Genomic DNA, 144,179 nt, shown 5'->3' with positions numbered 1-144,179 from the left:
AGATGCTTTCTTCCCCAACTTCGCCATGACTAGCCAATCTGTTGTCAATTTGCCGCTAATTGGACAATTAGAGATGTTGAGTGTGGTTGGCCAATCTGTTTTTCATTTTCTGCTAATTGGACAATTAGAGACGTTGAGTGTGGTCCGGTTGTGCAAATTGACAATTAGAGAGGTTACTCACGAGAAGGCTTCACGGAGAGCAATAATGGCAAGTGTCAGCGATGAAGGAGATTTTGAACTTCCTTTACTTTGTACGACGACTTCTTTCTCCGCATGGGGCAATGCAACCTCGTGGTTGTCTCCTCGTTAGAGCTTGCAACAGAGGTGCTCCACATGCCTGTGTGTCTGGCATCTTCACCGAGAATGTGGGTTCGAAGGGTGGTGAGATTGCGATGACTGAACATAGGGCATTTGAGTCGTGGGGTTTATAGAGGGAGGATGTGAGTGGTAGATGGAGGGTGAGAAATGTCAGGATGACGGCGAGAAGGGGTTTTCTGATGCGTGATTTGGTCTTGAATGCGTAGAGGGTGAGGAGGACGACTTCAAAGTCGGGAAGGGAGAAAGAGTTGTCGTGGTAATCGTGGTGGCGGTGGACGCAGGAGCGGATGGTATTGTAATGCCATTGGCAAAGAGGATCAAAGTGAGGGTCGCACTCACTGAACCCTAACAACACATTCACCCTATTCGCCCCCTTTTACATTTCATAAAATACTTGCTACGAAAAAACTCGGTTGGAGACTAAGTACCCATTAAGATGTAAATTAAAGAACATTTATTAGAATTTATTTAATCCACTTTTTTGTAAATAAGCTTCAATAAACGTGTATATAAAGTATAAACCAACTCCAAAAGTTGGCTTGCATCATTTAATTAATAAAAAAATGTTAAAATTCATTTTGGAGGATTTATATAACACATGACAAGAATCATTGAATCTTTATTCTGAAACAAGGCAAGAATTATAGATAAATAATGTAAAATACATATAACAATTTAAACTCAAACATTTGTGTCTACATAAGTAAATTAAATGAGTAGTTGATATTTATAGATAATATAGACAACATAGTTGTTGACTATTTATTCGAAGGTTTTCAATATAATCGGTTTGATAAAGAAAAGAATAAAAAATATTAAATTCCTTTTTGTAGAACTTATAACAATTTGAATGACAAGAATCATTGAATCTTACTCGGAAGCAACACAAGAAGTGATAAAAAAACTATATATGCATATATCCATTTAAACTCAAATATTTTTCTTTTTATGAGTAAATGTGTACTTTATAATTTTTTTTGAAAGTGTGTACTTTATATTTATTCATCAATTTGTTATATAGTATAGACAACGTAAAATAGTTGACAATTCATTCCAAGGTTTTCATTATAACCTGTTTGCAAAAGAAAAGAATAAAAATATTAAAATTCCTTTTGTAGAAATTTTCACAAATGACAAGAATCAATGAATCTTATTCTTCATTAAAAAAAGAATGAATTGTATTCTGAAACAAGACAAGAAGTATAGATAATAATTATAAAATAGATATAACATTTTAAACTCAATATTTGTCTTTTAAAAAGTAAATGTGTAGTTGGTATTCATTTATCTCTTTACTCTATCATTTTGTAGGACACCAAACCCAAGTAGACTTTGATGGAAAGAAATATGATTTGTAAATTGATTGGAATTGAAAGGGGCTCCTCTTGATTTTCAAGTTACCACCTCGTAAGGGAAAAGTTCTCTGTCCCTATCCTGGTTGAACGTTGAAAAACTTGATTAGTATTCAATTTCAAACTGAAACAAAGACCACCAAATAGTCAGACACAGAACTTCAAGTTCAAACTAAGGACTGAATTTTTAAGTTAAATAATTTAACAATTTTTACACCCCAGACCACCGACATACATAGAGGTGTGTTCTTCCAGAACCCGAGCTGAGAGATTAACTCTTTCTTTGATCGTGATGTGGTAGTGTAGTGTAGGCGGCTGAGATTACGGTAATGAGGATTTACAATGCAGAGGTATATGTAAAAGACACTCCGAAATAAATAAAGAATTCTCTAAGTTTAAAAGAACACTAAGAGCAATGCTTGCAATATGATCAAACTATATATAAAAGTTAAAGTGAGCGGCGATGAAAGTATGTAACCTTTGCCAGATTGTTATGTGGCTAACACTTGAGGTGTCAACCTTACTTAGGTAAACTTGACCATCAATAAATATCAAATCAAGCTTATGCTAAATTAGTTGATTAGAAAATGAAAATTATGAGTTTAATCGTCCTGACCGACCAGCTTGACGATCACTTGATCATGCAATTATTTTGCTGAGTAGGATAAAAGTTTGTCAAGTGGTCATTTGAGCTGACCAGAACAAGAGCCACCAACTTGATAATAATACTTATGCAATATTAAGACAACAAAGAAATACTATGTATAATGTATCATGTTATGATAAATTAAACAAATAAATCAAAATCTTAGATGAACAATTTAAAATTTACAATAAGATATATGATTATGCTAGAGACGAAATGTTTGTCATAGTTTTCACCTGATATTGATCATGTTATGACAATTATGATTTGACCTTTAATATTAAATCATAGAGACGTGTGGTAAATTTTTTACTTAAACGTAGACACATTTTTAACTTCTCATCTTATTCTAGACTTTTACACTCGTCCACATTTATTTTTACATTTTTACGGGGAAGAGCCTTTTAGAATATTACCATTTTGCTCCCAAATTTTCCTTATAAATATATATTTGTCAACTTATTATTTTCATGTTAAGTTTATGCATTGCTCCAAAGAACAGTAAGAAGGCGATTCTTCTACCTAAGAATTTAAGTGTTTGTTGGTTGATCATTTAATCTTCTCTCCTCATTCCTTAGGATATGTTTAGTATATAGAAGAAAAGTGAGAGAAAAGAAATAAGAAAAAAAAAGAGATAAGAAAGAAAAGAGAAAAGAAAGTGAGATGATTATTAAGTTGTTTGGTTGAAAAGAAAGTGAAAACATAAAGTAAAAGAAAAGAAAAAAATATATTTTTAAAATGATATAAATATCCTTAAGTAAAAATAAAAATTATAATCATAAATTTTGTAAAAAAATATACTTTACATATACTATCAAATAATTAACTTATTTCTACTATTAAGATTTCTTAATATTTTATTATTATTATTATTATTATTATTATTATTATAAAATATAAAATAGGAGGGTATTTTGGTAAAACTCATAAAAACCAAGTGTTGTAATTTGTTTTCTCTTCAACTTGGCGAAGAAAACATATATTGTGGGTTCCGCACGCTCTTTTTTATTCTCCCCTAGTTTTCTTTTATTCCAAAGATTAGAAAATTTAATTGGCAACGTGTTTTCTCTGCACTTGTTTTCTTTCACCACAAAATCATATCAACCAATCGAAGCCTTAGAGTTTTTTTTTTTTTTTTTGTAGGTTTCTAACAAATAAGGATTTGTTCCTAACCACATGCTTTTCTACCCATATAGAAAATAGGAGCATAATCCTAAACCACACTTGATTAACCCATACCCGAAAAACATGATGAAGATCTAGAGCGGAAGCGTACCTGAATGAGCCATGGGAATCGTTGAAGGATCTGGGGTTGTGATCTTCCAATTGTAGATCACCCTTAGGGTTTCCTGATGTTCTCCTCTGATGGGGATGAGGAGAAACTTTTCACGTTACTGTGTTGTGTCTACAATTGGGGACCATAACCCTATATGTAACTGCATCAGTTACAATTCTGTTTTCAATATTTCTAATTTGGCCCCTCATCAAATTAGAATATTGTCTTATGGTATCTGCACAATATCTTTTCATAACACATATGCCCTTAGCCATAAGATCAATATTAAATAGACCACTTTAGTTTTGGCTAATTAAATAATGGCCCTAACACAATTAAAAGTTACATTTGTGACCAAAAATTCTAACAATCTCCCACTGGTCACATATGTAACTCTACGCATGTGTTAGACTTTATGAGCTCAAAAATGCCATTATATACCTTAAGCATATCCAAATAATCTCGTCCATTAGTCATGTCAGTACATAGAACCAAAGTGATTTTCGTTATATCAATCATAACTAAACCCATCAATGATTACTAGTATTGACATAACTAAATGACATAGATTCATTATGAAATGTGCAGCATGAAAATCACAAGAAGGTGGCCTGTACTTGTCAATTTCCAACTGCTCCTACTTTACTTTAGTGAGATCATTCAATAACCTTATTGTACAAAGCATAAATAACAGAATACCAAACTTTATAATTAACAAAAAATTATCCAAATACTAGAGTATGCATGCATAATATCAAACATAGAACACAAAATTTATAAATGACAAACTCCCACTAAACTAAACATTCCTCACACTGCAAAACACTCATGTGAGCAGTGTGCTCATGAAAGACCTTAGGCGGAAGACCTTTTGTAAGAGGAACCGCTATCATGGAGTTTGTCCCTATGTGTTCTATAGAAATCTGTCCACTTTGTACCCTTTCCTTAACAACTAGGAACTTGATGTCAATATGTTTTGACTTGGTCGAGCTCCTATTATTGTTGGAAAATAAGACGGCTGATTTATTGTCACAGTATAACTTAAGCGGTCTTTCAATTCCTTCCACAATTCGCAGCCCAGTGACAAGATTCATCAGCCAAATCTCATGGTTAGATGCCTCAAAACATGCTACAAATTCTGCTGTCATGGTGGATGAAGCTATGAGAGTTTGCTTGGCACTACGCCAAGAAACTGCATCACCAGCCAACATGTAGATATAGCCTGAAGTGGATCTCTTACTATCTTGGCATCCAGCAAAATCAGAGTCAGAATATCCAATAATCTCCAATTGGTCTGACCTCCTATATGTGAGCATATAATCTTTTGTTCTCTGTAAATACCTCATAACCCTTTTGGCTGCTTTCCAATGATCCATTCCTGGATTGCTCAAATATCTGCCTAACATCCGAACTATGAACGCTATATCTGGACGCGTACAAACTTGGGCATACATAAGACTCCCTACAACTGATGCATAAGGAATCTTTTGCATCTCCTGAATTTCTAAGTTTCCTTTTGGGCATTGATTGAGACTAAATCAAAGTCACAATATTTGATTTCATTATATGCTCGCGTGGAGACTTGTGCTTAGTTTGGACAAGCTTAAATCCAATTTAAGGTTGTGCTTATGAATTCGTGGTCAAATGCTCTTGTTTTAAGAGACTTACTCTTTCTCAATTGTCTGACGTCGTCCAATTGATAGACCTTAGTTGATATGTTTCCGCCATGTGAACAAATAAAATGTTACGCCCTTGAACATTTTTAAAAGGTTATGCCTCGTTAAAAACTCTCCCGCCTGGGGTAGAGAAAAGAGTGCATACCTGTTATTCATTAATAGTTGATGCCTCGTTAAAAACTCTCCCGCCTGGAGTAGAGAAAAGAGTGCATACCTGTTGCTCCTTTCTTTTTCTGTACATAATGTTTTATGCTTTGACTGTTTTTAGTCAACTCATCACCCAATGCGTTATCTCAGCTCCAGATTTCATGCATTCCTCAAAATGTGACCAGCTTCTAGATTAGTTGCTGCCAACTCCGATGCCCCTTCTTTAAGGTGGAGAGTTTTGGCCCTCAAATTTCAAGTGGAGCTCATGAAACAAATAAAAATGGTAAGAAGATGCAACAATATGAGGACAGATTGCAAGGCTTAATTAGAATAGAATAAACTAGAGACTTATGCCTTGCAACACAAAAAAAAACTCAAACCAGAATTATTACATGCCTGTGAAGAAACAGAAGGTAACATACAGATTCATACAAACAAGTAGGTCATCATTAAATCAACATATTCTTTGAGGACTCAAATAAATTAATTAGTTGTAGTAAATTAAGTTCCAAACCAGCACCAAAACATATGATTATACTTGATACACATTTCAAAACTCAACGCCTTATCCCTCATAATAACCAGATCACATGAGAAAGAAATAGTTATAAAATCAAACACCTCTAATTAGGAAGTTAACTGCCAAGTTTCATGTTCGGATGCAAATAAGTGCAGGTTCATATTTAAACTACTCAAATGGGCAAGGAATAAACCAGATAGCAGGCATGCTTATGAACAAAAACCACATGATAAGAAAACAGAGCACTATCTGCTACATAAACTGGCAAAAAGCAAACATGCAAACTGGCAGATTATGCAGAGACAGTGTTTTAATCAAGAAGCAAACTTGGACTAGATATTGGAACCAAAATTTTAATTATGCAGGTTATTTTCAAAGCAAACTTGCGGCATATGCATTCACCAAACCAATATAGGGCAATCATAAACAGAAATAGATTCACTAGGAATTAGGCTCAAAGGATTAAATTGTCACCCATCTGGCTTTTGTTTCTTGAAATTCACATAGGAGATTTATCAAGCATATAGCAGGTAATAAAACCAAAATAGAATCATAAAAGAAAATGAGAGCCAATGTGATAAGGTCTGGAAAGAATAAACCAGTAGAAATTGCAGGCGTAGCAGGGAGTTGAGTTTGAGTTGATCTTTTGTTATCATATGCAAAACTGAAATGCAGAAATCGTTCACCGATTTTGTCAAACAGTTAGTATGCAACTTTGATTTTCCATTGCCTCGCTCCATCAAGTGTGGTCCACCATATGCCATGAGAAAAATGGAGATATCAGTCTTAAAGCAAAAACAATCAAAGGAGAGTAGGAAACAAAACACAAAGAAATAATCCAAAAAAGCCAGAATCTGCTTTGGGCGATCCTAAACAAGATGCTTGAGTTTTCTTGGTTTCCCGCATCCTGTTCGCCACCGCCATAGACTAGGTTCACGTTCAAAAGGATCCTCTCGTCAATCTGAACCATAGGTGACATTTGCTCGCCGAATTTGAACACCGGCGACAACTTGCTCGCCGCTGAACTTCAACGTCGGCGACCCTTGCTCGCCGATTTTCAACCGCCAAAAGCAAAAACTTGCTCGCCGGAATAACGTCCCCGCAACAAGCGTGCTCGCCATAACTCCATCGCCGCAACAAACGTGTTGAGATTGCCTCATATGCAAAGTTGAAGTGCAGAAATCGTTCACCAATTCCATCGAACAGTTTGCGTGCCAAACCGATTCGCCACAATTTCTTCTTGATCTGATCCAATTTCTCCATGTTGAATCAAACACAAAAGAGAATTACGAATTTAATTTCCAACTATTGGTAATCAAAGTACAAAACTAATAGAATCAAAACTGAACAGAAGGTATAAGAAATTTTTTTAAAAGAACGAGGATGCGTATCCGTTTTTAGAGTGGTCCTGAATCAATTTGGCTTGATCCAGAGGTGGCGGTTGAGACAACATGAACGGTTGCAACTCTGAGGTAGCAGTTGAGAATGGCCGTTTAAATTCTGGGCATGGCGGTTGAAATTGAGTGGGCGGTTTCAACTCAAGTGGTGGCTTCCTCTCTTAAGTGGCGGTTGTGCAATTTCTTCTTCTTGATCGCCCTTTTCTTTTTCACCTTATCTGGTAACCGTTCGTCGCTTGCTCTCCTTTTCCTCGATCCGTTTAAGCGGCGAAGCAGATCCATGAACCATGACTGAGAATTCCATCCAGAAGCAATTCTTCTCCAATTTCCTTTCAAGGTCCTCATTTTCACAAACGAACTCACAGAGTCATTTTTGATAGAATAAATAAATATTCAATTTTAACAAACGCCTTCAGTGCAGAAAGTGGAACAGGTAAATCACTGCAAAAAAGAGAACAATGAGGGGTGGAAAGCCCAAAAGAAAAACTTTCCAAGAAGATCAAAAAACCATATTAAATATCAGAGAAAGAGAGAGAGTGCGAGTGGCATCAAGTTCGTCAAGAAGCTTCGCAGGTCTTCATTTTTCTTTTCCACTGCTATTTAGGATGGGTTGAAGGCAATAACAAAGGCGACATCGCACTGCATTTTTTTCTTCCTTTTCGTTCGCCAATGTAGCCACCACTTTTGAAACTGACATTTTGACATAAATTGATTGCATGGCTTCACTTTCAATTTCGTTCGCCATCCTCTCTCAGAAGTAGAAATCACATAGCCTCTTGTTCATGGTAGTGGGGATTTATTTTACAGAAGCCCCACGGTGGGCGCCAATGTTCCGGTATAGAACTAAAGAAGAAAGGCTAAGCAAATCAGAAAGCCAAGAGAGAAAGAGAGAAAGTCAGAAATTATGTAAAAGAGTTGGATCCCCCACCGCTTGGGTGGTGTTTGATATTTATAGATTGAGTTTCGGTCCGCCCAGACCATGGGTTGCGTGACCCATATTTACATTAAGCTGATAAGCCCAACTAATCAATAAGCCCATATCAGACCACAAAGTAAATTTGCCTATCGATACTGATTTTTTTTCCTCTATGTTGTCGATTTTTATGTTTAAAAAGGAAAAGATAAAACCACGTGATAAAGACCTTTTATTTTCTTTCTTACAACTCAAAATTTCATTATCCTTAACCACTTCTTTTCTAAACAAACAAAAGTGACTAGTTCATTAAGGTCATATAATATATTTGTCCAATCCATGGGCATGGCATCATTGGCATGCCTAACCTTTTGTTGAATTTACCAATTACCATGTATCCCTACGGATGCATGATATGATGTACTAAAACTACAATTCATGATGGATGACATATGTGAATGGGCAGTTATGGAAATTAATAAAAAATTGGGTCCCTTTTATGTAATTTTTTAATTTATAATTTTTCCTCCTTTGATACATTCATCATCATCATCATCACAACCCAAGACATCAAATTTGGGACGTTCTTCTCAGGAAGGTCCAACAATTCAGTGCAGCGAAAGCGGAGGATCCGAAGAATACCCATTTCATCTTTCTGCTCAATAATCATCTTCTTCAGTAAAAAATCTTCCCTTTCACCAATCTCTCTACTATTCATTTCACACACAATTTCAATTTTCTTTTGTTGGTTTTTTTTCGTGGGTTTTAAAGTAGTTGTTGTAACTCAAAATCTTCAGGTCACTTTGATCTCATCAATGGAACAATTTTAGAACAGAAACCCTGGTATGTTTCATTTTTTCAAACATGGGTTTTTGGGTCATTTTGTTTTTGTCTTTTTTCATCTTTACTAGTGTATTGACAATTGTTATCACTGACTCTCAGAAAAGTCTGATTACCCAGAAAGAAAGTTTGAAACGTTTTGTTTTTTTATCTTCACACGAGTGTGACTACGGCGGTTGCTGAGGTTGGTGGTGCCAAAATCGGTTCTTCCACGGATAACGGTGTAGTGTCATCACCGAACTCAAGTGAGGTGGAGAAATCAAAGCCTAGTTCTGTCAACGGTGATCAGAATCTGAACAACGGCGTGTTCAACAACCAACACCAAGTGTCAGTTCCCAATGACAGTTATGGCTACAAGGCTCAGATGCACGGGAATGGGGTTCAGAACCAGCAGCTGGTGATGAACAATGGTGGGTATAGGAACGAGGATCATGGGGAAGAGAGTTTCAAGCGTGCATGAGGGATTTGGAAGAGCTTTTATCAAAACTGAACCCCATGGCTGAGGAGTTTGTGCCCCCATCACTAACAAATAGTCATGGTTTCTTAGCTGGTGCTGCTGCTGGGTTTAGTTACCCTAACAATTTTATACTGCTAGATAATTTTGCTAATGCTAATGGGCAAACTAACAGAAGGGTATAGATGGATGTTTTGTTTAATCTCTTTCATTGTTTTCTTGTTGGTTTTGAATAACATGTTTTTCACTCTTGTTAATGCAATAATAATGTTGTGTTTCAGAGGAAGAATGGCTATAATCAGGGGAAGCGAAGAACCAATTATAAGATCGATATGGAGAAAAGAGAAGAGATGATTAGGAGGACTGTTTATGTTTCTAACATTGATCAGCTGGTACTAATTTGAGCTATCTTGTGGATTCTCTCAATTTAGCTAGCTTACAATGTTTTTGCCATGTGTATTCATTTGAAGAGTTGTTGTTTTATGTTGTAATCTAGGTTACTGAAGAGCAACTGGCAGCTCTCTTTCTTAACTGTGGCTAGGTAGAAGCAGTGATGTTTTCTATATGGTGTGTATTGTCTTTGTGGTGGACCATGTTACTGACTCCTATTTCCCTGACAATAGGTTGTTGATTGCCGTGTATGTGGGGATCCCAACTCTATTCTTCGGTTCGCCTTCATTGAGTTTACGGATGAAGATATCATCACCACTAAATATATGTTCATATGTGGTAATTATTATTGGCATTTCACTGGACTAATAGTGTTATGCCTGCAGAAAGTGCAAGGGCTGCTTTGACCCTGTCTGGGACCATGCTTGGATATTACCCTCTGAGAGTGCTACCTTCAAAAACTGCCATTGCACTTGTTAACCTAACATATTTGCCTAGGGTAATGTGCATATCAAATGTTTTGGAAGACCATTAGAGGAGTGTGCTATTGATGTATGATATTGAAATATCTATTTTCTGTCTTACCTTTCTAATGGTGCTATATTTCTCCATCTGAAGATGAAAGGGAGATGTGCTCGAGAACAATTTACTGCACAAATATCGACAAGAAGGTAGTTTAGGACTTGACCCTATCTTAGAATCTTGCTTGGAGGAACTGTTGTGTTTATTCATGCCTGTTTTGCTACAATTATGGCTCATCATACTTAAAATTTTCTTCATTGTTACTGCTGCAGCTTACTCAGGCTGATGTCAAACACTTCTTTGAATCTATTTGTGGAGAGGTTTGTACATGGAACTAGGCTTATGATGTTTATTGTTCGTCGAATTTTAAGTATCCTATGAGATACTTTCCATTCTTTTTTCTGTGTTTATCCGGGTTCAATACTAGAGTTTTTTTTTGTTGGTTGAATTTAAGTACCTTTTGAAGTATTTTTCATCATTTTGGGGCACTATATAGGTTCAACGGTTGAGGCTTCTTGGCGATTATCATCATTCAACTCGAATTGCATTTTTTGAGTTCACAGTGGTAATTTACTCACTAGCTATTAAACCTTCTTTTATTTATCTAAGACAACTGTGGCTTACTTAGCTAGTTTTAAATATCTCTATCTCTTTCTGAAGTTATCACCCTTAGATTGAGTGCTGCTGCTGGTTTGTAGTTATCATTTGCAGTAATGCAGTTTACCCCTTTAGTCTGTACTTTTTGTGGTCACCCTCCCTGTTTCTGTCAATTGTGTTTTTCTGGAATTTTAACTCTGCATTGCCCACTAAATCAGCCCTTTTCCGTCTTAAGAAAAAGAATCTAGAGAAAAAAAAAACTTGATGATGTGAGCTTTTGTGGGAGTCTTAAATCTTCCTATCTTAGCTTTGGCATTGCAAAAGGCATGTTTATTTCCTTGTTAATGGGAAATTTAGTTTACGAGCTGAAGTGGAGTTAATCTGAGAATATAACGTGGTTCATACAAAGTAAAAGTGGTTAATTAAATCTCTGACTGGGTGATAATAACGTCAAATGGATTCATGTGGCTCCTATTTGGAAATATTCAATTCCATATTTTGTGGGAGAATGATGGTTGCACTACCATTTTTATTCATCGATGGAGTTCACACTGGAATCACTTTAATGCGGGTCTTACATAGTTCATTAGTTTCTCTGTAATTGCTTGTTTGAAGTTGTAGCATGTAAGTAGAAAATTCACTTCATTGATGTGTCATGCATTGGAAATAGCTAGTGCTCTAAGTTGTAATAAGAGCAACCTAGTGAAGAAAAGAGGGAAATAGCAAATTAATGTATATGGGGAAGGTTCTAAGAGGTAGTTGATGATAGTCTTTGTTCCGGTACTTAAGCATGCTTTCCACCTTCAGAAGTCTCAATTAATAAATTCTGTTTTTGATGATGCATTGTGCTTCATTGTGATGCTTAAGTGATCTAGGGGATAAGAGATGCATATCCATTTTCTGTACTTTCTATAGTGTGGGCTCGCATTGATGCATTGTGCCATGGAAAGGCAATGCTTGTTCGTTAAGATAAAATGTCATTTTCAGGAATGGCATGATGGTGACTCGTTTCCCATGCCTGGGCTTCTGTAGTTTGAATTGGCGTAGCTATTCAGTATTAAGCTTGTAGGACTTTGTTTTGGACTTGAAAAATTTGAATATAACCTATTTTGTTAGGATGCATTTTAGTATGTAGAGATTATTTTCGTACACAAGCATCACCCCAACCCAAAAGCACCCTTAACCCCATTGCATCCAAATATTAGTTATCAAACTTGTGTGACCTTGAGTTTACATGTCTGTGGCTTGCCCAATCCTTTCTTTTCAACCCCTCTTTTCCTCATCTCCTCAAGCTTCTTTTTCGTTTTCTTCTGTGGTAACATTCAAAATTGTTCTATTCACTTTCCGCAACAAATTATTTGAGCTGACTGCAATAAAGCTCTCACACAGTGAGATGTTTCTGCCTGCTTGTTGTGTATTTTTTTTGCATTTCTTTGTCATCTCGGCTTAGTTAGTTTCACTCTCTCTGTATGGATACATATGTGCTGTGGGTTTTGTTTTTAACTAGTATGTTCCTTATCTCCACTCCTCTACACTGATTAAAGTCTTTGTATCTTTGAAATTGATCAAGTCTTTTGCTTTTAAGAACATATATTGTGCTTGTTCATAACTGAATATTAACAATTGTCTCCAAATATTTTGGTTACTGTTTTTTGCCATGTCTTTCCATTTTTACCTATCTGAAGATTTTCTTTGCCTCATTCTTTCAGGCTGAGAGTGCAATTGCTGCTCTAAGCTGTAGCGGTGTGGTTTTGGGTTCACTGCCTATAAGGTTGGGTGATAGATTCTCTTTGATTTCAAGGTCAAATGTGCTAGAAACTAGAGCAACTCTTTTAATGTCACTTCAACTTTTCTCCTGTCTGGTATGCAGGGTAAGTCCATCGAAGACACCGGTACGGTCCCGCGTTCTTCGCTCTCCAATGCACTGAACCAACCTTGCATATTTCCGGAGCTGCTTGCTGCTACATATGTATACGTACATAGAAACATATATATTCTAAGTAACCTGTGGCGTTTAGTTGATACTTTTGTCCTCATCATGTCTTTCACTACGGTACCTCTGTTTCTCGTTGAGATTATGGGTTCTTTGTTTAGCTTGTATAGTTGGATGTTACTTCGAGGATGATCTCGATAGCTTAAATTATGGTGCACATTGTGATGTGTTGATCTGGGAACCTGAGAATTTATTGTTGAATATCCCTTTTAACATCTGGAGTTTTTCATGGTTTATTTAAAAACAAGAAAAACATGTTGAAATTCTGCATGGATGCTTGTTTTTGTGCTTTAATGATTTGTAGGAATTTGGAACCCCACCATCCATAAAGATGGTGGATGTGCCTATCACCAACAATCAACATCGTTGCTGTCTGCAATTGTTTTCTACCGTGATTTTGATGTTATAAACTAGCATTTAATCCTAATGTCATGTCTCACCGACCATTAAGCAAGTTGTGGTACAGATTTCGTGTTGAGAAGAAAGTCACCTTGTTTGGTTTTGGAATGATTAAGAAACCGTCTCCCCCTTATGATATGCATCTATATCACGTGGATGTTGTGATAGGAACTACACAAAATGGGAAATATGATGAGCTGCCTTAGCCAGACAAACTTTCAAGATTTTGATTTTGATTTTTTCAAATATGGTAAAAGGGAGAGAGAGCATCTCTGGGCTATTGAGCACGACACTAGTGGCATGTTGAGGAGATTAGCATACGTCCACTCCTAGGTAGTAGTGTTAGGTGAGAAGGCAACTGAAATTTTACTGAACATACGAAAATTCAAACCCTTGGCCCATAAGAATGTGAGTGTTAAATCAAGTCAAACCATACTTAGCATTTGTTAAATCAAGTCAAACCATACTAATAGTACATATATTTAAAAATGAGTGCAAGTGAGGTCGCTAATTTGGGCTTATGGCTTACATCCTTCTGACATGACAGACTCTCACGAGGAAAAAAAATATTTTAGATTTGTAAATTGTGACCATTTAGTTTTTGTATGATAATATCCAATTTATTGGTATTATTTAAAGAAAATTCTTTAAATTTAATATTTTCCTAAATTCCCATTCAATCTTTTGTCTAATTTTCCAGTGGATATAAAATTAAAATCAAAAGAGTTGTGTAATTATACTTACCTAGAAATGAAATAACAATTCATAAAAAAGCAATTCAACAACGTTTATACAATAGTACAACTCATAGTCTGCTTGACAGAATGTTATGAATTCAAGTGTGAGTAAGAAGTCTTACATTGAATGATTAGAAGAGTGTTAAATACTTTATAAGTGAGATGACTCATACACCTAATGTCTTAAGGTTTTGGGTGAAAGATGCGGTGTCCAATTCACTTCTGGTTTACTCTTGTTAGCCCAATGTGGTGAGCCCCCGAAATTTTAAGCCATTTGCAGCCCAACAGCAGTATCAGAGTCGATGGTTAGTTTGACCATGGTGACAACTACTTATGTCGAAAGTCATCCTACAAAGGTTGGTTAGGCGGTGTGTCTCGTTGATGGAGAGCCAACGACAGTGCAAGTAATTGGAGGCTTTCGCTTGGGATGAACTCATATTTGAAGGGGATTGTTGAAAATTCGAGTGTGAGTAAGAAGTCCCACATTGGATGATTAGGGAAGTGTTGAACACTTTATTAAGGTTTTGGGTGAAATATGTGGTGTCTAATCCACTGTGGTGGTCTCCGGAATTTTAAGCCTCTTGCGGCCGAATACAGAAAAACGAATAGAAAGTGAAAACTCACCTCTAAAGCCACGATCAAATTGTTATGTCATATCCAAATATGGAGTTTGAACTTCTATCTTGATCCTACCACTAGGTTAATATCTTGTTGGTTTGTGAAGATGTCATTTGCCATAAAACGTTAATTTTCTTATTACTATATTAGTGTAAAACATATGCCACTTCTATTTATTCTATTATTGAAATAGCCTTGTCTTGTCTGAACTTTTCTTTACAATGATGACTATTGAACTTATAATCACACAAAGTATTCAAACTCCTCACCATTAGCCTAATTCTAGTGGCCTTAAAAAAACTATACACATAATTTGTTATAATAATCTTGTGACATTAACTTTTCACCTCTTAGGTTATAATAAGTTTATTAGAATATCCTAACATGTAAGATAAATAAACAATAATCTCAAAATTTTAAGCTGCTCAATAAGAGTTACATGAATGATTTTACATTATAACTTTTAACACAACCTCTTACGTAAAAGTTCGTTTGGGCTTGAAGGTGAAGAATTCAAAGATTCACACATACCATGCGCTTCTATTCATTTTTTATTAAAAGATTTGAGGACGGTAAAGATTAAAGCCGCTTAGTCATATAGACTATGATATAATGTACAAAACTAATTGTTCAAAAAATTAAAGCTGTAAAATTAATACTTCCTTTCTTTGTAAAATAATTATTACTCTTTTACTTTCAAGAACTCGTATCCTTTTAAACCCCAAAATTTTCCATTTATAGATAGATGGAGCATTACCCATTTATAAATGAAGCATCGACCGCAGCTAGGTCTAGAGGGAAGTTATGAGCATTACGTCCATGCATAACTTCCATACCAAGGTTAGCTCGGTTAATAATATTAGCCCAAATGTTAACTACACGACCTTGACTATCTACTACAGATTGGTTATACTTTTTGGTTTAAAACACTCAATTTAAGGAAAAGAAAATTTCAGTACTACTACTATGTAGTATGCACTCTCATCTCAAACATTGACCTCGTTGCCGTGTGATGTATAAGAAATTTTTTTACACATTGAAAGATAATTACCAAAGTAAGTTTCTAGTCTAGGATAAACCCTGCCGACCGGCGAAGCAGATCGAGGAGGTTGCCGCAAGCCAGAAAAATTCGTTGATGTTCCTCCATGTATTGTTAATCATGTGAGACACGTTAGAGATGAATATTAGCCTTTGGATTTTATTATAATAAACGGTTAAGATTTTGAGTAGCTTTAGAGACTTGCTCTTGGATTAAATGAAGCACTCCTCTTGATATATATAAATATAATAGGGGAATGCTAACTTACTCGTACTTGATTTTATGAAGGAGTAAGTTAGCACCCAACACCTTTTTAGTTGGACAAAAAACCCTTTTTGTAATGATATATATAATGAAATATACGATGGTAATGAATATTTTTAGGGTAAATAGCCAGTTTGGTCCCTGAATGTGTCTACCGACTTCAACTTCGTCCCTAAATTTTAAAAATGACGTTCGCGATCCCTGGATGTGCCAAATCTCCCTCATTAGCAGTCCCCGAGTTAAAAAAGTAGACGGACGTTAAAGGAAGTCTGACCTGGAATTTTTTTTTTGTAAAGGCTGGTGCTTATGTGGCATTTGAATGTTGGAAAAGTTTTAAAGTCTTCAATTTAGTCCTTGGTTTCGTCTATAGGAAGAAGAACCCTAAAAATTAGGGGAAAATCCCAAATTCTCAAACCTGATTAGGTGAAGCTTCCTTCTTCCCACCTCTGAATTTTTATCTTCCATTTCCCTCAAATTCTCAAACTTTATCCTAATTGGAATTATTGTACTCAATTTAGAATATTCAAACCAACAAGATTTAGATAAAAACCAACAATGATTCAGGTGCAAATCAACCAGATTTCAAAGCAAAAAATATTGATATTAATCGAAATGATTCTCATTAATGGGTGAAGTGTTAAGAAAAGTAGAAAAATTGCATATGCTGATTCCTTCGTTTCAGATCTAGACATTCATAACTTCATGCTTTTGGGAGAAGCTGATAGGAAAAGAATTGAATAATTGTAAAAATAAAAAGTTAAGAAAAAAGAAGCATTGAATTGAATTAAGAAACCAGAGGACCAAAGGTGACTATCACCAAACAGCAGCATCAAAAAACCTTCTTCAACACAAGAGCAAAACAAGAATTGCACAGGGTGTGGGTGATAAAGATGGTGGCCTGGTTCTGGTACATGTGGGTGATGAAGATAATTTAGGGTTAGAGTTTGTTTAGTTACTAAAGTTGTTTATTTATTTAACTTATTTTATTTTATTATTTTTTGAGTACAAATGCCACATAAGCTTCTGTTTAAAAAAAATCCATGTCGGCAATCCGTTAACGTCCGTCAATGATTTTAACTCCAGGGACTGCTGATGAGGGAGATTTGACACATCCGGGGACCACAGACGTAATTTTTAAAGTTCAGGGACGAAGTTGAAGTCGGTAGACACATTCAGGGCTCGACTTGGCTATTTACCCAATATTTTTATATATCACTTAATTACATTTAAGATTTAGGAATTCGGGTTTTAATCTACAATGAGTTTGTAGCTTAATAATCATATATCATATACTATACACTATTTTCGAAACTAAAACGTGACAACTCCAACAAGTAGGGCTGAGCACCGGTCAGATCCGGTCGGATTCGGGCCGAATCTCGGGTGTGGGCGGGTTTAAATTCCTAATTTTCTCAATCCATTTCCGACCGAATTTAAGCAACGGGTAAGTCGGATTCGGGTTGGACAGATCTCGGGTTAGCAGGGTGGGTTTATGCGGGTTTCATAACAAAAAAAATTGCAAAAAAAATTCTTAGGAAGTAGAGGAAGCAGAGAAGAGGAGGAGGACAAAGGTGGCCTTCCTCATCCAAACAAATACAGATCAGGTCAGAGGCAACAATCATCGATTTTCCAAGCAAGATAAGAGGACGAATTTGACAATATCATCGATTCCTCATCAAGGTTCTTCATCGACTTCCCCCTCTAACAGATATGAGAAATAAAAGGGGCGAGGAAGTGATTCCGAGAACCCTTGTCCCTTGTTGTGTGGCCGCCTGAGAGAGAGAGCTTTAGGGTTGTGTGGCCGCCGTCGAGCATTAGGGTTTCCTCAGGATGATATTTTCAGCCTTCATGTTCTTATTATCTATTTATCTGTGGGCTGGGCTTATGGCCATTTTAAAAAAATACTATATTATTGTCTGACAAGGTAAGTTTGGTCTGCTGTGGCTGATTTTTTTTTATGAATTTCTCTTGCTCTATCTACTGGGCTGGGCTCAAGTGCTCAACTATATTATTGTATGTTCGGTCGGGCTCGGACACCGACGTTTTTTATTTTTTTGAACCGAGCCCGACCATTTGGACCCCACTGGAACCGGAAAAGCGACCCACCGACCCGTGAACCCGGTCTGGACCTCCCGTTTGCATTGGGTTGGGCTCGGGTGAACCGGGTTCGGTTCGGATTGAGTTTTTTGAGCAGGCCTACCAACAAGTGTCACCCCCTCATTTTATATCTTTTTTCATAAGTTTTCTCTCATACTATAATTAGTAGATAGATAATGTCATATTTATATTTTTAGTAAATGCAATATCAATACATTAATTATTTTCAAAAATATGGAATTATTTAATATTTAAATTACTAAAAATCATAAAAATATAAATATGACATCATCTAGATGGTATTCAACGAGTTGAAACTATATTTGCATTTGGAACTAAACATGTATAAGGGAAATCATACAACAACAGAATATATAATTTATAGTGATTAGTATGATTAAAGATAGGAAGTCTGTGTTGTCTTTTAATTTGTGCTTTAATGTTTTGCAAGAATTCGAATCCCATCATTAGATGGTAGATGTGCCTATCACCAACAATCAACATTATCGCCACCTACGATGGTTTTCTACCGTGATTTTGACATAATAAGTTATGTGGATCAAAAATGCAATTAAGCGAGGAAAAATTCTTTAAAATTTTAATTTCTCACTGCTTCCCCTTATAATTCCCCCTTTGTAAACTATAGTGTAGCAGGAATCCCGTGATGATTAAAAAGAAAAAAAAATTAAGAAAAAGGAAAACTAAGTAATGAATGCAATAGATTCCTCAAAATAAGAATTTCAAGACACTGAACAAACCAAGAGTCCTAAGATCACCTATTCAAAAACATGTTTATATGTTACTTGCATGACCACCTCATTGAACATGCTCTTAGAGCATTCTGGTTTATTGAGCAGTGTCATTTTTCTTTTTTGCTTCTTCTCTTCTAATCAGTTGATGGAATCTCCTCATCACGAGCTTAAGCTGAAGATTTCTGTTCTGGAGGGGATCTTACAACTCCTGTTGCAGCTACTGTTTCTTTGATAAACCCTGCTTTAATCCAATGCAGAGTGAATTTAGAAAATTATTTAAGATTAAGAAATTTGTAGTCAAAACAAAATGGCAGCATTGATTGCATATAAACCTGTGCCGGGAATTGAAAGAGAAGGTGAAATCGGTTCTGATATGCAAACTGTGAACTCCTGAGGTGATATTTCAGGGAATTGTGTCTTTTTCACATATGCTGTTGGAACAAACTGTCTACTAAGACCATAAAAGGGTTGGCAGTATGCTGGAAAATAGTGAAATGGAAGTTGCTGTCCACCATATGCATTATAGTAGTTCTGCATAAAACAACAACATTCAAATTAAAAAGTAATGAGGAATAGTTTAAATGGTGTCCTTCTACAATTGATTTTGAAGCTAAAATTAATTATGGGGAGAAGCTTCTGAGGGTGTCAGGGTGTTAGGATATGAGGATAGAGAAGCTGATCTAAATATACTATTAGTAACCCAAAACTGATATGAAAGGGCTACTTGTTGAGCAGACTAACCATTCCATGAAACAAATTTGTCAAGTAACGCTGATCCAAACACGCACGTAACAAATTTGTTTACTGCATAGCTTTCAACCAAACATATATCCACGTAATGTATGTTTGGAAATTCTCCTCGATATATTCTGAAGTCAAACTCAATTCTAGGGAGAAGCTGAGTAGCTTCTAGGTATCAAATTGATTATGAGGAAAGAAAAAACTGATACAAACATGCTATCATATAATAACCCAAAACTGATATCAAAGGCTACTTGTTGAGCAAACTAACCATGTCATGAATATGCTGTGGACGAGGATAACCAGGATACCTAAAAGTTGGAGTGAAAAGTTCATTTAGAATATAATATATTGCTAGATGAAGTTGACAAAAAATACCAGACATCTTACATTCTACAAGTTTCAATTTGTGTTGCATACCTGTAGAGTGGATACTGATATGAATACTGGGGTATATGCTGATCATAATAAGTAGAGGTGCCTTGAAATTGGATTGGTACACTATTGCATGAAGGGCTTCTGAATTTGTACCTTCCTGAAACATTTTAAAGTAGTAAAAGGCCACAGTAAGAGGAGTAAAAAAGAGCAAGATTTGGTTCCTTGCGATGAGAGGAATCCCTGGAAATCCCGTATTCAAGCATTTTAAGTCCTCTGGTCAAGACTGTAGAGCTGTCATTCCCAGTTATTATTCCAAGTTACTTATTACAACTGAAAATGTAAATCGTCTTATTAGACAGCTTAACATGTTTGACTGCGTGAATGCGGGGTTCCATGGACAGAACCCAAATTCTAAAGTGCAACCTATTAGCCAAATGTTTGTTTGGATTTGCATGCAAAGAATACAGGTCAGGTTTTCACAAAATAATCACCAAAACTTTTTAGAATCAAAACAAAGAAAGTGAGAAACCAGACCTGTTATTGATGGATCAGTTTTTTGTGCACCAAATGCTGCAATATTACAGTTAGCCCTCCTCCCATCAATCACAGGATTTGGATTCTGGCAAGCCATTGTTGCAGAATTTGGGTCCTTGAAAGTCACCTACAACACAAAAACATTAGGAATCGAAGCGAAAATTCTTGTACAATTGATTCTGAATCCAGAATTAATGCTAGGAAGAATAGCTTCTGCACGCCAGAATTGAATTTACGGAAAAATAAGTTAATCCAAATATGCTATAAATACAGAAGGACTAGAAGAGTGGTTGTTACACTTACAAAGCCATATCCTTTTGATTTTCCAGTATTTCTTTCAGTGATGACAACAGCCTCTATGATCTCCCCAAACTGATCAAAATAGTGTTTCAGTGTGTCTCTCTTGGTTTCCCAAGCCAACCCTCCAACAAAGATCTTAGAATAGGTCGTGTTTGGACTCATCATCATCTTGTTTTGCCTTGGCTGTGACATCTCAATTCAACTCACAAAGACTTTAACAATAGACGAAGAGGCAGAGAGATCAAAAAGTCAGAATAGCCGTTTGGTTGGTTGTAAAGTATGAATAGTAAACAATCAATCAAATCGACCCCTGAGGAAATCTTCCATATGGTTCTGGTTCTGGTTCTGGCTCATTCTAGCAAAGAAAAACTACTTGATTTTCACACTGATGTCTCCTCAGATTCCACAACAAAGATTCCCTTAACAAGAAACTTTATGACTAGTAATCAAGTGTAGGAGAGTAAAAACAGAGAAGGCCAAAAAGAGAAAGAAAAGACAAGAACAAGTAATTTTTTTTTAAAAGGAAACAATTTATTTATGCAATATTTGTGCATATCATGATTAATTGATTACTGATTAGAAGAGTAATATATAATTTAGCAGGAAAATAATCTATTCTCACTCCAATTTCACGTCCAAATTAAAAGAGGTAAGAATATTAAAATAAAATTAAGAGATACGATTGTTAGGTGGAGCATGTAAAATAAGTAACTAATATTTCATAAAATATTTGTTTTATGAGTTCTATATATCATATCCCATGTATAAAATAAGGCTTAATTGCACTTTTGATCCCCAACTTTGTCCTTCCTGCGTAAATCGTCCCCAAACTTCAAAATTAGCAAAAAGCGACCCTGAAGTTTACACCCGGTTGCAAAATTGGTTTTCCGTCCAACTTCCGTTTAAAACCTAACAGATCGCTGACGTGGTATTATTTAATAATATTTTAATTGAAAAATATTAATAATTTAATTAAGAAATAGAATTTTTTATTTTTGGGACTAGTGACGGAGATAATCCGTCACAACTCCGTCACAATTCACAATTCAGTCACCAAATTTCTTCATCTTTCTCAACGTTACCGTGAGCATTTTCATCAACCTCTTTCCCTAACATTTTCATCACCTTCATCCTCAAACCATGTGAAGAGAAGCCAAAGCCACCCTCAACTTTTTCCTTCATCTTCTATAACACTTCTTTCCTCTGAATCTCAACGGATTAGAAACAGAATTCTTCCGGTGGATTGCAGAAGCAAATCTAATTGGACAACAACATCAATCTCGTGCAACCAAACAATACCACGACCTCATTCTGTTTCAACTCTTGCAACGCCAGAACCACCACCACCCTTCCTGCTCATACCAAAATCTCATATCTCCTACCTTCAAATCGACTCACAAACTCCATTATCAGCGACACCACATGCATCTGGTGGATTCACGTTCACCCAAATTCAAGCAATCTTCAAACCCCCAAATATACCACCAACTGGAACCCTAACCTGCAAACCCAAGCTTCTATTGATGAGATCGAGAGAAGAGGAAGCGATTGAGAGAGAGATGACGAAGAGCAAGAGAACCGAACCTTGATTTTAAGCGTTGATCAGGAAGGAGAGGAAGAAGAACAGGTGAGATTTGGGTCTGGTGGTAACAGATCGAACCAAACCCAGGGGAAAACACATATCAACCCAGAAATTGCAGAAGCTTCGATCTTCTCTACCTCTCTCTCTCTCCGTCGCTCATGCTCTCGTGCTCCAAATCTCTCTTTGTATTTAGGGGTTTGAAGATGGGGCTTTGATTGAATCTGGGTTTGCATTTTGGGGGGTTCTGGGTTGCTTCTGGTGTTGGAAGAAAAGGTTAGTTCTGGGAGAAAAGGTTGAGAAATTGAAGAACACTTTGAAGAAGGAGATGAAGAGAATATTCTTTGGCTGTTTCTGGAAGTGTACAGCCGGTTGTGGTAATGGCTTCAGAAGTTTGAAGAGAGAAGAGGTGAAGAGGGAGAGAGAAGGATAAATGTTTTTTTTAAAATGCCCCTGATGTGAAATTTATATATTTTTAGAAGGCCCTGGATTTTCTAGACCCAGTTAATGTTTAATTAGGAAAATATGATTTTTGATTTTTTTTTAAAAAGACCTGCTGTTATTTAATTAAAAAAAATATTATTTTTAGTTAAAATTAATTTAGAAATGTCATGTCACCATTTTCAGTTAGATTTTGGACGGAAGTTGGACGGAAAACCAATTTTGCAACTGGATGTAAACTTCAGGGTCGTTTTTTTGCTAATTTTGAAGTTTGGGGACGATTTTCGCAGGAAGACCAAAGTTGGGGGACCAAAAGTGAAATTATGCCATAAAATAACTTGATTCTAATTTCAAGTGATCAATAATGTTTAAAATGAGTGTTTAAAATGATTAAATGAGTGATTTACATCCACTTTTTTACAATTTTTCATTTATAAGATCATTGGTAGTCTTTATAATTAACCTCATGGAATAAGTTAGACAATCATAATTATGATATAATGAAATAGGGAAACCTAATTGAACACTTGTGTCAAACATTTTTTTATATCAGAAAGATAAATTACATCTGTTAGGGATTGATGCTTGGACCTTTTCCTCCCCAAATCCTCAAGTTCTTACCACTTGAGCTATCATTTATAAACTTATGTCAAACCTTTTTAGTTTTTATATTGAATATCAATGCATATGTTTATTTATTTTTTATTTAGTTTTCCCATTAAAAAAACACCAATAAATTTTTTATTTTATCTATACTTCCTAGTCTAAAATGCCCCTGATGTGAAATTTATATATTTTTTAAGGAAAAATGGTAAAATGGAGAAAAAACATGATTTTTTTTAAGAGAATTGTCTACCAATTCAATTTTTAGTAGATGTATGAGATGAGATTTAAACCCTCAACCTATGAAAAAGAAAGAATTAAACTCAAAACCTATGAGTATTGGTGCTGACTCAAGTTAGCCTTCATGTGAAATTTTGATGGTACTGTATAAATTGTTGAACTTACTGTATTATATTTTACCCATATCAAATAATTCCAAACTTATGAATGGGTCCAAATTAAGATTCAGACATGGCTGTATTCAACTTTCCATCATCTTTCACCGGTTTCATCACTTATTTTTGGGGTTTAAGTAAGTTTTAGTATTTGTATAATACAATATAATATGTGATGTTTGAGTATCGTCGGAGTAAAATTTAAATATATAGGATGAGGCTATTCGGGGTCTGGCAGAGTATCTTAGAGACAATGGGTCTGTGGGCGCGTAGCTCTCTTGTGTTGGCGAGCTTTCTTTGTGGGCTGCTTGTTCTTTGGTTAGGCTTTTGCGTTTTCTTGGTGGGTGGTTTTTTTGGTTTTTTTTTGTTGGCTTCGCTCTTGGTTGGTTTTCGGTGGGGGTTTTTCGGGTTCCTTTGCTTTTTGCCCTCCTTGTAGGGGTTGTACTTTTCTTTTATTATTCAATAAAATCTTTTGCTCTCTAAAAAAAAATTACCCAATTTTAGCTATTGCTAGAAAAATGGACTCCGAACATTGTCATGACAGTGCTTATGTAGCACACCATGTATTTTAATGAGGGATCAAAATAATTTTTTATAGTGAGGGACCTACTCTAATTTTCACGACTCATTTTGTCGTCCAAAAACACAACCAGTGTTGTACTATATAATTATCGTGTCGAATAATGGTACTCATAAAAATTTATTAATTCCTAATCTCTCTTCCCTTTCATTTTTCATCTTCATATTGTGAGCAAGGTGCAGCCATTTATTAGACATACACGTTTTAGTGGCAGTATAAATCGTCACTAAATACTTTTTTTTTCCTGTTCGCGTTTAGCAACGATTTTAAACTTTCACCAAATGATTTCCTGAGAGTTTTCTTTCAAAAACATTTCTCGAGAATTTTTCTGCCGAAGTTTCTTGTGAATTATGTTAAGAACGTTTATCCAAATTTTTGAGGTGCGGGAAAATTTGGAAAAAATTCGCAAGGTAAAATTTGAAAGTGAATCCTGAAAAATCGGAGTTATATTAGAAATTAGTTAACTGGCTTAATTGCACTTTTGGTCCCCCAACTATTGTCTTCCTGTGAAAATCGTCCCCAAACTTCAAAATTAGCAAAAAACGTCCTCCAACTATACATGTCGTTGCACTTTTGGTTTTCCGTCTAACTTCCGTCCAAAACTTAACAGATTGCTGGAAAATAAAATAAAAAATTCAGAAACCCAAGTATTGATTGGTTCTTCATCTTTTTCAAACTTCTTCATCATTAAATCTTATAAAACCCAGAATCTTCATCTTCATAAAACAAAACCCATAATTTTTTTTTATAAAAAAGTCTACAAATCCATGTTCCCTCACTTCAAAAATCCCTCTTCCCGTCTCTCTTCTCCACCACATCCTCTTCTTGCTCCCTCACCTTTCCTCACCCACCTCCCTTCCTGCATAATTTAGTGGGTTGCATTTTTAGTCCCCCAATCTATAACCACCACTCCTCCTCCCCTCCTCATTCCTCACTTGTTTTCAACCACTGCTTCTATTTTCTTCATCCTTCCCAAGCTTTTTCCTTTCTCCATCGTTGTTTCTGTGCAAGAGACCCACTTCCTGTATCATCAACCAAACCCACACCGTGAACCATCATTGAAGCCTCTGCCAAGCCGTGAACCATCATCGAGACCCACTCCTTCCCTCACCCCCACCTCTATTTGATGAAATCATCAACCCAAATCGCCCATCCCCCACAAAACCCAAATCGACGCCGCTTCTCACGGCAGTAGAACATGGAGCTGGAATTTGGGGCCTGTGGCTATACTTTAGGGTTTGGTGTTTGAGGTTCCTGGTTTGAAGTCTTGGTCATTTTAGTTCCTGGTTTTGCTGTGAATGTTGGTTTGGAGATGGAAGGGGGAAGGGATCTTTGTGAATTTTGGGTTTGATTCTCTTTTGGGAGTGTTTGCTGGTAGAAATTTGGATTTCGTAGTTGATTTGAATGTTGGGATTGGTGGGGTTGAGAAGGGATGAAGAAGAACAAAGTATGGTGGCGTGAAAGTTGTGGTGGTGCAGTGATTGAGTGGTGGTAGTGTGGTGGTTGAGTGGGAAGAAGAAGAATAAGAAGAAGAAGAGAGTGGGGCTGAGAAAGGGAAGAGAACGATGAAGGTGAGATGTTAGGTTGGTGGCGAGGGTATTTCTGGATTTCAATTAAAATACTATTTTTTTCTCAATTTTAATTTTTCTTTATTTTTTAATTCATTTTTAACGGAATATTCCGTTAGTTTTTAGATGGAAGTTAACGGAAAACCAATTTTGCAACCGGGTGTAAACTTCAGGGTCGTTTTTTGCTAATTTTGAAGTTTGGGGACGATTTTCGCAGGAAGGCAATAGTTGGGGGACCAAAAGTGCAATTAAGCCTAGTTAATTTTTTGAGCATTAGAAATTATATTTAAATTTTACTCCGAAGAGGGAAACTATCAAACTTCGCCTATTATATGTGATTAATTAAACCTTTATTTAATCCTCGTTTATTCGTTATCCATATACTATTATGATGTTATCCAATGTAATTGTGTTTGGATTTTTGTTAATATGAGACTTGAATTTCTTTATTCAATTTTGCGTTACCTTTTAATTCCTTTGTTTGTCTTACTTTTCATCCTTTTTTGCCTTTTTGGGTCTTAGTCTTTGCCCCTTGCCCCTTGGGGAGTTAAATTTTTGTTTTTAATACGAGAAAAGAAAGAAAAGATATCACCCATTAAGGGTTGAATTAGCCACTTAATTAGGGTACCTTGCTAGTAGTTTGAAAGAGTAGTGATTTATAATGGCACTTGTTTTAGCATCCTAGGTGGTGTGAGCTTCTATTTTATGAGGTAATGCCAAGAATAGAAGAAACTTTTATTGTAACAAATATAAATTGAGGGTGATTTTTATCATGTTTTACTACTAAAGGGCCGATTATACCTGGATTTCATTATTCAATTTTTGGATTATTGCGTATAGATGGTGATGGGTGTAAAGGAGACAAATTAGACTCTGCTTGGTTTCAAAGATAGAAACAGAGAAACCAGTAGCCTAAATTATATCATAGGTTTTGATATACTCCGATTGATATTTTTCCAGTGAAATGATATTGATACAGAAAGAAAACATCAATCACTTTAAAAGAAAAGTAAGATTTAAAATTTCTACCTTTCCATTCTCTCACCTTCCTTAAACTCCACTCATTTGAACTAAACACACCCTAAAAAGAAGATGCCGACATTGATTTGTGTGATTTCATTTTAGCAGTGATTTGCTCTTCAACGATGCAAAAATAATTATCCCTACGATACTAATTATAAAATCACTTGAGAGTTACGGCAACTATGTTTATTAAGAAAATATGTAATGAAGTTAATTAATGTATTTTCATGATGTTTATGCAATTTTTCACATCTAACCTTAATTAATGTATTGAGTAGTGTTGAAGAGAGTTAGTTAGAAAAGTTTAATTTTCTAAAATATTCTAGGGAGTCTTATAAAAAAGGACACTAAAATTTTCATAAATGGTCTTATAATTAGAAACGGATGGAGTATCACTTAGCTATGTGAGGGGAGTAAAATTAAATTCTTTTTTTTTTTTTGGACAAAAATTAAATTCTTTTTTGGTCAAAGGAGTGAAATTAATTTTAAACAAACATCATTTTTTTAAGCAGCCATATTAGATACAGTTCGCATCTGTTGGGTTGTAAGCAGCCCAGGAAGACCATCAGCCCAAGAAGCCTTTGTGAGTTTTCTCAACGTTTTTACGATTGTTACTTTTTAATTTTCTTTCCTTAATTTTATTGTTATTAATAGACAATATTACTTTAATTTAAATACAAAATAAATATTAATTTAGTTTTAGTTTCAAAAATAAACTTTAATTTTAATATAGTGCATATTAAATTTTAAATACTTAAGGATTTATAATTAATAAGTACTTTTTTTTTGACATGATAATAAGTACTTAATATTTACCTAAATTTAAATAAAATTGTCTAAATCACCAATGTGAATAACTTTACCCAATGTTTAATGGATTAATAGATTTAATATTTATAAATAATAATTTTTTTAATAGAATTATAAATTCACTTATCTTGAACATAATTGGTACTTGGATAAACCTCACTTGGGTGATCTATATATTGAAATTAAAAGGTATTGCTTAATGTCATAGGCTACGATTGGATTTCATTAATTAGCATATGGTGTAAACAAATATATCATAGAAGACAGACCTTCCTTATCCGTAAGTATCATCGCCATCACCTGGTTCTATAGAAACAGATAAGTAAATTAGAAATATAAGTTATGTTCTGTATTGTTCTTGATACATATATATATATATATATATGCACTTCAACCTAAAAATTGAACACTTGCACTCAACTAGTACTACAGATATATATAAACAACAAGACTTAATTGCACTTTTGGTCCCCCAACTTTGGCCTTCCTGTGAAAATCGTCTCTAAACTTCAAAATTAGCAAAAATCATCCTCAACATTTACACTTCGTTGCAAAACTGGTCTGCTGTTATACTTCCGTCTGAAAAGTAACGTTTTCTGGATAAAAAATAATAAAATAATAAAAAACACATGAACTTCATCATCTTCATCTTCTTCATACCTTCAAACCCAGAATTCCAGAAAAAATAAAAAAAAATTCAAATTCAAGAATCTCATAACAAACTAACAATTAATCAAGCATAAATATCAGAAGTACACACCCAAGGCCATATGAAAAAACATTTGAGGATGATCAGTGTTTGTTTCTAGAACATAACTCAATATAACCTCCTTTATAACCTTCTCTGTGTAATTACTAAAATTAGCCCCTATAACCTCCTCTGTGTATTTCAACTCATCCTCATCTGAGCATTTCATCAACCCAGTAACAAACCTGCAAAATCAAAAGGCACAATCACCAATTTACCAAACCATCTTCCAGATCAAAAGGCATAAATTCTTTTCCATTTTCTATGATGTCAGACACCATAAGACTTGAAATTCTTCCTCAACGCACTCTGCAACCTGAAAAACCGTGACGAAAATTCATCATCTTCACTGTTATTAATAAGTTCATGTGTTTTTTATTATTTTATTATTTTTTACCTAAACAATGTTAGTTTTTAGACGGAAGTATAACGACAGACCAGTTTTGCAACGGAGTGTAAACGTTGATGATAATTTTTACTAATTTCAAAGTTTAGGACGCTTTTCACAGGAAGGTCAAAGTTGGGGACTAAAATTACAATTAAGCCAAACAATAAACACCTGATGGTTTGTATCTAGAACTCCTTTTACGTCAAGGAGAACCCAATAACACCTCCAGTCATCCAAATTAAGTCCCTCACGCAATATGATAAAACATTTACACACATGAAGATGGGAAAGAAAAATAAAAACAAACGTGATTCGCCTCAAAAGCAGAAAGCTTATAACCGCCCTACTCTTTTTGTGTTGTTCTATTGATGTGGTTGGTTTGGGTCGCAGCCATCTCCTTTTGTCTCTAACAACCCATTTCATCTGAAAGAGCTTTGCTTAAAAGGAACCTAATGTAATCATCATACACAAGAGAAAAGCTAAACAAAGCGAAACAAGCGTGTGGAATTGTTGCACCAATAAGAGACTTGAAAAACTAACAAAGAAAAATGGCTACATGCATGGATGGAAATAATTAAGATCATGCTCTTTGAATCTTCGTGACCAAATGGGGCATTAATTTAAAAAGTGATATGCTTGAATTTTGCAAGCAATGACGACCTTGGTAATGAGTAGTAATGGACTATGATTTCTAGATGCATGCCTTAATTTCTAGTTTCCACAAACATATGGCCCGGGTTATTTATTGGGTAAATAGCCAAGTTGGTCCTTAAATGTGTCAACCGCCTTCAAGTTAGTCCCTAAACTTCTAAAATGCCTCCCGCGGTCCCTGAATGTGGCAAAAGCCATTCACATTAGTCCCTCCGTCAATTTTGGTCCACTAACGGAGATGATGTGGCTGTTAAATGCTGACATGGACGGTTAAATGTTGACGTGGATAACGTTAAGCAATTTAGTCCCTGAATATGGCAAATATAGACAATTTAGTCCCCGGGTTAAATTCACAATTTTTCAAAAAAGGTGTAGGTGGGATTCGAAACTATGACTTAGGAGTGGCAAAACAACTCCTTTGCCAGCTGACCTATACAACATAATGTTAGTAATCTGCACTCTGTTGTATTTATTTAACTTCTTGATTCTTATAATGGTTTCAATCTGATTAAATTACAGTACAAGAAGCGATAGAAGAGAGACATGATTTTTATCCACCACCTTGACAACCTTGAAGGAGGACCCATAGGATTTAATCTGTGATATGGTGAATATGTTTTCAGTCTTCTATTGAAGTCATTAACCAAAATAGCAAGCATATTTGGTTTTCTTGTTTTGATCTTTTGGGGTTTCTGAGTTGAATTGATCCTCACTACACAGAACTAAAAGCAAAGAAAAGAAGACTTTGTATTTTCTTCATCTAATATGGTGATTGCAACCAGTTTGGATAGCAAAATAGTTCCCAACTAGGTTTCTGGGTTAATTTTCTAGGTTTAGTTGTTAAATTTCTAGGATAACTAGGAGGGTGAGAGAGAGGTTTAGATTTTAATTTAAGATTATGTTTTGGAAATTAGGAGTGAATTGAATGTTTTAATTTAATAGCTAAACTAGAAGTTAAATAAATAAAATATAGTGCAGCTTATAAGCATTACATTGTATAGCTCTGCTGGTAAAGGACATGTTTTGCCACTCTTATGTCCCTGTTTCGAATCCCACCCATACCCTTTTTTTGAAAAATGGTGAATTTAACGAATTTAACACGGGGACTAAATTGTCAACATTTGTCATATTCAGGGACTAAATTGCCTAATGTGATCCACGTCAACATTTAACCGTCCATGTCAGCATTTAACAGCCGCATCATCTCCGTTAGTTGACTAAAATTAACGGAGGGACTAACGTGAATGACTTTTGGCACATTCAAGGACCGCGGGAGACATTTTAGAAGTTTAGGGACCAACTTGAAGGCGGTTGACACATTCAAGGACCAACTTGGCTATTTACCCGTTATTTATTGATTGAACCATCCAATACTTTAATAATATATCCAGGGATGGACCCAGAAATTTGATGTAGTAGGGCAAAAATAAATAAAAAAAAAAAATATATATATATATATATATATATATAAATTCGTAAAAAAAAATTAACATATACTAGTAAGGACATTTTTTAGCAAAGAAAACACAAGTGAGTGCGTTATTTACCAAAGGGGCTATAAAAACTACATACTTTTACTACTCAAGTGAGAGCATTTAGCAATGTGTGGTACAAGTGAAAGCATTTAACAGTGTGAGACATAAGTGAGAACATTTTTTATCAAATGGGCCATAAAAAATCACATACTTTTCCTAGTCAATTTTTTTTTCTAATGTTCTTTGTCAAAATTAAGTACCATAACACTGCTTACATATCCGTCTATGAATACATCAATGGTGCGCAAAACTAATTCCTCACCAAGAACAATACGAATTGCTTACTCACCCTAGCCTTCGGAAAATCACTTATTACCTCTATCACACCACTGCGATGAGCTTACCAACACACGGTTGGTGTGGCTTCGGTTGATGAGGGTGTGGAAGGTGTTCAAAACTTAATGTAAATTTATTGATGTTTTTATGTCTTAACCTGTAATCACATATTTTCTTTCACATGAGGTAATCCTATTCAAATTGGATAGGATCGCCAAAGAAAAGGATAAATGATGACTGGTTCAAAAAATATGATGTTTTCTTTATTGTGTCATCATAAAGTGATTTACTATATACCTGACAAATCCGACTCATTGATTTGAGCTGCTAATATAATTGACTGTCTTTCTGTTAAGTCTCAGTGACGCTAGTTACTTGGATGACAATTAAGAACAATATTGCTTTCAAAGAAAATCTTGTATCTAGAGGGTTAAGCATAAAAAAGGGTAGTGTGAGCTAGCCATTTGTTCCCAGGGGCGGACCCACGTGCAGTTCAGGGTTCAGTTGAACCCCCTGAAAAAAAAAAAATTCCTACCTACTCCCTTATAGTAATTTTTTTTGAACCCCCTGAAATTAAAAAATTGCACCCAAGTCCCAGCCTCACTCCTTCTCTCACGCACGCACTCATTCTCACTCTCAGTCTCTCTCTCACCACACTCGCGAATCTCCTCCTCCTGTCGATTCACACGGTCACACCTCTTCTCCTTCTCCAGACCACCACCACCAGCCGACGCACCACCGCCACCGGCCACCAGCCCACCACAATCCTTCTCTCTCTCTCACGCTGTCACTCTCTGGTCTCTGGTTCTACTTCTCAAGCACAACACACACCACACCACGCCACCAGTCCACCACCATCGGCTGCCGGCGCACACTGCACAACGCCACCACCCACTTTCTCTCTCTGTTGAAGCTTGAAGGTTGGTTGGAATTGAAAACCCCCAAATTGAAAAACCACAAATTGAAAACCTAAACCCCAAATTGAAAACCCTAACTGCTATTATTTTGATTTGCTTTCCCTTTTGCTGAGTTTGAAAGTAGAGTATGTTGTCAATTGTTGAATTAGACAATTAGTCATTGTGCAAAAGGAGCACTTCCAGGAGCTTTCAGCCATGGGATGATTAGATATTTAGATGATATTGTATTTTACAATTTACATACACTGATACACTAGTTTGCTTAAAATGGGAGTAATTGGTTTGAGAGTAATTGGTTTGATTTACATGAGGGTAATTGGTTTGATTTCAATTTTACAAAACATTCCAGTCATTTTCAATTTTACATGAGAGTAATTGGTTTGATTTAAATGGTTTGATTTAGTAATTGGTTTGAGATTGGAATTTGAATGGAAATGTTTTCAAATTGCTCAAGTTTGTCATGAATGATTTGTATATAACTTCATGTATGATTGTATGAATCTAATTTAAGTCTACTCTATCTTGTGAAGGTCATGGATAAATTTTTAATAAAGAGAGCAAGGTCATCAAGTGAGCAATGTGGATCAAGCTCATCACAACAACAAGTTCCTCCTATTGAAGTAAATCTAAATGAGTTGGCATCGGATCCTGGATTGCGACCAAGAATTACAACATATCATCCTAATGATCAAGATAAGATACGGAGAGCATATTTGCAAAAAGGACCATGTCACGACTTTCCACAAAAGAATATCGGAACCTCAAAAAGAAGATTTTCACCGGCATGGTTCACTGAATTTGGAAGTTGGTTAGAGTACAACATTGAAAACGATGCTGCATATTGTTTGTGTTGCTATCTCTTTAGGCCCGATCAAGGAAAGCAAGGTGGTGGTGAGACATTTGTCACCAAGGGATTCAGCAATTGGAACAAGAAAGATAAGATCACACTTCATGTTGGAAGTCCTAATAGTGCTCATAACATTGCTTTGAAGAAATGTCAGGACTTGATGAAACAAGATCAACATATTGACACTGTGATGTCTAGGCATTCTGACACACAACGCAACATCTACAGAACACGTCTAAAGGCAACAATTGATTGTGTTTGTTGGCTTTTAAAGCAAGGCTTAGCTTTTCGTGGTCATGATGAGTCAAAGGATTCTACCAGTCAAGGTAACTTCCTTGAGCTACTTAAATTTCTTGCCATGCACAATGATTTGATAAAAAGTGTTGTTTTGGATAATGCTCCTGAAAATCATCAATTAATTGCTCCAACAATCCAAAAAGATATTGCTCATGCTGCTGCACTAGAAACTACTACTGCTATTATTGCTGATATTGGAAATGAATTCTTTGTTATTCTTGTTGATGAAGCTCGTGACATGTCAACTAAAGAACAAATGGCAGTTGCTCTGCGTTATGTTAATAAAACTGGAAGTATTGTTGAGCGTTTTCTAAGCATTGTTCATGTTAAGGATACCACTGCTTCATCATTGAAAGCAGCAATTGATGAACTACTTTGTAAACATGGGCTTAGTATATCAAGTATCCGTGGACAAGGTTATGATGGTGCTAGCAACATGAGTGGAGAATTTAATGGTCTGAAAAGCTTAATTTTAAGGGAGAATCCATGTGCATATTATGTTCATTGCTTTGCTCATCAATTACAACTTACTTTAGTTGCTATTGCTCAAGAACATGGTGAAGTTTCCTTATTTTTTAACTTAGTCTCCAAGTTAATGAATGTTGTTGGGGGATCTTGCAAGCGAGTTGACATGCTTCATGAAAAACAATTGAAACATATTAGAGAGGAATTAAGCCAAGGAGAAATTTCTAGTGGGCAAGGTCTTAATCAAGAAACTAATCTGGCACGCCCTGCAGATACTCGTTGGAGTTCTCATTTTGTCACTTTGGCCAGGATAATATTGATGTATTCTGCTATTATTGATGTTCTTGACATTATGAAAGAAGATGGATACCCCCGACAGGTAAAAGGTGAAGCATCTGGTCTTCTAAATATGATGCAAGGTTTTGATTTTGTGTTTCTCTTGCATTTGATGAGATCTGTATTGGGTATTTCACATGCATTGTCACAATCATTGCAAAGAAAAGATCAAGACATTATGAATGCTATGAACTTGGTTAACATCACAAAGAGCAGGTTTGCAGCACTTAGGAATGATGGATGGGAGACTTTATTGGAGGAAGTCATTTTATTTTGCAATAAGCAATCTATTAGTGTTCCTCCTATGGAAAGTGTGTTTCTTAGTGGGCAGTCACGACGTCAAAGTCGTAGCATTACAACAGAGCATCATTATCGTGTTGAGTTATTTTATACTATGATAAACATGCAGCTTCAAGAACTCAATGACCGTTTCAGTGAAATTAATACTCGATTGCTCCTTTGTTTGCCTTCTTTGGATCCATCTAAATTGTTCTCTTCTTTTGATAAGGCAAATGTGTTGGAATTTGCAAGTTTTTATCCAAATGATTTCACTCCACTTAATTTAGTGATGCTTGATAATGCACTAGATTGTTACATCATTGATATGCGTACGAGTGATGAATTTTCCTCTTTGCAAGGACTCCAACAACTTTCGCAGAAGTTGGTTGAAAAAGGAAGACATGTTGTGTATTCAGAAGTTTATCTTCTTTTGAAATTGGCACTGATTTTGCCTGTGGCAACAGCAACAGTAGAAAGAGTTTTCTCTGCTATGAATATTGTGAATAATAGGTTGCGTAACCGAATTAGTGATACATGGATGAATGATTGTTTAGTTACTTACATTGAGAGTGATGTATTCAATAACATTGATTCTGAGCTTATTGTTCAACGATTTCAGAATATGAAATCGCGTAGAGGACAACTATGATTTGTATAATTTCTGATGTATAAACATATTACAATTGTTTTTAATTATATTTTTATCGATGTGTTCATGTGAAAAATTTGACCCCCCTGGCCGGGGGTCCTGGATCCCATGGGCGGATCTACTTGTAAGTGAGGGGGTTCAATTGAACCCCCTGAACAATTTTTTTTTGCACTTATACCCCTATATAATATATTTTTTAAACCCCCTGAAATTTTTAAATAACACTAGTAGACTAAGTTTTGTACCTATTTGCACTAAAGACTTACTCCTCTCACTCTCTCACACACACGCGCACTCAGCCACTCATCCTCTTTCTCTCGCTACCCTAAGTCTCACCCAACTGAGATGTGAGATGTGAGAACTGCAATCAGAATCATCGTATGCAAAATAGTTCAATCTCAAATTATGCTTCCTTTGTTCAATTTTTCTGTTTCGAGTTAGTTACTTAATTCTTGAAGACAATCGAATTATTCATTTATCTGATCTTTATTGAATTGGAAACGTTCAATGAGAATAATATATTTTTCTGTTGTTTTCAGTTTAGATTTCTCACCTCAGTTGGTCAATTTAAACTAAGATATTTTGCGTGTGCATATATACATAAATATTAATGAATCATACATACATATACATGTGCATATATACATAAATATTTGCAGATACAAAATTTCAAGTGACATGTACTTTTTCCTCTGTTTTTACTTATTTGGGCTGCTATTTTCGTTAGTAAGTAAAATAATAAGAGAAAGTTGCTTTTATATATTTCTGCAAGTTTTATGTAAGATTTAACTTTATTTAGTTTTCCTTCGATTGAGGGGAGAAAAGAATCGCTACTGTTAGTGTAAATTGTTCAACGATTTCATAATATGAAATCACGTAGAGGACAACTATGACTTGTATAATTTCTGATGTATAAACATATTAAAGTTGTTTTTAATTATATTTTTACCGATGTGTTCATGTGAAAAATTTGAACCCCTAGCCGGGGGGTCCTGGATCCGCCACTGCTGGATCCGCCACTGTTTGTTCCCGTTGTGCTCGAGAAGCTAGATGCTTTGGTGCGGATGCATGAGGCGTAGAAGCAAGCCTTAGTTACTAGTTAGGACAGGGAGGAGCTATTGCTCCACAAGAATTTCAAAGAAAATCTAATATATATATATATATATATATATAGTTGTCCCCTTAATTAGTTTTTTTTTTCCAGGTCAATGCCAATAGTCAATAGATACAACAAAAGGTGCATAAATGACAATAAATGTTTGTTGTCCTTAAGTGGTTAGAACCTGGGCCCATCACCTCCTAGCTAGCCAAGGTTCTCAAACCCAATCTATTATTTCATTTTTAATTAACTAGCTTCACTTTTACATTTAACCACAGTTTAGATGAGGTTGTAGCCTTGTAGGAAAGGAGAAGTAAATTTTTATGATTAATAAGATACTTAAAAGAATTTTTCAATATTCATGTAAATAAATTAAGTTTATCTTCATCTTTTTGTGGATGAGTATTGTCGATAAAATATATTTATTTTATGTACAAAAATCTTATTTTATCTCCTGAATTTTTTCTCAAAGATCCGCCACTGATGAAGGATGAAGGGGCTGTGGTCAGTGGCGGATCTTGGAGGAAAAATTTAAGGGGGCTAAAATAAAATTTCAATACATAAACTAAAATATTTTTTATCGATAATAGTCATACACAAAAAAATGGAGATAAAATTAATTCATTTACATGAATATTGAATTTTTTTGTTGGTAACATGAATATTGAAAATTTGTTTTAAGTTATGTTAATAATCATAGAAATTTTATCCAAAATAAAATTGATCATACAATTTACTTATCATAAGTGACATGGATTGGAGGAGTTAGTTCTTAGTTACTTCTCCATTTTTTGTTTTATATATTGGTTTTTTGATACATCGGAAAATGTGTTTTATATATTGTTATTGTTACTTAAATGAAAAAAACTAAATGCATATTTGCCATATTAGAATTGTTTTGAAATTTTTGGAGGAGTTAGAGCTTCTCCCTATCCTAATTAAGGTCCGCCACTGGCTGTGGTGTTATACAACTTAAAAGATTTATTTGCTAGGTGGGCATCTTTAAAAAAGGATTAAATCTGAAAATAGTGATTTGGGATGCAGTTCCCTTTTCACTGTGTTGGGGGATTTGGACTAAAAGAAAAGATTGTTGTTTAATCAAAAGAGCTTCAAAGAAGAAGCGCATAGGGTCTGGATGGTGGTTCAAAGCTGGGAAACCTGATTCAAGTTATTCTGTACACTGTTCTTGCATAATTTTGAAGATAAGCTGGCCAAACTAATTGCAAAAAGAAGAATGTGTGAACGGTTCCTCTACCCAGAATTTCCTAAAGTTTAATACTGATAAGTGAGATAAGAAGAGAGTAGAGATAAAGGATAAATGTGATATGACAAAAAGTAAGTGATAGAAAAAATTGATGTTTATGGGTGTTAATACTGTTTTGTAGCCTGCCCATGAGGATGGTAAGTATGGTTAAAATTTGTCTATTAATTGGAAGATTCAAATTTCTTTAAAGAAATGTGAACATACAATTAAATGGTGAAAGTAATCTAAGGGCCATCATTTACTATTAAGTATAACTTTTGTTTTTTGAAATGACTATTAAGTATAACTGATTCCGAAAGAAGTTGCACTTTGATTCTGCTGAGGGTTAGGTTAATGTCATGTCCAACAAGAAGGGACAAAATACAGAGCAAGTAAACTGGGAGGTCAACAAATTCACAAAAACCTTATAACCAAAGGGGCTTTAATTTGTGGAATTGGAAGATCTTTGTCTGATATTGTTATCAAGTGTGACAATGACATTCATGAGTTTGGCCCAAGGTAGCAAGGCCACCTACTAGCACTTAAGGGCAATTAGTTTTGTTTATTGATTCTTCAGAAGGGCAATTAGATTTGATTATTGATTCTTCAAAGTGTATGCTTAGCAAGTGAGCAAAACCTACAACAATTTTATATACGATGGCGCATAGTAATTGAATCATTCTGACTAGTATAATTTTTTATTTTAAGATGGCGCATTTCAACTTGCACTTTGTGTATTTTGTTTTGCCGAAGACAAAAAGGAGGAGAAACTCACAGAGGAACGTGACTTTACAAAATTTTGATTATTTTGCTTTAGATAATGTAAAGTGCTTTCATAAAAGCATTTCCTTGTTTGGTCTTTTGGTCTTTAACGAGTAAAAACTCATTCAAAAAACTGTGACTATCCCCCAACAAATGAATTCATCTTTACGGAAATCTACCTTTTCAATCTGATTTTATACATTGATATTTATATGTGTAGTTAAAATATTTAGAAATCACTTGTGCATTAAGCACCTTCAGTATTCTGAGCAAGTTAATGAGAATCACCCAAAGTGTGTGAGAAAACTGAATAAAGGCACGGTGAGATTATTTAAAAAGATAAAATATGATTAACTGCAACCCCACCATACTAGCTACAATTACATGATCAAATTAAAAATAACCATGGACTTTATATGCATAACTATAATATTTGCTGAACAGAAACAACCAAATAGCAGTTAGCAGCAGTTAATTAATTAATAAGTTATATAATCTGCAGACGAATATAAACAAGGGTAAAAATCAAGTATAAGAATCGACCTTAATTGACTCTTAGCCTTGTGTTACCTAAACCACATCATATGTAATGAGGCATTCTTCTTTAATCTATCCTTCAAGGATGTGTAGGGTGGGATAATACTAGCAGGAGGAGGAGTTCCACAATTCTGTAATCTTTTGTTAGCATTAGTTTTTCTACCTTGTTTTCTTTCTTGTCTTTTATGCTTGTATTGGGTTGAAATACCCCTTGTACTTCTTTTTAATATATAGTTCCTGGCTTATAAAAAAAATTATGATACAATTATATTAATATTAATGTCTTCATATACAACTAACTACCTAATATTAATTACCGTCAAAAAAACTACCTAATATTATCCTTCTTTTACTTCCACCGAAAGCCAAAAGGAAGAGGCTCTGTTGTACCACCCATTTGTTGTGTTGTGCTATTTTTACCATTTTGTCTTTGTATATAAATAAATGGACAAAGCAAGTAAAAGTAAATTCAGCCACTTTTAAAATTAATGATGGAATTAGTCTCTGATTTTGCAAGCGAGTTTGATTTTAATCATTTAGCGGAAAAATTACGTTTAGTGGCGGTCCAATAATTATAAAAATGACCGCCACTAAACGTCATTTTTCTGCCGAGAGACTAAAATCAAACTCGCTTACAAAATTAGAAACTAATTTTACCATTAATCCTAAAATTATCTATTGGCGCAAACAAAACACGAGAGCTTATACAAGCTAAAAAGAGTAAAGCTACATTTGGGTAAATAGCTTAATTACTTATAAGCACTTATGTGATGATTAGCGCTTACACAAACTAAAATTATAATTCTAAAATCAAAATAGATTATGGGTGCATTCTGAAAAACAACTTATTTGAGAGATCATGTCAATTAACGTTTATTCATAAATCAATAAGTCAATTTGATACTTATTGAAAATTATAAAAATAAGTTCAAGAAAAAATATTATAGGTATGTCATAATTTATTTATGTCTTCTCAAATAGGGCCTCTGGGTTATGCCACATTAGCTAACGAGAGAAAACTACAATTGAGTTGGACGCCAAATCTTTGACCTAAGACCTTCAAGTATTAAATGATTTCACCTATAAATACTCGATACTTTATTTCTCTTTTGACGTGAAACTTAAGCATACTTGACATTTGAAGAGTTTAAAAGTGTAGGGGTGATTGACAATACAGCTCTTATCACTTTTGTAGTAGTTTTGAACCGCAACAAATTAAAAAGTAGTGAAAAAAAAATTAAATTTCCAATTATAACAGTAAAAAAACTGTCACAAAAGTAAAGTGTCAAAGAGTAGATTTTTTTTTTTTTTTTAAGTAAGAGTAGTGTTGTGTTTTGTAATTTTTTTTGTTAGAAGTAAGATATCTCATCATGACATAAAAGGAATAAACTTCACCCCCTCCATTGAATCAGTTCTAGCTAGCAGATTTTTTTCTGCCTCCCCCATAATTGGGACATGGTAGTTTAGCTCAAAAGCAAGGCCTAGCTGCATACCCTATCACACTATGCCACCTGTACCATTGTCATTCATAAATTGATGATATAATCTATTTATGGCACAACCATATGCATAGGACTATATAGTTGAGTCCATTGGGTTTGAAGGGGCTCAATGAATAGTCAAATAAGCGCCACTCTCCACTAACCGACCAATGTTGCCACTACAACATTTTGGACTTTAGGCAACATATGCCTCAGCAACAAACAAAAAAATGTTCTTGAAAAGTTGATCCGACAACGGTTTTTTAATTGTACATAATTTTCGTACCTACATTTTTATAATTGTTCTTGTATTATAGATGAGGCAACAGTTTAATGAAGTGTAGCCATTTGACTTGTCAACAATTGCTTAAATGTTCTTAGAACATAAAACGAGTACGGTTTTATAAAACTTGATATTTTTTTAAAAACAATTTGGTAACTGTTTCTACAAGCAATTTTAGGCAACAGTGTTCTAGATCAAAGGCTACAATTGTAATCTTGTCCTTAAAACTGGACAAGTGCTACACTTGTAAAGTGTTGCCTAATTAATATTCAACGACAATTGATGAACCGTTCTCATAGTAAAAATTAGGCAACATTTATTAATTTTAAGAAGTAAATTAAATCTGGTTTAAGAGAAAAAAAACCGCTAATCTTTCCCGGTTCTTTTTTCTATTTTTTTTCTTCCCTAAAACGCTAATTCCTTCCCTCCCACATTTGCCAGTCTCTGAAAACCCCAAACCCAACCCTAACAGTACTCACGCACACCCTAGCCTCTTCTCTCCATGGCATGGCACGCCGTTCATCTTCCTCTCTAGGGATTCCATCAGCGCTCATCTCTTCACGTCTACCATCAGGTACTTCTCTTCACGCCGTCACGTTTTCAGGTCTTCATGTTTTTTACGTCTTCACCTTTTCTCTTCCCGTATTGTCTACCAGTTATCGCCCTCTCTTCACGCCTTCTGATCGCAACAAGCAACTCGTAATTCACACAACGCTCTCCTCCACAGGTGATTTTTTCGTTCTCTCTTCTCATGTGATTCTGATTTCCGCCTCTTTCCGTTTTGATTCTGATTTCCATCTCTTTTCTGTTATTTGCAGTTCACCTCTTTGGTTTAAGAGAACCTCACCCAGTTGACTCAAGCTCTTCTCAATATGTTAGATATCTAAACCCCTTTTAGTTGTATTCTCTTTTCTCTTCATTGAATTTTTAATTGACTGTTGTATTTGTATTTGCTTGTCTGCAATTCATGCTTGAAGTTCATTATTCATGTGAATTTATCGATTTAACAAAAATCCAATTTTATTGTGTTATCTAATTTAATCTGATTATGATATATTGTAACTAGGAACCCATATTTTGGCAAATTGTAGAACACCACATGTGGATGTTTATTGCTTGTATCAATTCTTGAATGCTTATTGTATTTATGTAGATGAACCGTGTGTTGTTTTTGATATTACCATGGAGGTTTGATTTCAAGCATTGTTTCTGGTCCTGCGTGAATTCAATTGGAATGGTGGGGCTATTCAGCTTAGTATTTTGGAAGGTGGTGGGGTAAAGTTTAGACTTGTTATGGGGTCCCTCAAATCAGTGAATTACATAAACTAGGTAGATTCTTGAGTGATTCTTCATGGTAACTGATCCATATTGCTATGGTCTACTGATATCATAAGTGACACTAGATAAAGATCCCTAAAGGTTGACAATCATATTATTGTCTCACTTTGTTCAATTGTAGCTGAATTCATAGGAATCCTCTAAAATCCTGATTTTTTATATCCATAATGGTACCTACTGGTTTGACATATTATAGTTTTCTTATCAGTTTGAAAATATTGATTTGCCTATGATGTCTTTTAATAGGACTAACTATGCTTATACCAAGTAATAACTTTTCTTAGATTAAAAATTGTATTCTCATGGTGACTTATAGCATATGTATGAACTCTCATTTTTACTTAGATTTAAAAAGATGGACAAAGAGTGGACTAAACAACCAAGGTTTAGTAGCGAGTATATCAATGGTGTTGAATCATTCTTAGATTTTGCCTATACAAAAGGAAGACCTCAAGGAGATGAGATTTTATGCCCATGTGCTAAGTGCGGGAATTGTTGTTGGGAAAAAAGAAATGTGATTTACAATCATTTAATCTGCACGGGATTTCTAGAAGGCTACAATGTTTGGATACATCATGGGGAGCAAATGATGGAAATTGATGAAGAAATGGAAGAGGACTATCATGATGACATTGATGGATTGTTGTACGAAACATTTAAATATGTGGCAGGAGCAGAGCCAGAGGGTCCTAATGAGGATGCTAGAAAATTCTACAATTTGATTGATGAGTCACAAAAAGAATTGTACCCAGGATGCAAAAATTTCTCTACCTTATCATTTATAATTCGAATGTACTTGTTGAAGTGTACTCATGGGTGGAGCAATGTGTCATTCACCGCCCTGTTAGAGTTACTGAAAGAAGCTATGCCTGATCTAAATATTCCTGAATCCTTTAACAAAACAAAGGGCATGATTAGGGATCTTGGCCTTGATTATAAAAGGATTCATGCATGCCCAAATGATTGCATGCTCTATTGGAAAGAGTACGAAAATGACAATTCCTGCAGAACTTGTAAAGCTTCACGATGGAAAGAATTTCCTCAAGTTGCCGGTGAATTTGAGAAATCTGAAAGTGAGTATAAAGTTCCTGCAAAAGTCCTGAGACACTTTCCCTTGATTCCTAGGCTTCAAAGGTTGTTTATGTGTTCAAGGACTTCTGATTCAATATTTGTTTCTTATTTCTCAAACTATAATTGATGTAGCGTGCAAAGAAGGAGAATGGAGAGGATATCTCTCAAGCTGAAATGTTTATCGAAACTCGCCAAAGTCGAAAAGGAAAGAAAGTGGATCAAGATACACAAGTTGCTCTAGTAAGTCTAGTTATATGATATATATATATATATATATATATATATATATATATAAACTAGTTTTGATATTAACTTTGAAGTTGATGCTCTTTTTATTAGACTAAACTTCAGGAATCAGTTCAAGATTCAAGTGAATCTGCTGGGAAAACTTTCCAATCACTCTTTGGTGAAGAAAAACCAGGTAGAGTTCGCTGCTTAGGAAGAACAGTCACACCAACTATGTTAAAGAGAAATGAAGAAATTGCTGCTATAAATAAACAACATTCTCATGAGATGAACCAAATGACCAAGAAGATGCAAGGGCTTGAAGGGCTTGTAAGATGCTTGATGAAGCAAGTCAATCCAAATTTGGATGATGAAGCTTTGAATAATATAATGGAAAATGCTTTAAGCAATGAAAGTAGTGCAGCGCCTCGTTCATCTACATCAACCCATAATCCTAATTACGAAAAGGTATAATTCCTATTGTTAATCTGCCTTTTAGTTTGTCTTTGATTTCCTGATGTCTTGAATATTGATTTAATTCTTTCATTATGAAATTAAGTGTTTTCATTATGAAATTAGACTGGTCTTAATGCTTGTTTAACATCCTATGAAATCACCAAGCTGCAAAAGTTGGTTTATCTGCATTATGTGGAGAGTTTAAAGTGCTGATCACTGTTTTGGCTTTGGAATATGTTAATCTTTCACTTGCACTCTTGAGCTTGAAAGTTTGTTCATTTCAAGGCGCACTTTGGTATTCTAGTCACTCCAATATTGTTCGGTTGTTAACTTCTTATTGGTTTAGTTTTCTGGCTGTAAAATATTTTGGTACGTTACTAGTGTAAATCATAAGGTTAGTGTCTTATTTTTCAAAAAAAAATTATATTATATGATGTTGATGTTTTAAATTCAGCTATCCACACTTGTGAGGGTGTGTTATATCTTATATGTTTCTTTTGCTTTAAAAAAATAAAAAAATATTCTAATACACATTTTTCATGTGTGCAGCAAAATTTGGTTGATGAAGAAGATGAACCGCAAGATATTGGAGAAGAATGATGTTGTTTACGCGCACGTGGATGCATTATTTTGAAATAGCATATGCAAACTTTTGCAATTTTTTATTTAGGGATTAATATGGTGTTTGTACTATTTTTTAATTGACATACTTTGAACAAATTCATGCAATTTTATATTATTAGTTGAGACTTTTATCGTACAATTGTTTAATTTTGATGATAATGATTACAAATAAGTTTATCTTATTAATAGAAATATTTATATAACCATCATATATCATTATGTCTAAATAATTTATTGTTTTCTAGAATAACATAGTAGATGTGCATGACCTAAATGGTTTAAAAAATATTGGTAATGTATAACATCAATTCTGCTTTATCAACCAGTTGCAAAAATCTTTTCAAAACAAAAAACAAAAAACCAGTTGCAAAAATAAATACCAGCCGTTAGAAAAAGTCCCCTATAACTACAAAACCGTTGCCAAAACTGAAAACTTTGCGTTGTTTGAATTTAAAACTGTTGCCTAATATATATCGACTACATGTTTAATGCGTAGCTGAAAGAAGAATCCGTTGCTGTAATGGAGCACAAGAAGCGTTGCCTAATATTTAGACAACATGTTTAATGCGTAGCTGCAAGTAAAAACCGTTGCCGTTAAGGAGAAGCAAAACCGTTGTTGGAGTCTGTACCAAAGGCTACCGTTTAGGTGGACTGTTGCCGTAAGATGAAAAACCGTTGCTGGAAGGTATAGGCAACGGCTTTTTATGCGACATACGGAAAACCGTTCTTAGAACCTTCAGCAACGGTTTTTTTGGTTTAGGCTACACTTTTCAGGCGTTGTTGTATGTGAAAAATGCTGTAGTGTGCATGCAGCATGCGTGTAGACAAATCTTTCACTTTCCATCCTCAATACAAAACCATTCGTATTTACTCACTCTTCTCCTAATCCACAAGTTTTGTACATAACAGAAAGGTAACTTTCTACTCCACTCCACACGAAACAAACCTCTTTATTTATAAAAACCCATCACCTCATCACTATATATCCCACTTTGCTTTCCCTTCAAACCTGCAAAATTCACACAAATCACATTTTCCTCTCCAACTCCCTCTTCCTTCCCATGCTCTCTGTCACGCACCAATTTCGAAGAAAGTCATCTGTTGAGAGGGTCAGCTACAGACTGACAACTTGGCTTCCCTTTATTTGATTCAAGATTTCAAAGAGTGAAAAATGGGTAATTGCCTTGCTCTTTGTAGACCCGGTTCAGAATCTTGCACAGCAGGTGCTAGTATTTCAAAGAAATCCACAGAGCCTCTCCCACAAGATCATGATTTAAAAGCAGGAAGTGGAGTGAAGAGGATCAAAGTTGTTATAACAAAGCAACAGCTTCAGCAGTTAGTGAACAAACAGATTTCCTTAGAGGATGTGCTATCAGAGGTTCAATCAGTTAATTTGCATAGCTATCGGAGAACAAATTTGGACTGTATACCAGAAGAAATTGAATAATGTACAAAATATATAAGAATACTAGTCTCTTTCTTTGTTTTGATTTTCTGGCTGTTCAATCTAATTTGCTTTCCCTTCTTCCTTTCCTTGTTGTTCTTCCTTTCTGTGGTAGACCTATTGTAATATCATGTTTTTTGAGGAGGACATAAAAGAAATGAAGAATACAAAAGCAGAGATAGGACTAAGTATTAATCAATAGTTAAGGTCGATTCCAATCTTTGCATTTACCTTGCATTAGCATGTGTTTAACTTGGAATAAAGGTTAGGTAATTGTGCTAATTAACAAATATTTATACACATGAAGATTACTAGCACCTCATTTGTATCTCCTTGGAGGTTATGACCAATGTTCCACCCGCGACCGCAAGGTAAAATTTTTTAAAGTTATCACAACACCATCATGACTGCAATAAACCGTTTCAATCTGTACTTGTCCATAATTTCAGAACACGATTGTAACCGCAATTTAAAATTATCTAACTAGAAGGACACAATTTTTACAAATAAAAGAACAAGAAAGCTGAACTTTTAAGACAATTATGTAGCAACAGATTATTTTATTTATTCTACACTTATTACAAGTTTACAACATCTCAACCCTTATAATGGCATATATATGTTAAAAGAACTACAAACATGGAAAAACACATGAGAGTTCCAAAGGAAACTATACAAAAGCCTTAGAATCTCGCTGAATTTCCACATCTATAACCTTGCGTTGAACCTTGGTCTTAGGAATGGTGATGTAAAGCACACCATTCTTCAACTCAGCCTTAACCTTGTCCTTCTCACAGTTACCGGGAAGCTTCAAACTTGTGTCATAGGAACTGTAACTCTTGCTTGACCAAGAGTTATCTCCATCTCCACTTTGTTCATTCTTATGGCCACCTTTGATGACAAGCACATCCTCCTCCACTGAAACCTTGACATCTTCCTTCGAAAGACCCGGCATGTCGAACCGCATTCGGATTTCATGTTCTTCATCTTTGATGTCCCAAGGGGCACGGATCTCACCTCCACCTGTGGTTCTTCCAGGGAATACCATGGCGTCTTCGAAAATTCGGTCCATTGTGTCCAGCATCTGGCGCATACTCCTCATGGGTGACCAAGGGTCTAAGAGGCCTGCAACAAACCACACCATAAGTTAGCATATCTGAATCAACTTCTTTATTATCATAATTGATTTTGACCCATAAAAGTTATTCACATAAGCTTCTCCCTATAATTGATTTTAAATTTAAAATTAATTGTAGAAAGATTTTCAAACATGCACTTAGTGTACTTGTTCACCATAGGACTCCAATTGAATGTTGAAATCAAGTCGCCAAGTGCTGGTAAAGTGTATCCAGCATTGGGATTACTTTTCGTTATTGAAATGAAGGAAGGTGGTGTAATGAATCACCTGAATTCTAAACTAACAACACTTTTCTCATGAATTTGCTTAGATTTTGGTTTTTGAAATTGACTTTTCAAGAAATTTTCTTCTTTTATATATATTTTTAATTTCACTCCACTATGCTTGTAAGTTGTAACCTTTCTTGAATTTACTAAGGGTTTACTAAGGGGTGATTGGTTAAGTGATTATTTGCATGGTTGTCCTTAAGCAATGTTTCACTTGAAAAAAAATCATCTGGCAAAGCTAGTTCCACCAGGATGTTGATCGAATTCGAAAGCGATTACCTATGACAAACAATAGGTATGTTCAACCAAAAAAGTAACCTTCCTTGAATTTGGCTCATAACGTTTTCTGACGAGTTATTTGTATTCAGTTCAGACTTTAAGTTCAGAGTAAAAAAAAAAGTTCAGAGTCCACAACAAAGTCAACTAAAAAAGAATATAAAAATATTTGAAGCCAAGTTATATGACCAATATTCTCTTTTTCTCTTCTTTTTTATTGTGCCAAACTTGTCTGCAAAGCGATCCTACTAACAGAGAAACAACATAGAAAATTCATCTAGTGGCAATGGTGGAATGAATGACAATAGCATTAATAACTACAAATCCACAACATTTGTAAAACATCACCAATGATAAAATCACAACTTGGGCAGAAGTTAGCCAACTCAAATTAGTACATTCAAAATTTAGAATTTTCAGTTTCAAATCAAAGATCAACTTATCAATGCTATAACTATATTTGTGTGAATTGCATACAAAAGAGTAGCAAGCTTACCAAATGGTGAAATGTCCATGGCAGCTCTGCGAGGCTTTCTTTCCACAGCGGTTCCTTGGTCACCTTTGTTAACATGAACTTCCACTGAATTGTCCTTGTTATCACCACCATTATTAGCCTGAGCTCTCACGCTTCCTAGCCTTGGAAATCGCCTCATTGATGGAAAGGAAGCCATGAATGGTGCACCAGCATTGTTGTGTGATTTTACAGGGTACCCTGTTTTCTGCAAAAGCAGGGGTGAAGAAGTAGTTGATAAAGACACTGCTTGAGCCATATGGAGATAGAAATGAACAAAAAAATAGAAGAAAGTAGTTTTGAGCAATGATATGAGAATGCAAAGATCAGTATCAAGTTTGTTGAGAAGGATGAGAAGTGGGAATTCTGAATATATAGACAGTGCATGTGAAATGTGGAGAATGGAGAAGGGTCTTGAAAGTTTGAGAGCAAGTGTGAAAGTTCTAGACTGGACTGGACACTTCTTTGTTCGCCATTTGTTTTTGTTTTTATTTCACTCTCATGGTTTCGGGAATGATCTTCATTTCAAAAGTGATTTTACATCCTCAATTGAGGGTTGATGTGTTGAAAATTTGAAGTGTGAATAATAAGTCCCGTGGTTGATGTTGGTTAATAACAGATTAATCAAATATAATATTGCGTAAAAGTCCATAAATCACTGTATTAAGATTTTGGGTCAATATATGATATTAGATCACTATTCTACATTGCGTCACAGTAGTCTAAATAAATTAAGAGTTTAATGGATATGCACTGATAGTGTAAAATAGTTTTACACGGACATCCAATTGAATTCCGCCAAATCAGAAAATATATTATTCTTTTAATTAAAATTAAAGTCAAATGTAATTATCTCTCCTATGTGACATGCTTTGATTGGATGACTGTGTAAAACTATTTTACACTGTCAGTGCATATCCATTAAACTCGAAATCATAGGAATATTTCATTCATCTAACCACTAACTTATCTTATGCTAACATTTTCATGGAGGAATTTGAGAAAAAATAAAGTATGGAACTTTTTTTAACCAAAAAATTAAAAATGAAACAATGTAAACAATTTTCCTTTGAATTTTAAGATAACTAAATAAAAACATTAAATATTTCTTACATATTATCAAAACATTTGTTCGAATGTTTTTCTTAATAGAATTACTCGTAAAAGAAAAATTGAAGTGATAATGGATTTTTTTTTTTTTTGAGAAGATCGGATTACTATGTTCTCAACTATTGGGCTTTAAGATTTTGGATCCAACCGCTTTTGTGAACAATGTTGCCAGGATGGATTTTCAATATATCACAGTATACATTCTAATTTTTCTCTCTTTCTTTTTAGGTCTCTTTGTAAGAGTAAGCAAATTTGATTCATGAGGGGAAAGGTACCTCTCTCACTTGGTGAGCTGAGGGAAATGAAGTGATTTGCAGGGTGAAGGGCTAGAGTTCAAACTCTTGTGAAAGAATTAATTTACTAACAATTAACCATTAACATTTGCCTATAAAAAAATTGAACCATGAAAAAATCCTTTGAATATTATTTTTTAGAATCCTTTTAGGCAAACTTTTGCATGTTGTTTGCTGAGAGACAGTTATAATGTTGCTTCTCTCACAATCAATAAATGAATGCCAAGTTGATGCTTATGCCATATCATTTAAACTTATAAAATTCTTAAATTGGTCCTTCAATTATTTGTATTATAAATTTGACAATATAATAAAGATAGATTTATTTTTTCATGAAATGTTTATTTTCTGGTTTAGAAATCTCATTTACCATTAATTTAAACATTTCAAGTTTTCCCTAAAAAAAAAAAAAAACATTTCAAGTTTGAAAACCTACTGCTTCCTCCACTCCTCCTTCTCCGCCGCCGTGTCTCATCTTCCGGTCAAGCCAGAAAGCACCGCTGCCGCTGCCGGTGCAAGCCCTTCTCTGCTGCAACTTCTTCTCAAGCCCAGAAGCACTGTTGCTGCTGCAAGCCCTCCTCTACCGTGAAGATCCTCATCCCCACAAGCCCTTTTTCGTCTGAAGATCATCTAACTCGATCTAATTCGTTGTGTGCACGGTATTTCCTGACCTCCTTCTGCTTCTATTTCGTTTCTTTACTTTTATGAGTTATTTGGGTATGTAGTTTTCTTGATAATGATTTGGGTCTGTAGTTAGTTTTATGAGTTATTTGGGTCTACCCACTTCATGTGCCATGCCCAAATCATGTACAGAAAATGTCTCAAAGCCAAAAAGGTCCATAGGAATTGAGAATTGAGAACCCCTTGTGGTGACTAAAGTGGTGGGGTTTTGTGATGATGCATATAACACCCCGATTTCGGTGACGTCACTTTAGTAACCAAAAAGAAAATAAAGCGGAATAAAACGTGAATATTTTTTTTCGATATTTGTTTTAAGTAACTAAAAGACTTGTCGAATTAAAGACGTATCGACGAAAGATAAACATGACTAATATACAGATATATATATATATATATATATACAACCCCCACAGTAAGTAGCATGCTACGTCACGAGTAATCCTCCAGTGACGGAAAGTAGTGCCTGTCGGTAGATATGTACAGAACAAAATATAAGGTCAATATTCTGAATACAGTCCTCCACGAAGGTAGGTCAGCCCAAAAATAGCCCGAAGACCTCCTAGTCCGACAAACTCCCTGTGACTCCCGTAAAGAGAACCAAACAAAAAGCTAAAGGTCGGGGACCTACCCTGCCCCAAAATGAGAAAACTGAAGATCAGAGCCACGACGCTACTCCTACCATAATCCTGACTAAAAGAGCACACCCCAGCACCCCCAACTACACATCACCATGGTCGTCGTCTGAATCTGAATCCAAGACGACTAGGTCGATGTCTCCGATCATCTCTCCTCTCGCTACTGCCACATGCTCCTAGGCTGGTCTCACGGGTCCAGGGCTCGAACCCAGGTCGGCAGCAACGACAACAGTCGGTGAGCTAGAGTCGGATGAAGTCCCTCCTACAGGCAACTCCTCCGAAGGGTCCTCCTCGTCCTCAGTTGACGGTGGTGGTGGTGCTACAACTCCAGGGCCACAATGCACGCCCGGTGGTAGGTTGAAGCTGACGGTGTAGCGTCTCAAAACTCCATGCGTCAAGTTTCCCATTCTGTCGACGCGGTCCTCCATTATTCGCCCCGAATAGATGGCTCGGTGACCGACGGGGTCGACCACCCATGAGCCTGGGGTGTCCTGATCCAACATCTCGAACCTAGTCCCCCCCGAAGGGACGACCATCTCGAACCAATCGGCCATCGACATCTGACAAAAAGGGCATACATAGCCCCCCATACACAGGTAGCACGCGCAAGGGTCAACTCAAAGAATTACATAATAGTACATCCAATAGGTAAAGTTTAAGCAATAGCTACATAGGCTTAAATATGAATGACAACATTATAAATGTTATAATTCCCAATGAATATCAATAACAAATAAAACAATTAGCATGTATCAAATAAGATTAACAAGTAACAATCACACTCGACAACTAAGTCAGTATGAATGGTGCATGTAATGCAATGCTAAGGAACAAGATGCAATCCGGAGGGATGGGCACCAACGAGTCAGCCCTAACACCGGCCAAGGTGGGACCATTTCTGCTCGGGTGTCTCTTATACCAAACAAAATGTAGTCAGATCAGCAGTGAACCCGTAGGTCTGCCATTTCCGTCTGCTACTAAGAATCACCTTAGTGTTCTTATATGGAAATCCGGGTCTTAGGACCATTTTGGAATCCATCGAGGTCCGACTTCCTGCCGTGTTAATACCTCAAAATGTGTGAATGAATGCAACGTGATTAGCCAAACAACGTCTCCGACCTCACTCGTCACATGTTCTAGCTAACTTATTGTCTTTAAAAAGAATACCCTAAGGTAAAAGTCGATTCTGCGACAAAAGACAATTAAATATAAAAAGAGTGTAATCACTCATGATAACTTCTCGAGTCATCTGACTCATCTCCATCTGATGGTCAAAATCTGCTCAGCGAGCGAAGAGTAACAATGTACTTGGAAACATATAGTTCCTTGACTTATCATTTAGATAGTCCAATAAATAAACTGCTCATCGAGCAAAGAGTATAAAATACTCAGAAACTTATTAGTTTTCCTAAATCTTGGATTCGGCGACACTTCTCATTTTCCAAAGCTAATATCCAACCCTAAGCTTCTGTATGAGATTGTTATCATTATTTAAAGGGTTCAGGGGTTGTTTAATGTATTATGAATTTTCCTTGTGAAGTGGTTTCCATTTAGTTTTAACTCTAATCTTATGAGTTTAAAAGATCCCATAATCCCAATTAATTCCCAGAGAAGGTCGCGATCCATTAACATATAAATAAGGGCCCGAACCTCTGTTCGTCCCGTCAAACTTTCCCAAATCTCATGATGAGTGTGGCATAACTGCCCGTTATCCTCACTCTGACGTACAACAGATATATGTGTATTTGCATAATCAAAGTAACACATTCCAACAGTCATGACACATATATCAACACATGGTAGAATAGGCATTTAGCACATAGCATGTGAATCAATATCAACACATCCTAGATTAACCATTTAGCACATAGCATGTGAATCAATCTCAAACAATTCAAGCAATAAATGATTATCGATTGTCAGTCGTAACCTCAGAAAACATTTTTCCCAGTCAAACACAAACAAGTGCATAAACAGTAAATCAAGTCGAAATCGTCGACACCTAAAGCATTAGCTAGTATTCAGTGAGTAGCCCTCACCTGTAGGTTCTCCAGCTTGCTCCTCAAACTTTCCTTCACAATCTTCCTCTCTGACTCCACAAAGCTCCTCAAACGAACCTTAGAGCAATTTCACAGAAATCAATCACAATGAGTCAGAAACTCAGCAAACAATAAGTACTAGGGTTACACAAAGCATTATAAACTCCGAAGTACGACAATCTAACGCGTTAAGACAAGTTTTCGAAAAACGAAATTTTCCTCCCCCTAAAGAGGAGCTCTCGGCCACACATCACAATTGTGTGCGTCGATTTTTCTTCGATCAAACTTGGTTCCTAGGTTATCATTAGTCGTAACTAAGGCGAATCTAAGCTCAGAAAAATTTTCGGATCGAAAACTGTCGCAGGGGTATTTTGGTCAATATTTTCAGCTCAGGATTTCAAAATTGGAATTTTGAAAAAAAAATTGGATGGGGACGTTACCAACGACGTTTATGACAACTAATCCTACTAGCGCTAAGCTAAGTCGAGAGTTTTCAGCTTAAAGGATGAGACTTTGGCTCAAAATGGGTTTTTCCAGCAGAAATGAATTCCGGCGGCATTTCGGCGACATTCGGCAAAATGTAATCCGCGAAACATGCTCTTGGGCACGCATGGAATAAGCTTAGACAGAGAAATCGAGTTATTTGGACAGTTTTAAAAAAAGCTCAAAACTTTGAGCACAGAAAGACATAGAGAAAGACGACAGAATTGACGATCAGAAGTGAGAGATAGTATCTATACCTCGAAGTCTTCGAATAGCAACGAACGGTGCAGCAATCGGGCAAGAAACGGCGAAAATCACTTCCTCCTCCTTCTCCTCCAATACTCGCGGGTTTGGGGTTTGAAATGGGTGAAGTTTTGCAAAATTTTTCATTTTCTTGCTATTTATAGGTTTTGGAAAATGCGGAAAAATGAAAATTTCGCGATTCCGATTTTTCCTGCGCATTCCTCCGTGAATTCTAAGATAGGTTCTGGAGACAGAATTCCAGAACTCAAAGCAGGTTTCTTGGAATTAAAGCAAACGATCCAAAGTCGGTGTAAATCGATTTTACCCGAAAAACTACTTTTTGCAGTTGATGTCGGATGAGAAAACTTCGTTCTGAAGAAAGATTAGAAATATCGAGAGAAATAGGCGTACGCTTGTGGAATCTTCGTTTGAAGCTCCGAATAGAAAAAGTCTTCATCGTCCGTTGATTTTAGGTTTCTTGAACTATCAGTGATTTAGTTTCGGCAAACTTCCGAGTATTGGAATTTGACCTTCGTACATTCCAAGGTTTCGTATCGAAACGCTTGTTATAGAAATGAATAAGAGAAATTCTTATATTCCTCTTGAAGATTTTTGAAATTTATTCCTATAGTGTTCCAAGGGTTAAATTAATCTTTTCCTAAGGTTCTTGTCCTATGCGTAAACGAATAATACTTGCGTCATAAGTTTCGTCGATTCGAATCTTGTCCTTAACCTTCTCGTGAAATATCTTCTCCATACATTTATTCCATTAAATAAACGTTTATCCAGTTTTCTTACTTCACGTTACATCGAACTTATTCGTGAATAAGAAATTTCACTAATTTATTCTAAGCTTAAAAACTTGGGTCTCACAATGGAGGTCTGTTGGTGGTTGTTTGTTATTTTTTAAGGTGAATTCTGGTGTGTGTTGATATTGTGGTGGATGAATATTTAGGTGAAATTCTAAGTGGTGCTTAGAAACCCATGTACTTCTTCAATTTGGAACAAATCTAATATAGAGATATTAACAACTACTGGCAGCATAAACCAATTAAGGATAGTACAACATAATCCAATCTAGAGATCAACAACTACTGGAGATATTTTGCTGATTTTACTGAACTATCAATGGCAGACCTGGAAAATGTCTTCTTTATGGAGTATATATTAGAGAGCCTATAAAGCAAACACATACTGTTAAGCTAGCATGTTTTGGGTTGGATTTGACTAATTGATTTTACTGAACTATCAATGGCAGACCTGGAAAATGTCTTCTTTAGGGAGTATATATTAGAGAGCCTATAAAGAAAACACATATTGTTAAGCTAACATGTTTTGGGTTGGATTTGACTAATGCTTTGCTTTAGTCGTAGGTGTTATTAAGTTATTTTTCCTTGTCTGCTATTGTATTGGGTTTATGCACTCCTAGTGCTTCTCTTTAATATATCTTCTTTCCCTTTCAAAAAAAAAACCCCACATTTTGTACAAACCTTGACATTTTATCTTCTGTGATATGTGTTATGTTGTCTGATTTTGTGTAATTGTTATGTCAACTTTATGTGCTCCAAACCTGATTTTGTGTATTTTCATTGAAATTAGATGTTTGACTCTGACTTGTCCGAGAATGAAAAACATTTTAAAAATGTTTATGAAGGAGTCCCTAAGAAAATTGATGGTGATGGCGATGATGACGACGGTAAATCGGCTGAGGATGTTTCTGATACAGACTCAGATTCTGCCAATGAAAAATACAAGGCGATTCCTGACCTAACAGCTGATCAAATACGAGGCCTAAAGTTTTGTTCTTCGTTGGATGCTCTCAAATTTTACTCCAGCTATACCAAATCTTATGGGTTCGTGGTGAGGAAATATGAAGTCCGGAGAGATGAACGAAAGAATGTTGTAATGAGACAGTATGTATGCAATAAAGCGGGGTTAAGGGAATCAAAATACTTCACTATGGTTAGGAAAAGGTCTCATAGACCCCTTACTCGCACTAAATGTCAGGCTAGGCTTCGGATACGCTTGGATTACAGGACTTCAGAATGGAAGGTGGTGTCGTTTGTGGAGAAGCATAACCATGAAGTCACCCCGTCGAAATATATGCATGTCATACCGGCTTACAGAATATTGAGTGAAAGTGACAAAGCTTAGGTGGATAGCCTTCATTCGTTTGGCGTAAGAACATGTCATATTGTGGGTTTCATGACAACGCAAAAAGGTGGATATTCTAGACTTGGGTTTTTGAAGGAGGATTTGTACAATTATATTAACAGGCAGAAACATTACGAGTTACGAGGTGGGGATGCACGAGCTGCTATCAGTTATTTGAGAGGAAAGACAGACAATGATGACATGTTTTATACAAAATACACGACTACGGAGGATAATAAACTAAAAAATGTTTTTTTGGGCAGATGGTTGGAGTATAGATGTTTCCTACACGTTTTCTTCTTAGAAAATAAAGCTTTCATACAAATCAATCATTCTTGTGGCATAAGGTATAACTGAAAAACTGTTTTCATGCGACAGTGAAGCTTCTTTAAAAGTTCATAGTTTGGAGTACTAAAGTTGACAAAGAATTAGATTTCAAGTCTCGTTTTATTGCAATCAAAACTTGTTACATCATCGTTCAACTACTGAAGTTCAATAGTACATATTCAGTAAGAGTACATAATTGATAATTCATATTCAACCTATTCTACAAAATAATCTTCACGCATTAGCTTTGCACTTTCAATCTTGAAACTTCAATCAAGATGGAAAACTTCAATCAAGATGTTTATAACATAACCACCCCTTCCAGGAGAAGTCTCTTTAATCTGATGGCATCATATGACTCGTAAAAGTGAATATCTTTTGCATGAGTTGAGGTAGAAGATGACAATCTGAAATGCTTTTGTGTTGATCCCATCCCCTACCGCATCACATATAGTGATACTCACACTGTGATTTCAGAAAGGACAATTGCTGCAATATGGAATACAAATAAAGAGTTCAGAATCATCAATAAAAGAAAAGACAATTGCTGCAACATGGAATCCCATTAACAGAAAGAGCAAAACTAAAAGAAATGAGAAGAAAAAAGTACAACAAGACCCATCAAAATAATAGAGCAGATACCACACTCCCTTCAACCAAACTACACACCTCGATAGATCAGAAAATTCAGAACACTCAATGTGGATTTACTACTTTGGTGTGCACAAATGTTCCATAGATAAAGTATATTTGTTGATACCTGCAATTTATGCCATTTGATGATGTCTGATTTCTTTTTCGGCACCCCATGTTTCCTATTAGCAAGATAAATCTTCACAGTCATACAATTGACACCAATAAACACTGATCATAATATTCAATAAATGCATTAAAGTAACATCTAGTATGAGCTTTATGAAAGTTCATTTTCTTTTTGCAAAACATACACAATTATGTAATTCTGAATCCTGCCTGAAAATCATATGTGCAACAGTACACACCACCAAGAATATGACAAGAAAAAAGGATCTAACTTGTAGATTATTAAAATTATGAATTGATATCAACCCAAGGCCCGCAGGGCTATCAGGCGGACCAAACATCCTTAAGGTTTCAGGTCATAATCTGATATTTATGTTAATTAGATTGTTATATTATTTGCTTCTGTTCTGTCAATGAAAAAAAAAGAACACATTGATCCAGCATTGCAAACTAATCAAGACCCAAAACTAAATAGTAAATGCAACTACTATAGTAAAGAGTAACATATACCTCAAAAGATGAATATCTTACATTTGATTTGATAGCTTCGTCCTGTTTTCTCTGTCAAGGGAGAAAAATGCATTAAAATGAAATTAGTGGTGGTTGGTAAAACAATCCTCTAATGCATATTAGTTTAGAACTTCCAAGTGCCAATCAAAAAATTCATTTGTTAGTTGTTACAAACAAAAATAATGTAAACCTCAAATGCTCAAGAAAATTCTCAGTATACTGAAATATTTATAGTCCTGCAGATCAACAAAAATTTCACAAGAATCCTATAGTCCACACTCCACAGTATAAAAGGCCGCACACTTGGATAGCTTTCCTTCTACAGAAAAAAATAAATGCAAACAAGACAGTTAAAAGAAAAATTACAATACCATAAAGGGGGAAAGTAATTTAGATCATGGTGATCGTACTACAAAAAAAGCCTCAAACATATATATTAGATAGAGTTCTAACAGTACTTTGGCTAATAGTGAGCAACAACTTGACGACAACATTAAGCACCATAGAGACAAGTTCTATGTTTACCTCAGCTACAGTTCCTTGGATTGCATAGACCAAGACATGAGCTTTGCTTAATCTAAAATAACAGAATCACAAACAAAAGCAAAAGATAATATGAAAATACCAACTAGAGTTGTTCAGAACACTATAATTAGACATGTGATTTTCTATGAGAATATATTCCCTTTCTCTGATAATGCATATATATCCCACATTCTCATACTTCATCTTCTGTAGACATAGCTAAGTAAAATTCAAGTTACAGGAGTCGCATCTTTCTCCACACTTAACTTAACAGTACAAGAAAAGGTTCAAAATATCACATTAGGGAAAGGAACAAGTAACAATCAAAACTGAAAACCCAATACCCACTCAGTTTTCCAGTTTTCCCCTAACCAAGTCCTAATTCTTAAAGATTTAGCAGCTTAAATAAATGTCTCAAATGATAATGAGTTGTACATCCAACCAATTGGTGTTATTCTTGATCTATGCAAAAATAAAAAATTGCTTTAAGATCTTACTCCATTTAACATCTACTACTACTATACTTGAGATTTGGGATTCTACAAGGAGAATACAGAAGACGAAAAAGAAAGATACTCACAATTGAAGGTCTGCCCATACGACTGAAAAATCATTGACAGGGTATTTCAAGAAAAAATAAGTCTGCTTCTTCTAACTCCTGCAGTCTCTTCATCTCCAAATACACACTTACGGCTTGCAGCGGAGGTGCTTGCGACAGTGGAGGAGGTGATTTTAGTCAAATCAAAAGGAGCTTGTGGCGAAGGTGCAATAAAAGAGGCTTGCGGCGACGAGGGAGAGGGCTTGCAGCGGATGATGTGTTTGGGGCGGAGGTGGACTTGCGGTTCAAAGGAAGGAATCTAGAACGAGGGAGGAGGCCCGTGCTCAAAACGAAGCTGGAACACGGTGGTGCAAAGGAAGGAATCGCGGCGGTCGAGCCACCACCGGCGAGGCTGCCGCTGAAGAGAGCAAGAGGATGAATTTTTTTTTTCCGATGGTTCACTAGAAGATGAATTAGGGTTCATGAATTCTTCTAAAATCTGATTTTAAGTTTTCTTTTTTTGTTACAGAGGAAATAGAATCCTATTTTAAATTTAATTCGTTTTTTTAATTACAAAAATAATTAAAATATACAAAAACTTGAGGCTAAAATGCAAAATTTAAAAAGTTTAAGGACTAAAATTTAGGATATAAAATTGACTGGTCAAAGAGATGACATGGCATCATATCATCAACCTATTGGTCATTATATGGGGGGCATGACTGCTGTTTAAAACACAAACAACATTTTTAAGTTTGTCATTTTTTTAATCAAATTGAGTTCTTATTGTCTATGTGTCATTAATTTTAACCAGTAATCTGTCTACGTTGCGAATCTAGTATGTTGAGGTGGCCACATAGATTTTTTTCTGCATCAGTATTTTAAGTCCCTTTAAATTTTTTAAATCACACATCAGTAATATCTACAAGACACATAGGAGATGAATACTTTTATATTTAGCTTAGTACTTTTACAGAAACAGTGAGAATTAATGACATTTTGACATGCTGCAAAAACAGGAACCGCCACAACTCTGGTGAGGCTGGTTTTATTACACATAATTGATTTGGAAATACAAGACGACATGTTACTGTAAATAAAATATAACATATATAAATTGATATAACTACTATAAGTAATTAATTAATGCTAACATCTCCAATTTAGCCAGCAACAGAGAAGTCCTGGTCATCGAGTGGAATAGCTTTAGCAATAATTAATTTTGTTTTCATGGTGGTCATGATCTTGCTTATGGATATGTTCCAGAACCGCCGCCGTGACCAGGAGGATAACCACCTCCACCAGGATATTTAGTACCATAAGCCGGTGGTAGTGGTTCTTGGAAAAGTTTTCGCCCTGCAATGTACGTATACAAAAAATGAATATATACATATAAAAGAAAGAAGGATAAAAGAAAATTAAAATGGACAGATCAATCTTATCATCAATCTGAATACTATATATTCCAAGTTGGGGCATTAATTAAACTAAACTGTGAATTAGTAATATATATGGATATGGTTGGTTGGATATATATGGATTGAGTATATATATATATATATATATATATATATATATATATATATATATATATATATATATATATATATATATACCCACTCTTTTTTTAAAAGGAGTGCATTAGCAACGCACACCTTTTTCTTTGGACAAAAACTCTATCTTTCACTTTTTAAATTAAGTCATTCATAAGGATACTTCAGTAATTTTGCAATCTACACACTCTCCAATTCAGATTTTGTCCAGAAGCTTCATCACTCTCTCTCTCTCACTCAACCTTTTGTGATATGCACTCTTTCTCTCTCTTAGCCTCTAATTCCTTCCATTGCAGCACCACAACCTCCATCAAGTCTTCATCTCTATCAATCCCTCTCCTCTAAAAGTTAAATGCGACCATAATGAGACTGGTATTTTACTTTCTAAAATCTGTACTTAGTGTCTGTTAGAATAGGCCCAATCTGTTTCTCTTGAAAGGTTAAAGATATTAAATTTTCATCATCTTCAAATGTAGAAGCACAATCTTTAGGTTGCTCTAAGGTCCAATCGTTATCTTCAGGCTATGTTTGGATTGATGGTACTCAATGGAGCGGAACGGAATGGAGTGGAATGGAGCGGAACGAAAATCACTTTCCATCGTTTGGATATTTTATGATGGAATGGAACAAACATACCACTCTATTGTTTGGATATCGAACGGAATGGAGTGGGTTGTAATTTTGTTCATTCCTATACTACCCTTATCATAAAAAAGCCTTCTGGTGCCTTGTTGGGTAACAATTCCTTTTTTACAAATAACACAGTAAGAGACACAATGCAATTTCAAATTTCAAATACTCCTACTAAATGTACAGAATTGCAAAGCGCTGATCTATTACCCAATTTTCTACCCATCCCTTTTGTTTTTGTTTTTAAGTAAAAAAGTGAAATTGTTGAAGATGAGTTTGGCACTGTTAGAAACAATTGGCAGCAACGTGGGGCGCAGGTTGGCAATAAGGTGAGCGGTTACTTCATCCCTAATGGTTTCAGTGAGGGTAAATCAATAATTTTATAATTTTAATGCTTCAGCACTTTTTTGCTCCATCCCATTCCTCCCAAATTTGGGGGGAGCAAAAGTGAGGGGAAATAGTGGTATCTGATGGAATGGGTACCACTGGATTCCATTTCTTTCCATCCATTTTTAAATAATCCAAACAATGGATCTCTTCCTCCCTCCCCTCCCTTCCGCTCCATTCCCTCCCCTCCATCAATCCAAACGAAGCCTCAGATGTCATTCTCGTTTTACCTTCAATCTGATTTTTTTTAATATTAAAAAAGGAAAGAAGCAAACCCATACAACTTAGGAAATTAGAAATTAGATGTCATACCCATTAATTGGAAGTAAACCCATAAAAAAGAACGAAGCAAACCCATACCCAATATCAGAAATCAGATTTCAATGTGTTTCTATATAAATTAGAAGCAAGGATGAAGCTCTTGATGATGAAGCAAAATGCTTGGCTGCGAAATTACATAGAGTTAGAGAGTGATGAAGCTTCCTGTAGTTTCAGTAGTAAATACCCATACCCAATATCAAATGTCCAAATTTTTCAAACGGGTAAAAGAGAGAAAGAGTGCAGTTGTGTGAGAGAGAGAAAGTGATGAAGCTTCTGCACAAATTCTGAATTGGAGAGAGAGTATAGATTGCAAAATTACTTAAGTATCCTTATGAAGTGACTTAATTTAAAAAGTGAAAGATGGGGTTTTTGTCCAAAGAAAAAGGTGTGCGTTGCCAATGCACTCCTTATAAAAAAAGAGTGGGTGTGCATTAGCATTCCCCATATATATATATATTGTGAAATTAAACAGCGCATTATATATACCATGTTTGATATTGGGTTGGGCAGCACTACTCAGCTGAGCAGACATGAGTGATAAAAGTAGAATGGCTAAAAGAGCAGCAAATGACATCAATTTGGAGGCATTGAGAAGGGCCATTTCTATATTAATAAGGATGTGAGAGTTGTATATGATATGATATCACTTGAACTGATTAATAGGTATTTATAGAGGTGAAGATCGACCATGGAGTGGAGAAGCGTGATCATCCCGTTGCTGACTAAATCTTCCCCATATATACCCAATTGCTTGATGAAATTTGATGCTTGACTAATTCTTCCTAGCTATGGTCATATTTGATGCATATCATTATCACAGTGGATAGTGATGGAGCAGGGTCGATCCGTGACTAAAGTAAGCAAGGGTCACGAAATCAAAATCAAATCAAACACTGCCGTGAACTATTCAAAGCAAAGCAACATATATAGACTGCGATTGCCACTTTTTGTCAAGTTTGATCTTACATGTTGTATGAGCTGTATCTTGTCACAGTTTTTAAGTTGAAAATGTCAATACAACATTTTAACAATTTGTTTTGTCATGAAGATGAAAAACCAATTAAGTTTAAAGTGAGTTTTAAATGCTTATTCGAAGCAACTTAAATTCGAAAAATGCTCTTATATAAAGACCAACATTCATCGATAATTAGTGTCGTGATGCAAATGTGGCCGGTGACATTCTAGTCGGACTTATTAAATCGGCGCTATAAGGGCATTGAGCGGACGCTAATTTGGCAAATGAATTAATAATTAGCCTAAAATACTAATGGTTTTTGAGCTAACGCAAAATTTAAGGTTTTTTTTAGATAAGCCAAATAATTTTATTCAACTAGCACAAGAGGTGCTTAACCTGAATACAAAAGAGAAGAAAAGAAAAAACACAATTTAAGTGAAACACGATTTAATTTCAATGCCTAGTGTTGGCTTTACAACGGTTTAACCAACATTATATATAGCACACATTAGCGTCGGTGTTTGGGCTGACTCTAATTTTTATTTTAACCGACACTATTGAGCACACATCTTGTAGTGTATAAATATTAGTTTGTAATTCGAATAGAGTTAAAATTTTAATATACTCAATCTGTTAACTTGTCTCACATCCATATATATATATGCTTACTAGTATGTATACCCGTGCCGATGCACGGGGACATATTTCCAACTATATAATAATTTTCTTTTAATATATAGATTATTTATTTTGTATGAATAAATAAAAAATTGAAATACAATTTATTGTGTTTTTAATTTGTTTATGATATAATAATATAATAATTATGGAGAAGCTTTCATATAATTTAGGAATTTCTCTCTCCCTCTCCCTCTCCTCCCCCTCCCCCTCCCATTCTCTCTCTCTCCCCCATCTCTCTTACTCAACCCATAAAATTATAATAAAATTTGTTTTTTTGTTAATTTTAATTAGAAATATACGTTCTTCCCCGTCGGATCCTATTTTCAAAATCAAATTGTAATGCTACTATATATATATATATATACTCCTAAAAATATTTGAAAAGTATAGACAAAGTATAAAAATTATATTAAAAGATTTTATATTAGTCAACTTGAAGGTATTTTCATGCAAAATGTTTTTCATCGTATCGACTTTTTACTATGTAACCTAAACACCAATAAATATAGAATATATATTTTCAATCCCCGTGTGACTATATTTATATATATTTACTTCTTAAAATTTAATTTTGATTATTTTTAACTTAGAAATATTATAATGTAAATGTCCTTCCGTGTGAGACCATCATTTTCAGAATCAAATTGCAACGCTTCTGTTTATGTACTCTTAAAATTATTTAAAAAGTCTGAAAAAAGAACTAAAATGATAACAAAACAATATTTCATGAAAAATGTTCCTCCCCGTATGAGCTTTTTAATATGTAACTTAAACATAAAAAATTAAACTGTATATCTTCATTTATTCTAATTCTCGTCAAAATATCATATATATATATATATATATATACCTTTAAAATTAATTATGAAAAAAATTCTAAAATTACATTTTTTTTATTTTTTACTTGAAAATAGTTTAATATAAATGTTCTTCCCCGTGAGATCTATATTATCACAATCAAATTAAAACGGTTTTGTATATCTACTCTTAAAATTATTTAAAAGTATGGAAAAAGTACTAAAATTTTATTATAACATTTTCTATCAGTTTCAATTTAAAGTATTTTCATGCAAAAAGTTTCTAATGTAGAAGTTTTTTACTATATAATTAATAAGTATAGACTAAATATGTTTATTCTTGTTTAATTCCCCCTATATTCACAATTAAATTATAGTGTTTATATATATCTACTCCTAAATTAATTAAAAAGTTTGGGAAATTACAAAATTAAATTAAACCATATCTTCTATTAATTCCAACTTTAAAGTATTTTCATGTAAAAATTTCCTACCCGTATGAGCTATTTAATAAGTAATTTAATTTCTATGCATCGACGGTGTAAATAAGTTTTACATCATCATTCAATCACATCCCTCCATTTTGTTATCTCACAATTAATTTTAAATATAATAATATCTAAAATAGAAAATGGAAGGTTGTGATTGAATGAGGGTGTACACCGCCAGTGCATATAAATTAATCTTATAAATAAAAGGTATATATGTTCATTTATTTTAATTCCCGTCAAAATTTCATATTTTTATATACATTTAACTTTAAACTTATGAAAAAAATCTAAAATTATATCAAAGTGTATTGTTTGTTATTTTCAAATTGAAAATATTCTAATATAAATGTTCTTCCGCGTGGAATATCTATTTTCACAATCAAATTAAAATGGTTATGTATATATACTTTTAAAATTAATTAAAACTCTGGAAATATTACTAAAATTATATTCAAATATTGTCTATAAGTTTCAACTTGAAAGTATTTTCATGCAAAATGTTCATCATGTAGGAGCTTTTTACTATATAATTAATAAATATAGAGTACATATGTTTATTTTTCTCTAATTCCTCGTGAGAGTCCTATAATCACAATCAAATTATAATGCTTATGTATATCTAATCTTAAATTATTTAAAAAATGTATGAAAAATTACGAAAATTATATTAAAACATTTTATATTATTTTTAACTTGATAGTATTTTCATGCAAAATAATCTTATCATGCAAATTGCTCCTCATGAAGGAGTTTTTTACTACATAATTAATAAATATATACTAAATATGTTTATTCTTCTCTAATTTCATGTGGGAGCTCTATATTCACAATCAAATTATAAAGCTTTTGTAAATCTACTGTTAAAATATTTAAAAAGTTTGGGAAAAGTACTAAAAATTAAATTAAAACATATTTTCTATTAATTTCAACTTGAAACTATTTTCATGTAAAATGTCCATCCCTTTATGAGCTTTAAGTAGGTTACCCAAATAAATATAGACCGTATTATTTGTTAATTTATTCCACTCTCCCGTGTGACAAAATTTTAATATCAAAATTTCATATTTTTATATATATTTACTTATTAAAAAAAATCTACAATATTGATAATAATTTTTTTTTTGTTAATTTAACACATAAATATTTTAGTGTTAATGCTCTTCTCTGTGGGATCCCTAATTTGACAATCGAATAGAGTAGACAACAAATAAAATCAATGTAGACAACAAATAAAACCAAATTTACATTAAAAATAAAGTCATAAAACTTAACAATAAGCCATCACAACAAATCATAACTGCCCAACTCACCTAAATTTTGAAAACTAATTAAAATAAAGCGAACACAGCCACTGCCAAATAGAGGAGGTTAGGAGAAATATATGATGAATATGATCAAGAAAGGTTGGAACCCCAAATGCTGCAGTCATATTCTTCAACGACACTTTGTGATGCTGCTTCAATTCAGACTCTTTCCCCCCCGGGTCTTTCTCCCTTAGCAGGTTCCACCAAAACAACTACAAAAGAGTTTAATGATCTCTTTCTTCATTCAGAAGAAGGTTCTCTTAAATTTGTGGATTAAGACTCATCATCTCCTGCCAAATATGTCAAAGAAAATCTTATAATTCACATAAAAAATATTCGTGGATAGCCTTCTTTTAAACGCAGAGAATTGAAATATTTCATCATGTATTCCTGTGTCATAGATAAACATAAACACAACGAAGAGGGCAAAGTTCAGTAGATAATGTACCAAATCATAACTGACCAAGTCACCTAAATTTTGAAAACTAATTAAAATAAAACGAACACAGCGACTGCCAAATAGAAACGAATCAAGTTATATATGAGTTATAATTTTTCATAGAATCTTCCCAACAAAGCTGAATCATTAGCACCAAAGAAAACAGTGGTCGAATAGGAGTGTCCTGAAAATAGGAGAGATGGCACAATTCTATGTTTTAGTTATGTCCACATAACTAAAACATAGAATTGTGCCATCTCTCCACAAAAAAAAACAGCTCTCGAAAAAAATGGTGCAATTGTGCCATGTAGGTTCCAATAAATCACTTACAAAAACATATGGGAGCAAGAAAAAAGCAACTCAAATGTGTATGGCAGTACCTTTACAATTAGATGCTTCACCTACCTCACTAAAATGTTTTGTAAATGCACACCTTCACCTTAAAAACAGGAGCAAGTTAAACAAAAATTAACTAAATCTCAATCTATGTCATGAACAAAATCACTTTAATCCCTCAAGAGACATCCAGAGGAAATTTTTCCATGGGGCTCTTCAATAGCTACCCAACCTTCACTAAGTTTAGATTAGAGTATTTTTAGAAATAAACATATATACAAATCAGAAAAGTAAAAGATGTACATAAAGAAAATAAAATACCAACACAAATCTACAAAATAGTAAAAGAAAGATTTGATGGGTGGTGTTATCATTAGAGTAAAACTGGTTCATGAAAGACTCACACATTAGAGTATAACTGGTGCATGAAAGTCCTGCATGTGGCTCAGATTGCTCAATAGTGCAGTGATCGTTTGGCTCATATTCTCCTCTTTCCATTTTTTTTTTGATAACTCCTCTTTCCATTTTCAATGTAGAGATCTAAGTCATAAAGAATTTTTGGTGTTACACTGATTCATAAATTTGTAAACCTGAAACAGACAATTCCATTTGTTTGAGGTTTGTATAAATTGAAAAACATCCAAATCAAATGCGGACATAGTAGTGATTAAAAACAACTCATAGCTCATAAACCACCACCAAACATTTCCATCATGTCCTTAGTACATACTATCTGCTTCATCAAGCTCTTCAATCCACCATGCCCAATTTAAACTTGAAGTGGAGCAGGTTCCCTTCATTTCAACTCATATTCTGTCATGCAAACTAAACCAATGTCAGCTATGGCTGCAACCCACAAAAAAATACATAAGATCAATCCATAAAATAGATCTTAGCCATCTATTCTGTGATAGTAAATGAGAAATCCTATTATTTTGTCACACATCCAACACATGTTACATAAGATGCTGCTCCATTTGTTAAAGAGTAATTCATAACCAATACAAAACGCCTGATCAATTAAAAATTAAAAATTAAAAATATTAAATAGATATAAAGCTAATGCTAAGCGTTTACAATTAAAAAATCATGGCCCTTAAACACACTTAATTCTCCTTAATGCATAACAACAAATAATCATTCATTTTTGAACCGCGTAACATTAATTTGCATACTCAAGTCATTTTACTTCTAATAGTAACTCCATTTTTATTAATCTGCCACTCCATTCTCTCTCTTTTTAGCACTAAAAGAGAAAACTAAATCTACAAAAAAATCAAGAACAATTCCAAACCCAGTGGAAAATTGTACATTAATAGAAAAGTAAGATGCAAATAATAAAGGGAAATAATTAAAAAGCTAAATTTATGCAAATTGAGTTAAATTTTCTTATTTGGCCACCGATTCTTCTGAGTATTTCATTTCAGATCCAGCAAGATTATCTCTCTCAGGAACATATCATATTCCATTGGAAAGAAGTGGAAATGTAAAGTTTAAAAAAAACTTGTCTTTTCTTTTTTACCACAAACACAATCTAGTGTTTTAATCAAATCCATTAGAATCAGCAGATCACTTTACCTACGATTCAACAACTCAAAATTCTTATAAACATTAGTTTTTAATTGTGCAGTTACTTTTCTTCAAGTAGATACATATCAGTGGTCCTACTTCCTCTGGAAGACAACATAAGATTATAAAAAGAGAGTATATACCTTGCTTTCAAGGTGTCTCGAATGTCTCCTTCATAAATCTGCCATGGAAAAGCCCTGAAATAAAGATCACTACAGAAATCAATAGAGAAAAATGCTACAAATGATCATTGTAAGACCCGAATAATTTAGCGATTAATTAACTAGTTATTTATCGATTTAAAGCCATGAGCGCTATTAAGTTTAAGTTGACAGGTCATTTATGCTTTGTGTGTTTGAATAAATGAGTGTATTATTAATATTACTATCACTCTCTTCCTAAATCTAAATAAATAAATAAAAAGAAAAAATATATATATAGTCACGTAAGTTACAAAGTTAATAAAAAAAAAAAAGTCACGTAAAGTGACTTAAAAAGAAAAAAAGAAAGAAAGAAGAAGAAGGATGCTGCAAAGAGTTCAATATATATATTTTTATATACTTATTAACACTTCTACACTTGATCACTTAAACTTGCTCAAAGTGATCTTAATTTATATCATAGAGTCCCTAATAATTTTTAAGATATTGATTCATCTTCCTAATATTTTTTCTATAGCTCTATGAGTTAAATCCTACTCTACCAAAATAATCTCATTCCATATATATTCACCTTCATTACTAGTTACTAGTATAAAATTTCAGTTTTCTTTCAATCTTTTCCCCTACGTGGCAGAGGACGATGGGCACAATGTGTCATTAAGCATGACACTTCAATTCTTAAGCTGAATCATTTTCCTTTTTAATGACAACACATGCCTATAGTCTACCACCATCTTACACGTCTAACTCTAGGCCATGAAACACACAGCTCACCCATTATGTTTGCCTTCATATGTATCCACATTTTCAGATTTCTTCACTATGAAGTTTAATTATTTTATTACCTTTCGAAGCCTATAAAAGGCAACGTCAGTTGTGAGGGTTTTCTTTTTATCAATTCACCATTAGTGCAAAACACACACAAAGCTATATCCTCACAATATTCACAAGCATTAGCTATTTATGTGAGCTAGTTTTTGGTAAAAAAAAAAAATTCTTGAGTCTTGGAGAGCGGAAGCTAGGATCTAGAAGCATAACATATACGAAAGCGATTAATTTTCTGAGATCTGAAAGATCACGAGGTTCGCAACTTCTATGCACAATTTTTACTCACGAAGGTAAGGGTAACTCAGTATATAAGTGTCCTTGAGTCTTGCCTGCTTTAATTTCACTGCATGTGTTTGAGATGAAGGTGTTTAATTTGATTGCGAAGTTGACTTGTTTTACTGTGATATATATTTGATTACACTTTCGTTTCTGAGGCTTCTGCTAAATGTTTTCTGGACTTCGATCATTGGTTATTGTTGAAATTGTGAATAACATGTGGTTATTCTGAGTTGTTATTGGTTTGGAAATTGTCGTTGACTGACTTGGCATATAGGGAAAGTGGCAATGAGGTGGGTGTGGTCTCACGTGATTGTCCCGTCTTTCGAGGCGTTATAAAGTGGCAATGACGTGGGTGTGGTCCCACGGGATTGTCCCATCTTTCGAGATGTTCTAAAGTGGCGATGAGGTGGGTGTGGTCCCACGCGATTGTCCCGTCCGTAGTGGCGCTAAGTGGCGATGAGGTGGGTGTGGTCCCGCGTGATTGTCCCGTCTTGTGAGACGTTATTGATCGATCCATTTTGGTAGCAGCATATAGTTGCATTATAGGGAACTAACATCTGACCCTATGTTGTTGGATTTTAGTTATTGGTTTATTGATATCTGATTTGATGTTATATTGTTGAGGTTATTATTATCTGAGCTAATTTATGTTAAGTTGTTGATATATGAGTTTAGTTATATTGCTGGTTTTGTTGATATCTGGATTAACTTAAGATGCTAGTTTATATACCATGCTAGGTAATTAAATTTGAATAGCATGATTTTCTCTTTTATATGTGGTAGTTGCATGGAGTTAACCCTTTCTATTTGCTACTTGTTATTTAGGCGCTTAACGCTATTAGGAGATGAAGAGCCTTCTGGCGATACTTAGCCATGCTGAGATGGAGGAGGGATAGTAACCGGCGGAGCAAGGATGGAAGAAGCTGTATAGTTTTCCTCTTATTAGTTTATGCTTGAGTCTTCTTTGTTATCTGAAAACTCTGTTACTAAAACCCTGTTTTCACCACTGTTTAAGTGTGCGTATTTATTTTGGAAACTTGCTTATGCTATTGTAAGACACTATTATTATATGTCGGGAACGAGTTGTTTAATTAAGACTATGTTATGTATTAAACTGTGTTTAGTTGTTTTGAAAAGAAAAAAAATTATCGTGTTTTCTTAGGATTACGAAATAGTCCCTAGACTTCGTTAGGTTACTTATGTGACTCCTCACTTGAGAAATTGGGGCGTTACAATTGTGGAATCAGAGCTGTGGTTTAGAAAACCAGAGCTTTTAGGTAGAGTGTCTGCTTAAGATGTTTGAACTCTGAGACCAATTGATGGGGTGTCAATCGAAGGAAGAGTGTGCTTGATTACTGTTTATATAGATTATTTTTGAAGGTTATTCGTAAGTGAATAACCTTATGCTAGTTATTGTTAATTATACATTTGATATAAGTATATACATAGTTAGTTATTATAGAACAACATGTATTAGGTAGAGAACGTTGTAGCTAACTTGACATGCTTACCCCTCTAGGGATTGGATGTGATCATATGGATGGATTGGCTGTCCCACCTAGGGGTGAACATGGGCCGGGTAAATCCAATGAACCCGCCCAACCCAATCCGATCCAGTAGAAAAAATGCGGGTTGGATCGGGCAATCGGGTTAGTCGGATGGATTTTACTACAACCCAACCAAGTTCGGATCGGATTTCGGATTCAGTTCAAATCCATCCAACCCAACCCAGAATCCATACATATAATAATAATTTTTATAATTTTACTCATACTTGGAGTGCTAGTGTCGGAGTGATGATTTTTTGAAACTTTGAGACTTAAGTATTTGTAGTTATTTGTCATATTTGAACTTAGAGTATTTGTTCGTAGTTATTTGTTACATGTTTATATATAGTTACTTGTCATGTTAGAGACATCTAAGTTCTAAGTGTCATGGCATGACATTTAGTGTTGTTTTTCACTTTTTAGATATTATTTTTATTAGATTGTTTCATGTCATTTGGTAATTAAGTTTTATGTTTTCATGATATTTGACTATATGTCATTTATGTGGTATTATTTCTATAACTTTTTGTGGCTTTTTCATGCTATTTAGTATTATAACATATTAAGTACTTTTTATAACTTTTTCTGAATTTATAATAATTTTTGCAAGTTTTTTTAATATTTTTGATATATTATTATTTTAACATAGTGACCCAATAAATCCATCAAACCCAATCCAAACTTCGTCGGGTTGGTTCGGATCGGGTCCGAAGAAGAAATTCATGAAATCCAATCCAACCCAACCCAGCCAATTTTGATCGGTTCGGATTTTATTTTGACCAAAATCCATCCAACCCAACCCATGTGCACCCCTTCCACCACCATGTTCTTCTTGATTGCGCCAATAAGGTAGTTATCTTTCTCGATGCTGGACTCGCCGAGTTTCTGGACTCGTACTTTTCGAAGCTCTCTTTGAGGAAAGGAGCTTTGAGTTCTCTTTTGTCTACAACCGTGATGGAAGCTAAGGAGAATGGAGTACAAGGAATAGCTGTTGTGCAAGAATTCGAGGATGTATTTCCCGAAGACGTACCTGGAATACCTCCAGTCAGAGATATGAAGTTCACAATCGATATGGTCCCAGGCACTGGACCTATATCAATCGCACCGTATAGTATGGCACCGGTTGAACTGACCGAGCTAAAGAGTCAACTCAAGGACTTAACCAAGAAAGGGTTCATACGACCTAGTGTTTCGCCTTGGGGTGCGCCAGTGCTGCTCGTGAAAAAGAAGGATGGACGATCGCGACTCTGCGTCGATTATTGACAGTTGAACAAGGTCACTATAAAGAATCGGTATCCCTTGCCAAGGATCGACGACTTAATGGATCAATTGAGAGGTGCTGCTGTTTTCTCGAAGATTGACTTGAGGTCGGGATATCATCAAGTAAGAGTCAAAGATGAGGACATTCAAAAGACCGCGTTCAGGAAACGCTATGGACACCACGAGTACTTGGTGATGCCTTTTGGAGTTACGAATGCACCTGATGTATTCATGGATTACATGAAAAGGATCTTCCATCCATTTTTGGATCGTTTTGTGGTGGTGTTCATCGACGACATTCTAATCTACTCGAAGGATCACAAGGAGCATAAGGAGCACTTACGATAGGTCCTTAAGGTTCTCCGTGAGAAGGCCTTATACATGAATGCAGCGAAATGTGAGTTTTGGTTGGAGGAAGTGAAGTTCCTAGGGCATGTTATCTCAAGGGAAGGTATTGTTGTGGATCCTACTAAGGTGGAAGCTGTCACTGCTTGGGAGCGTCTTAAAACTGTAATAGATATAAGGAGTTCCATCGGTTTGGCTGGCTATTACCGACGTTTTATCAAAGGCTTTGCTAAGATTGCGGGGCCATTGACGAAGCTAACTCGTAAGAACCAACCTTTTGCATGGACCAAGGAGTGCGAGGAAAGTTTCCAAGAAATGAAGAAGCATTTGACGACCGCGTCAGTTTTAACCTTACCACATGAAGAAGAACCTTATGAAGTGTAATGCGATGCGCGATATCAAGGTTTGGGTTGTGTGTTGATGCAACATCAGAAGGCTGTGGCGTATGCATCAAGACAACTGAAGACGCATGAGCAAAAGTACCCTACGCATGACCTAGAGTTGGTTGCTATAGTTTTTGCACTTAAGATCTGGAGGCACTATCTTTATGGGAGTACCTTCACTGTTTTTAGTGATCACAAGAGTCTGAAGTACCTGTTCGATCAGAAGGATCTGAATATGAGACAAAGGCGTTGGATGGAATTTATCAAGGACTATGATTTCACTCTGCTGTACCACCCAGGAAAAGCAAATGTTGTAGCAGACGCACTGAGTCGCCAGACAATTCATGTTTCATCGTTGATGATTAAGGAATTGGAACTTATCGAGACTTTTTGCGACCTCAGTTTGGGTATGCAAGTGACACCAGGAAGATTGAGCTTTGGGATGGTGACAATCACCAGTGATTTGCTGAACGAGATCAAGGTGAAGCAACTGTTAGATGAGGAGCTGATCGAGAAACGGAACTTGATCATTTTGGGCAAAGCGCCGGATTTCGAAGTAGGAACCGATGGCATTCTACGTTGCAAAGGACGTGTCTGCGTGCCATGTGACATGGAGTTAAGAAAGATGATTCTTGACGAAGGTCACAAGAGCAGATTGAGTATTCATCCGGGATCGACGAAGATGTACCAAGATCTGAAGTTGAATTTTTTGTGGTCAGGAATGAAGAAGAATGTGGCGGAGTTTGTGGCATGTCTGACATGTCAGAAGGCGAAGATAGAACACCAAAAGCCTGCGGGTATGTTACAGTCACTCGATGTGCCAGAGTGGAAGTGGGATAGTATCTCTATGGATTTTGTGGTAGCTTTACCAACTACAAGGAAGAGATTTGATTCCATATGGGTCATTGTGGACCGTTTGACGAAATCAGCGCATTTCATACCAGTGAAGACAACGTATAACGTGGAAGCACTTGCAAAGGTGTATGTTGCGGAGATTGTACGACTTCATGGAGTACCTTCGAGTATTGTTTCTGACAGAGACCCAAAGTTTACTTCGCGTTTCTGGAAGGCCTTGCACGATGCGCTTGGCACGAAGTTGAGGTTGAGCTCTGCCTATCACCCTCAGACGGATGGACAGACCGAGAGGACAATACAGTCATTGGAAGACTTGCTGCGAGCATGTGTCTTAGATAGTCAAGAGAGCTGGGATGAACTGTTACCGTTGATCGAGTTTACTTACAACAACAGTTTTCATGTCAGTATTGGAATGACACCTTATGAGGCTTTGTATGGGAGGAGATGTAGAACTCCTCTATGTTGGTTTCAAGATGGCGAACATCTTCTCGTTGGACCAGAATTAGTACAACAAACAACTGAGAAGGTGAAACAAATATAAGAGAAGATGAGGACGTCACAGAGTCGACAGAAGAGTTATGCTGACACACGACGGAGAGAGTTAGAGTTCGAAGCGGGAGATCATGTGTTTCTTCGCGTGACGCCAACTACCGGAGTGGGAAGAGCGATAAAGTCGAGGAAGCTGACACCGAAGTTCATTGGACTGTATCAGATTATCGAGCGAGTCGGTAAAGTAGCTTATCGTATTGCGTTGCCACCTTTTCTATCCAAGATTCATGACGTGCTACACGTGTCACAATTGAGGAAGTACATCCCTGATCCCTCTCATATTTTCAAGGAAGACGATATTCAACTTAGAGAAAAACTTGTCTTTTGAAGTGACGCCAATAAGGATTGAAGAACGTATCCAGAACTCTTCGTTGAGGCTTAAGTTTCGAGGACGAAACTTTCTTTTTGGGGGGTAGTAATGTAAGACCCAGATAATTTAGCGATTAATTAACTAGTTATTTATCGGTTTAAAGCGATGAGCGCTATTAAGTTTAAGTTGACAGGTCATTTATGTTTTGTGTGTTTGAATACATGAGTGTATTATTAATATTAGTATAATTCTCTTCCTAAATCTAAATAAATAAATAAAAAGAAAAAAATATATATATAGTCACGTAAGTTACAAAGTTAATAAAAAAAAAAAGAGTCACGTAAAGTGACTTAAAAAGAAAAAAAGAAAGAAAGAAGAAGAAGATGCTGCAAAGAGTTCAATATATATATTTTTATATACTTATTAACACTTCTACACTTGATCACTTAAACTTGCTCAAAGTGATCTTAATTTATATCATAGAGTCCCTAATAATTTTTAAGATATTGATTCATCTTCCTAATATTTTTTCTATAGCTCTATGAGTTAAATCCTACTCTACCAAAATAATCTCATTACATATATATTCACCTTCATTACTAGTTACTAGTATAAAATTTCAGTTTTCTTTCAATCTTTTCCCCTACGTGGCAGAGGACGATGGGCTCAATGTGTCATTAAGCATGACACTTCAATTCTTAAGCTGAATCATTTTCCTTTTTCATGACAACACATGCCTATAGTCTACCACCATCTTACACGTCTAACTCTAGGCCATGAAACACACAGCTCACCCATTATGTTTGCCTTCATATGTATCCACATTTTCAGATTTCTTCACTATGAAGTTTAATTATTTTATTACCTTTCGAAGCCTATAAAAGGCAACGTCAGTTGTGAGGGTTTTCTTTGGGTTTAAATACAACTTTGGTCCCCGACGTTTACCAATGCTACGATTTTGGTCCCCCACCTAATTTAATTACATGAATGGTCCCCGACGTTGTAGGCCGTGTGCAACGTTAGTCCTACCGTTTATTTCTTAATTGAGGAGGTTTACGTGGACGTTTAGTTGGAGAGAAAAATGAGATTTGAGGAGAGAGGGAAGCACATGAGTATCACGTGAACTCACATGAACCTTAAATGAACCCATTATACCCAAATCTGAAACCCTAGGGATCTAAATCGCGTTACCTTCTTGGTTCCAGGGAGGTCGGGGGTTTGGGTATAATGGGTTCAGATAAGGGTCACGTGATACTCACGTGCTTCCCTCTCTCCTCATACCTCATTTCTCTCTCCAACTGGGCGTCCATGTAAACCTCCTCCATTAAGAAATAAATGGTAGAACTAACGTTGCACACGACCTACAACGTCAGGGACCATCCACGTAATTAAATTAGGTGGGGGACCAAAATCGTGGCATTGGTAAACGTCGAGTACCAAAGTTGCAATTAAGCCTTTTCTTTTTATCAATTCACCATTAGTGCAAAACACACACAAAGCTATATCCTCACAATATTCACAAGCATTAGCTATTTATGTGAACTAGTTTTTGGTAAAAAAAAAATTCTTGAGTCTTGGAGAACGGAAGCTAGGATCTAGAAGCATAGCATATACGAAAGCGATTAATTTTCTGAGATCTGAAAGATCACGAGGTTCGCAACTTCTATGCACAATTTCTACTCACGAAGGTAAGGGTAACTCAGTATATAAGTGTCCTTGAGTCTTGCCTGCTTTAATTTCACTGCATGTGTTTGAGATGAAGGTGTTTAATTTGATTGCGAAGTTGACTTGTTTTACTGTGATATATATTTGATTACACTTTCGTTTCTGAGGCTTCTGCTAAATGTTTTCTGGGCTTGGCTTCGACCATTGGTTATTGTTGAAATTATGAATAACATGTGGTTATTCTGAGTTGTTATTGGTTTGGAAATTGTCGTTGACTGACTTGGCATATAGGGAAAGTGGCAATGAGGTGGGTGTGGTCCCACGTGATTGTCCCGTCTTTCGAGGCGTTATAAAGTGGCAATGAGGTGGGTGTGGTCCCAGGAGATTGTCCCATCTTTCGAGATGTTCTAAAGTGGCGATGAGGTGGGTGTGGTCCCACGCGATTATCCCGTCCGTAGTGGCGCTAAGTGGCGATGAAGTGGGTGTGGTCCCGCATGATTGTCCCGTCTTGTGAGACGTTATTGATCGATCCATTTTGGTAGCAGCATATAGTTGCATTATAGGGAACTAACACCTGACCATATGTTGTTGGATTTTAGTTATTGGTTTATTGATATCTGATTTGATGTTATATTGTTGAGGTTATTATTATCTGAGCTAATCTATGTTAAGTTGTTGATATATGAGTTTAGTTATATTGCTGGTTTTGTTGATATCTGGATTAACTTAAGTTGCTAGTTTATTTACCATGCTAGTTAATTAAATTTGAATAGCATGATTTTCTCCTTTATATGTGGTAGTTGCATGGAGTTAACCCTTTCTATTTGCTACTTGTTATTTGAGCGCTTAACGCTATTAGGAGATGAAGAGCCTTCTGGCGATACTTAGCCATGCTGAGATGGAGGAGGGATAGTAACCGGCGGAGCAAGGATGGAAGAAGCTGTATAGTTTTCCTCTTAGTAGTTTATGCTTGAGTCTTCTTTGTTATCTGAAAACTCTGTTACTAAAACCCTGTTTTCGCCACTGTTTAAGTGTGCGTATTTATTTTGGAAACTTGCTTATGCTATTGTAAGACACTATTATTATATGTCGGGAACGAGTTGTTTAATTAAGACTATGTTATGTATTAAACTGTGTTTAGTTGTTTTGAAAAGAAAAAAAAGTATCGTGTTTTCTTAGGATTACGAAATAGTCCCTAGACTTCGTTAGGTTACTAATGTGACTCCTCACTTGAGAAATTGAGGCATTACAATCATCATGATCAATTTATTTCTCCCTTGGTATCCAGCATTTAGCATATTATCAAGAGAAAGAACTGTGCCAAATTAAAATACAGTTATAAATTAGAAGGAAATAGACAAAACCAATCAACCCTACACCAGCAAATTTTTCAGCAAGTACTTCTTTCAATGAAATTTTTAATTTGCAAGCCCTAACTGGGCGAATCAATCCTCTTAATCTGAGACAGAACGAAAGCTCCAAAAATCAATCAGTTGAAAAGTAACTCAGGCTTCTTCATAGTTTGTAACAAAATCAACAAACTATGGGTTCTACATAGAGATAGAAAGATGAAAGGGAATCAAATGTAGAAAACTCTAGAAAAGAAAGGGGAGGAGAAGGAAGAGGGGATTACTTGCGAAGAGCCCAAATCATGAGATCGCCAACCTTGGAGAGTAAGTGCTCCAGTGCATTTGAAACGTCAGTCGGAGAGGAAGCCGAAGGGGGCGGTCGCGGTGCGAATCGCAGGTTGTGGCTCGGGTTGGGAGCAGAGGAAGTCGGAGAAGGATGACTCGAGCGCGGAGGAGATGAGACCTGTGAAGCAAAGCAACGGTGGATGAAACCATATTCCAATGGAAGTTCTTATATAGGGGAAAGGGGGGAGGAGAGGCGTGAGTAGGTTTTAAGAGAAAACTAGAAATTGCATTCAGATAGGGAAATACATTGAATGGGAAGTTACAACCATTGGGCAGATAAGCGGCGTATCGAGAGATGGAGTATGGGAATCGAGCAAGGATTAAATGCAACAGTTGAACTATAAAGATTAAGGGATTCAAAATTCGAAATTAAGGAAGATGAAGCAACAAATTGGAAAGAGAACATGGACGGTGCCACAAAGTAAGTAGTGGATAATTAATGTGAATCATTAGTCAAATTTTGGGTAAAAAATATTTCGAAAATAAAATAAATTGCTGGTGCTATTACATGGCTACCCTTATATAAAAAAACAATTAGCAAAGATGCCACTCTCAAGTTTCCAAAAGTGGTAATAAGATTTTCTTTTTGATTTTTTTTAATCATGGAAAAATTGCTGAAACCTCCTTCATTACTTGCCAAGTGTCAAAAGTTTCCTTCTTATAGGTTCTCTTTTATATTGTATTTAGATTTAGATGACAATGACTTTCAAGAGAAACGATCGAGTGTGTAATTGAACATGCAATTACATTTCAAGTCTGTTTTTGTTATTGTTAATTGATATTTTTATAATTTTCTTGCAATCTTCTTCTACTTTTTTCTTCTATTTTAATGTTCATTTTGGCATTTTTCTTCTTCAACTCATTTCCCACACGATTTGAGTTACTATTTATCATACTTGAACTTGTTTCTAAGTTGTTGAATTTAATTACTAGAACACAAAGCATAAGAAGATAAAATTCAAGCTCTGTTTGGAGTGATTGTAAGTTTTTGATTTTTGGTTTTAAAATGTGAATTTCAAAACAAAATTTCTTCGGTAAAATTGGTTTTCAATTTAGTTTTAGCCTCATTTAAAACACTTCTCAGCTAATTTTAAAAACTCAAGGTTTCTTGATTATTATTTTTAGTTTTTAAAAGGTTCAATCTCTATATTAATTATAACTAGATATAATACCCGTGCGTTGCACGGGTTTATTTTCAATATTTTTAACAATAGATATAACGCGTTGTACGGGTTTATTTATAACATTTTTAACATTATACTCCCTCTGTTCCTTAATATAAGAACCAAGCAACCACTTCACACCCTTTAAGAAATTTAGCTAATTTAGTTAATTGCATTAAATTTGTTCTCAATTTAAATCAAATTTCTAAAGTTACCCTCCACCCATTATTCTTAATTTCTATGCACCATTAATCCTATAGCAAGTGGAAAGAGAGATAAATTCAATTAAATAAGGGCATTCTTGTCCAAAAATAATTAAATCTCCATAAATTCCAAGTTGGTTCTTATAAAAATGATCAAGTGCATTTTCTATTTGGTTCTTATAAATAGGAACGGTGGGAGTATATAAAATGATTATAGTTTAAATTAATATATAAATAAAAAATATTTTTATTATAAAATAAATAATAATAGTTGTGTTTACACATTTAAATAATTTCAAGAAAAAGACATTTCGGTAAACAATATTAGAGTTCTATTTATATGAAAAATAATTTTGTCAATTTGTAAAAAATAAATTAAGCAATAAGTTTTTAATACCATCAAATAACTTGTATGAACATATTTTTATACATTTAACCGTGAAAGTCATATTTTGGGAGGGACAACCACTTGTCAAAACCGAGAATAATAACGTAATTTTAAAATTTACAACTATAATAAGATATAACTTAAACTTATTAACTTAAATTTATTCAACTTTGGTCATAATTGTTTTCTCTACTAAGCTTCCTCAAAATTGTTTTTACTTGATATATAATAAGATCAAAAAATTATGTAGAGATCCTCTCAAAAAAAAAAATACATACATACATTATAGTTAACAGTAAACGCCTCATAGTGTCATTTTTAAATTCATACTATTTTATCTAAATTATTTATTGATTATCTTATTTTATTCTAAATCAATTTTAATTTTTGATATTTTTCACTAATGCAAAATTTAAGTCCATTTCTAAGTTTATAAATATTATTAATTAATGTAGGTAGTTGAATAAATTTTGAGAATATAATTTGTTTTCGGTTTTTAATTTTATGAGGCTTATTTGAACATTTGACCCCCCCACTTTTACATTTCCCACAATTTTAATCCCTAACAAAATTTAATTTCATTTTAGTACCCACAATGTTGTTCTCTATTAGCAACTTTGGTCTTCCGTCCAATTTCGTCTAAAAACTTAATGGCTTCTTGAAAAAATTAATAAAAAATAGAAAAACCAGAATAATATCATCTTTATCTCTTCTTTCCACATCTTCATCACTCTTCTTCAAAACCTAGAAAATTAAAACTAGGTTATCAAAAAGTAATTAAAATCTTTGATATTGCTTCATGTATTTTAATACAAATGTAGGATACTTTTACTCTTTAATGTATTTAATGAATTTTTTAAATAATTATATAGAAAATATTATGACTAATAAATTTTTTAATTTTATTTTAAGTAAACAAATATTTTTTAAATCATTATATTAACTCATTTTAAACTCCCTACCACAAACAAATATTTTTTAACTCATTTTTTGTGTGCGCTTACATGTTCGTCCTTCAGAGGTATCCGCATTTGTAGGCAATCCTTCTCGAGCCGAGAATTTCCACATCATAGTGGAGTTAACTCTCCCAGCGAGGTTTTTTCATCCATTAACCTCGCACCTGAGACATTGCTTAAGGGGAATCAAACATCCACACATTTTTTTAAATCTATGTTTTATTAAGATATTTATTTATATAAATTATTTTTAATATTTTCTTATCATTATATAACTAAAATTGTACACATTTAAATTATGGGTACTTTTATTAATGTAAATTGTTTGGTGATAAACATCAGTGTAATTTTTTTATTAGAATGCATTGTTTCATTCTTTCATATTTCACACTTTTTTAAAGAACTAAAATGTTATGTTTTGTTCAATCTTATACGAAAAACACGTAAATTAGTTGGTAGTTGATTAACTTATTGCGTTGGAAATTTTGTTGATCTTTTTTTACTTTAATGTATATAATTCAAAAGAATTTTTTATTTATTTCTTGATATATTTGTAACAAACTTTCAAGTGAGTTTTACATTTTAGTAGGTAGTTGAATAGCTTATGACTTAAGTAATTTTATTCATTTTTAATATTTTAATTTAATATATTTAATACAAAGGTTCAAAGTGACTTTTACAATTTACTAGATATTATACCCGTGCGTTGCACGGGTTTACTTACAATATTTTTTAACATTATAAAAAATTTATTATAATTTAACTAAATAAAAATTAAAATAACTTTTAATTATAAATATAGAAAAATTGTGTTAAGACATATCGATAAATATTATTATAGTTCTTTTTGTATAAATAATTAATATTACTCAAATTTAATTATTAGTATAGAAATAATTTTGTCAATTAAATTATTTATTTATTTAATAATACGAAAAAATTATTAATTTAATTTGAAATATTTAAGTTACGTAAAAATGTTAAGTAATAAGTGTTTAATGTCGTGAAATAAGTTTTAATATCATTTTTTATACTTTTTACCTAGAAAGTCTTTTGATGTGACATGTCAATACTCAATACCAAGAAGAATAAATTAAGTTTAACTTTTTGAATATAAGTGGTAACATATATAGCCTTTTGACAAAAGAAAATAGCCTAAAATATTATCTTGTGAATTTGATTTTTAATTTTCAACTTATTTGGTTTGCGAATGTTTTCTCACAATCGGTAGCAATGAGACTAATCTCTTGAGACTCTACGATCATGTTAAGTGGACATGTCAGACCTCTCACAACAAATATTTATTCAACTTTGGTCATTATTATTTTTTTCTATTATTCTTACTCGAGTAATTTTTACTGTATCATAGATCAAAAAATATATTTAACTATTTTTTTTCAATAATGCACTCAAGTTTTATTTTTTTATAGGCAAATGTTTTTTTTTTTGAAAATTCAAATATATTAATATATTAATAATAATAGAGAGGCTAAGCTCGAGAATAGGACAAAGAGAAATACAAAAACAAAAGTCCTCAATTATCCACAAGAATACACAATCACTTAACCATCCCTGAAAGATATAAACAACAAGAACCTCCCTAGACAAAAAGAGAAAAACAAATGGATGCAAAATCGAAGACCTAAACCAGATCCAAAAGCCAACATCAAGAGCATATCATTGCTCAAGGCGGCCACCAGTCCTCCATTTCTTCAGCCAGACCACGGATAGCGGCCTCGTCCCCACCTTCAAACGTACAACCCACAAGCTTACCAAGCATCCACGCCTTCGTGGCCCGCGTCCAATAACGGCCACGACGAGTGCTCTCTGAAATCAGCGGAGTAGAACAAACCGAGGGCATGATCGCACTCGAGGAAGGACCTCCACCATCAGCCGCAACCAAACCCACACAACCCTCCGGAGGCTCCTGGCGAGGTTTGCGACCTCTCTTGACCTTTTTTGGGCGTCCTCTCCTACGAGGAAGAGAAGCCAAAGGTACCAAAGACGGTGCAACCAAACCAACAGACACATCAAAGAGCTGATGTCGAGGGACCTCATCATCATCAATCGGGGTCAGACACTCAGTCTCAGAGGGGAAAAAGCCAAGCACATAATGTTAGTAAATTAATCATCCGGGTTCGAACCCGGGACCCTTCACACTTTTTCCCACCAAACCCTTATATCCTTAGCTCTTATACCACTTGAGCTATCCTTCAGGGAAATAATGCACATAAGTTATAGTTAATATTGAATACCTTTTAAGGGCATTATTCAATTTTAAAATATTTTATCCATATTATTATTAAATAATTTTAATTTTTAATATTTGGCAAATGAAAAACTTAAGATAATTTCAGTGTTTTTTTATAAGTCAATTTTAAGTTGATGAATGTTGTTATTTAATGTAAGTAGTTGAATATTTTTTGACAATACAATTTTTTTCAGTTTGTAATTATTTCTTAATATATTATTACAAAGAAAATTTATTATTTCTTAATGTATTTTCATACAAAAGTATGAGAGTTTTATGGTTTAATGTAAAAATCAAGTCTCCTTTAAATAAAATAGTTTTTTTAATTTGAAAAATATTTTATCTAAATTATTTGTTAATAAATATTATTTTCTTCTTGAATTTAATTTTTAATATTTGTGAAATATAAAACACAAGTAAAGTTTAAGTTTATGAATGTTGTTATTTAGTGTAAGTAGTTGAATAGGTTTTGACAATATAATTTTTTCAATTTTATTTTTATTATTTTTTAATAAATTTATTAAATTTTTTTTGGAATGCTTTTAAAACAATGCAACACTTGAGTTTTGCTTAGGTATTTAATGCTAAAACTCAAGTGTGCTTTACATATATATATAGACTAGTATTTATACCCGTGCGATGCACGGGGATATTCATTTTTAGTTATGCATATATTTTTTCTAAATTTAGATTTTTTTAAAAGAAAATGTATGGATTAAAAGAAAAAAAGTATTTTAGATATAAAAAATCATAAATTTGCAAGTTTTTATCTCTGTAATGAATGTTTTTTAGGTGTTAAATTTTTTTGCGTGTCTTGTCGTTGGTGATTTTTATATAATTACTTAATAATTATTACAAAGAGTTGAGGCAATATATATTTTTGAGCTAACAAAACAAAAAGACACATGAATAGGATAAGTAGAGAACAAAAAGAGTTTGTTCAAAAAAAAAAAGAGAACAAAATGAGTTAGTAGAAAATTAGTACTTGGAGGGGAGGGTATATCAAAACAAATTATTCATTTATTAACTATATTTTAAATTCTTCTTTTCAAAATTGAGTTGAAAAGCCGCTGCCTATGGCAAACTCAAACTTTAAATTGCAAGCTAAAGCAAAGGGAATAGAGGAAGCACTTCTAAATACCATATTCATATTAATTTATGCTATAGTACCCGTAAAATCATTATGTTAGTTTTTATGCGGATGGAATTCAAAGGCTGTAAAGATAGGAGAAGCCACAACCACCTCCCTCAAGTGTAAATCAAATTAGAATAATGTACCCAAAAAAAGTCAAGCATAAGAAGTAAGACAAATAATTAGAATCTGAACTACAATTTTTTTATCAATGGCCAGACTGAGGGCTCATTTATGTAAATCGTAGCAAAGCACCAGCCTTCATAAGATTCAATTAAAGAATCCAAAAAATTTATAAGGTTTGCATTGAACTCATTAAAAAATGATTGTGCCTATAAAAATCAGCAAGCTTGTCTCTCTGCCAGTATCATATATACCAATCATTTATGCGTCCCAAGAAGGAAATCCTTTGGATGTTCCCGGCAAATATATTTCACAGCACAAAATACTGGCACAAACCCAATTGCTGAATGCAAAGACACCCATCAAAGCCACATTAAGCTCTTAAAGTTACAAACTCATTGTAGCGAATTTTATGATTTTGGGAGCTGCCCTTGAGGATGCTGTTGGGAAGCATGCATGTTTGGCGGCGTGTTGTAGTGAACAAAAGTATGAGAGAAGAGAGAATTCATCTTCAAAGAACCTAGAAAATTTGTTGGAGGGAAGAGTTGCAGTGTCAAATAACATGAAAAATCAATCTTGTCAGTAAAATAGGGATAAAACAACCACATCATTTCAATTTTAAGCAATTATTGTTTTAATTATGCATTTTTATAAAAAAAAAATTGTTGGAACTACAGGAAACCTAAGATAGAGACTCATTCATAGCTATTCATCTTCAGCTATTCTAATTATCTAATAAACTAATGGTTAAATAAAACTAAATTCACCTCTCATCTGTTACGAACTAACAACTTTTAATGTCTCACATCCGTTACAAAATAATCAGTTCTAATGTTTCTCCACACTTTACAAATTAGTCACTTTTAATATCCCTCGTATGTTACAAATTAATAACTTTTAATGTCTCTCACCCGTTACAAATTAATCACTTATAATGTTTCTTCATCATCTATAGTTTGGTTCAACAACCAACAATGCATAAACAACCAATGGTTACAAAATAATCACTTCTATCTACTATCTATATATTATTTATGAGACTCATTTATAACTATTCATCTTCAGCTCTTCTAATTATCTAATTAACTAATGGTTACATAAAACTAAATTCACCTCTCATTTGTTACAAATTAACAACTTTTAATGTCTCACATCCGTTACAAAATAATCAGTTCTAATGTTTCTCCACACTTTACAAATTAGTCACTTTTAATATCTCTCATATGTTACAAATTGATAACTTCTAATGTCTCTCACCCGTTACAAATTAATCACTTTTAATGTTTCTTCATCGTCTATAGTTTGGTTCAACAAAAGCTCAACCAACAATGCATAAACAGCCAATGGATGAGACTCATTCATAGCTATTCATCTTCAGCTCTTCTAATTATCTAATTAACTAATGGTTACATAAAACTAAATTCACCCCACATCTGGTACAAATTAACAACTTTTAATGTCTCACATCCGTTTCAAATTCATCCATTTAACCTTACCAGACGTCTTAGATCAAGTTGCTAGAGCCTAGAGAGCTATCTATGATCAACAGAACAAACACATATTGTATTAGAGGCTATCTATGCTCTATCTCTAGCCAATGTGAGACTTCTAACACACCCCCTCACGTCCAGGATTGAACAACCTGGAACTTGGGATCAACAACAACAGGTGACCCAATTACGGGAGGTCTCCACATCAAACAACAAATGGATCTAGGATAGGCTCTAATACCATATTAGAGACTATCTATGCTCTATCTCTAGCCAATGTGAGACTTCTAACATATTGAAAGTAGTGAAAAAATAGAAAAGATAGAGGAATTAGAAGACTACCCATGCAATGCTCTAATTTTCCGAAAGTCCCCTCTAATGGAGCAAGGATTCTCCTTTCACCATCCATAGCAATTGCCAATTCCCTCTCGACTGTGATTCTCTTCAGAATTAGTTCTCCAAATCATTCTATTTATAGTCCAACCCTAGCAAACCTCTTCTATAAACAAAAAGTTGAATATGAGTTAGGAGAAATTGAAGTAGAAAAAAAATAGGAATCAAATTTTTTTCCCAAGCCAAGCAATTTAGCAAAAGCAAAATCAACTTGCAGAGTTATTCATCTTTAAACCCTTTTTCTGGGAAAAATAATTATTTGAACTTCCTTTAGTCTTAAATTTCCACCACTCCAAAAACATAGCCTCAGTAGCAAATGTGTCTACCCTGTAAATTTGAAGCGCTTGATAACGTACCAATTTAATAACGTCTTGTCATATCCACACATTGAAGCTTTTCATTTATTGGAAAAAGTAAGCAGCAAAATTATTCTTTTATTGGAAAAATTATATTGACGTTCTAAAAAGCAATACACGAAACTTAACTGAAGTGGGTTTCCTTTAGTCAATGCAGTTCTTTTCAGTAGAGTCTAGGTCACTGAACCATCAAACGTAAAGCTTGAGCCATTTAGTGAGATCCTCCATCTACTCTAATTTATTCTGCGAAATCAACTCTAGAATAAGCTTTACATACAACATTATTAATAATTAAATTAAGAATGACCCATGTGAGACAAAGACAAAACCACCTTATAATCAAATGGACTAAAATGAAATAAAAAAGTAGAGCCTTCACATGAACATAATAAAATGAAAAAAAAAAAGAGACATGTTCTGATTTGCTATGGCAAAAGTTATGCTATATGTGAGGTTAAATTGAATTGGGCTTGTCTTGATGATAGTGTATTACTGAGGTGCTGCCTATGAGATGAGTGGATGCTTTGCTTTTTCCCTTGGGCTATTATTGGATAAAGCAGCTTCGCTATTGGAAGGATATATTATGCACTTTGGACATATTTTAAAGGATTCTGGTCTTATGGTAATGAGGAATCGCTGGTCTACCTTAGTTTTTGATCTAGTTCATCTAAATCATCTTTGAGGCCAAGTGATGTATTGTTAGGACTTGGCTTGTTTGTCCTATGTACTTTCTTTTTTCTTTAGCTGTTGTTATGTCTCCTTTAGCTTTTGATTTCTTTGTACTGTTTGCTACTTCCATGAGAGTATTGCTCTCATGATGCTCATTTTAATAAATCTTTGCTTTGTCGAAAAAAAATGAGGAGTATCAGGTGAGTCATTAAGAAATATTTATGAAATTAAATTCAGAACTACACAACTATAGTGTGACCTATTTTCATTAAGCAGTTAATGCAAATAAAAAGTTTATTGATATAGTTGCTTTTAAACATCAAACAATGCATGAACTATGCAGAAAGGAAAGATGGCTAGGAAACTGAAGTGGCAGTTCCTCACAGTTAGTGGAATTAATGATTGGTCAACTCTAAAGCAAGTGGATAAAGACCTCATTCTAAGAACTGCAGCATGAGTACTCAGTCTCACTATAATGTTTGAGATAAGAAAATTGACACATATTATTCAGGAAATACTTTAATTTACACACACACACACACATATATAACAACAATATACTTTAGTTGAAACCAATGGAGCTCTTTCACCAAGTATCTTCACATTTGGAAGGCAACTGAAATCAGAAGCAATCAAAGACATCTTTGGTAGAACCTCGTGGAGAACCTCAAGTAATTTTTGGGAAAAATTGACATATGATAAATGCAAAAAAGTGAAGAAAAAAAAACATTTTCACATCAGTCTTGAGGCAACCGGTTGGAAACCAAAACCTGTGTGATTTTGGGTGACCTTTAGACTAAATGCTCTTGAGTGCAGATACTATAGTGGCTTGAGTTTTTCTAGTCTCATCCAACTAATGTAGAATGAAACTAAATTGGGAAGAAAGGAAAAGTTCCTAATAATAAGTGCAACTACATAAGTGCAAAATGCTCAATTGATTTAAACATTAAAAAGATACCATTAATCAAGAGTATCCTGAAGCTTTACGTAACCGAGAATCCATACCCACGCCAATGACATCAGAACCATAGCTTCATGATTTTCAGCCTTGTGCAAGTCTCCATGAACATCCTGCAAAAAGGTAAAATTGCAATTTAGAGTGAGAAGGTGACAAACAATAGCAAAGAGGAAACCTCAACCTTGATAACATTGAAGTAAAAAGCAAATATAGGGGTAAAGAAAAAATCAAGTGGAATAAGGTGGTTAATTAGTTGTTAGTTGTCTATCTGTAAAGATGCTACAGGAGCATTTCCTACTGCGGAAAATAAACCTATTCTTGAGATGGTTCTACCATCACACCCTGCAGCACCTCAGCTTATTGAAGAAGATAGGGTAAATTGTGACAATTAGGAAAAATGGAGGCTTCTGCCTATGATATTGAAGCTAGAGCAGTTTCCAGAGAAAATGGTTCGTAACATACCATATTGGCTGCAAGTTGAATCGATGTAACATCACTTTATGCTATATATCAAATGCCAAATTATGTGGGTAATATAACATGCTGAGTAAAAGTCATAGTCAATTGCTAGGTTAAATGGAAAGAGAAAAAATGATTGATTCATCCATCGTGGTATCTAAATAAAATAAAAACAAAACAAAACAAACTGCCTTTAATATACAATGAAAGTTTAATCAAGTTATACCTCTGAGGCCAGCCATTGTTGTCCCATAAGTTTTATACAAAACACACAAATTAGGAACTCTAACCTGCAGGATCCCAAGCTTTCGGAGCAAGTACTCTCTGCAGTACAATAAAAAATATCAGCAAAGTCCACTCACATCTTAGCAATCAAACATTATGAAATCTGCACGTTGGTGAAGTCATTCATTACCTTGAATATTTTCAGTAGCATGTTACGAAAACTCAAAAATAAAACGGAATCACCAAGATATTGAAATATCAATGAACAATTTAAAAATAAATGGCTGGCAGGGTATAACACTGAAGCAGATAAGACTCAGAAATGTCGTGAAGGGTTACCAAATTAAAGAAAATCCGAACTACAATACAAATAGCTCTCGTTGAACGAAGAACTCAAACCGAAGAATGCCACCACCTGAGAATAAAATGAGAAGAAGAACCGGTGGGAAAATCAGAACGAAGAATCAAATTGCAGAAAGAAAGCATAAAAACAAAGGTGCTTACGCGTAATATGATGAAGGAGAACACAAAAGGAAAAGGTGGAATGGTGAACGAAAAGGAAAAGGGCGACGCCTTTAGAAGAGGTGTGAGAACGGAAACGAAAGGAAGCCATAAAGGGGTGGAACTTGGAAGACCGAAAACGGAAGGGAGACATGAAGGGGAAAACGGAACGTTCAAACTTCAAACACAGCGAGGAGTTCTGAAGTTGAAAAGGAAAAAATCAAATGGCTAAGATTGAATGCTACGGACGGCCAGGATTAGATCTCTAACTAATTATATGGAGATTTACTGAATTGTCCATGGAAAAATTTAAGTTTATGTTCAATGGTTTATTGAATTACAAACTTACCCTTAAGGCTGCCAAAACTCTTCCTTTATATAGTTTATAGATAGATTTATAGATAGATAGATAGATAGATAGATAGGTAGTTGAATAGATTATGATTAGAGAATTTTTTTTTAGTTTTTAATTTTATTATTAAATGTATTAATACAAAAGAAATGTTTTACTATTTAATAATGCATTTAAGGTAAAGGAGTGCAAAAACTCAAGTCTCCTTTATATATATATGGAAGATAGATAGTTGATCGTGGAGTGGCTTTGTTGGTACAATTATAATAGGCGACCGTGGAGGTTCCAGCTCTTGATGAAAGCTAGGAGTGCTTGGAGGAATGCTAAAAAGGTCGAACTTATTTTTGATGAAATTAAAGAGGAAGCAATTGAAGATTTTGGGGATCATCTTAAGGCTATATGCACCCAAAAATTAAAGATTTTGGGGATCTAAGGGTGCCATTTGATATGTATCTTTTTTTTTTTTTTTGTCTTTGGTTTTGGTTCACCGGAAGGCTTTTGTCTTTGGATGTTTTTTGGGTTAAGTGTTTCTTTCTTTTCTTTTCCGTTGCTCTGTCAATCTCTTTGTAGATTGTACTTTTTAAATTTAATTTGTTGATAAATAACTTTTTTTTTAAACTGAAAATATTAAGTGTTTATATTTGAATGATAACTGTAAAGTTAATTTCCAAATATAGTCTTTTTATAAATTGATAAAATTTTAATAATACCTACATTAAAAATTGAAATTTTGAACATTAAAATTATTTAATCACAAGTTTTATTATTAATAATTATTTGATAAAAATATATTAAGAATATGAAAATTCTTTTTAACATATATTTATAAATATAAATTTAAAATATCTCTAGACACTTCTAGAATATTCCTATAAAGTAAACTAGTGTGATGACCCGTGCGTTGCACGGAAATTTTAGGTTGTTCAGTTTTTTTTATATATGAATTAATTAATTTAAATTCATTTAATTGAATTGAGATAGTATGTATCTTTTTTTTGATGTTGAAGAAATCGTGATATTATGTTTACATGTTAGTTATGTTGTTTATTAGTAAAAAAAGAAAAGTAAATACATGTTTCTTCAATACAATAAACGTTAATTTTCCTATGCACCAAAAAACATACAACAAACATTACCAAAAACTTCCTTCTACACTACATCTAAGGTAGAAGTCTATATGTTTCTTACATCATACAATATACAAATTGAAAGACCCCTCTTTGATCGTACTCTATAGAGTGCTATGTACAACTAACCGTGAAGAAGAGAAAGAGGAGAATATACATATTTTAAGACCCGTCTTTGATTGTACTCTAGAGAGTCCTACGTACAACTGACCGTGAAGAAGAGAAAGAGGAGAATGATACGTACAACTTCTAAATTACTTTACTAATGAATTTATTAAAATAACTGACTATAAATTTGTTTAACTACTTCCACCAACGGTAAAAAAATGTAATATCAGGTGATCCAACTATAATCCATCAATTTGGCATGACATACTTAAATTTGAACTTAAAAATACTTCACTAATGCGCTCATCATATTCATTATCATTGTAGTTTCTTACATCAAATTCATAGGTGTAATTTTATTGCTTTAGCAAGACAATCACTCTCTCGACTTGTATAAGGCTCATAGACTCAAAAGGTTCTCTGGGGTTCAAAAGGCTCATAGATTATGTCCAAGCATTTGCCTCGTCTCATTTCTCCCTTTGAAATCATATGTATAAAGGTAAAAGAATAAGCATGATGGGATGCAAGAATTTTGGAGTCTAAAAATTCCATTTTGGAATTTTTTTTTGAAAATCTACATAAATTATATGAAAAATTGTATGTGTTAGTTTTGTCAAGAAAAATATTTTCATGTAAAATGTATCTCCCGTTGAAACTTTTTACCTTTAAAATTTGTACAAAAATAACAGTAGATTATATTGCTTATGTTGATTGATAAATTTATTTTCAATTTAAATGATTATTTAATCAATAAGTATTTATTTTCCTAACCATTTTTTTCTTTATGCTTTTCTACTTTTAGTTAACGAAAGTGAAAATTTTATTTTTTTCACTTATAGAATTTCTCGTGGGTGGTGAAGAGAGTGATGGTGTAGAAAATAAAAACGAAAAGCTTGCAAATTAAAAAGAAGAGCATCATTTAGGGGAAGATGGGTACACCATACTACTTCCTCAACCCTTCACAGTCTCCATCTAATCACCTTCTTCTCTTCCACGCTCCCATTTCTAGAGAACCACTTTTCATATCACCACCCATCAAGAACATTACCCAACTATATCCTTCTATTTCAATTCAAAATAAACATAAATCAAATATAACGATGATAAGGGGGACCATGTTTATCATTATATAGTTTTAGGGAGAAGTAGAGAAGCATAGAAAGGGATTAATGCAAATTGTTGGTTTTTATTTTTCTCACCAAGGTCCGCATTGGGAGGAAAAAGAATAATGTTACAAAATTAGTAAAATATTAAAAGTTATATGAAATATTCATGAAAAAAGAACAATAAATAATTAAATATGATTTTTGTATTAATGAAAAATGAAAGTATCATCCAGCTATAGCAAGAGAAAGAGGCGCATCACCAATAAATGACTCTTTTCTATTAGCTTGCTCCAATATCTTTATTACAATTGATCTTTGTTGGCAGGAAATGTTGATTTGAAGAGTTTAGCTTTGTTGAACACAAATTTTGTTGCTTCTAAGCTAGAAATCTTCACTCAAGGACAGCCCATAATGTAGGAATTAAACATAGATTGATACCTATGGGAAAAAAAATTCACACTTTAAACCAAGTACAATAAATAATACATGTGCTAAAATGCTGCTTTGTGGGACTTAAACACTCGATCATTAATTTTCATGAACTAATTTGAAAAGGTTAATGAGAGAGTCAAAAGAATCAAGATGAACCTTCCTGTGTAGATATAGTATGAAAGGTATTTCTACCCTCCAAAGTAAGCCAAGAAGGTTGAACTCCTTTTGTTAAAAGAGACAGCAGAATCATGCAGCTCACTATAAGCAACAGTATGTGAAGAGTATAAACCTCATCCTAAAAACTATTGCAATATCCTAAAAACCAGCAAAATATAAAAACTTAAAAGCAGTAAGCTAAGCATATTATGTACAATCTCTTTTACCCTAAAACTGTATCAATAATTGTATCGAATTGAACCAAGTCAAATACCGTCCAACTGCTCAAAATACCATGAGTGACACTCATTAATTACAAAAGCTCTTAGGTGTATTTCTGACATCAACATGGTCATATACCAAAGATAGAAAGCTCCATATGTTGATGTTAGTAGCTAACTCAAATTTAGGTGGCCTCAATGAAAATCCAACCCGAATTAACGGCAAGCAACACAGAAAGCACAAAACCATCCTAAAAAATGTAATATGAGCTAAAGCAAACCAATATAATAAAGTGAAATCATGATTCTTATCATTGAAAACATTATTCTCTGTTATTCTATCAAAAGGAACTGTATTTTCATTTTATAAATAAGTAAAATCTAAGTAGAAGTATCATTCGCATCATCCTTTGGTATTTGATCACAATGAAAAAAAAATTCCCTCCCATTCTTTCTTTTACACTTTGTTACTATGAAAAACATCCACTTAAATAGTACACAATGCTCAAGAAGCAAATCACCTATATTTCTGTCAGTTACTCTTATGTTGCTTTGAACTACACATGTGACTGGTGTTTTAGCTTTCACCTCACACTTTTCTTTAGTACCTAATACCAGCTGCAATTCCGAATGCACCTGCGTAAATGTCCCTAAAGCCACAATCCTGACACATATAACCATAAAAATGAGCTTAAGCTTTCACTCAAAAGTTCAAATACATGTAGTTGTGAATGTTAATTTTTTTCTCTCACCCGTGATAACATGTACCTTTATTTGGTTCCCTACAATGTCATAATATGCTAAATAAACAATTAGCCTAGATTTAGAAGTGTATTGCGAAACACTATTTGATGCATCTATTATAATAGAGAATAATTCTCTCAAACTCATTCTCATTTAAGCAACTTGAGAAAGAATTCCTAAACAGTCCATTTTCCAGTAAACTTTGGAGTGGAAGGTAACTAAAGGATATTTCCTATGGGGAGTCTTTCGCCATAAAAATACAGATTAAGTTGTTTAAAGACTACCTGACATGGAGCCTGATGATGTCGATATTGTTATGATTGGAGGAAGGACGTGGTTGGAAAGATTGAATGGGTTTGAGAGAAACCGAGGTGTACCATGTACAAACTGGATGTTCCACCAGGAAATGAAAGCATATATATGTAAGAAGTGTTCATTGTAAAACTTCAGTCAATGAAGTAAATAGTGGAAAATAGTGTTCTAACAGCTAAATTTTGGGAGACTTTCTGGACGTAGAAGTGTACAAACTTGGAAATATGAGGCTTCACAACTTAAATTAGATCATGATTGATTGATATACACTAAGATGGACAAAAATTTAAGTTATCTTAGGTACAACTTATGAACATTTATCTACGACTCTGTAGAATTCCCTTTAAATATATCAGAAAAAGAATAAAATATGCTCAAAATAACAATTGTATTCAAATTGAGAAGCTCATCTTACCTCTTAAATCAACTTCGTCCTCATACCCGCCACACCTCACGCCGAAGTCTCCCACCACCGCCTGAATCCACAATCATCTCCGGAAACACCTGCACTTAAATAAGCCATTCTACAATTTAACAAATTTAAATAGATACAGATCTCTCATAATGTTTTTTGGACTCAAATGTAGCCTTCTCATCTTTTAATTTTTCTTTAGCACAGTCTAGTCTCTGGCTCTCTGCAGTTACTGTTTTCTACAACAACACATTCTGCTTTTAAACGGGCTATGCTATGAGAAATCACATTAATGTAACAATTAGTATATTATATATTTATCAACTCAATCAATAAGAAAAATCATACCTTCCATTAAAGAATAAGTAAAATTTTCTTTCAAAAAAAAAAGTAAAATTTAATTGCAACATCATGAATTGGAAAACTCTAATAAGGCTAATTTCATTCACAGATCAATACAAATGTTGCAATTTCGATACAACAGGTTCAAGATATTACCTTGTTTTTCATTGACTTTGCTTCCTCCTCCTACCACATAAATTAAACAGTCATAAAAAAAAAATGAAACTCATAATAGAAGCAATGAACAACACCGTATTAATAAACTCATTTCAGTAAGATAACATATGATAAGAACAAATAGGGGAAGAAAACCGTGGAGATTGAGAACAAAACAAAATATATGGGGTTGCAATTTACTTTAAAGTTGATCGCATTTTGAAGTTGTAGCATATTCAATTTTGCATTTGAATTTTGAACTTGAATTGTAGGTCATGGATATTTTTGGCTAGTCATAATTTTCGCAACAAAAATAATGCAAATTAAAATCATATGCTTCTTTTCGAAGCTGCTAGACTTCCTTTCTTTCAAGTACCAATCATGAATTTTACTATCATGCATTCATAGATAAATCTTTTTAATACAAATCTATAATAATTATACCTCTTATTGTGAAATGTTGGCCAATATGCTTCTTATTTCAAAAAATGTATATGCTTCTTTTTTGAGTTTTAATTTGTTTGAACGATTAATTGTAAAAAAAAAATCATATATCTTTCGAGTTCAAAAACAAAATATAGTATATAGTATATGTTCATCAATTTTTTTGATTGTGATACATTCATCAATTTTTTTTTTTGAAGATTTAAAAAAATTCTCAAATTATAAACGATCTTTAGATGTTTAAGACAACAACTTGTTCATGATCTATATCAATAATTTTACAGCACTCATACAAAAACTAAACTCATCTTAATCATCTTCATATATAGAGCCACTTTCAAAAAAAAAAATCTTCATATATAGAGCCTATTAAACTTGTTTCAAAAAAGAACAAATAGAATCAAAATTAGTTTACATTCAAAGTCATCGTCCATGATTCATATTAACTCTGTCAATGACCTTGCATATCAAGCATTTCATCCAATCGTTCCAATCCATCACTAATCAAGTAACGAATCCTTTGCTTGTCATTGCAGTTTCTATTCTTTCGATTCTTTTTCATCAATTTAAAAAAGAATTATTAAAAACTGCTTCTTTTTAGTTTAAAAAAAATTATGCTTCATTTTGACTTTTTTTTAACCGTTAATTGCAAAAGAAAATTAATTTGATTGTCATATCACTCAAAGATAGTATCAATTGATGGCAAAATGAGATTAATGGCAAAATGATGATTTTCCACATAAGAGATCTTTTGTTAGAATATTCCTTATTTTCTTTCTTAATTTCTTTATTTATTGAGTCATCAAAATGGACCAATGAAAATGTATTAATATGGACCAATCAAATTCAAACATTTGGAAATTCAATGTAACAACCAATAGGAGAAAAACATGTGACATTTAGGGAGCAATATGACCCACTTTGGTGGATGGGTCTTATATATTATTAAGATGTCTTTTCATCCAACAAAAATATAATACATGTTTATATAACAAGCTTATGATACATGTTTATAACAAGCATATAATATATGTTTAATTTCTGTATATAAGTGTACAAATTATGATTTAGGAACTGATTTAGTGTCCGAACTATACAAACTAGACTCCTACCCACGCGTATATTAATCCAAAAACATTAATATAAAAAATATCATTAAATGTAGTATTACTAATATTGTATAAAAAACAAAAAATATACAATTCAATGCAATAAAGTCATGATAAATTGAATTTTTTATGAATAAGAATTATCTTCCAAGAAATACATGCTTTCAATCAAGTAGTAAAAAATGTCACTTTTCCCATTTTCTTTGGAGAAGAGCAAACTACTTTCAAAATTGATCAGCAGTGTTGCAAAGTAATGACATAGAAGAAGTCAAGAGAAAATGATATAGTTAAAATTCTGATTTGAAAATTATGAATGGAATAAAAAAATTATCACAGAGATTTGAAATGCAAATAAGAAATTTCAAAATAGGGTTAGTTTCATCTCTTCTTTTGCAAGTCTCTTCAAGTAGGGATCATCACCAGGCCAATGCCTGGGGACACCAAAACATGTAAAACTTTGAGCAAAAATTCATGAACAAACATGTATGAGGTTATGTTCTGGGATAAGAGAAATAACTATGTACCATGGTTGAAATTTTCAAGAATCAACTATTATATAAGCTTAAGTTGGTCGGTGAAGGACACATGCATAAGTTTATATCATATTTTTATATATCACATGCTTCTTCCTTCACATTTCACTTCTCGCCTTCAAAGTTCATACCATTCCCAAAACATGATTAAGAATTCTGCATTTTAGATGACGCAGTAAATAATTCAGCATTTGTTTATAATTTTGAAAGACCAAATTACCAATACTTAGATCAAGCAGAATTTGACAAAATCATTTTAAAGGCCTTAAATTCAAGGTTAGTAACTACTAATCAAGGACATTTTACTCAAAATGCTCCAATTTGGTTGAACAAAGTATTGAATCTTCTTACAATATTGGAGAAATGAACAACTTATCAAAAACATCATGAAGATTCTTGTCAAATAAATGGGGTTGCATGTACTTGGTTACCCTGCCTCCAATTAATGCATCATAGATTCCAAAATACCACAATTATGTGTTTGCTCTCTTTGCTCCATCAATTAAATTTTGCTCCCTTTATACAATCATTGAGTCGTCTAGGTCATCACAATCATCTTTAATCATGTGTTATTAGCATCATCCGTGAAGGCTTCTTTGCCAGCAAGAGCTTTCTCCTCCAACCTCCAAATCCTAGTTCAAACTGATTTAGCTGGAACACCTATACAAGTCAGCACATAAATTAGCTCTTACTTCAAATCACCAATTCTTTCTAACACATAACACTTAAACACATGAAGGAAAAACAAAATATGGAAAAGTATCAGGCTATTTTTTTTATGTTCCACTGTTTTATCATTTGGCCTATCATGCAAAACTATAACATAATTCACAAATCCATTCATTTGTTTCTCATGGAATCCATAGAAGCTCACTGTAACACGAAAATGGACAAATAGCATAGCCTATCCTTGAGCTTGAGATGAAGATATCTGAATCCCGTTTGTCGCAACCGGGGGTCGCAGCGGGACGGCGCGCTAAAACTAATCAATGTATCAGAAGAGTCTCACTAATGTTTTTAGGGAGAACATCAGAGAACCCAAATAATAAAAGAAACCAAATCTAGATTCGGGAGTCGGTTACGTATAGGGAGGTGTTAGCGCCCTACAACGTCCGTCATAAGACAGTTACCTATGGTTAATTATGCAAAATTTCTTAGCTTTCTAAATCATTTATTTTATCCTTGAAAATATGTCTTGTATTTTATTATAAATTTGAATTAAAAAGAATATTTACATGTTCCTAATGATGAAAATTATTTACAAAGAAAGACAAAATTTAGGTTTTTTATTTGGAGTGTCTGGCGGGAGTGACCCTGGGCCTACGTATTCTCTATCAACAGAGAAAATCAAGGCTACGTAGTTCTTGGTAGAAAAATATGAGTTGGTTGTGATATTTTTTAGTTTTTAAAAGATTAATCTTTTTTGAGAAAAGATTAGTTTTTTTAGTTTTATTTGCAAAAGGGGTTTGATCCTTGCATTTCATGATGAATTATTGAGAACATTAAAGAAAATATATTTTTAATTTTTTTGAAGGAGATAATTAGTTAGAGAGAAAACTAGTAATAATTGGTATTCATATTTTGACAACTAAAAGCAATCTAATCTATATATGGTGCCAAAAGAGAAAACTGAGCCAAGCCATGATTCAAAAAAAAAAGGCCCGTCAAATATTTGATTTTAGTAGGGTTATAAAGGGGGCTCAACGAAAATAAAATAAAGCATCAGATCAGCCCAAAAAAGAAATATTCAAAAATAAGGAGAGAAAGAATTAACAAAAGAAAAAGCAAGGGAGATGGGCCAAAAGCCCGTAGCATATTCAAATGGAGTATTCATGTTTGTTAGATTATTAAAAGAAAGAAAAGGGAGGAAGACATATAAAGAAACAGATTCCACCCTTTCTCAATTAATTTCTTTTATTTCCATTTTTTACTCCCTCTGTTGCTGTTGCTGTTGCTGTTTCTGTTTCTGTTTCTGTTTCTGTTTCGTTTCTTCTACCTCTTCTTCTTTTCTGAAACCCAGCGTAGCCAACTTCTATGCGCGTGTGGTTTTGATAACGCCGGAAAGACGATGCCACAACACCAAAGCCGCAGCCGTGGCTGCAGTCTGGTGTTGGCTCGTCGGAATCAACGGGGGGCGTCACCACAACACCAAAGTCACCGCCTTTTGACGGTGGTCTGGCGGGGGCGAGGCCGATCTGCTACTAAAAGCAACGTGCACTTGGATCTGATGCTTCAGTGGAGACTTCGGTGAGGATTTTTGTCAGGAAAGTGGTGGATCGGAGCAGCAACACAACCACGACACCGAAGCCAACACTTTTCAGTGACGCTCCGGCGAGGGTTAGTGAGAGTGACCCAAAAACACACCGCTACAACACCGAACCACCATTCTTCGGCGGGGACTCGGCGAGAGCATCAAAGATTGAACTTTCCTCTTCACTGTTATTATTTTTTGATTTAAATGTTATTTAGTTCTTTCTCAATTATTAAATATGTATTCTTTGGGTCTTCATGGGTTAATCATACCCTTTGTACATGAAATTATTTTTATTTCCTGCCTATTAACAGGGGTTTTAAATAAAATAGAAAGAGTGGAACAAGAACACCAAAGAAAAAGCCATGTCTATTTAGAACACATGAATAGTAAGGACATAGTAGAGTGATGGGTGAAGAAGAGATACCTCAACAAAGCCACAAACTCCACAAACTGACTTGCCACGCTCCTCTGTTCCTCTTTCTCTCTTTTATTAGACAAAGTTTTATGTTTTTAATCAAGTTCATTGGATCATTAGATTTGGCACCCCAATCATTAGAAATGTCACCCCACTTACGGAAACTCAGTTTCTGAAATATTTCGGAAATAAGGTTTCCGAAGCAGTTTTTTACTCAAAAGTGTGGTTTTTTACTCAAAAGTGTGGTGTTAGATGTATTTTGAACAAAAAATCACGAATTAATTTCGGAATCTAAGATTCCGAAATAATTCGGAACTTGAAAATCCGAAAATTGGGGGTGTGAAATCTAATGGTTGGGGTGGCAAATCTAGCTCTCAGTTCATTGCATTCAGTCTTAGTTTTTTTTTATGGCTTTTTTCCTTTCAATCCCTTTTTTTTTCCCCGGTGAAGTAAAAAAAAGTTCCTATTTATAGGGGATGGCTATACTTACTTCAGAAGGGTCTGGAACCCACTTGCTGTGCGATATCAGTCTTATCATTTCCTTCTTATGAGCATTTTTTGTGGAAAATGGGCCAAAGGCCCACTAACCACACACTTTTTTTTAATTGGCAAAGCATTTCTGGTAAAAAAAAAATATGGACCAAAGACCCACTAACCAGACATTCTCTTTTTTTTTAATTATTGTTATATGGTTAAGAAATCAAAAATAAATTAACTCACTTGATCACTAATACCAAAGAGTTCACTCTAACTTTATATCCCTAATTAAGTTATTAATAATTTTTAAATTCAAACTATTAACCCGGACAAAAATGGGTATCCACACCGTTTAATCAAACTTTCAGGGGATATTATATTTGCAGGATATGATGTTCAGAAAAGTTTGTACATCAAATTTTTCAGATAGTAATTAAGATGGATCTTAATTGTTTAGGCTTGTGTTAATATATTTCAATATTGGTGTTCAGTAACAATTGGGATTAGCATGTGTTGAAAATATGTGCACTATACTACTCATATGTTGAGAAAAATTTAAAAGAAAAACCTTAGACCCAAAGATATTGCCTCTAGAGCATAGTGAAACTATAGTTTTTTGGGTTGAGAATTTTATAGCTTCTCTAGAGAGAAATAAGGCTTAAATACTCTAAAGGTCCCTGTGATTTGAAAGGGAATCAAACCTGATCCCTAAAATTTTTTGCATCAAATGGAGTCCCTAATTTTTTTTTTTAATTCAATTAAATCTGAAGTGTGTCAATTGCTGATGTGTCACAAATTTTCCCCACTTACCATTTCCACGTGGCTTTTAACATTTTTTAAAAACCCGATTACATAATTTTTTATTCCAAATCAATGATAATCCCTAATGTTATCATCACAGTCCCAGTTAATTCCTAAGTAATCATCTTAGCCCCAAATCATATGTTATAAACCCTAATCATGTAAACTATTGAAGAAGAAGAAGAGAACGAAGAATCAGAGGAAGAAGAGAACGAAGAAGAGAAGGAAAAGGGGATCCGCACAACCGGCCGGCGACGGAGGCCACCATAGCTGACCAGTCGGCGGAAGATAGAAGAGACGAAGAGGTCCATGATTTGAAGATGAATCTCCAAAATCACGAAGCATCCATGAACCCAAGGTTCAGTTCGCGTTCCTCCACCTCGTGCTCTGCACTATCGTTGAAGAAGTGTGGCTGTGGGAAAGAGGTTATTCTCTACAAATCCAATTCGACGAATAACCCTGGAAAGCTTTTTTGGAGGTGTCCTGATTGGAAGGTATTTTGAATCTCCAATCTGTTTCCCATTATGTTTGATGTCGAATTACTTTCCCCTTATGTTTTTTCTCCAAATTTTTTCAGGAAAAAGGGAATTGTGGTTTTTTCCAGTGGGATAGACGACCTGTTACTGAGGATGATATGGAGGGATATTCAAAATTGAATGAAGGTTACATGTTTTGTATATTTGTGTACCATCATGGTTTGGATTGGGCTAAGCATGCCTCTAAGCCGGATGAGCGACCCAAGAATCAAGTAAGCAAACGAAAGGAAGACAAACCAAGCATGAGGTGTAGTCCTAATTCCTAAGTAATCATCTTAGACCCAAATAGAACCCTAGGTTTGTTTGAAAGAAGAAGATAGAACCAATCGTGAGCGAGAGAGAGAGAGAGTCTTCGAGGGAGAACGACGAAGGCAGATACCTGGTTCGAAGGTTGAAGAATCAATCGTTTGTGGAAGGTGATGTATTCCTAAGGTCGACAACCAACCATTCGTGGAAGGTGTTGTATTTAGAAACATCGAACCTCGTCATCATCAAACCAGGTATGGCACTAAGCTATTATGAATTATGTGGTTACATGGTATAGCATAATAGGGTTTGGGTTGCTCCTTAGCTGTTTTTCGTGATGATTAGTGGGTTTGGCGTATTATCATGAATTGGCTTACTAAATCAGTGTGTGTTCATCAGTCATAGGGTATGTTTTTGTCCTGGTAGGAATGGCAGAGGAGGGAATCACAATCAGATTCCACCACAAGGGGCGTTTCTGTAACACCCCGATTTCCAGGTGTCACTTTAGTAACTCAAAAATAAACTTTACGCGGAAAACATGTTTTTTTTTTATTCTTTTTCTCTTTTTAATTAGAGTGATAGAAAAGTAAAGACCCCAACAAACTAAACTAACACTACACCAAAAAATGGCTTTTACAGCGGTTTTTTTTGGCCTTTTACAGCGGTTTTCAGCGGTCCAGAACCGCTGTAGATCTTGCCGCTGTAAAAGCCTTAACAGTGGTTCTAACCGCTGTAAAAGACTTATTATTTACAGCGGTTGATTTAATAAAACCGCTGTAAATACATACCTACAACAGCTGTTCTCTAAAATAACCGCTGTACTTGAGTCTTCTTTTACAGCGGTTTCAGGCGGTAACCGCTGTATTTGATAATATATATTACAGCGGTTCCACCACGGAACCGCTGTAATTTGTTTTTTTTTTTTGGCTGAATTAATTACCACACCTGTTCAGCCAAAAGATCAACATTTTTTTTTTCTGAAAAGAAGATATATTGATCATAATTTAACCGAAATGGTACACATTTCAAAAGCTATGAAAGCTGACTGCAAAATCAATACACATCACCAAACTAAAACAAGGTATAACACAGTAACATAAGATAAAACAAGGTATAGCATATAAGCACAGTAACATCTCATTGATGTAATACCTTAATCAGATGGCCATTGACATGAATTTTTGCCAGTTCATTGTGCCTACTGGTTAGCAACAAGGCCAGGGCGCTTGTAGTAACTTTTATTTGATAGGCCCCCTGTATCTCACCTGCAATCAAATATCATGTGGAAAAAATTTAGTTGATCTTGCTTATGCGTGTGTGTGCTAATTATTTCCTATCAATCACTCTCATGTTCAACGAAAAGATAAGAAACAAAAGAGGTTCACGAAAAAGATAAACTATTCACACACAGACTGTCTCTTTTCCTTGATGCATACAAGCTCTTTGTATAACCATACAAGATAATGGCAGATCTAATCTGATGTTACATAATGAGGAAGCTTGACAAGAAAGATGTTTGTTGATATACTCCTTACCATTATCAAACAGCAACCTCTTAATGGATTCTCCAAACCCTGTAGTGCTTATTGCTTATGGACCAAAACCTACATCTTTTCCTTATATTTCTATCCCAAAATGATTTGTTTTGTTCGTGATGCTTGTACTAAAGTAACTTGGCTTTTCCTGGTAAAAGACCAATTAATTAGTCTTCAATTGTATGTTAAATTGTATCATGCACAACAGATCCACAGCTACCACTCAGCACAAGCCAATAACTACTTCTCTACTAATTAGGCTATGACTTATGGAAACTTGGGAACTTCAACCATTTGTAATTCTAAAATCATATTGCACAGTAACCTTAATTTTGCATGTCATACACAAAAAAATGGAAAGCATTTCCACTATCATTTTCAAGAAAAGGAAGTTTCAAAAACCTACCGCCGCACACTAGATTCCTCTGTTTCAAATAGCATCCTGAAGAGCATACCAACTGAAACTCGAGTATGATACACAGCTTTAACATACTTCGCTAAAGGTATGACAAATTCTGATGGGCTAGTACTGAAGTGAAAAAGAATTGTCAAATAAAGCAAACATAGTATAACTTGAAACTTCTATAAATGTATGTAAGTTGTACCGCGGGTTATAGAAAATGGTGAAACGACTATTTGTTGCAGCTGCATGAGCTGCAGCAGCAAGAAGCCCCAAGTGCATGCTATCACTTGACAGCACCGATGAAGGCATCATAGGTTGTGGTCTATTAGCATGCCGAATGCCGAGAAGCAATTCATTCTTTTCATTCCTATTGAACAAAAATACACATGAATTATACCAACTATAAGATAACACATAACTACTATTAGATATATTTAAAAAATCATTGGTATGCTTTAACCTAATAGTTTAAGTTCTTTTGAATAGCTGGTTCACAACATGGGATCAAAGCCTCTACGACCAAATGGCCGAGTTCAATCCCGGTTGCCCCCATTTCTCTAGTTAAAAAAAAAAAAGAGTTAAATTCAGGTTGGGTTAGGCATGTGCATTAACCACACTTCCAGCTTAAAGGAATCTTGTGTTTGAGGACATGTTGCATATAAAACGACCATTCATTTGCTATCATTTAATAGCCTACTTTTGAGATAGTTCATGACAATTATAGACAAAATTAACTACGCTCGAAATAACATCATAGAGCTTAGATAAAAAAAAAACAATAGCTAGGGGACAAATAAGAAACAACCACTCTCTTTAAATCCAAAACCATATTGACAGGACATTAAACAAAGAAGATGCTTCAATAGCAACCCAAATAAAGATCTCTGGACCAATATGAACTAATAAAAAAATTAAAATATATGAAATATGTCAACAAGAGTGTTTGATGTTTCCTTATATTCTTCTGAGTGGCCAAATGACATATAAATCACATGTCTTGGTTCAGTGAGACAAGTCAATCAACTGCATAAGTGCCAACGGCCAAATTTCAATATGCGTGAAGATCAAATAGAATTGAAAGAAGCAGACAATTACTTACCAGATAAACAGCACAGAATCACCAGCAACTAGTCTTTTAGCACTCACAAAGACACTCCATCCTGTTGTAAGTAGATGCCTTTTCGGCTGGCCTGCAGAAAAAAAAAACACCAAATTCATACATTGTAAATGAAAAGTGAACTTATTTTCAGCAGCCGGAAAGAAACGGAAGTTTCTAATTGAAGTAAGTAAAAATAGACAAACTAAATCAAAATAAATAAATAAACAGAATCCTACATTTGCATGACAATTAAAAATAGGTCAACAATCTCTTTATAACTCACCACGGAAGATATGTCTGAATTTCCATTCATTACCATGCAAATCCCTTGCAATTAACTCTTGACAAGGAGGCTGCTGTGAAAAGTCCTGTAGGTCATAATTATGACGTTAAGAGTTTTACTTAGTGTTTGGTTAGAGAATAGAGGGAAGGGGAGGGATTTTGTAAAGATTTTTTTGTTAGGTTCAAACAATTTGAACAGGAGAGGAAGGGAATGGACAGAGGCATGGAACCAAAAACCCTCCTCTCTCAATTTTGGCTCTTGGTCAATCAATATAAGGGGAGTTGTGAGGGATGGGTTTAAAGAATTTTAATTACATTGGCTAAAATATCCTAATAACAAAACAAGCAATAAGCATATTAAAAAAGGTAAAAAAGTAAATTAGTTATGAAATCTCTCCCTTTCTCTCAGTGTTTGGCACAACTGACAGAGGGGGGAGGGGAGGGGAGGGGTGGCAATTTTACCAATGGAGGAAAAACTTTTTCAGCTGCCCGGCGAGGAACAGAGAATCCCCCATGAGTGCTTGTATCACTGGCCGTCAAAATTTTGCAGAAATAATTTGTTGGCTGTTTACTCGCTGTCCCCAACTCTGCTGGAAGGTATCCCTCCTGCTCTTCCTGGAAACAGAGTCAAACCAAAAGTTGAAATTTGAATACAACAATTAAACCCAAACAACTATTGATCAGTAAGAAAGGGAATCATACAGGATTCAGATGTTGCAAGGTCATCTGCACGTATACTTCGTCTGTCTCAGTATCTGCCTGAATCCAGCAGAAATGAACAAATAATTAAAGAAAACTAGAGAGCGGGTGAATTTTAAACAAAATTTAAACAACGAAACCAAAATAAACTTGTTTACTATTACATAACAAGTTAATGAATGTTAATAAATAACTAAATAAACAAGCCTTACATGCATAGTCACATTATGAAGTTGACAGATAAGTTGGGGAGGTAAACTTGGATAGTTGGGGATGTGAGCATCCACTTCCCTGTTGGTAGATACAGCAACCTAAGCAGAAAAATGCTGATTTAGGTTATGCATGCACGTAGCATATGTAGAAAGAGAACAAATATTTGCAAATGTGAAGTTCATATGCTGGTTCCAGTGAGGTAGGTGGAGAATCATTCCTGTGAGTAGGACCAAAGAGCACTTATTGGAGCTTATCTAGTGTTTTTTAAGTAGATAAGCTCCAATAAGTGTTCTTTAGTCTGCATCCAAACAGCCTCTAAATTCATTAACCTGAACTGAAACAGTTTGAGACTAAAGAGCTTAAAAGTGAGTTAAGCATGGATACACAAAAGGGCTGCAGTAGTGAATAAAGCCAGTTTTGTGACACGAGTGCAGAAGTAAGCTTAACCTTAGACCAGAGACAAGGTAAAAGAACAAGTTCAAAACATAATATAGGATTATAGGTATGTAAGCAAAATAGCATCTTCATGACCAGAAGCCGAAGATTCCTACAGCTACTTTTAGACATACACTGGTAAAAAAAAGAAGAAAGTGAAGGATCACTTTGGCGAGGATTTTTCTCATGGAGCAATATGCATGAGGAAACTCCACAGATATTTCCAAAAATAAAGTAATAGAAACAGAATTCAATGCTATTGGCAAACCATGCAATGACAAGTTCACAATTTGCAAATTAGGAAATACCCAAAAATCCCATACTTGGATACCTTAGCAAACACAATAGCAGAAGGATGCTCACCTTGTTGCTTAGTCCATTCTGACATTACATAAGCAAAGGAATTATCATGTCCTTCAGCAGGAATTGAGATCAGCAAATCAATAAATTGTCCAACATTAGGAACGCTCATGTGTACCTGCATTTTAAATATTTGAAAATAAATTATCCCCACAGACAAAGGGCAAATGGCAGGCTTCTTGTCAAACAAATAATGTATATAAAAGCAGATGCTAAGGAAAACATGACAAGCACTAGAAACTATAATAAAAACTAAAAAGGATATCACAAACTGCAAGCTCTTAGAATTTGTGTTAGGCCTAATCTACCCGAAAAGCTAGCTTAGGTGAAAATTGCTCTACTCTGTATAAGGACCTATTTGGCCATATCTCTAGCCAATGTGAGACTTCTCAATGCCCCCCACATAGAAGATTTCAGTGAATGATTTGAAGCTACCTAATTGATACTGTAAAGCCAAAATTGAAGCTACCTAATTGATATTCATAACAAAACACAATGTGAATAGAACAAACAAAAGATTAATAGCATAGAGTATGGATAAAATTTCAGGAAATTTCAACAGCAGCAAAACCAACTCAGACCCTAGGCTGTGCAGTTACAAAAATGAAGAACATCATAGCATCAGATCAAAGTATTACCTTATGAGGAAGAGGAAAATTGCTTGTGGAGAGGATTGAGGAACAATGGAAGGTTGATAATGAGAACAGGGCAACAACCGTGCAGGAAGCGACCCAAAACAAGAGAGGCAGCGGCGCAGCAGGGACGGAGGCAGAGGCAGAGGCGGAAGGGATGGAGGCGGCGACGGCAAGGACGGCGGAGGCAGGAGGTGGCGAGGGCTTTGAGAGAAGTAGCAGGTCGAGATTACGTCGTGAGGTAGCAGATTGGTGAAAGATGTAACTGGTAAAAAATAAGGGTTTGCAGTTACAGATGTAATTTTACAAAATCAATAAAGAAAATAATATTTATATATACAAAACGAATAAACTGATAAAAAACGTGTAACAGCCCAGTGGAAAGGACTCATTATATTTTCTGTGGTGCCTCGGGTTCGAATCCCACACAGAACATTTTTTGAACCAATTATTAAAGAAATCAACTAAATCTTATATTAATACTGTAAATTGTATATATCTACCATAAAGTGAATCTAGCCTAGTGGAAAGACTATTGCGTTTTATTAAGGGAACCTGGGTTCGATCCACGGAACCTGAATTCTTAATTTTTATTATTTACGTTACTTTTACAGCGGTTAGTTTAATAAACGCTGTAAATAGTGGAACCTATTTTTTACAGCGGTCAGTATATAAACCGCTATAAAAACCTATTACCGCTCCGAGTTTTTGTGTTTACAGCGCCTTCTAGGAGAACCGCTATTAAAAGGTAATGCTTTTACAGTGGTTACTTTAATAAAACGCTGTAATAGCCCATCAACCGCTCCGTGTTTGTGTTTGTGTTGTTACAGCGGCTGCCACCTAAACCGCTGTAAAAGGGGCGCTGTAAAAGCCCTTTTCTGGTGTAGTGTAACCGATGTACATCAAATATAAACATGCACAGCCTCAGCTGCACTCCAACGTCACGCGCACTCGCAGTGACTCCAAAGTAGTGTGCCCGTAGGCAAATATGTACAGATCCATAAGTGTGGGTAAAAAGTCATAAATACAATCTTCCAAGAGTAAGTCAGCCTCAAAATGGCCTAAGTAAAGACCTCTATAGTCCGACTGACTCACTGTGATCCCTCAATAAGAGAACCACACAAAAAGCCATGCGTCGGGAACCTACCCTGTCCCAAAAGCAAAACGAATCAGAGCTCTACACAAAATATGACGCCTGCCTAACCTACCCTCCCAGTACCGCTCAAAGATCCTCCTCCTCGTCGCTCGGCGAGTAGCTGTCAACGTCGGTGTCGGAGTCAGAGTCTACAGCGAACTGAAGTCGGCAAGTTGAAGCTCAGCTCCATGCGTCGTAGAACTCCCTTCGTCAGACGTCCACGCTCGTCAGTACGGTCCTCCATGACCCTTCCCCGGTACGTCGCCCGATGACCCACAAGATCGATCACCCAAGCGGTGGGGGCATGTCGGTCAACCAGCTCAAACCTGATCCCCCCCGAGGGAGAGACCATCGAAACCCAATCCGCCATCGACATCTGGCAGTAGGCCGACCGCCCAAACACAAACATGAAACCAAAGCCAAGGCGCTAGGGTCAACTCACGGAATAGAGTAATTATACAAACAACATGTGATAAGGGGTATATATATATATATATATATATATATATATATATATATATGTGAGAAGGTTTATATATGTATGTATATATATATATATTCCTAGCATGTTATCGGCTCTAACATTAATTCAGTAATGCAAACAGCACACAATTCCAGTCAGGGTGCATGTATGCGTGAAATGCAATTCAATATGATCCGGATAGTTGTTTGGGATGGGCACCACGAGTCTGCCCTACACCGGCCTAGTGTCGACAACTCTGCTCGGGTGTTGCTTACAAACCCATGCATAGTCAGATCAGTCCCAACCACCCTAGGTGGTACCACTCTGCCCGCTATGCCGAAGATACATCCAAGTGTTCTTCGATGAAGGTTGTCCCAACCTTCGTGAAGCCGTCCCAACTTCACCGAGGCCCAACCTTTCGATCGTACAAACCTCAAATGTATGCATGATGCAATATGGTTAGCCAAACATCGAATCGTCCTCACAACGCAAGTGTTTAGCTTAAAGAAGATCCCAATGTGTAAACCCAAGTGTTTATTGATGATCAAGACGACATAAACCCCAACATCAAGAGTATCAAAGTACTCGACAACCTCCTCCCGTCACCGTGACTCTCCTCCGTGGCGTCCGCCAATTCCCAAATAGCTACAAGATTTTTCGACATTTCCCCGTCTTTCGCAATCATAACCCATTTAAGTTCCCTACGGTTTTATTCATTAATAAAAATGTTTCAAGTTGAATTAGTCAAGTTATGAGTTTCATTTTCGAAAACTAAGTTCCTTAAGGTCTCTAGTTTCCAAGATTCTAATCCTTCTAAGTTTGCCAAAATCCCCCCAAATGTAACCCCCGGGGAAAGTCAAAGTATACAAACGATGGCTAGGTCTCAAACCTTGTGTTTGAACTTGCCTAGGGTCGTTCATCCAACCCGAAAGATCAAAAGGAATCAGTTCAGTGATTCTTCGCTCCGAAGTCGCGTCAAGGCGCACAATTTAATACAACATCAACAACGCATGTTATGAAAACAACATAGCAATAATTCATCATCATATCCAATATCAAAGTAATATAAAAGTCGAATTTATCGACGCCTATCATGCAATATTAGCTAATAGGTAAGTTGCCCTAACCTCGAGTTGTTCCAGCCTCGTGGTATAGGTTCTCCTCACAAAGTTGCTCCGTAGAACCCAAAGTTCCTTCAACTGAACCTCGGAGAAAACAAAGCAGAAATCCATACAAAATCGATTAGCTCGATCACACACAACTAATTAACGATAGACAAAGCATTTAAAGCTTCAGAGTACAACAATCGAACACGAGAGGACGAGTTATCGAAAAAACGAAAACCTCCCCCCCCTAAACATGCTCTCGGCCCTAAAGAGAAAAAGGGTTCCGGCGCTTTTTCTTCGATCTAATTTAATTCCTAGGTAATTTTAGGGTAAAACTAAGGTAAAGAAACTGTCGGAAAAATTTTTAAACGACCGGGTCGAAATACGACTAGTTAGGGGCATTTTGGTCCAAAATTAAAGCTCAAAAACTCAAAGTTAAAACTTCGGAAAACAAATTTGATGGGAATGTTCACAACGACATTTGTAGCAACTAATCCTAAAGGCACTAAGTCGGATTGTGACTTTTCGACATTAAAGTTTCAATATGTGCGCAAAAAGGGTTTTTGCCCAGTTTTTCAGATCTTTGACAACTCGATCGAAATCGGCGAACAACGGCGAGTGTTCTATTTTGTTGGGCAAGAATAGAAGGTATATCAACAGAAAAATCAGGAAAATCGGACAGTTTTACGAAAAGCTCAAAACTTTGAGCACAGAAATAGCTAAAGAAACGCGACGAAAAGAATGATCAGAGGTAAGAATCAAGCAAGTTACCTCGATGCCGTGAAATAGAGACAAACTGCTCGAAGATCGGTCGAGAAACGACAAAGTTCTTCTCCTCTCCTTGCTCCTCCAAACCCGCGGCCTCCAATGGGTGAATGGGTAAGATATTTTGATTTTTTTACTATTTATAGGAGAGTGAAATCGCGGGAAAATGAATATTTCGCGATTCCGATTTTTGCAGCACGTTCATCGGTAAATTCTAAGCGAGATTCTGACGACAGAATTCCATAACTCAAAACAGGTTTCTTGAATTTGGGGAAAACGATCCAAAAGCGGTGTAAGTTAAATTGCCCCGAAAAACTACTTTTTGCTGTGAAAGTCGGATGACAAAACTTCGTTCTGAAGAAAGATTAGAAACGTCGAAATAAATCTGGCAACGCGGATGGAAACTTTGTTAAAAGCTCCGAATAGAAAAATTCTTCATTCCGTGATTGAATTTAGGGTTTTTGAAGAAAAGAAATTAGCGTCGTCGGACTTCCGAGAAGTGAATCCTATCGTGCGTACAGTCTAGGGTTCCGAAATGAAACACTGGTCCAAGGAAAATAAAGAGAACTTCTTATTTTTCCAAGGATTTAGAATTTCCCTTAAACGTTGCTTTAAGAGCGGAATTAGCCTATTCTGGACACTCTCGCCATAAGGCGGGTGTGCAGACGACTCGCACTAACTCCTAAAATGACTATGGTACTATCCTCAAGCAATTCCTGAACTTTCTTCTTTATTGAACTTTCCCAAACAACAAACTCCTGTCACGCTTACACTGATTCTACGCGTGAGTCGGAAATTAAACTTTAAATCCAATTCTGCAAATCCGGGTCTTACAGTTTCACTGGAAACCCTTTGAGCTACGAAATGGGTGAAATGTTTGAACTTGATCATGTTGATCAAGATAGAGTCTCCAACTTTTCGATCAAAAGCTGGGTGAGAGGATTTATGAATTATCCCGATGATGGCTACACAATGTGGTGAAAAAAGTCAGAAGAATGTTGGGATCTAGACATGAGGGAGATAGCACTGGACAAGGATGCCATGGATTTAGTTATGTATGCAACTGATTCTGGGGGGTGGTTGATATGTATTTGGATCATACTAAAACTGTGTTTCCTATTGATCCTGCGGTCCCTAAAACTGTGTTGACTGAAGATATTGTGGTCATTGAACTTGTGTTGCCTAGGGGTGTAAGTGGGTATGGTCCGATCCGCGAATCCGATTAAACCGATCTGAACCGAACACATTATGGTGGGTTGGATTGGATCATTGGTTCGGTTCGGATTTTTTTTACTCAATCCGATCACCATCGGTTCGGGTATCGATTTAGGGATTGAAAAACCGATCAATTCGAACCAAACCAATGAATTGAGAATTTTTTACATTAAACTCAAACAATTTTAGCCCATTACACTACATATTTATATTTATATTAGAGATGTTAGTTGTACTTAGATTATATGAATTATGTCATTATCGAATGTTCCGTTCTTTAAAAATGTTGAATTTTTCTATATTATTTATAATTTTTCACATTTTTAGAATAATTTTCGTGCATATGTCCAAATAATTATTTTATTTATTTCAAATCCAATCATCCGAACCGAACCAATCCGATTGAGATTGGGTTGGTTTGGTTCGGATTTAGAAGTAAAAATCATGAAATTTGAACCAACTCAAACCGAACATGTTTGATTGGTTCAGACATTTTATCACCCTAAATTCGAATCAATCCGGTCCGATTACACCCCTAGTGTTGCCTACTGATCCTGTGTTGACTGAAGATCTTGTGGTCATTCAACCTGTGTTGCCTACTAATCCTGTGGTCCCTGAACCTGTGTTGACTGAACATCCTGTGGTCCCTGAACCTGTGTTACCTACTGATCCTGTGGTCCCTGAACCTGTGTTGCCGACTGTGAGGAGCCATGGTAGGAAGGTACTTGATAAGGGAAAGGGAAAACAACTGGCTGAGAGTGATTCTAGAGTGATTCTGATGAGAGTGAGATAGAATTCTCCAGTGATTCTGATAGTGACAGTTATACTGTCATAGACAATGATGATGAAATATGCAAAGACTTGCCAAATGATGGCTTTGATGATGATAATGAACCTCTTCAGGATGGTGGTATGAGATTGGCTGTGTACAATTAGTGGTATGATGGTTATGGCAGTGAAGATGTTGACTTTGAAATCCCCTCTGAAACTGCAGATCAACATATCATTGAGGATGAGTATGAGAGTGATGAGCTGATGAGTGATGTATCTAGTAGTGAAGAAGATATTCCATCCAGGCCCAGGTTTGAGAGGTTCAAGAGAGAGTTGCTGGACAAAGATTACAAGTTCAAATTGGAGATGGAGTTTGCCAATACAACGGATTTTAAGGATGCTATCCTTCAACATTCAGTTCTGAATGGGAAGTGTGTGGAGTACAAGAAGAATGATAAGATGAGGGTGAGGTTTGTATGCAAGCATAAAGAATGTGGGTTTGTTGCATTTCTATCCAAGGTTTCAGGGACTGCAACCTATAGGATTAAGACACTAAATCCTAACCAAACTTGTGGAAGGACCTTCAATAATAAGAATGCAAAAGCTAAGTGGATTGCAAAGGTGGTTGAAGAAAGAATGAAAAATACAAGTGGTGATGTGCAAGTGAAGGACATAATTAATGAGATGAGGACCAGGTTTAGTATAGGTGTTAGCTGGGGAACTGCTTGGAATGCAAGAAGGATGGCCAAGGCTGCTGTTGAGGGAGATGCCCTAAAGCAGCACACCATGCTTAGGTCTTATGCAACTGAGCTTACGAGGGTCGATCATCAAAATTCAGTAGCTTTAATTCTGAGATATGTTCCCATCACTCTTCAGCCAAGATTTGGATCTTTCTATATGTGTTTGGAGGGGTGCAAATCTGCCTTTAATCAAGCATGCATACCATTCATTGGTATTGATGGTTGCCACCTCAAAACTAAGTATGGTGACATCCTTCTTATTGTTGTGGGCAAGGACCCAAATGATCAGTACTTCCCACTAGCATTTGCAGTGGTGGAGTCTAAGTGTAAGGAATCATGGAAATGGTTTTTGAACCACCTGCTCCGGAATATTGGTGACAAAAGATAGGTCTTCATCAGTGATAGGAAAAAGGTAACTTACTAAAATGTTTAATCTCAATTACTTTCATTAGTCCACTGAATAATGTTCTTACACATGAGGCTAAATTTTTTGCAGGGGTTGCTACAAGTATTTGCAGAGGATCTTCCTGGTGTAGAACATCGCTTCTGTGTGAGGCACTTGTACGCAAACTTCAAGAAGAGGTTTGGTGGAGGCACTAAGATAAAAGATCTGTTGATGTGGGCATCTAAAGCAACATAGAAGGAGTTGTGGGAAGAGAAAATGGCAGAAATCAAAGAAATGAATGAAGACAAATCAATGGTGTAGGCATGCTTTTTCTTTTTACCCTAAGTGTGATGTTACTATGAACAACTTGGTTGAGGCATTCAATTGTACCATTTTAGCTGCTAGGGACAAACCAATAATTACAATGTTTGAATGGATTAGGAAGTACTTGATGACTAGGTTTTCTACCTTGAGAGAAAAAAGTAAAAGATGGAAGGGTAATGTGATGCACAAACCTAGGAAGAGATTGGGTATGGAGATACTGCATAGTGGGAAATGGGTAGTATCTTGGGTTTCTCAAGGGCTGTATGAGGTTGAGCATCTAAGTTTTGAAGACAAGTTCATAGTTGATATAGAGAAACAAACTTGCACTTGTAACTATTGGGAATTAAATGGTATTCCTTGTAGACATGTTGTATCGTGCCTAAATGATAAAGGACTGAATCCTGAGGATTATGTTCACAGATATTACCTCAGGGAAGCATATGATACCTGCTATGGGCATATGATTTCTCCAATTAATGGTCAGAATAAACGGCCAAAGATGAGTCAAGAGGAAATTCTGCCTACTGAAAGCAAAAGGGGGCCTAGAAGACCTAAAAAGCTAAGGAGAAGGGAACCGGATGAAGAAAGACCTCCCACAAAACTGAAGAGAGGAGGGATTGCTTACACTTGTAGTAGATGCAAGAAGAAGGGTCACAACCAAAGAACGTGTCATCTGCCTCCACCACCTCCTCCACCTGAGCCAGAGCCTACTAATGATCAGAATCCATCACATAATCAAGATTTCTCTCAGGTAAATTACAATGCTTACATAATATGTATTATTCTTTTTGTTTTCATCATTGCTAACCTTATCTTGTCCGCGGATTTTTGGATTTGTATCTGAAACATTGCCAGCTTCTACTAATGACCAGAATCATTCACAAAATCAGGATTTCTCTCAGGTAAATTACAATGCTTACATAATATGTTATATTTTTTTCATCATTGCTAACCTCATCTTGTCTGCAGATTTTTGGATATGTCCCTGAAACAGTCCCAACTCCTACTAATGGCCAAACTGGATCTGCATCTGCTGCTGCTACAAGGCAAGGAAGAGGAAGATCAATTGTTGTTGCACCATCACAAGCTGCACCTGCTGCTGCTACAAGGCAAGGAAGAGGAAGAGCAACTCCTGTTGCACCTGATGCTGCTACAAGCGAAGGAAGAGGAAGATCAACTCCTGCTGCACCTGTTGTTGCTACAAGCCAAGGAAGAGGAAGATCAACTCCTGCTGCACAATCTGCACCACCACCAATAGCTCCACAAGCATCTGTAAGGACTACCTTGTAAGGACTACCTCTGCTGCACAGTCCAAGAAAACTGACCTTCAGCCCAAAAAACCTCCACCAAAGGCCAACAAAGCTACTACAATTGCCTCTGAACAAAGAGGGGAAAAGAGGGGAGCATACAATGAGATCGACCATTGAATTCCAGGAGATCTTGCTACTAGATCTAGGAATGCACCTGCTAGAAGAGGGGAAAAGGCCAAGACACCTATTGGGAGAGAAGGGCAGGGGAAGAAGAAACTTATCAAAAGGAGATGGATTTAGATAAAGGTGTTCACATGATACTTTAGGACAACTTCAGATGCTCAAATCTATCTTTTTTGTAATAGCTTTTAGTGGGATATTTAGTTGGCAACCTATTTAGTTATGCTTATTGACTGCAATTGTGAGACCACAATAACCATTATTGGCCTTATTGTAATAGCTTTTCAAGACTCACTTGTTTTCCTCATGAATTGTTTAATGGCTAGACTTGTTTATTCAGTCAAATCTGCATCGTGTGAACACCTTTTTATGTTGTTTAGTAGCTGCATCATGTTCATACACTATGAGATTACAAGTGCTTTCAGGACCACAATATTAAATGGAAAAACAGGGCATAATTCATGTATCTTTGTAGCTGTATCATGTGCATACACTGTGAAAAAATAGTGCTACATTAATAGCTTTCAGGACCACAATATTGAATGGAAATACAGGGTAGAATTCATGTTCAAACCAACCAACACTCATTGCATTAAATCACATTGCATTCATTACATAGGTTTGGATCCAACTACATTTTCAATTCATGCATAATACAAAGGCTAGCCTAATACAATGCTAGTCCTAAAACAACTTGTTCGAGAATAAACCCTAAAACAGAGAATGACTAAGCAAAAGACTCAGAGTATTATTCAAGTGAAAAATTGAACATGAATGATACAACATAGGATCCTCCTTATATAGTTGATGAGTCCAAAACCTAGTCAAACATACATTAATAAGTTGACTGTGCTACATGAATGGGGGAGGAAATCAAGGGAATAATCATTAATTACTTTGACCAGTCTTGATGATAAAGGGTGATGAATCTGGACTACACCTCATGCTTGGTTTGTCTTCCTTTCAGGCTTGCTTACTTGATTCTTGGGTCGCTCATCCGCCTTGGAGGCATGCTTAGCCCAATCCAAACCATGACGGTACACAGCACCCCAAGGCTTGTGGCTAGGAACTAGGCACAAAAGCCTTTAAAACTTGGCATGCACTGTTGTAAGTCAGATGAAGGTTTCAAAGCTAAGAGGAAAGGCTCGATGCCGACTTGAGGTCGGTGGCGTGGGGCCAAGTGGTGAGGCTTAACGCGCGGGGTTGGGCGATGAATAAATGCACTTGACGCGAGACCAAGTGGTTAGGCTCGATGCGCAACGCGAGGTTGGGTGGAGAATAAACGCACATGGCACAGAGCCAAGTGGTGAGACTCGACGCGCGACACAGGGTCTGGCAGAGGTTATAAACTCACTTGGCACGGGGCCAAGTGGTGAGACTCGACGCACGATACGGGGTCCGACGGAGGTTATAAACGCACCTGGCACGGGGTCAAGTGGTGAGACTCGACGCGCGACACAGGGTCAGACAGAGGTTATAAACACACCTGGCACGGGGCCAAGTGGTGAGACTCGACGCGCGACACGGGGTCGAGCAGAGGTTATAAACGCACCTGGCACGAGGCCAAGTGGTGAGACTCGACGCGCGACATGTGGTCGGGCAGAGGTTATAAACGCATCTAGCATGGGGCCAAGTGGTGAGACTCGACGCGCAACACGGGGTCGGGCAGAGGTTATAAATGCACCTGGTACGAGGCCAAGTGGTGAGTCTCGACGCACGACACAGGATCAGGAAAAGGTTATAAACGCACCTAGCACGGGGCCAAGTGGTGAGACTCGACGCGCGACACGTGGTCGGGCGGAGGTTATAAACGCACCTGGCACGAGGCCAAGTGGTGAGTCTCGACGCACGACACAGGATCGGGCGGAGGTTAAAAGTGCACTTTCTGAGGTTGGCTGGACCTATACTGTTTAATATGCAAAACAAAGTTTGTAAAACATATATGTGTCAATAACAAACTTGATAGGAACATGCCAATTTGGTCAATCTTCATGTGACGAATAGCCTTCATACGTTATTTAAATATAAATTTAACATTTTGATTACAAATAGAAAAATCATTAATGGACAATTAATAATTTTTAAGCAACATATCTCATTTCAATCACTAAAGAGTGGTAGCAAATCATTCCTTTTATGAGCCCTGATGTTATAATTACCATAATCACATCCCTTGATCCACTCCTTGTCTAAATATCAAAAAGCTCATCAATGACTTTCTTCGTATAGCCATTAATGAATAATAATTAGTAACAATTCAAAATTAATTATTTATAATCACAATTGAATTTACAAAATTAGAAACTCATTTAAGTTTAGAAATTAGTGAGCTGTCCAACCCTAATGTAATGTTAAAAATGACCAACTTAGCAACCTATTAGGAAGTTTCAAATAATTGTCTAAAGTTCAAAATAATTGTTGATTTCAAACAGAACTTCCCTTGAGCTATGCCAATCAAGCGATGGATTTGAGGTCATTGACGGCAAGGATGAGGTTCTGGTTGTGCACCTCCTCGATCTCCGACTCACTACAACTTCAGAAAAACGAAGTTTTTAAAGTTATTTTCCCCCAAGAAGTCCCGCTCCAATGGCCCAACAAGTCATAACAATCAAAGCCGTAGGTGGGTATTCAAATAAAGGGGAACACCTTGCTATCATGAAAACGCCAGCTGTGACCATAGTAGCAATGATGAGGTTCTGGTTGTGCACCTCCTCGATCTCCGACTCACTACAACCAACAGAGGATCAGGGGTCATGTCCCTTTTGTATCTCCTTTTATAAGTTTTGATCCAAGTCAATTCACAGAAAAGAAGTGGAGCCTGAGAGAGATCGAGGTTGAAGAGACACGAGTGAAGGAGGAGGAATATGCAGTTGGCACGACGATGGTTCTGACAAGGGGTACATTTAATAAATCATGACTTATTTCATGAAGTATGATGAGAGAGCGACCCCATCAATATGGTCTCACTGGTGGACAACTGGTGGTCTAGCATCATCATCGTGTGGAGGGAGAATCTCAGCCTTCTTCATCGGACTGTTAAGGAAGGTAGAATTTTGCCATGGCTGCGTGAAAGTCATTAACATGTTTTTTGAAAGATTGGTGGTATGATCGTAATGCCAGATGCAGTTTGAGCACATTAACTCCTTGAGGACATGGGAAGAGTTTTACCAGGCTCCATGGTGGGCGCCAATGTTCAAGAATAAACCCTAAAACAGAGAATGACTAAGCAAAAGACTCAGAGTGTTATTCAAGTGGAAAATTGAACATGAACGATACATCATAGGATCCTCCTTATATAGTTGATGAGTCCAAAACCTAGTCAAACATACATTAATAAGTTGACTGTGCTACATGAATGGGGAGGAAATCAAGGGGAATAATCATTAATTACTTTGACTAGTCTTGATGATAAAGGAGGATGAATCTGGATGTGATGATAAGATTAGGGATTATCTTTGATTTGGAATAAAAAATTATTTAATCGGGTTTTTAAAAAATGTTAAAAGCCACGTGGAAATGGTAAGTGGGAAAAAAATTTGACACATCAGCAATTGACACACTTCGGATTTAATTGAATTAAAAAAAAATTAGGGACTCCATTTGATGAAAAAATTTCTAGGAACCAGGTTTGATTCCCTTTCAAATCACATGAACCTTTAGAGTATTTAAGCAGAGAAATAATTATCTTTATTAATTGCCCCTTTCGTGGGTTATTCTTAAATGAGTAATTTAGCAAAAACAAATACATGTGTTATACACTCACTCAAACAGGTTGCACACACACTGCAGGAAACATCTCATCGGACTAAACTTCACATTCAATTTAAACTTTTCCTTAAAAAATGATCCACGTGCAAATACAGTGTTAAAAGGTGCTGTAAGTAAAACAATTAACTTAGTTATACTAAATTTATAACCAAATAATCAATATGAAAACAAATTCATACTTAGTTTGACTGAGCAGGGGGATTTAGATTGAGTCAGGGTCAAGAAGCTTGAGTCTCAAGTTGATCTGATAAATAAACCATGCATCAACTAATATTGATTTCTAGTGTTTGCCAGTTTCATTTTGGTTTCATTTATCCAAATCAATGTCATGATAAAGTCAAATCAATGTCATGATAAACGGGAGTTCTTAATCAGAATTACCTTGGAAGGAAAACATGGTTTGTATCAAGTGACATAACAGACTAACTCTTTCCATTTTCTCTAGATGACCAAACTGGTTTGTGAATTCATCAATAGTGCTGCAAAGCCAAGCCTTAGAAAAAGACAAGAGATATGATATATTTAGAAATTTAAATTGAAAATTATTAAGGAAAAAAAAACATAGCGCCATAAACAGTTGATATGCAAATAAGAAAAATAAAAATTTGGACAAAGAAAATTAGCTCTCTCATTTTCCTTTCATATGGCATGGCAGGTTTGAGATCAAATTGAAGGATATGGCATTTTGTGCTTGTTTCGGTTGCGGTAGTTCGAATGAACTGAGCCATATGGAACCCGGACCTAAGTCCTATAGAGAGTGTAATGTCGGAGCAATTGCTGACCTGTGGCTCACGGTAAAACAATTGAGAAGAGAGAAGGACCATGGTAGTCGGTGGTGCGGCAGCAGAGGAGATTCTAAAAGTGGTAGCTGATGGTGCGAAGTAGCGAAGGAGTTCGCACTGTGGTGGCTGAACCCTAAGCCTTGGAGTGACATTGCGGCTCTAAAGAGGGAGTGAAAGAAAGAGGATGAAAGGTGGGAATTAGAAAGGTGGGATCCATGTAGTCAGGGGTAATGGTGAACTGAAGGAATAATGCATCTGTTACAAAGCTATGAGAATATAGAAAGTCATATAGAAAATGTTAAGTGGTTGAGGTGCCACCGCTGTTCCGTTACAAATCTTTGAGGAGATAGAAGCTCGTATAGGAAATGCAAAGAAATTGTTGAAGTTCCATGTCAGATTAGAAGCTTACGTGGAAGATTTAGGGAATAGGAAGTGATGATGTGTCGACGTTATAGGTCGACCTTCACAATTCTTATATTACTAGTGTTCTTTCCCCGTGTGTTGCACGGCAATTAAATTTATTGTAAAAATGAATCAGTAGAAATATGTTTTAACTTAGTTTATGCTCTTTTCAGTAAGTAGAACAGAGATGGAACTGAACATATGTTACAAACATGTAGATGAATAACCACAGTAAATATATTAATTTGATTAGGTTGTATAGACCTCACAATGGCAACACTTGAATAGTAATAAGAACTCAGTTTTTAAGGAATGCAGAAATAAGTTAAACATAACAATAACAACAACATGAACCCTTATTAGAAGTTGTAGGCCCAGTTTGGAAGAGCTTATTTGAGCTTATCTGACAGAATAAGCTCTTATGCCAGTGTTTGGGAGGGCTTATGCAAACAGCTTATGACCTGTCATAAGCTATTTTCAGTTTATTTTCATAAGCTACTCAGGATAGCTTATGAAAAACAGCTTATGCTTATATACAACTTATTTTTAATTTATTTCAATAAATTTTCAAAAATAGCTTATGAATAAGCGTTTATGTCATAAGCGCTTATGACCATAAGTGCTTAATTAAGCTGTTTTTCCAAACGGGGTCGTAGTCCATGATTAATGATAAAAACTTCATAACCAATCATGTTGTTAATCAAGCATATTTGAGCTATAGAACCTACAAAGGAAAAAATTTATATAAGAGTAATAATCAATAACCAATACAAATATAAATTGTGTATAATTTAAAAATGCTAAACAAACCTTATAGAAACACCAACAAACCTTATATCTTGTAGTTAATGATCATACTTTAAAAAGAGATAAGAAAATAATTATTTTTTTTTTCATTTGTGTAGCCCATTAAGTTATTGAGCGAAGACAAATCATTCATCTAAATGTAAACCTGTATTTTTCCAACTGAACCCACCCCATAAGTGGGTTGAGCTAAGCACACTCACAACCTGAGTCCATTTTGGTCGACCTAATTACTACTCCACCTCAATTATAATATTTTTAAATATTACTTAAGTTTCCATGCATTGAATTATTACTTAAATTTCTAAAAGTAACTTAACATCACATAATTGATTATTGGAATTGGGTCACAACCTACCCAAAGAATTAATAAACAAAACAATTTTTCATAATACAAATGAAAAAAGGAATTATGTCTTCCATATTTCAGACCATGCAACCTAAATATCTCCACAGATACTTCATGGAGATGATGTTGTCGTGCATTTGTCGAGATTTATTAACAAAATAAGTGCAGTTATTTTGTTCACGTTCAGACGATAGCTAGGAGCGCTACTTGATCATGAGAGGTTCTTCAAAGAGTTGGTCGATACAAAATTCTGGTTGGCTCCATTCCAGCACATATCTATTGGAATTTACTACATCAGTAAAAAAAAACAACATTATAACATAGACTAAAAAAATTCTCATAAAAATATATATATTTTTCCGTTGAACAATTTTAGTGGTCGAGGTACCTGGGTAATTTTACCCTGCTGCAGAAAGGTCGATCAATTCGGACGACCTTCTCAATCTTTCTAAGGATTGTGAACTCTTGTACTCGTCCAACCTTACTCAAAACACCGATTATATCTAAAATATCCAGATATCATAAATTGTTAATACAGTGCGAATAATATAACTACAAAATAATTAACAAAGACTCACTGATAGTGGACGTATCCTCCCGAAAGTTGAGTTCAAAAAGATGAGTGTTTGATGGGTAATATTCAGAATTTTCAAAACTAATAGTTGGTGGGAATTGGAAGGACTGATAAAGTTGAAGAATAACATGAGGTGATTTATATAGAAATTTCAGAATTAGGGTTACTTCTCAATGCAAGTTAAAAAAATGTAGGAAAATTAGCGTATTATGAATGGTATTTGAAATTAGCCGGCACAATTTTTTTTTTTCAACCAAAATTTCAATCGTACGCTTATAGTGACTTTTAATAGCATGAGGTGATTTATCACTCAAAATAGGAAATTCAATCAATTCCAGGGTAATTTTTTCTTCATAAGAATGGAATGTATCAAACATGATATTAAAATACTACCCCGTGCGTTACAAATCATGATATTAAATAGTGATTCCATTTATTAAAATATTACAAACGCACAGTTCACTTATAATTATTATGAATGATAGGTCAATATATCTCATTTATGAAAATGATTAATTATAGGAAAGATGTTATTTAACTGAGAAACGCATTGATTTAAAAAAAAATTGAGAAACACGTTGACGGTCCTCGCACAGGTAATCAGTAATTATAGGAAATTCGAAACTATTTCGAATATTTTTGAAAAATAGTAATTCTATTCCCTATTTAAACACATGGATCTTGTGGTGCAAAGCAAAAATTAATTGTAATTAAATAGTTGAAATAGTCAAAATGTTAATTAGCCATTAATGTGGATATTTTATGTTAGCAATTAATGAATGACTAAAAAAATAATAATAAAAAATCAGTATTTAATAAGCTTTCAATAATGGGCCTCCATATAAAACTGAAATAAAAATGAGCTTTGTAATGTTTTGGTCCAAATCAATAAGACGGTGACACTTGTCAGGCAAAGAGAGAGATTGGATGAAAGTAATTCTTGGAGTGCCAAATCAGCAAGGTGGGTTTCACAACCTTCCTCTTTTCTAAAGTATATAGATAGATACTAGATTATAATTTCTTTATAACAAGCTTATGATGGGAGGTTTTTGTCTTTGGATGTTTTTTTGCGTTGGTTGTTTCTTTCTTTTTTGTTCTATTGCTCTGTCAATCTCTTTCTAAATTGTACCTTTTACTTATCATTAATAAATTTAATTTGTTGTTATATGTTTTGAAAACTGAAAATACTAAAGTGTTTATATTTGGATGATAACTGTAATAGTATTTTTATAAATTGATAAAATAGTAATAATACCTACATTAAAAATTGAAATTTTGAACATTAAAATTATTTAATCACAATTTTAATTTATTAATAACTATTCAAGGGATAGCCTTTCTGAATGGCCAGATATGTATATGCATAACATGTCTCGAGAGATAGCCTTACTCATAAAACTTTTAGCCTTCTTAACAATCCTATCCTTCTTCTCATCTCTTAGGATGTCAATGTTGTCTTTAGAGAAGCCTAAATTCTTTCGAGGAAGCCTCTTCTCATCTCTTAAATGTATATTTTTTAATTATATATTAATGAATTAAATTTATTCTTCCGGGGAAGGCTCTCCTCATCCGTCGTATATATTTTTTATTTCTTTTTTTATAATTAAATTTGAATTTAAATAGAAATTGTGTAATGTGATTTTTTTTATAGACAAATGTTAGTTGTTAGGAATAGCCATGATTTTTGGATTCAAATTTGCATCCAACAAAATATTTGCCGGCTTGATATCACGGTACCCCCCACCCCCAACTCATGATGCAGATATGCCAGCCCGACGCAACCCCTAGGATAATATCAGCTTTTGCTCCCAATCAAGCTTGACACCCCCAACTCATGATGCAGATATGTCAGCCCGACGCAACCCTTAGGATAATATCAGCTTTTGCTCCCAATCAAGCTTGATTTCTGATCTTGCGTCGAATAAGACTTTATGAAGGTCATCCCCACAATAAAACTCATACACCATATAGTAACTGTTATCATGAATAGAGTATCGTACAAGGGTAACAATGTTCTCATGCTGTCCAATAACGGACATCATGTTCACCTCCTTGTCAAGGGAGCGCTCAGGTTTACTCTTTTTAACTGCAACTTCTTTTCCATCTTCTAAAATTCCATGGTAGACTTCCCCGAATCCCCCAACCTCAATGAGTTTGGTGAACTTTGATGTAGCCTATTCAATGTCATCAAAGTTCATCAAGGGAAGGTTGAATTTTCAGTCTGCAAGTTGTTTTCCTCTGATGAAGCACGAATCAAGAAAGCAGGTTCATCCATCTTCTGCGTTGCATGAACGAACCGTCCATATCGAGCACGAGCAACCAAAGAACAGTGGAGCGGTTTCAAAGCAGTACCCCAATCTTCTTGCAAGAGAGCATGGAAGGGGCTAAGCGTTTGGATGAAATAAAAAACGAGTACGGCATCAGTTTCTGCGAAGAAATGGGAACTACAACCATGGAGAAAAGGTGAAGAAGAAGATTAGGGTTCGATGGGGTTTCTATATTATTTTTTATTTCTTAACATTATTATTAATGAATTATATTTATTTAAATTAATTTATTTGGCTAATTAATTTAGTTGCATGATATATTGTTAGTTCTATTTTTATTTAATCTTCTAATTATTAGCAAGTTTTGTCAACGTTGATAAAATTAATAACCTAATTTTATTTCTTTGAATTTCATATTTTTAAATAAATATCATTTTATTAAAAAAAATTTAATACACGGGTTTAACACTTTACGGTTTCAACTTCCAAGCACTCTGACACCATCATCGATGCTACCGCCACACATGGAGGTCTCCGGCACTGTTCTCTGTCGGGTCACCTACGTCTTCGGTGGCTAGTGCCAACACCAATTAGGGCATGACCTTGTTTGACGAATTAGGGTTCGCTATGGATCCTAATCAACGTGCTCTTTTGAACAACCTTTCAAGGAAATCTTAGCCCTGGTAAGTAATTGTTGAAAGAGAGAAGCTAAGAGCAAAGGAGAAGGAATTGAAGAGAAAAAGAAAAGAGGACAAGAAGGCTAGGCTCAGGGCCTCCATGATAGGTGAAAACTTAGGTGCAGTGCCTTACATGCTGTTTTTACTGTTAACAAGTGGTAATAGGACACCTGGATAATTTTATACACATCATCAATGCTCAATTCTAAAGGAAGTTAACACCGTCACCCTCCGTTACCCTCTTGTTAACCTCTGAAAGAGTATTATCTCTTTTTTCTCACAGATTGACCTCCGCTCCCTTCGTATTCCTGGGTTATGCTTCATTCCCTGCAGCTGATATGGTGCGTAAGGAACTGGTTTATGATGCTGAGTCTCTAAGTTCTGCATAATGGTGAATTGCTTGATAAAAGAGGTGGGACGCGGGTCTTTTAGCTGCGTGATACTTCAGGTTCTGCAAAGTTTGTCTTTCCCTTTGCGTTTTTGTATTCATGGCTTAAATGGATTATGTCTCAGCTCTCTATTACCCTTCTGTTTCTGCTTGATAACCATCACTGTTTTGTTTTGTTTTGTGCAAATAAGTGTTTTGTAAATTGAACATAAGGTGTTTGTTGATTTGTCTTACCCAAAATTTCAGAACCGATTCTTTCAAATAACAATTCGAAATTTATATGGTACAATTGTAAGTATTCAACTAATTGAGTTTGGAATTCTGACTTTGATTTTTCAATTACAGGTTAAAGTTTGTCTAATGTCCTTGTTCCTCTTCTAGGTAATAAGCTAGCTAGAAAGGCTATTGTTGCTTTCCATGAATCTATCCCTGCTATTACAAGTTTACAGCTTATGCTCAAGTATCAATGCGAGAATGAAGTGATCAAAGCGTATGAACACACATGACAATTTATCCAGGATGACTTGGTTTAATCACAAAGTTGCTGGTTGAAAAGTATTTCACTAGGATGACTTGGTGGATTTTGGTGAGCAGCTGGTCAAGGAAAATAGGGTATTAAAGCTTCTAGTAGTGTAATAAGTTAGAGTGAACTATGGTAGTCTAGGTTCTATGTAATGTAGTCTCTTTTGTACCAAATGGCAAGTGATATGGCTATCTATGTCTGCAGAATTATATCAGTGTGCTGCTTTGGGTGTTTCAATTTGTTTGCTGGGTGTAGCACTGACATGAATGGCTTTCTAATATATTTCTATCATTGGTTTCTCAGATTTCAAGATTTGCTGCTATAACAAAGTAATTTAGTGTTAATGTGTTTTAGTAACAACAAAGTTTTCATTGAATTTGGAATACAACTTAACTAAGGGGAAAATGCTCTGACTACCCCTCACGTTCACAAACATTTTTTTGTACTACTATGAACTGATTTTTAAGAGGAAGATATTGGAATGCTATTGCTAATTCAGTCCTGTACATGAAGGATTATACTTAGCTTTTTACTAGACATGCTATTGGAATACTCATGTTAACTCTAACAAAGCATTTTGCTTGGCTTTGTCTCATGTAATTGGAAGTTAACAAATAAAGGCTTACAATGAACCACTTTGCAGGATATAAATCAATTTCCATTCTCATTCATCATAGAAAATAAAAATCATTTCATTACATGCTAATGATATAGCCATATCACTTGCCATCTGGTACAAAAGAGCCTACATTACATAGAACATACACTACCATAGCGCTCAAAATAACGTTTTTTTAGCTTGCTGCTACACTACGCTATCCGCCTTTAACAACCCTGGGTACAACTGCTCCATGGCAGAAATGAGAGCTTGAGGTGATGGTTAGCTTTCATATTGTCATCTCTAGAATTGAGGCAGGAGACATATCATTCAAATATGCACTATAGAGATAATAACACTTCCCGCTCCAGTTTGCCCTGCAGTCTAGCTCTTTGTTTGGCTAATGCATGTCCATCATTTGAACTTGTTTGAACTTATCGATAACATAAACGATAAGAAGATAAAATTTAGTTATTTAAATACTACTAGCCTTGAGAATCCTAGAGGATGATGTCTAATACCACAATGCTCATTAGATTAAAATTTTACGTAAACACTTTCCAATTTTTCTAATTGGCAGGATCATTGTTTCACATGGAAAATTTCTGCATAATGTCTCACGATTATACCGTTGACTCTAGTATCTTTGTACTAGGTTTCATTAAAATTCTTAAAAGATGCACATATCAATTCAGACTCTAGTGATTTTACGTTAGATCGTGCACTCGTGGACACATGTAAAAGAGCCACGATGAATTTTTTTGAGAATTTTTTTCAAGCGAAAATTCGAAGGAAGTTTTAGCTTTACGTGCTCTTTGATGGTCTACATATCACGAATCTATTCAATATGCTTATAAAATTGATCGATCACTCTTCCACTTTTAACGAAAGTTAATTCATTACAAGATAACACATCATCGGAAGAAATTCAATGGAGTGATATATGATGCAATATTATTATTAATTCATATCAAGACAAACAACAAAAATTTACCTAAGTTACATGTGCTATATCACTCCTAAGATATCATAGTAGTAAAAGCGATGCTAACATCTCCAATTCAGCTACAGCGCAATTCGGAGTAAAATTTCATGGTGGGGATTTATAGCCTCCACCGCCAGGGTACGTTGCATAAGTAGCGGGTTGGGTTTGCTGGAAAAGCTTTCGCCCTGCACCGATTAAAATGTGAATACATAAAATTAAACAAAAAAAAATGAAGGAATATGATTCAATCAGTATAGTTTCAGCAACATACCAAGTTTGATATTGGGTTGGGAAGCACTACCCAGCTTCGAAAACATAAGTAGTAAGACTATTGCCAGAAGAGCAGAAAATGACATCAATTTTGGAGCATTGAAGAGGGCCATTTCTAATCTATATATGTTGCTAGCTAATTGCAAGTTTGAGACTTGAAGAATAGGTATTTATAGAGGTGAAGATCAAATTTCTTGAATATCTTATTGAAGCGTGATCATCTCGTTGCTGAATAATTCTTCCCCATATAATATGTATATCATATTGCCTATAGTTTCATGATGCATCACCAAAGACTAATTCTTCCTTACATGTTATGCTTATTGTATTATTTGATACGCAGTGAACACTAGTGCAGCGGTGTCCATGGCAAAAGTCAGTGATTGTTTTGTCACATTGAGTAAAAATGTGGAAATAAGTAACACCTTGTCATTAATTTAGTTAAGCCGTTAGACAAAATGACTCAGATTTGATAAAATAATAGTAAAAGACCAGACTAGTCAGATATCAACAAGGGTCGCGAATTGAATAATTCAATATCAAATTAAGCCTTATAGTCAAAGCACTAATCAAAGCAATTACGTATGTAGATTGCGATTTCTAATTTTTTTTAGAAGTTAGACTTTATATGTTAGACTAAGTAAGTGCAGAAGTAAGCGAGTTTGTATTTAAGCTGAAAAGGTCAACAGAAGTTACAGAACAAACTAACAATTAATTTATGGTTTAAGGCATCATGGGTAGAGATGACAATACCCGCCTTTTTTAAAATTACTCATATCCGACCCCGTACCCACGTGAGTAGCAACTTAAATGCTCGTCTCCGTATGCTTGTGTCAATACCCGTGTTGATGAATTTTCTTTGTTGAAGTAGCAATTTCCTACTACTTGCTACTTCATATGTTAGTTTCCCACTTTGTAACGACGGAGGTAATCAAAGAACTAGAGAAATGTCAAATAGATGATGTTTGCTACTCCCCTTGTGACTTGTCTTACTTAGCAGGCAACCATTGTGTGAGGGCAAGGTATCCGTGTTAGAAAAACAGATCTTGACTAAAATCAGTTTTGGACCGAGTCAGTGATATGTACAAGCAAAATTGTAAATGTACATTTACATATATCAATTTTAGATGCATATCTCCTTCATGTATATAATGTTTTTCATTCAGTTACTGTCCCTTACGTATCACTGAGGTGATTGACCGCTGACCCAAAACAATCAGCTCCAGTTCATGACTGATTCCAACCATGAATCTAACACTTGGGCACCATAGATCATCAAACATCTGAACCAGAATTGAAGTTATAAATACTTGCATGCTCAATAAGCTACACATAAAATTAGTGAAACACAACACTGCCTACTCATGATGACTTATATTCAACTTATTTTCGTATGTTTCCTACTACAACATTTTCATGGCATCATATGCAACAATGAAACAGATAGAGATGCCCTTCTTTCTTTCAAGTCCCAAGTGATTGACCCAAATAATGCTCTTTCAGATTGGTTACCAAATTCCAAAAATCACTGCACTTGGTATGGTGTCACTTGCTCCAAAGTTGGTTCAAGAGTCCAATCCCTCACCCTAAAAGGACTTGGCCTCTCTGGTAATCTACCCTCTCACCTCTCCAACCTCACCTATCTTCATTCCCTTGACCTTTCCAACAACAAATTTCATGGCCAAATTCCCTTACAGTTTGGTCATCTCTCACTTCTTAATGTTATTCAACTAGCTTTCAACAATCTCAGTGGCACACTTCCACAACAATTGGGTCTTCTGCATCGTTTAAAAAGTTTGGACTTGTCTGTCAATAATCTTACAGGAAAAATCCCTCAAACATTTGGCAATTTGTTGTCTCTTCAAAATCTTTCCATGGCAAGGAACAGGTTTGTGGGTGAGATTCCAAGTGAATTAGGTAATCTCCAAAATCTTTCCCAGCTTCAACTCTCACAGAATTATTTCACTGGTGAGTTTCCCACTTCTATCTTCAACATTACCTCGCTAAGCTTCTTATCCGTGACACAGAATAGTCTATCAGGCAAGTTACCACAAAATTTGGGACATGCTCTTCCAAATTTAAGGACACTTGCCTTGGCAACCAATAGTTTTGAAGGGGTCATTCCTAGTTCCATGTCCAATGCCTCACGTCTTGAATATATTGATCTTGCTAACAATAAGTTTCATGGCTCCATTCCTCTGCTGTACAACTTGAAAAATCTTACCCACTTGAGTCTTGGGAATAACAATCTATCTTCGACAACATCGTCGAATTTTCAGTTCTTTGATTCCCTTAGAAACTCCACTCAGTTGAAAATTCTCATGATCAATGATAACCATTTGACTGGGGAACTTCCAGCTTCTATTGCCAATTTATCTAGCAATCTAGAACAGTTCTGTGTTGCTGATAATTGGCTAACTGGGAGCATTCCTCAAGGGATGAAGAAACTTCAAAACCTCATCTCCTTGTCTTTGGAAAATAATTATTTCACTGGAGAGCTACCATCAGAACTGGGAGCCCTCAATAAGCTGCAGCAGCTTGTGATGTTCAATAATACATTTTCTGGGGAGATTCCGGATATTTTTGGCAATTTTACAAATCTTTATGAACTTGAATTGGGATATAATAACTTCTCAGGTAGAATTCACCCAAGTATTGGACAATGCAGGAGATTGAATGTTCTCGATCTGATGATGAATAGGCTTGGTGGGACTATACCAGAGGAGATATTTCAGCTTTCTGGTTTAACAATGTTGTACTTAAAAGGAAACTCTTTGCGTGGTTCGCTACCTCCTGAGGTCAACACCATGAAGCAACTTCAGACCATGGTTATTTCCAACAACCAGTTGTCAGGCTATATTCCTATAGAAATAGAGGGTTGCACTAGCTTGAAGACACTTGTGTTGGCAAGAAACAGATTCAGTGGCTCAATTCCAAATGGTCTAGGGGATTTAGCATCTCTTGAGACTTTGGATCTATCATCAAACAATCTCACTGGCCCAATTTCTGAAAATTTTGAAAAGCTTGAGTATATGGTGAGATTAAATTTGTCTTATAACCATTTGGAAGGGGTGGTTCCTATGAAAGGCGTTTTTAAGAACCATAGCCGGGTTGATCTCCGAGGTAACAACAAACTATGTGGCCATGACAATGAAATTGTGAAGAAATTTGGACTATTCCTCTGTGTTGCAGGTAAAGAGAAAAGAAACATTAAACTCCCTATCATACTAGCAGTTACAGGTGCCACTGCTTTGCTCATTTCATTGCTCTATCTACTGTGGATGATAATGTCCCGAAAGAAGAAATATAAGGAGGCGAAAACTAATTTGTCTTCTGCCACTTTCAAAGGGTTACCTCAAAATATATCCTACGCTGATATTCGGCTTGCTACAAGCAATTTTGCAGCTGAAAACTTGATTGGAAAAGGAGGCTTTGGCTCTGTTTATAAAGGTGTGTTCAGCATCAGCACCGGTGAAGAAACCACGACCCTTGCTGTCAAAGTCTTGGACCTGCACCAAAGCAAAGCTTCTCAGAGTTTTAATGCAGAATGTGAAGTTTTGAAAAATATCAGGCATCGAAACCTTGTGAAGGTTATCACTTCTTGTTCCAGCCTTGATTATAAGGGAGAAGACTTTAAGGCCCTTATTATGCAATTCATGCCAAATGGAAACTTGGACATGAATCTATACACAGAAGATTATGAGTCAGGATCATCTCTGACCTTGTTGCAAAGATTAAACATTGCCATTGATGTTGCTTCTGCCATGGACTACTTGCACCATGATTGTGACCCCCCAATAGTTCATTGTGATATGAAACCAGCCAATGTCCTACTAGATGAGAATATGGTGGCCCATGTCGCAGATTTTGGATTGGCGAGGTTTCTTTCTCAAAATCCATCAGAAAAGCATAGTAGCACTTTGGGACTAAAGGGATCAATTGGCTATATTGCTCCAGGTACTAAAAATTACTTTTGTTTTACCAGTTATTTAAGGATAAACTAAGCAAGTTTGTGGTTAGCTAATATTGGGGTGTTATGTTTCAGAATATGGTCTAGGAGGAAAGGCTTCAACTCATGGTGATGTCTACAGCTTTGGGATTCTGCTTCTAGAGATGTTCATAGCCAAAAGACCAACTGATGAGATGTTCAAAGAAGGATTAAGCCTGAATAAGTTTGTCTCTGCCATGCATGAGAATCAAGTGCTGAATATGGTTGATCAAAGGCTAATTAACGAGTATGAGCACCCGACACGAAGTTCTAGCACAAGTTACGATAGCAGTGGTGGGTCTATAGGCAACAGCTATAACAATGATAACACACATTGGGTGCGCAAAGCTGAGGAGTGCGTAGCTGCTGTGATGAGAGTTGCCTTGTCTTGTGCTACTCATCATCCCAAAGACCGATGGACCATGACAGAGGCCTTAACAAAATTGCACGGGATTAGGCAATCTATGCTGGGTATATGATGTTGGTACCATGCCTTCTGCATATGTTATTTTCCTTGTCTTAAGCTATTCAGTCATGAATCAATTCTATTTGGCAATATGCTTCAATTCTATTCAGAGCAAGATTTGTTTGAGCTTTGGCTTGTTCATGAAAGAAATTGTGAAATTTTTCCCATATTTGCCAAAAAATGAATACAGGGAAGTAAAAAACCAAAGAGAGAAAAGAATAAGGTTCTTCTCACGTGAAGAGTAATGAATATTGTTGTTCTATCTTCTTCACTCAGATATTATTTGAGAGGGATTGAAGGATTCGTCACAAAATAATGGAGTCTATGACCAAGAATAACTCCTTCCATCTGCTGTTTCAAAAGAATGAAGTTCTTCTCATCAAGTTTGATAGTAATTTGATGAGAGAAAATGAAAGGAGCAAAAGATTGAAAATTGATTTTGTGTGGAAGCCTTGGAAAGGATTAAGATGAAACTCTCCATACCATATTAAGAAACCAGAGAGAAAAAGAGTGTGTGCTAGAGAAAATTATTCCGAAAAGTATCTTATGATTGAATGATATAACGATAGCTCTTACACAGAGAGTGGAGAACTTTAGCTTACAAAGAAAGCTGGCAATGATCAATCACATGAGCAATACCTAATTCAGATAGAATTAGTTATAGTTTGTTACAGCAGACTAAACAACACTAACTGACATAACTATACAGAAAGGAAAAAATACAATACAACCGAAAGCATAATTTACAATGTTATACAATCAGTATAACATTGTAATTATTCCAAATACTAGTCATCATGGAAATTAGTAATAGCACTTAGAACACCAATAACCTGTGAACAGAATATAAAAAATATGAAACAGCTACACTTAGAACTCAGAATGAAAGAAAAAGATAGCTTCTTATGCATCAGCTACACTAGATAGTAAAATATAATTCTACTCTAACTTGAACCCCCACTGAATACTGTGATTGGTCTACTTGACACTAACTGCCAAACTTTATAGCAAACCAAACAACAATTTCATGATTAGAAATTTCAAAATCCTTCATCAGTGCATTTCAGAAAGCTAGCAATCCAGACCGTATTGAAAAGGTTCCTTAGCTACACGTTTTCAACCATCAATCCATCACTCTCTTCGGCGGTCTCTGATGCGACGCAATGCTCTCCTCACTCATTCCAATAAGCAGCCCGCCGGCTCTCTTGGCTCAGATCGCTGTCGTAGCATCAAACGACGCTGCTCCGAGATTTGCAGTGCAGTCGACATATTTTCATGACGGGGGCGAGTGAAAGAATCCAATCGATCCTCACATGAGCACTCTTCAAATCTCACAGTTTCGGAGACATGTTCCGAACTGATTATGACAGCGAAACAAATAATTCTTACTCCACCTGCAACATCCCTCAATTGTTGGTGTTTTCACCTAGGTAACAACTAACAATGGTGAACTTTCGTGGGTAACTGTCCGAGTATTACTGATTGTTTTAATTATTTGGTTCAATTGGCAATTTGGCACGGAGCTACGTGTAAAAGATGACGAAGATAACATCACCCAAGTTGTTTTTCAAGTATGTAGCTTTCTGTGTCAAGGTGTGTTCTTAATTTTAGCACATAATATCAGTTCAATTGCCTGGAACATGCGGCAATGATTAGTGCTGGTATTGATCAGCTTTGTTATGTTTCTTTTTTTTTTGTTTCAAGGAGCTTTTAGATACTTTGTTTCACTGTACTATATATAATTCTTCTTTGACAAATTGCTTTCCTTGCACAAGATTGAAAAGGAAGATGCATGTCTCTGAAAGTCCAAATTAGCCATCTAATTCCACTGACCTTATTACTTTTCTTTCACTTTGAAATCATAGTTGAACACAAATAGAACTTTGATAACTAAGAGAGAAAAAATGAACCAAATCTAGCCACGGGTCTGGAAAAGAAAAACCTGCAACCGACAGAAAAAAAACAGCAACTAGAAAGGAACACAGAAAATGAAGCAAAGAAGACATAAAACTATTCTGTTAGGATAGATAGAAAAGAAGCTCGAAGACCTGCTTTCAAAACATCTTCATAGGTATTAAGAAAGAGCTCCCAAAGCAGAGAGGGGATCGTGTAAAACACTGGTGTGTGTGTGTGTGTTTATTTGTTCCGCTTTTATGTTTTTAATCGCAAGTAGAAGCCACATCACATGTAAATTGTGGAGAAGAGAATACAAATCAAAAGGAAAAACTTGATATCAATAATTGGTCTCCAAAACTTTAATAATAATAATGATAATCAACTTAATGAAGAATGAACTAAACCATGTAACCTTGGTCACATTTTGTTAATCTTGCTGAGTTAGTATCTAACATCTCTCATCTTGCTCCGAGTGGCCTTTATAGGGCTATTGACGCATATACAAAGGTAACTGTTCTTGGAAGGAGAATTCCTTGACTCAGATTAGCACACTTCATTTTAAATTCAGCAGAGTATTTTCTACACTGTTATGTTTTACTATATTAAAATTCGATGCTCAATATCCAGTATTCACCACTAGCTTATGATATTGGCCATTTTAGAAAGTCGTATGTGGAGGTAAATAATTCATTCCTTCTGTTTTACTTTGCATCAAAACATTACAAGAGCACCCTGGGATCAGCAAAGGTAAAAAGAAGAGGATATGAGAGTTGATGATTGAAGAAAGCTTATTAGTTGATGTCGCTTTCATGCAGTGAAAAAAATGAGAGGCTACCATTATGGGTCGTTTTTCAGGTACTATATTTTTAGCACTTGGGGACTGGTGCATGATTAGGTGATACCACTCCTGACATACCTAAAGGAATCAAAGATTTTAGCAATGGATCCAATGGTAACTCAAGGTCAGATACATCTAACCCAAATGATGACTAGGATGCAGTGGCCAGAGCTGAGGAGCTGAAGGCATTGAGAAAGAAACTTGCATCATTGAGGCTGAGCAATGGAGTTGGAAGCAGTGAGAACGATAGAGATAGCAAACCCAGCATAAACAAGGATGTGACTGGCAAGATGAAAGGGTTTCTCAAGTCAAAAAAATCCTTCATAAAGCTATGGGATATTCAAGGGGGATATGGGGAAAATCATCAGAGTATTGATTCTGCTAACTCAGAAGAAGCCAAATCTACCCCATCCAGTAATTGGAGGCAATCAGCTTCCTTAAAGTAGTTGGTCCATTTTCGTTTCTTATCTGTTGTTTCTTTTCTTTTTGTTAGTTTCCTACGGTTAGATCTCTTCATCTTGAGGCCTTGATTGGAGGTGTTTAACATATAACTTTATTTAAATTAGTCAACTTATATTTATACATTAAATTTTGATCCAGTGAAACTGTTATTAGACTCTTTATTAATTTGTTTGCCTACATAAAACTCTCTTAACGATTTGACATATTATGAAGGCTTATTATGAATGACTACATCTTAGAAAGTACAATAGGATTCAATAAAACTTGGTTAATATTTTTGGCTGTTTCATTGTGTGCAGGCTAAGTGCTCTCACAAGTAAATATTCCTTTCTTGAACTTATCCAAATGCCTCAAACTTCGACCCAACTGTTATAATGATGATGGGAAAATGTCTGGTTGAGGATGATTCATAATTTTGATAAAAGATCAGTTGGATTAATCATGTTACAAAATAATAACAAATTCATTTCCTTTTAAATAGTTATAAATTTTGGATGCATTTAACCTCGATTTAGCTTTTTTTAATATTTCTAGGAGATTATATCACAAAACCATTTATTCCCCCGCGCGATGCGCGGGTTTGAGTCTAGTTAATCATTAATGCAAGAACAAGAAGAATGTGTAAGCAAGAGAGAGGTGTTGAAAGGCAAACAACGATCCCCCCTATTAACTAGTATATAATTAAATATGGCTGAACCAACACAAAAATTGTTTTAGGTTCTAAACTTCCCATATACAGAAAGCAGAAAGAGAGAAGCAAACAGATATAGCGAGAGATTAACAAGAAAAGGGAGGGACTCTCCCCTTACAACCAAGCTTAGTTCTATAATTGATTCCCCTATTTGACTAGTCAGCAGTGTATAATTTCCAAACCCCTGCCTCAACGGGTTGAGCTATATTATGTTGACAGCTAAATTTTCTAGCAAAATCATAAAATTTATGTAATTCAATCAAATAGCTTCAACATGCCCAGATAACTTGATTTGGAACATAAGGGTAAAATAGCTAAAAGACAAAATCAAGCAGAATGTAATGAAGTTCAAAGTTCAAACAGGGATTTGCACTTTTAGATTGTCTAAAGTTTCCCATATATAAGCTCTTTCTACCCAAAAAAGAAAAGGATGGGATCATTCAGAAAAGATAAGAGATCAATTTTACAATTGATAACTAAAATAGAAAACAGTATGCAAAACTGAAAGAGAGTAGTGCATCATAATAATACTGAGCAAGATTCATATTACCAAATAGTTTCTTCTCATATATTTGATAATGATAGTATACATGTCTGGGCAATTGAAGAACCAATTTGCATACAAATTACTTCATAACATTCAATATTGTAATAAATCTTTAATAGTCCTCATGAAAAACCTAATAAATGAAAGCTATAAGCTTAAGACTACAAAAACAATCTATGTTCTGTTCTTCCAATCGGAAGAAGCCTTTCCTTATAACTTCTTATCCGACTATAAGCATCTAACTGCTCTTCAATGGCAATCTCCTCAAGCATGTTGGTACTTAAATCAAATAAGGCTAGTTCACCATTTTCTTTTCTGAAGAATATATCACCATTCTTCCCCACTCCAATAGGAAGTGCAACGCCAGGCATGGGTCCAACAATGAAAAGTTTAGTCCATGATTCCTTCACACCGAGTTCACCCAAAATCCATATGTGAAAAGATGTCGTTTCTTCATTTTTTAATATCACCGCAATAGACTCACTTAACGCCACCAAGCTTTTCCTCACCCATCTACTAGTCAGATCTAAGGGTAAGGGTGTTATACAGAAAACCTCATTGCTCAAGTTAAATGACGCCAAATAATGTGTTTCGTTACGATATTCCTCTACAATACCAAACCAATGACACACTCCATTCATGCACATGTCATTGTCACAATCTATGAGAGGAACATCATGAACAAAAGGCATATCAAGTTTCCTCCAAGAGTTGCTTCTAAGGCTATATATCTCCCAACCAGGGCCATAATTAAAGGGCAAAGGGTCTGGGAGTGGCCCTTGCCAACCATCTCCATTTCCATCACATCCAGACGGTGGATAATACCATAAAAGTCGAATCAACTTAAAGTCATCTCTAACAGGGTCATAACCAAATCCAAGAGAACTAATCATAATATTCACATAACGTTTATATTCCAGAGGGCTGGGAGGAAGAATTTTGAATTCATGAGTAGCAGGGTTCCACAATACAAACTTTGCACGGTTTGATTGGAGACAAACAATGCCATGAATAAAAGATCCAATCAAGAATGGGAATTCCCCTTGGAATGGAGGAGACCAATTTAATTTAACTATATTCTCAAACTTGTCACCTGAAAGCAAATATGGCGATTTGGGATTGGGATAAACCATGGAATCAGTGCTCACTAAGAGAAGAGATGTATCATCATCGTAAGAAGAGTCATGTTTGGATAAGAAATTGGTGCGAAACATGTTCATGAAATAAGGGTTTTCAAGTAAAGGAGGCCATGATTTGTGAACGCAGGTAAATCGCTTGAGAGATTTCAAAGGCAGTTTTGACAAAATAGTTAAGGCGACATCATCAGGTATTGGAGAAGAAGCCATAGATTTATTTGACTTCTCTCGATTGAGATGATGAAGAATTGGGGGAATGGAAGAGTTTGGAACGGAACTGTGATTTGGCTGCTCAATCAACATCGTTTCCACAGCCGTATATAAATAAGGATTCAGGGTCCGTGTTTAAGTAATTAATAAAATCATGAAATTATTAAATTAATATTTTACATTTTCGGGTTAGGGTACTAAAAAAAGAATAGGAAGTTGTAATCTCATCCTGTCAGGATAAGTTCTAACTCAACTCTCAATCGGAATAAAATTTGCACATGATGGATAAGATAGGATAAGAGACAAGATTGTTTTATCATATCATGCTGGCGCAACAAACCATGGATTGCAACAGGTTTTGATTGTACTATCATATTCTATCTCCTTATCGTGTCCACCAAACAGGCTCTAATGATATTGTTAATTTTGTTTACACAATCATTCTGCCAGAAACTATATTTTAGTTTTCATTTTAAAAAATTTCGAGAACAAAAAACTTTATTAATATGAAAAAGAGATCATGAGAACATCCCTCTCATGGTAGAAAAATGTCAAATGCAGAGTCCCTATAAACATCGCATAAACATCGCAAACCCAACCCTAAATTGTTGCTTAAACCAAGCGTGAATGAAAATTATTGTTCCTCCTACGTGGCATATCATGATTGATTGTCAGTGTAAAAATGTTTTATAGAAATGGCGTATATCCATTAAACTGTAAAAATAAAGGAAGTTTTGGATGATTTTTTTTTAAGTTAGTAGTTAATTATTTTGTTAACATATATTAAAAATATATTATGTATGAACAAAAGAAAATAGAGTTCCTAAAGACTAAGGCTTGGGTGTCCTCTTCAGAAGTTCTGTGCACATCTCTTGAAGACGCTGGAGAAGAGCTTCTTGAGAATCAAGTCTTCGTTCAATGAGGTCAAGTCTTGAGTCTGACTGAGCTTGAGCAGATGGAACAGCTTGATCAGAGTGAGGAACTTGAGCAGATGTGGAGGCAACATCAGTAAATGGAATAATTCCAAGTGCTTGATTTTTAAGAGCCTCAGCTTCAGCTTGTAATCTAGCTGCTTGTTCCAAAGCTTGCAACCTTGCAACTTCACGTTGTTCTGCTTCAAACCTTGCTGCTTCTTCTTCTTGTTCTTTCTTCTTCCTTGCTTCTTCAATAGCAGCATAAAGTTGATCTCTCAACTTTTGTTCATTCAGTGCTTCTCTTCTTCTGAACCGCTGGCTAGCAGCTTCAACTCTTTGATCCCTTTCAGCAGTAAGGAAACCCAGCATCATTGCCACTTGGTCAAGCATCCAAGTGCAGAGACGATCCCAATCTTCAGCAACCAGGTCTAGTTTCTCACTGAGGTCAGTGCGACCATGCACATTGCGAACCCTTAAAGATGCTTCATGATTAAATAAGTTGATGCAATCAAGCAGGGTGTTTGGTCCAAGTTGGGTATAGGGAACAATGGAGAGATAGGTTTCAGGTGAAGAAGGATGATTGCTACTTGTAGCTTCAGAAACAGCATGAGGAGAACCAATTTGCACAGTTTGAGGTTCAGAGGTATTGGTCTCAGGGTTTGGATGAGAAACTTCAGTCTCAGGATTTGGAGATTGGTCAGAGACAGAATTTTCATTTTGAGGTGGAGGAGAAAGAGGAAGAGTTGGTGGTACTGAAGTCAGAGGGACCGCATGGATTGGAAAATCAGGAGCAACCAGAGGTTCTGGTCTTGGTTCAGAATAACGGTTTGGACTTGGAACATTTATGAAATGTTCAAGAATTTCTGAGATTCTTTCTCTGGCAATTTGAAAGAATTGGCGAGAGGCTTCAGATTTATTTGAAGGAGAGGAAACTTGAACATTGGTAGGAAAAGAGACAGAGGGAGTAGGTGAGAGAATTTCTCTATCAGAGGGTTCCTGATTTGAGTGATCAGAGGGTTTAGGCTCATAGGTAGACTTTTCAGTGGTTGGTATCTCTAAAGCTTGTGTCTCAGAAGCTTGTGGTTCAGAGGTTTGTGGAGTGTATGGAAGAATAATGGGTGAGGTTGGTTTATTAGACTTAGGAGTTTGGAGCATTTTCCATAGGGGTTCTTCCTCAATGGAGGGTTGAAAGAAAGAAGCCCTAGGTGGTGAAATGTGTGAGGTGGATTGATCAATTGGTGTGGGTTCAGGGTTGGAAACAACAAGAGTTGCATCAAGCAAATTTAAATCATCTTCATCAGAAAGAACAACAAACTTACTTGAAGCTCTGACTGCAGACCTTGTGACTCTGGTAGAGATTGCAGCTCTAGTAGGCTCCAGAGTTGGTTCTAGATGAATGACTTGTGTTTCAATTCTGACCTTCTTTGCCTTCTTCTGAGGCGGGGGTTCATCATCATCATTATTATCACCATCAGAAGGATCCTTTGTCTCAGAGGATTCCTCTTGCTTTCTCTTGGACTTCTTCTTCCTAGGAGACTCAAAGTTCGGAGGTTCTGGAAGATTTCTGAAGAATTCATCCACATCAATCTCAAAGCCTTGCTGCTTCAGATCATCAAGATAGAACCTGATAGCCTCTAGATCATCAGCCTTTGACCAGAGAGGGTAGTCCTTTAGAGGGACTCTTCTTCTTGACTTTGTAGTATCAGGGTTAACTTCAACTTTTGTTTCTATCAAGTCCATCCTCTTCAATGATGTAGGAGTGAAGACATCTCCAACAATAGTTGTTAGGTCTTCAGTGCATCCAGCTTTGATCAGAGCAGATATCAGTTTGCTCTCAATGAAGAAGTCAGATAGTAATCTGCCAAACGGTATGTACTTGATGGCAGACTTGGGTGAAACAGTAGTTCTTGACTTTCTGATGCATTCCTTCAGATAGGAGAATAGAAAGTAAGGCAAACAGACTTTGGTGTGCTCCTTGATGAAGAAAAGCAACACCTTCTGAGTGAAATTGATATAATCTGGAGAACTTCCCTTTGGTCTTTGATTTATGCAGTTTAGTAGGATCTTGTGCCAGATTCTCATGTCAGGATGAAGATCCTTTGTCTTGCAATCAGTTTTACCCGGAAGCCTTACAAAAGACTTCTCTGAGATGATGATCCTTTTGCCCAGAACAAAGGACACAACCTGATACTCATTGCAATCAGCATGCTTCCAGAATTCCTTCACCAGCTTGTCATAGACTGGACCATGTAGTCTGTTGAAATACCCTTCCCAGCCTTGAGTCTGTACTTCAGGACGAAGATCGACCCCATTAGCAGCAATATTGTCGAGATCGAAACGTCATTCAGCAAGAACTTGAAGTTCTTCTGGAGGGAAAACACATGTAACTGCACAACTCCTTTGAGATAAAGGAACAACATCCTCAGCATCTTGAACTTGTGCTTGAGCAGCCTCTGTCGATCTGAGACGAAGAACTGGACCTACTTAACCCGTTGGAAGACCCACTACCATCCTTGGGAACACTCTTCCATCGGCGGAATCAGCCCTTTCACCGGAATCAGCTTTTTCAGATCTCACCATAGTTGAAGGTTGGAGGCTTGGGTAGAAGAGGGATGAACGAGAGAGAGAGAGAGAGAATCGAAGAAGATAAGGGTTTTTGCAAACAGGAGAGAGAAGCGAAAAACAAGAGTGATGGAGAACGTGTGTGCGTAGTGGTTTTTAGAAAGTAACCGTTGTTGATTGTAAAACAAAAGTAAAATCAACGGCTAAAAATTAAAGACATCATTATGAATGGTTAATACACAAAACACACGGTGGAGAATAAGCACATCTACACTCATTACAACAGATTATCCGGAGGGCACAAGGAATGAGGCATCAGAATGAACTGACACACGTTTACTGTCTTGTCTCAGAGTAAGCACCAATGGGTACTTAGCATCTGACAAAGTTACCTTCTGAACTAGACATCTTCTGATGAGGAAGCATCATAGTCAGAGGTTCTGATCCATCTTCATACTGGACAAAAGTCCATATTCAGATTTTTCAGTATAAAATTAAATCTATCATCTGCTAAGGGCTTTGTAAAGATATCTGCCCATTAATGGTCAGTATCAACAAACTTCAGAAGAAGTACGCCCTTCTGAACATAATCTCTAATAAAGTGATACTTTACCTCAATTTGTTTTGCCCTTGAATGTAAGATTGGATTCTTATTGAGTGAGATTGCAGCAGTATTGTCACAGTAAATTGGAATGTTGCTCTCAAGGATTTGATAATCCTCTAGCTGATGTTTCATCCAGAGCATCTGAGTGCTGTAAATAGCTGCTGAGATATATTCTACCTCTGCAGTGGATAGTGCAATAGTTGATTGCCTCTTGCTTGCCCATGAGACTAGATTACTTCCCAGAAATTGACAATTTCCAGAAGTACTTTTCCTTTCAGTACTATCTCCAGCATAATCAGCATCACAGTAACCTGAAAGCTTATACTCTGATGTTTTCTTATACATCAAGCCAAGGTTAGTGGTACCTTTCAGATATCTGAGAATTCTCTTAACAGCATTTAAGTGAGTTTCTCTCGGATCTGATTAGAATCGAGCACATAAATGTACACTAAACAGAATATCTGGCCTAGATGCAGTTAAGTATAGAAGTGAACCTATCATTCCACGATAGAGCTTCTGACATACTTTTCCACTGGCATCTTCTTTCTCCAGAATGCATGTAGGATGCATAGGAGTCTTAGCAATTGTTGATTCTGTCATATTGAACTTCTTCAGAAGTTCCTTTGTGTACTTGCTCTGATGGATGTAAGTTGCTTCTGGTTTTTGATCCACTTGTATTCCCAAAAATTACTTGAGTTCTCTCATCATACTCATTTCAAATTGAGCCTGCATCATCTCAGAAAATTCCTTGCAGAGAGATGGATTAGCAGATCCAAATATAATATCATCAACATAAATTTGCACAATTAAGATATCATCTTTGTAAGTTTTGCAAAAGAGAGTTGTATCTACTTTACCTCTTACAAACTCATTTTCCAGAAGGAATGAGCTAAGTCTCTCATACCATGCTCTGGGAGCTTGCTTCAGACCATAGAGAGATTTCTTCAATTTAAAAACATGGTCAGGGTTCTTCTCATCTTCAAAACCAGGAGGTTGATGCACATACACTTCCTCTGAGATGTATCCATTCAGGAAGACACTCTTAACATCCATCTGATGAAGAGTTATGTTGTGATTCACTAAGAATGATATCAGCAGTCTGATAGCTTCCAATCTTGCTACTGGAGCAAATGTTTCAGTATAATCTATTCCTTCTTGCTGACTGTAGCCTTGAGCAACTAGCCTTGCTTTGTTTCTGACTACATCTCCTTTTTCATTCAGCTTGTTTCTGAAAACCCATTTGGTTCCAATGATGTGAGCGCCTTGAGGTTTCTTGACAAGGTTCCAAACATCATTCTTGGAGAATTGATTCAATTCTTCTTCCATTGCCAGAATACAGTCTTTGTCTTGAAGAGCTTCATCAATTGACTTTGGTTAAATCAAGGATACTAATCCCTTCATACTAAGCAGAGTCTCTTCAGAGGGTCTGAATGCTGATCTGGTTCTGACTGGTTCATCTTTGTTTCCCAGAATCAACTCCTTAGGGTGAGAGGCAACAATTCCGCTCTTCTTCTGAGGCTGTGAATCAGAGGGACCAACTTCCTCTAGAGAGTCTTCCTCTGGCTCAGCTTCCTCTGGAGCTTTGCCTTTATCAGAAACATTTATACTCATATCTGCAAACTTTTCAACTAGCTTTGACTGATCAGAGTCAAGCTTATCATCAAATCTAACATGAATAGATTCCTCAATAGTTTTCGCATGAGTATTATAAATTCTAAAGCCTTTAGAACGATCAGAGTAACCAAGTAATAGACATTTAGAAGATTTAGAATCAAACTTATGCAATCTATCCTTAGTATTCAGAGCATAGCAGACACAACCAAAAGGATGAAAGTAGGAAATGTTGGGCTTTATTTTCTTCCACAATTCATAAGGAGTCTTATTCAGAATTGGTCTGATAGAGATCATGTTCTGAATGTAACATGCTGTGTTTACTGTCTCAGCCCAGAAGTGCTTTGCCATGTCAGTTTCTTGAAGCATGGTTCTAGCCATCTCTTGAAGAGTTCTATTCTTCCTCTCAACAACACCATTTTGTTGAGGAGTTCTAGGACAAGAGAAATCATGTGCAATTCCATAGGAATCAAACAGACTCTCAAACTTGTCATTCTCAAACTCTCCACCATGATCACTTCTGACATGCATAATCCTGCAAGCCTTCTCGTTTTGCACTTGGGCAATAAAGGTAGAGAACACAGAATGAGACTCATCCTTGCGGGATAGAAATTTTACCCATGTCCAGCGGCTATAGTCGTCAAC

The 144,179-nt window shown here is 35.4% G+C and overlaps 9 protein-coding genes, 5 long non-coding RNA genes and 1 pseudogene across 25 annotated transcripts; 7 read left to right on the top strand and 8 right to left on the bottom strand.

Annotated features, from left to right (window-relative positions):
• The first annotated feature begins 9,218 nt into the window (after positions 1 to 9,218).
• On the top strand, positions 9,219 to 13,256 carry LOC130746060 (polyadenylate-binding protein-interacting protein 12-like; annotated as a pseudogene).
• Positions 13,257 to 18,892: 5,636 nt separating this feature from the next.
• Positions 18,893 to 22,934, bottom strand: LOC130746035 (probable RNA-binding protein ARP1). Of its 2 annotated transcripts, none has more exons than XM_057598545.1 (7): positions 22,485 to 22,934; positions 20,904 to 22,401; positions 20,601 to 20,727; positions 20,109 to 20,223; positions 19,960 to 19,999; positions 19,280 to 19,478; positions 18,893 to 19,188 (listed from the first exon to the last, which is right to left on the bottom strand). In XM_057598545.1, the coding sequence occupies exons 2-7, from the start codon at positions 21,090 to 21,092 to the stop codon at positions 19,115 to 19,117; spliced, it is 744 nt and encodes a 247-aa protein (XP_057454528.1). In that variant the 5' UTR covers positions 21,093 to 22,401; positions 22,485 to 22,934; the 3' UTR covers positions 18,893 to 19,114. The 2 variants fall into 2 exon arrangements, with proteins under 2 accessions (XP_057454528.1, XP_057454534.1); XM_057598551.1 differs by having other exon boundaries at positions 18,893 to 19,185; positions 22,485 to 22,929.
• Positions 22,935 to 32,947: 10,013 nt separating this feature from the next.
• Positions 32,948 to 35,287, top strand: LOC130732010 (uncharacterized). The gene has a single exon (XM_057584150.1). The coding sequence runs from the start codon at positions 32,948 to 32,950 to the stop codon at positions 35,285 to 35,287; it is 2,340 nt and encodes a 779-aa protein (XP_057440133.1).
• A 7,988-nt stretch (positions 35,288 to 43,275) lies between these two features.
• Positions 43,276 to 43,995, top strand: LOC130744758 (uncharacterized). Its single transcript, XM_057596919.1, has 3 exons — positions 43,276 to 43,341; positions 43,441 to 43,794; positions 43,906 to 43,995. Exons 1-3 carry the CDS (start codon positions 43,276 to 43,278, stop codon positions 43,993 to 43,995), a joined length of 510 nt encoding a protein of 169 aa, XP_057452902.1.
• A 2,395-nt stretch (positions 43,996 to 46,390) lies between these two features.
• LOC130745991 (small heat shock protein, chloroplastic) lies at positions 46,391 to 48,397 on the bottom strand. The gene is made up of 2 exons (XM_057598483.1): positions 48,027 to 48,397; positions 46,391 to 46,975 (listed from the first exon to the last, which is right to left on the bottom strand). Exons 1-2 carry the CDS (start codon positions 48,298 to 48,300, stop codon positions 46,521 to 46,523), a joined length of 729 nt encoding a protein of 242 aa, XP_057454466.1. The 5' UTR covers positions 48,301 to 48,397; the 3' UTR covers positions 46,391 to 46,520.
• Positions 48,398 to 55,124: 6,727 nt separating this feature from the next.
• LOC130744753 (protein FAR1-RELATED SEQUENCE 11-like) lies at positions 55,125 to 55,679 on the top strand. The gene has a single exon (XM_057596913.1). The coding sequence runs from the start codon at positions 55,125 to 55,127 to the stop codon at positions 55,677 to 55,679; it is 555 nt and encodes a 184-aa protein (XP_057452896.1).
• A 413-nt stretch (positions 55,680 to 56,092) lies between these two features.
• LOC130745969 (uncharacterized) lies at positions 56,093 to 58,878 on the bottom strand. Of its 8 annotated transcripts, none has more exons than XR_009021975.1 (5): positions 58,384 to 58,876; positions 57,804 to 57,855; positions 57,279 to 57,597; positions 56,767 to 56,821; positions 56,094 to 56,495 (listed from the first exon to the last, which is right to left on the bottom strand). It is a non-coding gene; the product is annotated as an uncharacterized LOC130745969 (long non-coding RNA). The 8 variants fall into 8 exon arrangements; XR_009021971.1 differs by having other exon boundaries at positions 56,095 to 56,495; positions 57,279 to 57,329; positions 57,469 to 57,597; positions 57,804 to 58,877; XR_009021969.1 differs by lacking the exon at positions 57,804 to 57,855 and having other exon boundaries at positions 56,096 to 56,495; positions 57,279 to 57,329; positions 57,469 to 57,597; positions 58,384 to 58,873.
• Positions 58,879 to 59,260: 382 nt separating this feature from the next.
• Positions 59,261 to 61,959, bottom strand: LOC130732009 (uncharacterized). The gene is made up of 2 exons (XR_009016914.1): positions 61,719 to 61,959; positions 59,261 to 59,697 (listed from the first exon to the last, which is right to left on the bottom strand). It is a non-coding gene; the product is annotated as an uncharacterized LOC130732009 (long non-coding RNA).
• Positions 61,960 to 65,398: 3,439 nt separating this feature from the next.
• Positions 65,399 to 77,768, bottom strand: LOC130732008 (uncharacterized). Its single transcript, XR_009016913.1, has 4 exons — positions 77,652 to 77,768; positions 67,948 to 68,001; positions 66,640 to 67,048; positions 65,399 to 65,750 (listed from the first exon to the last, which is right to left on the bottom strand). It is a non-coding gene; the product is annotated as an uncharacterized LOC130732008 (long non-coding RNA).
• A 24,618-nt stretch (positions 77,769 to 102,386) lies between these two features.
• On the bottom strand, positions 102,387 to 107,125 carry LOC130745944 (auxin response factor 12-like). Of its 2 annotated transcripts, XR_009021959.1 has the most exons (11): positions 106,895 to 107,125; positions 106,260 to 106,374; positions 105,461 to 105,559; positions 105,252 to 105,308; positions 105,012 to 105,164; positions 104,551 to 104,635; positions 104,268 to 104,358; positions 103,371 to 103,535; positions 103,172 to 103,294; positions 102,766 to 102,913; positions 102,389 to 102,495 (listed from the first exon to the last, which is right to left on the bottom strand). XR_009021959.1 is itself a non-coding variant. In XM_057598402.1 (10 exons), exons 3-10 carry the CDS (start codon positions 105,464 to 105,466, stop codon positions 102,492 to 102,494), a joined length of 684 nt encoding a protein of 227 aa, XP_057454385.1. In that variant the 5' UTR covers positions 105,467 to 105,559; positions 106,260 to 106,374; positions 106,895 to 107,123; the 3' UTR covers positions 102,387 to 102,491. The 2 variants fall into 2 exon arrangements, 1 of the variants encoding a protein (XP_057454385.1); XM_057598402.1 differs by lacking the exon at positions 102,766 to 102,913 and having other exon boundaries at positions 102,387 to 102,495; positions 106,895 to 107,123.
• A 4,919-nt stretch (positions 107,126 to 112,044) lies between these two features.
• On the top strand, positions 112,045 to 113,723 carry LOC130744744 (uncharacterized). Its single transcript, XM_057596906.1, has 4 exons — positions 112,045 to 112,293; positions 112,341 to 112,482; positions 112,567 to 113,396; positions 113,580 to 113,723. Exons 1-4 carry the CDS (start codon positions 112,045 to 112,047, stop codon positions 113,721 to 113,723), a joined length of 1,365 nt encoding a protein of 454 aa, XP_057452889.1.
• A 10,931-nt stretch (positions 113,724 to 124,654) lies between these two features.
• On the top strand, positions 124,655 to 126,058 carry LOC130745924 (uncharacterized). 3 transcript variants are annotated; one of them, XR_009021950.1, is made up of 3 exons: positions 124,655 to 124,952; positions 125,129 to 125,293; positions 125,579 to 126,058. It is a non-coding gene; the product is annotated as an uncharacterized LOC130745924 (long non-coding RNA). The 3 variants fall into 3 exon arrangements; XR_009021949.1 differs by having other exon boundaries at positions 124,656 to 124,964; XR_009021948.1 differs by lacking the exon at positions 124,655 to 124,952 and having other exon boundaries at positions 124,971 to 125,293.
• Positions 126,059 to 127,274: 1,216 nt separating this feature from the next.
• LOC130745920 (uncharacterized) lies at positions 127,275 to 127,999 on the bottom strand. Its single transcript, XR_009021947.1, has 2 exons — positions 127,611 to 127,999; positions 127,275 to 127,524 (listed from the first exon to the last, which is right to left on the bottom strand). It is a non-coding gene; the product is annotated as an uncharacterized LOC130745920 (long non-coding RNA).
• An 849-nt stretch (positions 128,000 to 128,848) lies between these two features.
• LOC130745912 (LRR receptor-like serine/threonine-protein kinase EFR) lies at positions 128,849 to 132,189 on the top strand. The gene is made up of 2 exons (XM_057598340.1): positions 128,849 to 131,566; positions 131,655 to 132,189. Exons 1-2 carry the CDS (start codon positions 128,974 to 128,976, stop codon positions 132,074 to 132,076), a joined length of 3,015 nt encoding a protein of 1,004 aa, XP_057454323.1. The 5' UTR covers positions 128,849 to 128,973; the 3' UTR covers positions 132,077 to 132,189.
• A 4,469-nt stretch (positions 132,190 to 136,658) lies between these two features.
• LOC130744711 (putative F-box protein At1g32420) lies at positions 136,659 to 137,936 on the bottom strand. Its single transcript, XM_057596870.1, has one exon. It carries the CDS (start codon positions 137,934 to 137,936, stop codon positions 136,659 to 136,661), a length of 1,278 nt encoding a protein of 425 aa, XP_057452853.1.
• Positions 137,937 to 144,179: the final 6,243 nt, after the last annotated feature.

The sequence above is a fragment of the Lotus japonicus genome, chromosome 1, assembly GCF_012489685.1.
Source record: "Lotus japonicus ecotype B-129 chromosome 1, LjGifu_v1.2".
In the NCBI taxonomy this organism is placed as follows: domain Eukaryota; kingdom Viridiplantae; phylum Streptophyta; class Magnoliopsida; order Fabales; family Fabaceae; genus Lotus; species Lotus japonicus.
This window is presented reverse-complemented; position numbering and strand designations above follow the sequence as displayed.

Coding starts and splice junctions, on each gene's coding strand:
- LOC130744753 (XM_057596913.1), top strand. CDS start 55,125: ATGTTTGACTCTGACTTGTCCGAGAATGAAAAACATTTTAAAAATGTT.
- LOC130746035 (XM_057598545.1), bottom strand. CDS start 21,092: ATGTCACAGCCAAGGCAAAACAAGATGATGATGAGTCCAAACACGACC. Junction 20,224..20,600: donor AACTGATCCATCAATAACAG/GTCTGGTTTCTC, acceptor AAAATGTTTCAG/GAAGGTACAAATTCAGAAGC. Junction 19,189..19,279: donor TCTTTCAATTCCCGGCACAG/GTTTATATGCAA, acceptor ATTGGATTAAAG/CAGGGTTTATCAAAGAAACA.
- LOC130745912 (XM_057598340.1), top strand. CDS start 128,974: ATGATGACTTATATTCAACTTATTTTCGTATGTTTCCTACTACAACAT. Junction 131,567..131,654: donor AATTGGCTATATTGCTCCAG/GTACTAAAAATT, acceptor GTTATGTTTCAG/AATATGGTCTAGGAGGAAAG.
- LOC130744758 (XM_057596919.1), top strand. CDS start 43,276: ATGTTTATCGAAACTCGCCAAAGTCGAAAAGGAAAGAAAGTGGATCAA. Junction 43,342..43,440: donor AAGATACACAAGTTGCTCTA/GTAAGTCTAGTT, acceptor TCTTTTTATTAG/ACTAAACTTCAGGAATCAGT. Junction 43,795..43,905: donor ATAATCCTAATTACGAAAAG/GTATAATTCCTA, acceptor TTATGAAATTAG/ACTGGTCTTAATGCTTGTTT.
- LOC130745944 (XM_057598402.1), bottom strand. Junction 105,165..105,251: donor CCTTGCAACATCTGAATCCT/GTATGATTCCCT, acceptor CTCTGTTTCCAG/GAAGAGCAGGAGGGATACCT. Junction 103,536..104,267: donor GATTCTGTGCTGTTTATCTG/GTAAGTAATTGT, acceptor TTTGTTCAATAG/GAATGAAAAGAATGAATTGC.
- LOC130745991 (XM_057598483.1), bottom strand. CDS start 48,300: ATGGCTCAAGCAGTGTCTTTATCAACTACTTCTTCACCCCTGCTTTTG. Junction 46,976..48,026: donor CATGGACATTTCACCATTTG/GTAAGCTTGCTA, acceptor GGTTTGTTGCAG/GCCTCTTAGACCCTTGGTCA.
- LOC130744711 (XM_057596870.1), bottom strand. CDS start 137,936: ATGTTGATTGAGCAGCCAAATCACAGTTCCGTTCCAAACTCTTCCATT.
- LOC130732010 (XM_057584150.1), top strand. CDS start 32,948: ATGGATAAATTTTTAATAAAGAGAGCAAGGTCATCAAGTGAGCAATGT.
- LOC130744744 (XM_057596906.1), top strand. CDS start 112,045: ATGTTTGATTGGTTCAGACATTTTATCACCCTAAATTCGAATCAATCC. Junction 112,483..112,566: donor TGAACCTCTTCAGGATGGTG/GTATGAGATTGG, acceptor CTGAAACTGCAG/ATCAACATATCATTGAGGAT. Junction 113,397..113,579: donor TCCCACTAGCATTTGCAGTG/GTGGAGTCTAAG, acceptor AATTTTTTGCAG/GGGTTGCTACAAGTATTTGC.